Source organism: Anthonomus grandis, chromosome 11, assembly GCF_022605725.1.
Source record: "Anthonomus grandis grandis chromosome 11, icAntGran1.3, whole genome shotgun sequence".
In the NCBI taxonomy this organism is placed as follows: Eukaryota; Metazoa; Arthropoda; class Insecta; order Coleoptera; family Curculionidae; genus Anthonomus; species Anthonomus grandis.
In genome coordinates, this window is record NC_065556.1 from 25,112,785 (window position 1) to 25,237,257 (window position 124,473).

The 124,473-nt window shown below is 29.7% G+C and overlaps 1 protein-coding gene and 1 pseudogene across 1 annotated transcript; both read left to right on the plus strand.

Moving 5' to 3' along the window:
- Window positions 1-18,965: 18,965 nt before the first annotated feature.
- LOC126741977 (T-cell leukemia homeobox protein 3) lies at window positions 18,966-87,701 on the plus strand. The gene is made up of 3 exons (XM_050448481.1): window positions 18,966-19,803; window positions 59,970-60,198; window positions 86,219-87,701. The coding sequence occupies exons 1-3, from the start codon at window positions 19,344-19,346 to the stop codon at window positions 86,433-86,435; spliced, it is 906 nt and encodes a 301-aa protein (XP_050304438.1). The 5' UTR covers window positions 18,966-19,343; the 3' UTR covers window positions 86,436-87,701.
- On the plus strand, window positions 68,135-68,848 carry LOC126742078 (beta-1,4-galactosyltransferase 7-like; annotated as a pseudogene).
- Window positions 87,702-124,473: the final 36,772 nt, after the last annotated feature.

Genomic DNA, 124,473 nt, shown 5'->3' on the forward strand with positions numbered 1-124,473 from the left:
AAATTGAGGGATGCGGAACGTGCCTCTTAATTAATTTTACACAATTAATATAAATCTATTGTACTTCCAAGAATTAAAAATTAATTCATCATTTCTTCTATGTATGACGTAAATTCTGTTTCAATAGTAACAGGAAAAAAACTATACGATATTTTAAATGTTTCGTGTCACCAGTTGTACACTGCCAATTACCTATCGCGTCGAGACATACGAAACGGTCCCCTATAATCAGACCGTAATCTTCAAAACACATTTCGTTTACCACAGTTCACAAAAAAAAAGACTCGGGTCCGTGCACTTTAAAACACCATTAGAATCATTTACTAACCGTACTTAAGCCTTTATAAGCTTGTTATTTCCTCAGAGAAGATGATCTGAAATTGCCCGGCCATTACCATCAGATGGAATCATCATTTTAGGGTTAATGATACCACGGCTCTGTCATTACATTGTCGTGTCCTGTCGGTACAAAACAAAAAAAAAACGCATCGAAAGCTATTTCATTTCTTTTATCGATTTGATGGCGAAATAATAAGGTTCTACTTGGCTCTTCAGGTTCTTTGTCCATCGGTTTTGCGGTTTTCTGTTACTCCGGAATGCTCTTTTTATATTGACGGAGTAACGAGGATCGAGCGTCACTTATTTAAACCCCAAAGTTTCACATTGTTACTTTTGTGAAGAAAAATTGAAGGCCCTGAACTTTGAAGAAACATCGATTACAGAGCACATACAATTTTTTGGGAGCATCCTTCTTATTACCACCGAGGTCATTCTCAACACCCTATGGATAATCTACTTACAAGTAGATTTTTTTTATAAAAGGTAAAAACACGAAATCTACAGCATCAATCTACAGCAGATTTTGTGTTTTTACCTTCTATAAAAGTGTATGACCAGCATCTTTGGGATAATGGATGAATTTTTCGAGTTCCAAGTAGATGGTAACAAGTATCTGAAAAGTGAATCACTTCATGAAACTCCAAATCAAAGCTTCAATGAGATCTTCGTTGAAAGATTAAAGGCAAATGTTGGTTTAGTTGTCGGACAAAGTAGAGGATGCAAACATTAAGTTTGTCCTTAGAGGCACTACCCTATAAAACATTGAAGAAGAAGATTATTTATCAAATTAATAAATAAAGACGTTCTTGGGTGTGCTGATTATATATTATTTTTTAAGATATAGTCATAGAACATTAAAAGGCTAGAATTAGCATTGCCGTGGAACTATGGGCAGCTGATTTACTTGCTACATGCCAAATGCTTATGTAGAAATGGCAAAAAAAGCACTTATCATATTTCATAAAAATGTGTCGCTTATTTTGACAGGCAGAAAAAATAATACTACTGTTACTCTTAAATAAAATATAAAGCATTTTTTTGAGATACTGTATAAATAAGTCAATATTTAAAGTTAAATGAATACAGATATCGTATATTAAAGAAAAAGTCAACAACATCGCAACGCTGCTCGATCGCATTGTTGATTTTATTGACACAAGGAATCTTTACCAATGACGTCGCCAAAAAATTTTTACATGATAAATTTTATTTAATAATAAATATGCTACAATATTAAGGTTTATGAACTCTTTTTGCGTTTATATAACGTATCTAAAAGAAAACATTTTTATGAAAATTAAATTTTTTATAGTTATTATAGATTTTTTAATAAGTTTATATTATGGTTTATTTTTATGATCCCTTATTCTACGTTTATGCTGACGGTTCTATATTGATGTGATATTATGACATTATCGATATTTACTTGTGAAACAATCGACTTAAATCGACTTTTCTTCCCCTTTTTTTCATACAAAAACTAAAGAAAAAACATAAAACTTTACAAAGCCGTTTGACAAGATGATAATGTCAGTTTTTGCTTGCGGTCTTGCCATTCCAAATTTTTTAGAAGCAATTTTAGGAAAAAGAATGTTAATAATTTTTTTTTGCTTTGAAGATATTATTTTTGAGCTTAGAATAAAATATATCTATTTCTAGTTTTTATTATATGTGTTAATATATAGAATTTCTTCATTGGTTCATTCAAGATTAATAAAGAATGATTGTGTGGTGAAATTAGCAAATATAATAATTAATTGCTATAAAAATAATACGTCATGAAAACTTTAGGAAAATGGTTATAAAGGAATGCAATAAGGAACAATTCTTAATTCTATACAGACCAGTTAGGACCAAAATTAATAATAATAATAATAATAATAATAAAATGTTTTTATTCAGCAAATGTTCCAATAATGCCTATTTGCTTACAAAGACGAAGATTAGCTACAAGCTACTCTTAAACTCTTAACCTTCATTGAAAAAAAAATAAAAAATTAATTAATTAAATAAATAGTAATTGCAACTATACTTATATATTATACATTATAGTTCACTATAACAACCAACTTCCATAAACTAGCAGTCCCCCAATAAGCAATAAACAAGATACCTCATCCCATTGATTCTTCCAAAAATAAATTTCTAAAGTTTCTTTTATATGTATACAAACTGTCATTAAACATAGGATTTTGACTATCATAAAAAAGAACAATATTGTACGTAAAAGAATGGGCATAGTGAGGGTTATTATGTCTAATATTTCGGCCAAAATTGCACACCAAACCAACACAAAACACATAACTATAGTCAAACTAAGAAACCAAAGTGAATTAGGTTTATAATTTATGAGTAAATGATGGGAGAAAGTGAAATAATTGCGCCGAAATAAAGTTTTAATAAAAATTTCATTAAATTCCCAATAAATAAGTTTCCAGATTTAATTTTACCAACCTAGATATAAACAGAGCTTTGGTATGGTTGTAAGGTAGAAACCAGATAAAATTTAATGGTCTTTGATAAAATTAAATGTCATTGGTCTTTTTGACTCATTCTTGGCGGTGTTTTTATTGAATATATTACCCTATAGCTTTTTATTGAAGCTATAGGGTAAGGTAAGGTAAGTCGGTGATATTTTTATTTAAACGAGAGCAATTTATATTTCTAAAGATAATATAATTTGCGTGACCTTTCTATCCAAAAGTTCAATATTTTACACAATTGTTCATTTACAAAAAATGCTAAAATAATGTCAATTTTGACAAAAAAACATATACTCAAAAAAATACCAATCCGTTAGGTAATTTGGTTATAGGTAAGTTTATTTGGTGATAGTGGAGAGGTATTTTGGTGATATGGGATTAGGACCAGTAAAAAATAAAATTATTGAAATCGTGTAAGTATAATTCATAAGAAAACATTGAGTTATTAGTATATATAACAAACATTATTCTGAGTTAGTTGGACGATGCTCATCACAGCCGTCGCACATAAAGATGTCTTCATCGTCAGATCTCGATTGACAGTTTATGTGATATGGAACGCAGCAAAAAGAACACTGTACCCATAACGCACCATTTTTGGCTTTCTCATCCTCTCGGTAGTTAATTCCACAGATACCACAATACCAGTCATCATCATCGTCTTTTTTCTTGCTTTTTGGTTTGGAGTTTTCTTTCGATGCACGCTTTCTGGAGCTTAGTACTCCTGAAGGTCCTGGTTGTGGCTGTGTTGGTCTGTGAGGATCAGTTAACCATTTTGCACTGGAGTCTCTGGTTTTAACTCGCGGTTTTACTTTGCTCGCTGCACTTGCAGAAAGTAGTAAAAATAAATTGTCAGTGCTGGATTTTTCCAAAGAAGGATCAGAAAGAAGTATATCATCAAGTCTAGCGACTGATTGATTTTCTCGAAGAGTCTCAGTTAGTTTTGATGGGGCTATAGCTTCGGGTGAGATAGCATCTTTATTCAAAAGACAGATTCCACTTTTTCGAAAGGCGTGTTCAATATTAGTGGGGGTAAAACTTTTAATCATTGCTACAGAAAATATTTCGTTGAAGTTATAACGGCTAGGTTTTTCACCGTTTTCTTTTTTCGTGTAATCGTTTAAGCAGTTAGTCCAAGCGGATTTTAAGGGACGATAAATGCCCACATCAAGTGGCTGGAGCAGATGGCTTGTGTGTGCTGGAAAGGTGAAGAGATGAATATTATTTTGCTTTGCTAATTCTAAAACAGCCAATGGCAAATGTGAAGCATGAGAGTCCATCAAGAGAATTATGGGTCTTTCTTTTGGTATGGAATTAATAAAAAACTGGAACCATTCCAAAAAAATATCAGAGTTTATCCAGCCTTTCGGTGATAGTTTTACTAATGAGTTAGGTATGGCTCCACGCGCTAAATCAGGGTTCCAACGCACACCTTTGAAAATTACTAGGGGTGGTATAAAGGTGCCATTGTCACAAATGCAGCCGAGAACTGTAGCTCCCCTGTCTGCGTAACTCCTTTTGTAAATATAACGCTTGCCTAGAGCCGTCACAACTTCGTTGGCTTTTACTCCAGACGACAACCCCGAGAGTATTTTTAATGTCCATTTGTAATAAGAATTTCTAATTTTGTATAGAAATCAGCAAGCATAGTGGGATTTGCCATGGAAGCTCGATATGCAGCTAGGTTTCGTTTAAGTCTGGCACACGTAATGTTAGCCCAAATCTTTTTTTTAAGTTTGTCCACCACCACTTGCTAGCTAGTTAATTATCCGCTTTTAAAAAATTTTCACGACCAACCGATTTTGCAACTGAAAACGCTAGTTTTTTAATATTGCGGACAGTAAGACCAAATCCTAACTCTTGCATGGCGATAATATGATTAAATATTCGAACTTCCAAGTCTGCCGGTAGAGCAAAAGGCCTTCCCAACTTTGATAAGTCGTGGATAACCGGATGATATTCTGCATTTTCAGTTTTCGTTTAATATCTTTAATATCTAATTTTAATATCTCTTTAAAGATGTCCAAGCAATCTTCATGTCTTTCGATGCTTCGTATATGGACACACCTTCTTCACGGACCATTTGTGATGCTCGAACCATATCTTGCTTCTCAAAATTTCTGTACTTTCCTTTGGGCATTTTATCTGACATCTTATTGTAGGTAATTTGGTGATAGATAGATAGGTATGTTGGTGATACCCTGAAACAAACAACTAATTACATTTCGCAAAAATGTACTAAAGTTACTAACGTATAAAACCCTAAAATCCTTTTAAAGTCCGCTAAGAAGTCGAATAACAATTTTATTTAAACGTCTCTATTGCAACCTCACAGTTTTGCATGCAAAATGTCTAAGAAAATGGCTAACTTACTTAAGCCGTAACAGGAGCAAATGATGATATTTTAAAGTCAATATGATTACAGTACATTGAAGAGTAGCATATTTCTTATAGGATAACACAAAAATTAACACTTACCATTAAAAATTACAGCTAACACAAAAAAAATCAATTTATATTACAAAAATTATCAAATTTAACGAGCTTATCACCAATTTACCTATACCTTACCTTACCCGACTTTATGAAAGTCCTAGAAGACATTTTCTTTCTTATGTACCTTCAAAGCAGTTTATTTAAAAATTACTGTGTTTACTAAATTCGCTATTAAATAGAAACTTAATTGGTGCTCTTATATTAGAAATATTTTTTTAAAGTTTCCCATTTTCTTTATTCCAGGCTTTATGCTTATGGTATAAATTCCAAGTTTTTTTGAATTATTTTAATTATCAAATTTCTTCATTGGTCCAACCAGGAAAAATAGTACTAGAAAGAGAGACAATACTGCATGAAAATTATAAAGAGTTATAAAGAAATTCAATATCAGTACTGAAGTATTAAATGGAGAATGAGTAATACGAGCATATTTGTAAAATTATTTACTCTAATTTACACTCCAAAAGTCTAAACATCATCGAAGCAAGACAATAATAAAATTATGAATTCTATAGATATTCATTATAGATTTTCCGTCGCAATCTATTTTATTACTCTTCAATATCAATAATTACAAATTTGCCCTTTTAAAAATGTCGACAAAAAAGAGGTTATTACATGAATTTAATAAATATACCTGGACTGCCAATTCAATAAAAGAGACCACTTCTAGGTGGCCGCCATTTTCAATCACTGTGACCTGTTGATGTTGGTCACTCTGATAAAATTCAGTGGTGCCAATTGTAGGGAAACCAAATAATTAAAGTATTTGGGAGGTTATATTTACAAAAACCAAATAGAAAGTTACATTTAAATAAGAATTTAAGATAGTTTCGTTAGATCTGAGATTTTTCTTGTACTTGTTTAAGAATTTCGTTAAAAACAAATGTTTTTGAAACCCTGTTATTTGGTTTTTATTATACCCATTTCAATAATTCTACAATTCAATCTTTGACACATATATTTTAATTTAGAATATGGTTTTAAAAATATTGTCAATGAAAAAAATTAATTTAGATCAACGACAATTTAGACACACCTCAAACGTCAGCGTCGTCAACTTCATTACCTTTATTTAATATATTTTCTGTTAGCAACATTGAAAATGTTCAGAGTGACCAACATCAAAAGGACACAAATGGCGGCCACCAGGCAGCGGTCATTTTTAGTTATGGTGGCCATATGCATTAGCGGTCCAGGCATATTTATTAAGTTCGTGGGTTATTACGTCAATCGTAGTTTTTAAACAACAGCTTTTAAAAGTTGAAAACGAGGCATATTTGATATTTTTTTAAAATTATTAGAGTCTATTGATATTTTTCTCGGACAAAACATTTTTCAATACTAACATGAATTATATGAGCCAAAGTCTGTCATATTATATGAGGAGCAACTTATCAAAGCGCATTATGTCCACTCGAGGACAAAATTCAATTTGTTGTGGTTTTGGATTTATTCTCACGTCTTCTATACACACATTAACTTGGAATAAATCAAATAGCATTACATCCTGGTCTAATTTGGGTGCAAAATCTGACGTTCCATCGAAACGCATTATGTCCACGTGATCTGATACATCAAAACGTATTACGATATTTGGCCAATAGGAGATGGCAAATTCACATGACGACATGCAATTTCTTAAATTCTGCCTATTTAATATCATTACTCATTAAAGTTTAGCTGTTAATATATTAACGTGTTTGTTGTTGTTATGGTGGAAACCCTTGATCAGAGTGTTTCAGTAGGAGAAAATAGTAAGGGATCGAGGAAAAAATTGCGACAAAAGACAAAGCATCTTCAGGTTTCTTTAACAATGCCTTAAGTACTGCACCACAAATTCTAGAAGGAGCTCAATACGATATAAGGTATTCGATACGAATAAAGGTATCTGCAAGAAATCTCAGATCACTGCACTATATTCGCAAATTTTTTATAAATAACAACAGTTTTGTTAATTATTTTAAAACATATAGAGCTTTGTATATAGTAATTATTAAGAAAGCTAAAAATCAGATTAAGTAATTCAGGTAATATTCGGAGAGAAGCTTGGAAAGTGGTCAATGAACTGAGAGGAAAGCAAAGGAATGTTTCATCCCTAGGATCAAATATAGAACCTAATCAATTGAATGAATTTTACTGCATTATTGGTAGGAACTAAGCAAGTTAAATTCCAAATTTTTGTAATTTTCATCAATACATTGATTACCAAGGTGAGTCAAATTCATTCTTTTTCTTACCTGTTGATCTTGCAGAACTGGAATCAGAGGTAAATTAAAAAAAAGAAATCGTCTGGTTATAATGGAACAACTGGGCAGCACTTCTTAAATATTTCTGATGCTGCATTAAGGTAAGCGCCACAAATCAGTCTTTTTCTACAGGCATATTTCCAGAATGTCTTGAGATAACAAGAGTAATTCCCTTGCATAAGGGTGGTGATCCTGAAACTGAAATGGTTTGGTTCATATTTAAGAGATAGGAGACAGACTGTAACTGAAAATGGTGTATTATCAAAGGAGCAATTTGTCACAAATGGTGTCCCTCAGGGATCAGTGTTGGGTCCGATTTTGTCTTTATTGTACATAAATGACATTGCAAATCTAAAGATCACAGGTAAATTTACTCAATTTGCAGATGATACAACAGTGCTGTGGCATGATCTTAGTGCTGCAAATCTAAATGAAAGAATAAATAGGGATATTGCTATGATAACAAAAATAGCGTGACTGCAATAAATTAACTCTAAATATTGCCAAAACCAGTATTATAAATTTTAATTGTAGTTTAAGTTATAGTTTAAATTTGAGTGAAACTAAATTTTTGGGTATAGGCATAGACAATAAATTAATATTTGAAAGCCATATTAGGCTACTAAGCATTAAACTAGCATTTAATTGTTACGCTCTTAAGGTGGTGTCCCAGGAGGTTGAGTGTAGTGTTGCCAAAAATACTTATTTTGCATTAATTGAATCAAATCTAAGGTATGAATTATGTGTCTGGGGAGCATGTTGTGACCAACTTTTCAAAAGTGTCGTCTTTGTGTTGCAAAAAATGGCTATCAGATACATCTGCAAAATTGAAGCGAGGGATTCCAGCAAAGAACTTTTCATTTCACTCAAAATCTTAACTCTGCCTTTTTTATTCATTTTGGAATCCGTTTGTCTTATTCATAAAAAATATAGAAACCACAGCAATGTAACAGAAAGACATGAATATAGTAGTAAAAGGGCCAATGATGTAACTTTACCTATACCCAACAGTACATCAATAAAAAAATCTTTTATTTTCGATGGTAAAAAGCTGTGTAATCATTTTCCTGCAGATATCAAAGAGACTCATAATAAAGAGCTCTTTCGAAAAAATGTAAAATGATTGCTTAAAAAGGCTACTTTGAAATAGGAGACTTTTTAGCAGAGATATTTTAAATGTACTGTGTCCTTTTTGAACACGCTTTAATATTAAAGTTTTAATATTTCATCGATGTATATGTAAATTTAAGTTTGAATTTTAATATTATAATTTGTTTATTTGTTTTATATGTTAAATCTAGTTTTATCGTATTTTTATTATATTATGGTTTGTTCATTTTTTTGTTTTTTTTTACAGCTTTATCAACAAGATTTCTTATGACTATAAAGCTTATATTGATTGATTGATTGATTGATAAAGAAGAATAAATTTTTTTCGAATGCTTAGAAGAAGACCAAGTGGGCCATATTTAATTTATAAGTATTTCTAATAAAATTATTTCTCGTATCTTAGTTTTATGTGTTTTATTTTATATTAAGTAAAAAAAATTTTGATCCCTTATTAAGTGTTTACAATATAGAGCATTTTGTCCTATATTGGCCAGAACAAAACGCATTATATCCACAATAGTGGATCAAAAAGCGTTATGTACAACTGTTTATTGACTTTTTTCCACAATCTTTGATAATTTTAATTTCAATTAGACCTATTTACTATGCATGTTTCAAATTCAACAGAAACCAGGAATATTCGTTTTTTGTTGTTGATGGACATAATTCGTTTTGAAAAGTTACTCTTCATATACTCTTGATGTATACAGCCGAACAACAATGAATAATGACAGCCTGTATATTGAGTTAGGCTAAATAATTATTATTCTAAGGGTCACTATAATAAAAACCAATGTTCATTTCATACGAAAATCTGTATTGACCGTTTACTATTTCAAATATTGTACAGAAATATGGCCATGTTTTCTAATTTGGTTGGATCGTAACGTTTGCGTAACTGATACCTTATTAATTATTATTAACTGTAATTGATATCTGTATTATAAGAAAATACATCGAAAAGGTAAGCACGCATCAGATAAGTTCAGATTGTTTTATTCGTGGTTTTTATATAGTTAAGAAAGTAGGTATTAATTTAATTTACCTTAATAACGGTCGTAACTTTGACTACCAAAACAGTTCAAATTTACGATTTGAAGTGGTAATAAATGCAAAATGGCACAAAGAACCAACGGGTTTTATGCAAATATATCAAAAATGGTTTGTTGAAAAAAAGGAGTCATTATCGGTTTCACGGACCTCAAATTAGTCTAAAAAATGCTTTTTTGTCCATATACATTTTTCGTGATATTTACTGTAGAAACATTTACAGAGTTTTATTGCCACTCAAGTCCTTTCAGGTGCGATATATAATTTCCACATTGATTAATATCGTCTAAACCGGATTTAGAGGGTATGTTATGATACGATATTCTTCAACTTGATTTTTTATTAAATAAAACAACTCCAGTGCCATATTTAGCTTTTTATCAGAACTATATAAACTATCAATCGGAGAGCAGCGACTGTAGTGGTGTTTTTACAAAATGCTTCTACAAGAAAATCTATCTATGCTTTGAGGTATTGCCGTCTACAATAAGCAGAATTATTACACTAAATAGATCAATAAAATTAACTTTTATATGCTCAAACTATACTTTATTAAAAAATCCTTTAAACATGCTTTAACTCAAAAACATGCATATAATAATATGTAAATAAGACCCTTCTCAAAATGAACATATAAAAAAAACGTATTTTTTCGTGGGGGTATCAGAAACATTTTTTAAAGGGTGCGCTCGTAGTCGTTTGTTCCCCATTTTAATAATTAGCGGGGCCATCAAACCGGTATTAAAGCCCCAATAATATTCAAGGGCTTTTCGGGAGTCAACAGCGCACCAGTTTAAAATCCTTATAAAATATTTAGGCAACCCTTTTTAACTTCAATTAACTCCAGGAGTTTATATTGTCCAGATATACTAAGTTGGGACGATAAAATTTAACACTGAGGGGTTTCTTAACGGGGTAAAGACCTTTATAGCGTTTAATGATGGTTACTTATTGTATACTATAATATAATGTATGAGAAATTTGGTTATTAAATTATGTCAATTATAAAAGACAAGAAATTAAATCTTTGATGTAAAAATTTAATTGTTAAAGCTAAAAATGAACGAAGGCGTGAAGATAAAGACACCGAAGCAAAAAAAAAAATTAAAACGTACTTTTGCAAATAACATAATAGATTTATCCGGGCGCGCGTTACATTCGACTTAATTGCATTACAAAAGGGTAATTCATTCATTAAACAGTTGAACAAGCATAATTGGACAGCGATTCTACGAAAATCAAAATGGCTCCGACGACTACGGATGAAACAAAAGCAAAAGAGCTTGAAGGCAACCCGAGTGGAGTCGACTTAAAAAATGACAATTAATTCTTGAAACAAAACACTTGACTTGGTTGCTTTTCGATGTAAATGGCTGGGTCGGTATAACTTGCTCGGCGAATATGTGCCCTTGAGATGTATGATGGATTAAACATGGGACATTTAATTAAAGCTTTTTGGTTTCTCGCATTTATTTCATTTTTTTATTTATTTTATGATAGTAACATTTTAATATATACTAATATTGTCTATGTAGAATTTAGCATTATTTATAGTTTTTATGCTTTCTAGAAATTTTAAAGCAAATTTTTTATATTGTTTAGACCAACTTCTTATGTCTTTACAAGTGTTGGTTTTTTTTATTTCTTTTTGATATTTGAAGCAGTTTCTTCTGAGTTATTCTTCATTTCTAAACCATTGTAAGACTGCTTATATACTCTAAACATTTAAATTTATTTGCAATTTTATTTCAGGCACGTCAAGCCATTTTACCATTTATCCTAATATATGAAATACAGTTTTTATGACAAGAATTTCATATATTCATATATCAAGAATTTAAAGCAATTTTGTATGCCCTTTTGATATTTGAAGTCGTTGAAATCGTGACTTTTTCCTTGCAAGTATTTTTTCATAGTATATAATGATTTTTAATTTTAACGATTTCAAATAATTTCAAGTATCTCTGTGGTTTTACGTTCGTTGCTCAAACATGTGGCGCCCTAGCAATTCTTATTCGAGTGAGTGCTCCCGACGCACATGTGGCGGCCTCATGCTTTCTGTAATATACCTATCTGCCAATCGACGAGCACTGCAGCACAGAAAACAGACCAAGGATTTTCCTCTTTGTGTTCTGTGCACTCCATTTTCCTCTATATGTTCTGTGCACTGCAGTAACGCTTATGATTTCGTAAGAGCATGTTCTTATGGGTTTTATTTTAGAGTTGTGCTACGTGGTACGAGTTTTCGTTTAATTTTTTTTTTAAATGGCCGACAGTCCGTCCTCAGGCCCTTAAGCGAAACGGCTTAGAATTAAAAATCTCAAAGTGCTTACCGAAGATGAAATGCGTGCATTAGCATATTATTTATCAAGTTCGAGTGATGAGGAGCCATTTCCAGACTCAGGCAGCAACTGGAGTGATTCATCTGGAATATCTGACGAACGTCTAGATGCAATGTCTACTGTCTCGCAAAACGACATGGAGCTATTGGATGATGTGGGGATTGTGGAAAATGAACAATTATTATGGATAGAAAAGCCCCCAAATCTTAGGCAAATTACATTTACTGGAAAGCAAGAATTAAAGGTTCCATTACCTGGTGAAGGTAAACCTGTTGATTTTTTTTACTCCTGGCTGACGACGAGTTCTTTGAAATATTAGTACGACAAACTAATATTTACGCAGAATACGTGCTACTTAACGAACCCTCGGGACCCAACTCTAGAATTAGTCGATGGAAATCTGTAGATAAGGAATGAAAATGACTTTATTCTTGGGACTTATAATTTTTATGGGAATTATTCAGTTACCTTGATTGCGAGATTACTGGCGTATCAGCCGTTTTCTCAATTTGCCTGTCAGAAAATATGTGAGCAGAGACCGATGTTTAATTATTTTGCGGTGCTTACACTTTGTTGAAAATTCCCCAGATTTAAGAAGTGACAGATTATTCAAAATTCGGCCATTAGTTAACTTTTTTAACAATAAAATGGATTCGGTTTATTCCTCGGGCAAGAACCTTTCAATAGATGAATCGATGCTTTTGTGGTACGGTCGTCTTTCGTTTCGGCAGTACATAAAAAATAAAAAACATAAGTACGGAATTAAATTTTATTTGTTGACCGAGTCAAGTGGCATTGTTTTAAATATGCAAATATATATTGGTGTACTTGATGATTTGGGCGGTAGAGGGCATGCCGCTAATGTCGTCCATCATCTTATGAGGAATTACTGGGATAAGGGGCACAGTCTATACATGGATAATTATTACAATTCTATGGCTCTTTCGAGACAATTGTTGGAAAAAAATACGTACTGCACGGGTACTTTGCGGGTGGGAAGAAAAGAAACTCCAGAAGATGTAAGTAAGGCAAAACTAAAGCCTGGCGAATCCATTCATCGTTATGGAGGAAATGTGTGTGTAGGTAAATGAAAGGACAAACGAGAGGTACTGTATATTAGTACGGAGTATGAAAATACATTGGAAGAAGTTTTGTCTAGATTTGGCACTAATAAAATTAAACCAGCCCTAATCGTGCAATACAACAAATATATGTCGGGTATAGATTTACAAGATCAAATGCAGTCCTACTACCCCAGCCATCGTAAAACCATACGATGGTATAAAAAAATTGGAACTCATATTATGGAGACTAGGTTGTACAACAAATAGTCTATACCAAAGATGTCGTTTCTTGAATACCGTGAATCAATAGTTGAAGCAATGGTACCAGAAATCACAGCCAAAGAGAAGCCAGGTCAATCCAAAGAAACCTTATTTTTGTGGAAAATACAATGACTGGAATAAGTTATAGGGATAATATACTACTGCCTGTAATTATTCCATATTTACGCGAAATGGGCCCAAATTCGTTGTTGCAACAAGATAATGCCCCACCACATCGAGCACGGCTTGTACGAATCGCTATTGAGGAAAATCAAATCAATCTTCTACCCTGGCCCTCTACCTCACCGGACCTTTTTATTTTTATAATTTTTTTTACTAAACGGTAATAAATGGGATTTTGTTTTTTATTTTTATTTGGGCCCTAAATTATGAGTAAATTATAATCTACAAAAAAAAGTTAATAATTATATTGTTATTTTATTCGAACAATGTAAAAAAATTGCAATAATTAACTTTTTTCCAATCTTCTCAAAAATATTAACATATTTGTATGTGTTCCCTAGACCATTTTGATGTGTGTATTTGAGACCATTGACTGAATTCAATTTATTACTATTTTCAAAAGATATGCACTAAGTTTGTTTGTTGAATTATCGGAGTAATTATACTTTAAGATTTTCGATAATTATTTTGCATTAAAGCGTATTTTCCTAAAAACAATATGAGTCTATAATTACATTTTCATTATAATTGAATTATTTAAAAATTAAGTATATAAGACGCGGTTAACGCAAAAAGTTTACACAAATAAATTTAAATATTCAGATATTTTATCACTTAAAATATTCAATGACTGTACTTTAACGAAACTAAATTTGATAGAAAAAGGAAGGAAAAACTAAATAATCAAGTTTGTGATGTACAACTTAAGCATCTCTATGATAAAAAAAACTTCATCAGAAAAAAATATGACCACGAAAATACAATTTGTGATAGGGGAGTAATAATATCACAATATCATAATTCTTTTAAGGCTTTACCAAAGTCCAGATATTCCAATGACTAAATATATAGGCTTTGGCAATACCACTTACAATTGAGTCATTATAATGGCCGAGGGGTAAGTGAATCATTTTACTTTAAATCTATCTATTTTAATTGTTATGTGATCTTACTTGTTGAGCGTTTAATTTAATTTAAATTAAGCCTAATTAAATAATTTTTTTGATAAGTACTACTAAAGGTAATTAAAGTTTTTTAAGTGGTCAGTACCCTTCTGATTGTATTCTTCATTTGGGTTTATTATAAAAACAAAATTTATAAAGCTTTACTAAATTTATTTGATATTTTATTTTATTTCAGAACTTATTAAAGTTATATTATATAAGTTAATAAAAGTCCACTAACAGGGAAATAAAATAAACTAAATATTACTAATTATTATATATCAAAACCAAAACATAGCTCCAAATAAATTTTTATTACTACAACACTGGAAGGCGCAGAAAATTGAAATTATAAACGTAATTTACGGAAGTATTGTACATTAGTTTTCACTATAAAAATTGTGATTTTACTCAAAATTAGTGATTTTACCGCTAAATTCAAAAAATTGTGTGACATTGTATATTATACAGGGTGATTTTTTTAAGAAGGTCCTGCTTTTTGGGGATGATAGGGGACATTTAAATATAACTTTTGATATAAGACACTATGGGTCGGAAATGCCTCAGAAACAAAATACAGGGGGTTAAATTTAAAAAAAAATTAAGAAATTATTTTTTAGTTTTTTGACTGTTTAAGATATCGGTGTCAAATTTTCTCAATAAAGCTACCTAATAAAGATGCTTTAAATTTAAAAAGTAAATTTTTTAGTTTCAACCAGTGGCGTAGATCAGATAGGCATTAGAGTAATTTTTTAATAAAAAAAAAATAGTACGCCACTGATAATCAAAAATTTGAAGAATCCTTGGTTTATTTAACAGAAAAAAAGGTATCCTGCATCTTTTTTCCAAAAGGCACCATTTTATTAGAATTTAAAAATAAATAACTTTAATAAAAACTAAGAACAAAAAATGTATTAGATAACGTTAAAAAATTCTAAATAATTATTAATAATTAATTTAAAAGGTGCTCAAAGTGGCCGCCATTTTGTTGGATACAGAGCCTGCAGCGTATTGTTAAATTGTCGTGAATTTTCTGAATAACTTCACCCCTATCACAGTCTAACATTGTTTAAATCTATATACTTTGTCCCTATCTTTAATTTCGGTATTTGGTCTCGCACGAACTCATCGGATTCGCCGAGTGTGCATATCCGCTAACTCAATGCCACGCAAATTGTAAAGAGGGACATGATAACAAAATAACTAATAGCTTTGACGGTTGCTAGGATATTTTTGACATACGAATTAAAACTTTGTTATAACGTCATCTTCCTGATTAATTTAAATAAGGTAGTTGTTCTGCCGTTACTTTATTTTGAATGTTATGGAGCGATTTACGTGAAATGAATTGGCAGATATGCATTTAACCCTTGGTGAATCCAGAGGAAATGCTGTATTGGCTCGCGCGATTTATGCTGAACGTTTTCCCAATCGAATGGTCCCAGAGAGAACATTTTTTCTTAAGGTCGACAGGAGTCTACGTGAGAGAGGACAATTACAAGTAAGTACCTACTTAAAAAAAATAATTGTGTATAAAAATAGTGATAATGTTGAGGAGGAAATGCTTCACAATATTGAAGAGGATCCAAATACAAGTACCCGAAAAATTGCTGATCACCTGAGGATAAGCCAAACGTTGGTTTGGAAAGTTTTGCATGATAATAACCACCTTTATCCATTTAAAAAACAAAAGGTTCAGCATCTGTTGCCCCAAGACTATGCTAATAGGTTCGCGTTTGCCACTTGGTATCTTCAACAAGGGGCTGAACACCCAGACATTCGCCAAGCTATTTTGTTTAGTGACAAATCAACGTTTTGCCGAGAGGGACATTTCAACCCATGTCTGGGCTGATGAAAACCCTCATGCTAAATTTATCCGTGGCTACCAACAAAAACTCTCTGTGAGTGTTTGGGCAGGCATTGTAGGGGAGAACTTGATTGGTCCGTACATTTTGCCAAGACGTCTCATTGCAGGGAATTATTTGATTTTTCTTCGAGATGTATTGCCTGAACTTTTAAAATCGGTTCGGCAAATAATGTGGCTTCAACATGATGGTTGTCCGGCACACTATGGTCGCGTTGTCAAGGAATTTTTGAAGATATCCTAGACGTTGGATTGGGAGGGGAGGCCCAGTGGCTTGGCCAGCGCGCTCCCCCGATTTAAATCCCTGTGATTTTTATTTGTGGGGTCATTTGGACCAACTTATTTATTCTACACCTGTGCCAGATGAACATGATCTTTTAGCTCGCACTGCAGTAGCTGCAGGCGAAATTAAAGCTAGGGGTGAAGTTATTCAGAAAATTCACGACAATTTAACATTACGCTACAGGCTCTGTATCCAATAAAATGGCGGCCACTTTGAGCACCTTTTAAATTAATTATTAATTATTATTATTTATTATTTAGTATGTTTCAACGCTATCCAATACATTTTTTTTCCTTAGTTTTTATTAAAGTTATTTATTTTTAAATTCTGATAAAATTGTGCTTTTTGGGAAAAAGATGCAGGATACCTTTTTTTCTGTTAAATAAATCAAGGATTCTTAAAATTTTTGATTATCAGTGGCGTACTATTGTTTTTTATTAAAAAATTTCTCTTAATTTTTTAAAAAACTTTAACCCCCTGTATTTTGCTTCTGAGGCATTTCCGACCCATAGTGTCTTATATCAAAAGTTATATTTGAACGTCCCCTATCATCCCCCCAAAGCACCTTCTTATAACACCTTCTTATAAAAATCACCCTGTATATTTAACATGTTCTAAAAGGAAATTGAAATCGTTTACTAACGAGGTATCATGTTCCTATATGTAGTTCGGTTTCTGAAATAAAAGAAATTTTAAAATAAAAATCTGAATATTTTGACATATTGGCTTTAGGTGGCCATGAAAGGTCCTGACGCAACAATGCTATGCTATTGATGATTGATAGTTACATTTAGTTGAATAATAGTAAATACGCTTAGGTGTTTTTTTTTAAATAGTGATCTAAATATTTATTAAAATGCAAAGAAATAGCGATTCAAATGAAGTTTTGATGAACCTATTTATTATTTATGGGCAATGCGACAAAATTCTAGCAAGAACATGCAGAAAGTCCAACGAAATGTACCACAATTTATAAGAAATAAATAAATGAAAATTAGTGCGATTATGTATCTGTAAAAATAAAAGTTAAAAAAAAAAATATCCACTAGACTTAAGTAAAATACTCATACTTTTCAAAGCATTTTTTAGAACGTGACGAAATTCTATTGGCCAAAGTTATTTTGAAGTCCATTGGCTTGCATACAATAATTATTCATAGGGTATCTATTATACAGTGCTTTTCTTTGAAGTCCCCCCCCCCCATTTATTTTTTGAACGGGTCAAAAAAAATTTTTGAAACTTAATGTGACATACGAGGGCGGTTCAGTAAGTCTTTAGAAACCAAAAAGTTAATCTTTAAATCCAAAATTTAAAAATTATAAATTATTTGTATACTATTATTAAAAACGTTAATAAAATCGCAACAGTGTATTTTTTTGGCTGTTACTTTTAGACAGGTCAAAACGGAGTCCACCGAGTCCATGTAATAAATATTAAAAGTACTTAATAAAACCTTTTAAATGAGGTAACACAAGATTTCTATTTAATGCATTTATTCAAGATGGCGCTTATGTGTTATTTTGACATTTAGAACTGTCGTTTTTATGTCAAAATAAAATAGTGATGCATTTATTTTCGTACACTGATTTTTACCTATTCAAAAATCATAAAAATGTAAAACGTTAAAATAAAAAAAAATACTTTTTTATTAGGCCGCCATTTTGAAACGAGTTAAGATATGGGTCTAATATTTCAGGATTATAAAGTACTCATTGAGACGTTTAAAATGAGGTACCACACGACCCCCCTTTCTATTTAAATTTTTTTCTCAAGATGTCGCCCAGCCGCCATCTTGGAATTTACAACTACCTAGTTTACAGTGAAAAATAGTATCTATAGACCAATTTACTTATGCCAAGTTTCAAAAAATTTTTTTGACCCGTTCAAAAAATAAATGGGGGGGGGCTTCAAAGAAAAGCACTGTATATCCATTATATCCATTATATATACTGTTCACTAACTCAATTTCCTTTTTTCATCAACAGAGTAAATAACTGAACTCTGTTATTAATCCAATTAATAAATTGAATTTTAAAATCGATTTTAATACGCATAACTTAATTGTACGTGATTATCATTTATTAAAAAAAATCCCTATTAGGTGTTAATTTAGATTTTGATAAATTATTTGACTGGATTAACTCTTCAGATCTGGGTATCCACAAAAAATTATATGAAGTAAATTTCTGCTACTTGGCTCAAAGACAACATCTCAATAAAGACAATAAAATCCCTAACTAAACACCTAAAAGAAAACTCATATTAACAAATTAAATTTCAAATTCTGCCCCCGCCGTTTAACCTACCCTCCACGAGTTCGAGAGCGAGCAACTTACGCCGACCGAACGGACCAAACCGCTTACCTGATCCCCAAAAAAAAATTAACAGAAAGATATTCAATTTAGTCGGAATCAGTTTAATCCAATGGGAAATGGGATGGGAGGAGCCAACAGCCCCAATCTGGCCAATGATTGGGCCCCTGTTAACTACGCTGACGATACCATGGCAACCGTTTAGTTTTGCTGGCTAGTCCACAGCTGACACTCGCAACACTCGATCCGTACGAACACGAGCTTTTGTTTTGATCGACTATATACCACGAGTCCCCTTGAGCATGTCGTTATAGTGTAAAGTTTTCTTGATAATCAATCACGCGTTTTCTTTGAACAAGAACAATGTCCGATCACGAGATGACCGAGGAAGACCACGAGATAAACATTTTAGATACAGACTCTCGCCTGTCGCATAGTGATAGTGATGTAAGAAGCCACTGTAGCAGTCCGGATAACGAGACCTCCTCGCACACCTCAACCAAAAGCTCTCTGCCTTTTAGTATCTCGAATTTGTTAGGGAAAAATTTCGGAAGTAAATCGGACGATCACGATTCCGGGGGGACGTTGTACCAGCATCCCGCGGGGTTGTTTCAGCCTAGAAGTGCACTGGGGGGGCTGATGCCCTCCGGGTTTTATGGACAAGGTGTTTTACGGGTTCCGGCACACAGACCCCTCGGGGGTCCAGGAAGTCCTCCCGGTACGACCGTGTTTAACCCGTGGACTTTGAGTTTGGATCCGGTTCTGCAGAGATCGGCAGCGGCGGCGGCGTTTGCTTCGCAGGTAGTGAAAGATAGATTAGCCGGTAAGTTTAAAACATTTATTTTAACAGAATTAATCAAGATTATCTAGTTCAGATTACCCAAAAATGCATATTTTAATAGTACATGACTAACTTTTATTTATAACGTATCATTTATCTTAAAGGCTAATAGAAACGATCTAAGATAACCAATCAGTGCATAAACTAAACGTGTATGAGGCACGTTTAATTAGAAATCTCAGTCCTGTAAAGAGATCTTAATTTATTTGGTTTGTACTATGTATGACTGCCCCTTTTAATTTAGTGATGATGTTAATTTGCAATAAAAATTAAATCTTTCACAAATTTTTAAAAAATTTTAAAAAATTCAAGACGCAATACACAACCTCACACGTGCAAAAAAATATATATATTAAGAAAATTTATATATAAAATATTAAAAGCAATTTCTTAGATCAGCAATCTTTGGAGAATTATATAGAAAAACTGAATTAATCAAAGACACCAATGATGAATAAATTAAACTTAAATTGATTTTATTTTTTTAAAATAAGTAGAAAATGCATTAAATGCTCATAAACCATATCATTTATTGCAAAAATCATATTTAAGTCTGTATACGAGTGACTAAGTATAGTGATAGATATTGCGGAGGGTTGTTGGGTGAAGTCAGAAATAAAACAGAAACCTGTTTACCTAAATGTCGACGTTTCGACTTATATTAAGTCATCCTCAGGACACTGAAATGGATTCAAGTAATTACAGAGATCAAACAAAGTAATTTCAAGTACATAAAAAACAGTATTAAAATAAATGTTCTTTAAGTTACAAAAATTAAAACAACAAAAAACAAAAACCACGACACAGTTAAAATTACATTCAGGTACAATCCGTTAAAAAAATTTTTTTTATAAAAAAAAACAGTATAAAATTATTTTTTTTTCTTTTTTTTTTTTATTGTTAACAGCGCTCGGATCATTGGCAGAGAATCAAATTATAAAAAAAGAATTTTACTAGAAATGGTTAATATAAAAAAGTATAAAGAAAGCATAAATAAAAAACAAGACACCGATGATCTAAATGCAAGTTACTATAATTTAATTAATTTACTACCAAAAAGATAAAACTAAAACATAAAATTTATTTTTGCCAAAGAGTGTATGTCCCAAATTTAGATCACACAATGTATTAACAAATTAAGTTTCTGGTTTTGAACGTATAGATACATACATCTTCCTTATCTACTAATCCTTAACTTATCAACATAACATTGAATCATAAAAATTAAATAAATAAACGCTCGGAAGAATAAAAACATTTGTTTCTTGGCTTATTGTTGATTCTAGTTTGCCCACAGTAACACCTACAATTTAACCCATGTTAAAAATAACTCTACGCTCCTATTTTAATTATAACTTAAGAAACCTAGACTTAGGTAAGAGGTGTAATGTATATAAAAAAAAAAAAATTAATTTTATACTGTTTTTTTTTTATAAAAAAAATTTTTTTAACGGATTGTACCTGAATGTAATTTTAACTGTGTCATGGTTTTTGTTTTTTGTTGTTTTAATTTTTGTAACTTAAAGAACATTTATTTTAATACTGTTTTATATGTACTTGAAATTACTTTGTTTTATCTCTGTAATTACTTGAATCTATTTCAGTGTCCTGAGGATGACTTGATATAAGTCGAAACGTCGACATTTAGGTAAACAGGTCTCTGTTTTATTTCTGACCCCACCCAACAACCCTCCGCAATATTGAAGATATTGGGTCACAAACACGAAATTGAAAATAGTGATAGATATTTAAGAATATTAAGTCTTCAGTCAATTAATAAAATTATTAACTATTTTAAAACTGTCTTTTTAACTTTTTATTTGTTTTATGGCTTTATGATAATGATCAAACAAAAACCGGATAGTTCATTAGAGTAAAATAAAAGTTTTATTGCTTCTCAATAATTGCTTAATTAATATAAATTATGTAGGGTAAGCATGCTAGCTATGCATAACTTAATAGTACACGTTTGATGTTTATTTAGGAATATATTTGTCACTAGTTAACATAATTAAAATGAAAATTTAATTGTTTATTCAAAATAATATTATATTAAATATTTAATAGAAACATATAATATATTATATAAGTAAAGGAATACACTAAGCCAACATTCACTAATTTAAGTTATGTATATGGTCACGGTATATTTATTAAACTGTGGAATGTACATATGTCATATACGATACTATTTATAAATATGAGAAAATTAAGGCATTTAAAAAAATTGACATGAAATTTACATGTTATTATCTAAATTTTAAACTCTATTGCTACACCTCAAATATTTGAAAAATCCCTGTTTTTCGTCCATCTTATCCAACATATTAACGCCCTTTTTATATCAAATATTAATATATAAAATTATATCAAATTTAAATATGCAGTGTCATTAATTTAAATATTGAATATATATTTATGCAAAAATATTCTTTTTTAACAACACAACCCTTAACCCCCCACCCACCCAAACAATTTGCCCAGTAAGAAATTCTTTTGAAAAATCTTCGTTTTTCATTTATAATATCCAATCTAATAACACTGTTTTTGTATTAAATATTTATTAATATGCATATGTATAATTATATCAAATGTAAATAAACAAACTGTATTATTAGATATTAACGATAAAACATATATTCATATATATTACGTTGGAAAACAATGATTTTTAAATACAATTTCTTACTGATAAGTTGTGTGGGGTGGGTGGGGGGTAAGGGTACGTTTATTTAAAAACTGTTTATTGCAAAAAATAGTTCCCTGAAAAAAAAATTCACGTTAACGAAACAAAATAAACGTTAATATTGGTTTATTATATTATAAACATATACAGGGTGTTCCGTTGATCATGTTACAAACTTCTATGGGTCGGGAAAAGCTTCCTCAGGAAGCTAGAGCTCTTTGAAAATAACCTTTGAAAACTAGTTTTTTTTAAATAGCTCCGGAACTACTTTAGCTACCGCAACCAATTTTGGGAGCTAAATTATTGTTAGTACGTTTATTCTTTTAAACCTACTAAATAAAAAAAAATAAAAATAAAGAGCTCTCTGAGGAAGCTTTTCCGGACCCATGTTTATATGAACTTTTGTTTTTCTTTTGACGTTTTCTATCTGTCCTAGAAGTTTGTAACATGATTAACGGAACACCCTGTATTTGTTAAAATAGAGTTTTTGAAAAATATTGTTTATAAGGTTTTACAAGCAAAGCAAATCTAATTTAATTAACCTCAAATGCATACCCAAATAATATACAGTATGTTATTCCAGTTTATTTAGGAGTATAATTAGTTTGATAATTTTACTAATAACGGATTCATAGAAAAAAACCATACTATAGCTATAAATAGCCATATATTCAACTAAAGTTATTTAATATTCGATTTGTATTACGTCATCTTTAGGACTCATTTACTTAACATAACTTTTCCTTATTTGACAAATACTAAAATTAAAGCAACATAGGCAATTAAGGCCTTAATAAATATGTATAAAAAAAATACCCAATACACTGGAGCAATACATTTATAAAATTTAAAAAAATATATTAAATAAAACGAAAAAATTTAGTTATTAAAAATTTGACAACACTAGAATAAAGTTCATGAAATTTGTAACCTACGTATCTTTTGTTCATTAAGGCGGTTATATTATAAATAGTGTAAATTAAAGTTTGAAGAAAAAAAATTACAATTTAGAATGAATACAAAAAAAAGTAATTAATCTTTAGTACATACGAAACCTCAATTTGAATAACTTAGAATGCATAACTTAATAGTACACGATTGATATTTATTCAGAAATATATTTGTTGAAATATAATTATAGTTTTTAGAGGTAGGGTAATTCCTATGGCAAAGGCATAGATAAAGCAGGAAGAACCTATTCACAAAATTCTTTATAATAAAGTGTAAATCTAATTCCAATAATATTGTATATAACATTAATTCATTTTACAATAAATTTTTTATGAAATTTTTTCAAGTCAATGCCCGCAAATCTTAAATCAACGATTAATATTCATCGGATTATTAAAAACAGTTTATTACAACTTTAACGATCGATGTTTATAGACTTATAATAGAAATTTATTCTTCTAAAGACCCTGAACGTAGATCAAAAATTGCCGATGGTTATTTAATACACAAAAACTAAATAATTATAAAAACTGATAAAATATATTTAAAAGGGAAATTGTTTTACATATAAAATGCTCTGATATTTTTTTCCTTTACAGGAGTATACAATATATAAATATCGATGCATGTTTTCATATAAATCTGATTTTTGATTCCCAATAAGGAGTCACCAAGATCACAATATTTTTTTTAGTAGTAATAATACTGGTAAAGTTAATAGGAAATTTTGACGCTCTAAATCTTAGTAGTTTTTTTAAAGTAAAAAAATGCTAAAAATAACTTACTTTTACACACTTAATATCTTTGTAATTGTTACGAAACATGACAACCATTACATCAGAAAAACCACAAAAATCATAAAACTCGGCGAAATATTATTTTGTAATGTATAAATGCATAACTTAATTGGACACGATGGTCAAATCTCAGTTATATTATGATTTCTATCGGTTATTTAAAAAATAAATAAATGCCAATATTAGCTGTGGGTTTATTAAGAAACAGAGCTTTGAGATCGATATTCTTTTTGCAACAAATTTATTTATTCGCGTTTTTTTAATGAGTTACATTCGAATTTTTTATACACATTTAGTTCAACTGCAACTTTTAGAAAGAAAGAAAATTATAGAACATTATTTATTCTTAAACCTTAATAAGGTGAATTGAAATTCTTCTTAAAATAATAAACTTATTTATGAAATAATAAAAATTAGAAACAAATATTTGATTGAGGGTTTTAAACTAATAAGGAAATGATCCAATTTAATAAATGAAGAAAATGTACCCTAATCACAGAAGCATATCGAGAAAAATCATACATTGATGCATAACTTAATTGCATATGATGCTAATTTATTATGTCATGTAAACCAATGGGTTTTTGTTAATAAAATTTAAATTGAGGTAAGATATTTTATATTTTAAATAGGTCCTTTAAAAAACAAAATCGTCATAAGTTAAAATAAAACTAAGATTTATTATGCTTTTTGCAAGGTTAACTAAAAAAATATGTACGTTCACTTTGTTTACCCGACACCATACATTTGGACAATATAGAATTTATCTATTTATTATATAATAATTATGACTCTTTTCTTAAAGTTACTGCTTATTAAATTTAGATGACATTCTAACCAAAACACAAAAAACTCAAACATTATAATAATTACATCGGAAAAACCGCAAAAACCATAAAACTCTGCGAAATATTATTTTCTAATATATAAACGCATAACTTAATTAGACACGATGACCTGACTGCAATTACATTGCGTCTCTTACTGGTTATTTCAAAAATAAATAAATGACTTTAACCTTAAGTAGTTTATAGAACTTGTAATTTAAATTTTAATATAAAAAATTTAATCAAAACATTATGAAATATAAAACATTTACAAGTTGTTTTTAAAAAAATAAATTTAAAATGGCATGCCTACAGGTCTTAAGTTTAAAATGAAATTGGCCATATTACTTAAATACTTATTAAAGAAATAGATACAGGGAATTTATTTTCCCTATAACTTACTATAACTTGTACTATAACTTAATTGGAGGCGATTATGAACTTGTCATTATAATCTAAATTTTCTGTTTATTTTGTTCGTAAATGATACCGAAAATAATAATAGTAATAAAAGTCTTTATTTATAATAAGTGAGTTAATGGCAGATTACTGTGCTAATCATACATTTGTTTAATAAATAATTATGCCTTAGAAGAAGTAATTAAAAGGCCTTATTATTATACGTCTTAAGCTAAATTCTTTATTTGTAATAGAAACTTGCCTAAGTATAATTATGCTCCTAATATTATGTAGGGTAGAGTGCTCTAAGAGTGCGCGGTCAATAAAAGTACGCACTCGTCGATTTTTGGAGCACGTCGCGTCGTCGACAACAACAAGGTGTTAATTCGTACTGATTAAGAGGAGTGTCTGCATGTTTCTTGTGCATTTTAAGCAAATAAACAGCGATTATAACGTTATTAGGTAAGTTTAAGGAATTTTATCTGTTTTGTTATTATATTTCGACATTTTGGATATTGTACACAACTGTAGTTTTCAAGAATTTCGCGGTCATATTTTGTCATGCTTACAATAAACCTTGAAGAATCGTATAAATCATACCGTTGTTTACAACTTCAAACCAAAATGGAGGCAGCACTGGTGCTTTTTAAAACATGCTCGTTTTTCAGGTTTTTTGTTCTAACAGATTAAACGTATTTTTTCTTGTGTTTCAGCATGTCTGACAGAAAACGAAGTTCTCAACGTGCTTTATGCTCACCAGACAGAGGGTTGAAAATGGAAAAAGTAAAAGAAGCGTGGCAATATCCTTAGGAATGGCGGAAAGCACGTTAAGAAAAAGGCTAAAAAGGACAACTGTAACTACAAAACTGGGAAGATTCGACATTACCTTAACAGCAGAAATGGAAGAAGAGTTGTGTAATTATATTAAAACAATAGACAATATGTTTTACGGGTTAACTTCTAGAGCTCTTAGAAGTCTAGCGTTTGAGTTCGCTGAAAAAAACAAATTAAAACGTCGTTTTAATATAACTTCAAAAATGGCAGGCAAGTGCTGGCTGCGCGGATTTTTAAAACGGCACAAAGATGTTACATTAAGGCAACCTATACCGCTACAAGCGTCGCCAGGGCTCACAGTGCTTCGAGTATATAGGACCTTGGGATAAAAATCAGTTACTTCTATTGGGCTAAGCGTAACGCTTCGAAACTTATGCAACTTTGTACCAATAAAAGACCCTTTCATTGAAAGAATTTAGAGAATTTAATATCTAATGTTACAGGGAAATATGCGACCAATACATTAAGAGCTGGACAAATAAAAATGTTGCTTTTTAGTTTTCTTATAAAAAAAATAACAGTTACTTGCCGATTTACCCCTATGAAAATTAAATTATTTACTTAACTTTTAATAACAACAATACAATTACATAACAAATTTAAAGTACACGATATCTATAACTTCCATAAGTGTAAAAGTTGATTTCTTTTTCGTAATCTTTAGTATGCTGGTATTTCTTACGAGAGAAATTTAGTCCAAAAAAAAACTATCACTATACATATAATGGATTTAAAATATTAATAAAAATTTATATACGCACAACTACAAATTTTTCTTTAAAGGAAATACGGCAAAAAATATTATAGATACAAACAATAAATGTAAAAAGTGGGAAAAAATAACTCCTAAATTTAGCAAAAAATAAACAGTACTAATACTAAGTATAAAAATGCTTTTAAGTTTTATGTGAAAATTAATCTAATCAAAACTAAAATTTTGTTTGTATTTTAACTAAAACTGAAAACTATAACAAAAAAATCTTAACTTAAAAAAGATATGAAAAATATATACACATATTATGTATAGGTTTAAGAAAAATTATTCTGAATCAGAATTATCGCTAAAATCACTGCTGACAGAATCTTCTAAATTTATGTCTAAATCATCAATTAATGACCTTTCCTCTCGTATGATATATTTTTCGACTTCCCGGTTTCGATTCTCATTTTTCTTTGAAGTGACTGTCCTTTGCGATGAGATATGATATAGATGCGATAATGGGCTCTGATGTTAAAAGTAGTCTTTTTAATAAATCCATATTACATTTTGTTCTAGAATACTTGCGGGTGTGAAATAATCGATATTTTCTTGCCTCTTTATGTCTCGCTTCTGAAGCATCCTCGGAAAGTTGTCCTATAGGTAAAGAAAATGAATCAAGTATTTCAGATCCGTGTACCAGAACCTTATGCAAGCTACTTGGCATGTAATACCAATTATATAAATCTAAATATAATTGTTTAGTCTTATCTAAAAGTTTCTTAAACTCTAGTACCTGAATGTGACAGCCACTAGAAAGAGTTCCAAGAATAGTCGAAAAATTTATTATAAGACGCTTGTCTATTCCTGTTACTTCAGAGCTTAAGTCTGGATTGTAAAAAAAGCGTCTAGCTGTATTGCCATCGTTGCTTGACCCGTATCCTTGCTTTGGTTTGTCCACAATCAGGCCCATTTTTGATTTAAAATCTGACTGTATTTTCTTTTTGTTGTTTTCCACTATTTTCTTATTTTCTGCTCCTTTAACTTGCCAAGATCTTATTTACAATCGATAACTAATGCGAAGTAAGCACTCAAAAAATCTTATCCAGCAGTGTAATGTGGACAAACCAAAGCTGTAGTTTTCTACTTTTGAAGAACGGTTGGTATTTGGCAAATTCATTTCTTTCGGACTTGATCCACAGATAATGCATCTGGATGTTGCGTTTGTGTCAGAGAGAATATTTGCTACCCTACCATCCATCATAGTGAACAACATTTTAAATGATACTATACAAGTAGTTCCGTTTTGAAATTTTAAAATAAAATTATTAAGGTCATTATTTTTTTTTTTAATTTCTTGTTCTTCATTATGCACTAGCTCTTTATTCTCTTTTTGAAATACGAATTTAAAAGGTCGACAGAAAAGTGTAGATGATGAACGAGAATTAACCCATATATCTTTTTTACTTTGTACATCACGTAGTCGTAAGGGAACGAAAGCCTCTAAAAACATATATTCATCTGTCAAAGATATATCGGAAAATTTTTGCTTGTATTGGCTATGACCAGAACTACCATCAAAACCATATTTGCATATCAGCTCCACTTTTCTATTCTCCTGTATATTTGCTATTTTAATAATGCTTTGAGCTGTTGAATTTAATATATCTTGTAAATTAACTTCTGCTGAAATTTCGGTGGCGCAAATTTTAAAGGGTAACAAAGCATTTTGACATTGTCTTAAGGTATATAAACTTGGAAAAATATGTACTCCCGTTTTATTGACTACCGAGCGCAATAAATTGTATTTTCTTTCTGATAAGTCAAGATCTAAATAGAGAGCTAGTGCCTGATAGGAAGTAACAGATGTATGTGGCGGCGATGAACTACTTACAAGTTTTGCAGCATATAAAATTTCATCAGATTTTTTTAGCGCGCCGAAGTTTTGTCCGCTTTGAAGACTCTGTAAATGGTTTTAGCGGCCTAAATTGACTTTTCTTCCGCCTATTAAATATTCTGGTAATGGTAACTCAGTTTGTAACCAAATTTTATTTTTTTCCATAAATCTGACACGATTTCGCGATGCTATACTCCATTTTTTATTAAAATGAAGGCAAATAATTCTGCTTTGCTTGGTGAAGTGAGTTTCAACTGGAGGCGAGGGATTGCTCAAATTTAAAAGGGAATGGATTTTTTCATAAATAAATAGTTTTGGATTTTGATTCCGATGTTCTAGCCATGTCTCAAAAAGATCCGCTTTCTTTATTGATTTGACATCCTCTAAAAAAAAAAAAATTTAAAGCTTCGTTGCAGACTGACGCAGATAAACTTTATACGAAATGATAATATATAAATGTATGTAATACATTAAAATGTAAAAACTACAAATGGTTTTAAGAGGCTTGTTTATATGCCTTTTTAAAGTTTCAAATTTAAAGAGAAATATAAAATAATTGCAAACTACTTTTACATTTATTATGGTTAAATGATAAACGACTTTTAAATTTTTTAATACATGATATTAAAGTATATATCTTGTTGTACACTGTCCATATTTAAAAAAGATTTTAACTTTTAACCGCTTGTCTTGACACACCAACAAAATATACTCAAGTTTTAATAACAAAAAGGTACTGGTCAACACACGAGATTTTATTATTTTTGGCGCAAATATTTATAAACAAAAAATGCTATTTGCGATAACATTTTTGTGGAATAGTGGCTATTTGCTTGTGGTCTTTAAGATAAGATATTTAAATACTTCTAAAAAACAAGTCACTTTTTCGATTTTTGTCCATTGGTCGAAGCACTGTGGGGCTGTTGGGTTTAATAAACCACAGTGTCAGCGGTTTTATAAAAACCTCTCGGAGTTAATGAACAAATATAAATTTCCGCCACATGCAATTTACAATATGGACGAATCGGGATTTTCAACTGTCCCAAACAAGCCCCCTAATGTTTTCTCTTGAAAAGAAAAAAGGTGTGTCAATAAAATATCAAGCGCAGAACGGGGAACCAATGTTACTATTATATGTGCAATGAGTGCTAGTGAACAATTTATTCCTCCCACATTTATATATTCACGTAAAAGAATGAAGGCAGAACTTTTGGACGGAGCTCCGCCATCTTCAATTGGAATGGTATCTGATAGTAGTTTCATCAATCAGGATTTGTTTGTTGATTATGCCACACATTTTCGAGATCATGCTAAGCCAACAAAGGAACAACCAGTACTAATGATAATGGATAACCACACTTCCCATTGTTCTATTGCAGCAGTTGATTTTTTCGACAATATAACATTATCGCATTAACACTTAAAGCCCGTTAAAAAAGTTTTATTCCAACGAGTGTGGAAAATGGTTGACGAACCATCCAGGGCGGGTAATTACGGTCTACCAAATTGCTTCAATATTTGCACCTGCATATTTTAACGAATGCGATTGAAGGTTTTAAAGTGACAGGGATATGGCCCTTTAATGATGGTATATTTACCGAAGGTGACTTCATGGCCACTTTAGTGACAGAACGAAAAAATTTTGCTACAGCTACAGTAGCCACGGAAGTAGAAGCGCCAAACATTCAGTTAGAAGTTGCTGATAACTCAACATCTAAAGTCAATATTCAACCGCATCAAATCTCTGAATTAGCCTCTGAAAAGGCTTCCAAAGTTTTTGACAGTCCAACTGTTGTTCTTAAGAGTTCCCTATTAAGAAAAATTCACCTCAGCCTAATTCACATCTGCAATCATTTCAACTTTGGAGCAAACAGTGGCTGTAGCGCCAGAAACCAAAACATTTGATTTATCGAACACTCCTGGAACATCATCAACTTATATTAAATTAACAACAATTTCTCTTCATTACCCAAATCAATTACGTCTAGGTCAACAAGTCGCAGAAGCAAAAAGTCGGAAATTATCACCAGCTCCTCATATAAGGACCAACTAATTGAAGAAAAAGAGAAAAAAAAAATCGAAACCCATAGTCAAACTAGATATGGGCGATAACCTACGACCACCACAAGAGCTTTCACCGAAGTCACCGAAAAATGGAAAAGCTGTTTTGAAGAAGCCAAAATCACCGCCTCATAAGAAAATGTGGAGCTTTCCAGGGTGCAACGAAACATTTAAAGAACCTGTTACAGAAGACTGGATTGAGTGCATATTGTGTGCTGAATGGTGGCATGAAAAATGTACGAGGGTTCTGGATCTTATACATGTGACCCATGTTCATAAAATTGCGTGCGTACTCTTACAATACTATAATAAATGCGTACTCTTAAAAAGCGGGTTTATAAGAGTGCGCAAAATCACTTTTTTTTAAGTTTAATTTTTTCTGTTGAAGTACTGATGTTTAGTTTGCATTTGCAAGTATCAACAGTCATAAATAAAAAAATATAAATTTTCAACGCAATTCGTTTGGATTTTTTACCTGATTAAACCTTAAGTGCGCACTCTTGAAGCACTCTACCCTCCGTTTGGGCATAACTTAAATGGATACTATGGTCAGGTTCTACTTATATTAGAAATATTTTGACAGTAAATGAAGGGCTAATTATTTTGTAATTTAATGTGCTATTAATTATTTTATACTATTAGAAGATAAGTAAAAAGTATTTATTTAAACATTAATTGTGGCTCATCTTTTGCTTTTTGCATAAATCTAAAATAATCCCAAAAGTTTATTTACAATATTGGTATTTTTTAGTTAACTGCTATTTTCTTAATTAGGATTAGTAGAAATGTACATTATATAATTTTTATTTACAATGTGCTTTTATATAAAGCTTTAAAAATGACTTGCATGAGTTATGCATATCGTATGCATAACTTAACTGAATATGATAATAGTTATGCCGATTATGTGTTTAAAGTCTTACATTAATATTAAAAAAACATAAGAGCCTTATCATAATACCTTTAAAAAAAAATAAGTGTCTAAATTTAAAAAAAAAATTACTTTCTAAAAGATTTTAAACAGACAAATGTTTATAAAAGAAATATTTGTATGCATAACTTAATTAAGCACAACAGTTAGTTTAAAACAAAATGGCTCTAGCTAAATAAAAGTTCATTTAAAAACAAAATGATTATTTTCCATTAATGCCTCCCAAAGTACACATATATATTCCCATACTTGTACATATTCAAACACCAAATTACAGGTTTAACAATACATACCGGACATTAGTGTAAACATATAAATAAAATATAGCCGGAATGGGGCTCATTATTAAAATGGCTTTCAAATAACCATTATAATCGGCTAAAAGATAACACATCGGCTTTCAATTTAATAGGACAAAATGTAATTTCGAACCAGTGTTACTGGAAATAAATTTATTGCTCTCGTACCAAATATGACACGCCGGCAAGGGAATAAATTTTAGTTGTTTCGCGTTATTGATCGACGCTGTTACATTCGAACATAATTAAACCTCGAACAAAGTTTCTACAATGTTAATTAATTAAAATTACTCGTTAACTTTAAGCTCAGACACTTTATTATAATAATCTTAAAGTTTTAGCCGTCTCGTAACGTTTATCTTGCGTCTTAAGAGGGCTGACTTTATACGGACCCATTAACTATACTTTGTCGCACATAACACGTAATTTTATGCGGTAATTTTGCCAAGAGAGTGCTGATGATATCGCGAGGCTCCTCTAACTTATTGAGTCGTTACCAAGACGGTGATATCGTAAAGTGTTTTAGCACATTACCCGTTTTATTCCCCCCCTTTTGCGTGGTAAATTGCCCCAATGGTGAACGTTGTGGGATGATCCCGGTGAAACAGATGTTCCTCTAGTTAAATTGGTTCGGGTATTATTAAATTCAAACTATTTTAAATTATATTAGTTTTGTTAGTACTGATTTTAACAGCAGATTGTAAATGTACAATATCAATTGTTAGTAGCTGTAGAACAATCTTTTTTCTTTTTTAATTTGAAAATGGTTAAGTTGCTCTTGAATTGCTTTTAGATCTAACCAAAGCGTTGGAGAAATATGGCATAAAGGGAAATGTAATAGAGAGTGGTTTTGGTCCTACATTAATAACAGAAAACAAATAGTAAAAATATCAAAGGATGGGAAAACAGGTTATTCTAAATATGTATTTAATGATATAGGAATTGCACAAGGCAGCATACTTGGCCCGGTATTGTTCATAATATTTATTAATGATCTTGATCTCCTAATAAATTCATGTAGCCAGAAGATTGTTGAATATGCTGATGGCACTAATATTATTATTACTAGTAAATCATTAAAAGATTTCTATTGACATGATCACATACTGTTTAATACAAATAGGTTAATTTTAAACAAAGAAAAAAGAAATATTATAATGTTTCGAATAAAACAATGTAATATACAAAAGCCTTTGCAAATGGTATTTAGCAATAATGACTTAAATGTAAACAAAAATGCCAAGATGTTAGGTTTAGATATCAATGAACACCTTAACTGGTCATACCATATAAACCAGCTAATAAAAAAGTTAAATTATATGTGTTATGGTAGTAGAATAGTTGGAAAATACATGAATGAAAAATCCTTAAGAATTCTGTACTTCGCTAACTTTGAATCTATTGTTAAATACAGTATATAATTTTTAAAACCACATTTGCTACATAGAATTTCTCTATACTTCTCTAGTTCTCTATATTTTCCAAGTTAAATGAAAAAATGTCCAGGGATAATTCAAGGTTTTGAATTTGCCCAAAAACCCTAAATATTGGCAACACTGAATCTTGGTGGGTAAAACTAGTTTCAGTTTAAGTATTATAAATACTCCACTTGCCTTAGTATTTATTGTATTGACCACAACTTGATAGGTCAATGGTAATTTTAGGGAAACTTCACATCACATTGCAATAAATTGATCACTGACATGTTTTTTTATTTTTTTTCATTATTAAAGTTTTTTTGAATAATTCTGAGAATGACAATAAAAATTATCAAAAGGTAAAAAACTATTCCACAATGAGTCAAATAATATTATCACAACGCAACATGGATCAGGAGTCAGCTCTATTAAAACAAGTACTTTGATCAGTTGGGACCAATAGAAAAGCTTTTGGTCAGAGGAAACTAATTAAAAAAGGAAAATTCATTAGAGATTCTTTAACAGGTGCTGCCCCGGCAACGGTGTGAGTTTAACGACCATTTGTTTTTATGGTTTTTGGGGTATCATACTTCTAAGAATCATGATGTGATAAAAGCTCCGCTCTACTCTTTTCATTCGGCCGTCTCTCTTCAAAGAATAGCGATCCAAGTGACAAGCAACTCGTTAAACAGCTGCTCTGGAGATTTTGAATGAGCCATCTTTGTAGATCCTCGAGCAATGAGTTTTGTATTCTCACTATTCACCTTTCTTCTGAATAATTATTCCCTTGAAAACCAAGTGATGTAGTTCATATTAATCTCCTCTTATTCTATGTCCATTACACCTTAATTTGCACTATTGTTATTATTAGCTTTATCATTAGTTTTTCTGCATTCTATTGAGAGCTATGATGTTTCTTATTTTTTCTATTCAGGATATGCGTAGTGTTCCCTTATACATTTCGAAGGCTTTAATGCATTTTTCAAGCGAAGAATTGAGAGTTAAATGCAGTCATACAGGAGGATGAAAGTTGGTGAAAACTCAATATTGCAAAAATTTGCTAAAAATTGATAATTGTATCCTATATAAACGCCAAATACCAAATTTCAATACAATCGGACTCATAGGAAAAAAGTTTGGTAGTCACGTGACCCTAAAACTCAATATTTCAAAAATTTGTAAATAATTAATAATTATACCCTAAACCAAACTCAAATACCAAGTTTCATTCAAATCGAGCAAATACCAAAAAAGTTTCAAAAAAAAAAAATTATCACATAAAATAATAATACCCATTAAATCCCTATTAGATTTTTTTTTATCATTAGGACCCACTGTGTTGTAATTTTTGTCTAGCAAAATGCCTTGTATAGACACTGTGTCGCATGAATATTATAATAATACAGGGAAAATGCTAAAACGTCAAAACGTTGCAGAATTATCACGGCTAAAAGAACCCGATTTGGTAAAAGATATGCACATATTCGGATTCTCCAGTCTCTTGAATAATTCCGTACTAATTTCAGGTTCTGAGCTGTTTTAAGCATTTTATCAATAAAATTAGGAAGCAAGTCCGAGCCAATTCATCCACGTTGACGTCATGTTGTCAAAACCGCCGTAAAAGTCGGCGTAGACGTCAAAATCGACCATTTTCAGACGATGATTTTGGGTATAAAAAAAGGTTTTTACCTTATGATTTGTACATGGAAAAATAGTATAAAGCCTTAGGAACAGACTAACATCAATTCTGGACCGATTCCAATCGGTTTTAGTGGATAAATTTCAATTATAAAAAGGGTCTTTTTTCGCCGTTTTCGTTGCCATGGAGACGCGGCCATGGGTGCCTTTGAGAATTCATCAGTGTGCCGGGTGATTTTTAGCGATTTTTCGTGCTTGGACTTTTTTGAAAAAAAAAGACTTTTAGAGTACTTGTAAAAATAGCGAAAAAATGAAATTTTAGTATGTTATAGTAAAATGAATGGCGCATCTGCTCGATTGGTTTTGGTTTATCTATAATTTACAGGGTGCTCACAATTAATTTCCAAAATCAAAAAATGTTAAAAAATTCATAACTCAAGAACGGTTTTACTTAAAAGTACGGTTAATATTGCAAAACATTCTTCTTATCACAGGCTACAAACAGCCCATAAGCTATTTGGCTCTAGGGGGCGCCACTTAAAAGTTATTAGAGCTGGAAAAAAAAAGTGTAAAAAAAGGGTATTTTTGACTGAGCACTGCTCACCCTGTATAAATGACAGCGTTAAACTTAATACAAAGTTTTATTTGGAAAGAATGAAGGTATAATTAATCTAAATAAAATTTTTCTAAATTTTGCACCATAAAAATTTTATCCCAAAAAAACTAAAAAAAATCAATTTTTTGAGGTTTTTTTGATTTTTCTCCCAAAAGAAACTATTTTTTGAAAAAAATGTCTTAATAAAATTTGTAGCTCCTAATAAGGTAAACATATCTTCTGTGAGTCATTATTTCCGAAAAAATACCGTTAAACCGTCAGAGGAGCTAGAAGATCACACATGTCTAAAACTTTGGACGTTAAAAAAAAAATACTTCCCGTATGCTAAGAATAACTAAAAACTATACCACACTGTCTCACGTAAACTCTAATCGATCTGTAGAGTTTCATAATATTCAAAGTACCGTTGCGATCTGTATCGAATCAAGACTGGAAAAATTGGACAAATTTTTTTTTTTTTACTTTAAAAGCATCCTAGTCCTAAACAAAAAAACAAATGAAAATTTGTAAACAATCATATTGTAGCCTTATACTTCTTGATTATAAAAAGTTAAACATATTTTTTCTAGCCTAAATACAACCAAAGTTATAAGCACTTTTGTCTGGAGGGTCCGAATTTTGTGCGAAAACTCCCCTGCGGGAGAGCCCCTCCATTCGCTCTAATAACAACTAAATCATTGGTCGGAAAAAAATAACGTTAGGTACTCTTAGGACCGAATTATGAAATATCTCACATAAGGCTCATAATGAATCGGTGGAATTTACTGGAAGTCCTCAGAGGTCAAAGGGAGTTAAGGAAAAGTCATTGAAGCACCCTGATCTCATGTTCTTAAGCAAGCTGTAAAGGGTAAATAGATTTTGTATAGGTACTAACATGAACCAGAAGTTTACGATGTATATAAAACTAGACCTAAAAAAATATTTATATATAAAATTATTAACAACAGCTTTTCAGTAAAAAAACCGACAAATAAAAGTGCAAAAATTTTGAAAAACGTGATTGAAAACAATTTTTTCCTCTTTATCAACTCTTAATTTTTTAAAGCAAAAACATGCATAACAAAACATCATATAAAACAAGAGAATCATTAGAACAGAATAATTAGATATAGCCGCTAAGCCGCTTTGTAATGAGCCATCATATGCGGTATAATTACGTCTATTATATATTCATATTAGGTACTTAGTTAACTGTCATCTCTTATCATTATAAGCCTCCACGGTGCATATTATGATTACATGGTGCATTTTACTCATCATTACTCCTGTATGTATGCTAAATACCCTGTTGTCGCCGTTTAGGCTATCAATCACACAGGTATATGATTTGATAAACTTGAACATAATATCGAATAAATTATTTACCGGTATGTGGCGCACGGGATGGGTGGCAATTGATCAATGTAATATCAGAACACGAGTTTTTCCTTATTCTTTATTACTATTAATCAAATTCCAGAAAGAAATTATATGTTCAAGGAACACTCAGTCCCATTATTAGCCACCATGTTGAATTCGTAATAAAAATGGACGTTTTACCTGCGGTACATTAACCACACGTAAAAACGTCATTAAGAAAGCAACCAATAGGAACCGACGATATAATAGGGTTTTTTTAAAAGATTAACATCTGACGATCAGAAGTAAGTATCGCTTGGTAATATACTATAATAACTGCCGTGTACGTTCATTTCCATTATTGCGGATGTTAGTAATAGGTTATTTGTGAAATATTAATAGGAGTGTAATTAGATTCTTAATTTGATATTTAATGGAGTTTACGTGGTCAAGGTGTATTCCTACTTTTCGATCTTAACAATTGAGACTCAATTTAACTAAAGAACAAATCTCTATCATGATAGTTAAACACGGGTTATTAATAAAAAAAGCCAACGATCTGACCCTATTAAAAACAATAAGTTATTTAACAAAAATCCAAGTTTTAGCTTTGGTTTACTTTTATATCTTACCTCTATATTTTCAGTTCTGTTTTACCCTGTATATTTTTTTATTTAATATTATATCTTATGTACATTTTAAATATTTTAAAACTAGTTTACTGTTTATTTAGCATTGAGCTTTATTAGTTTATAATTAATCATTTATTGCTTTTAACACTTTTATCAAATGTAAATGTTTTAATAATTTGATTTATTTTAATCGTTGCTTTTTTTCTTTTAAATTCAATTTAAATACTTTATTTCTATAAAAAATTTCGACTTTTATAAGATCATCCTTAGGATACTAATTGTTGAGTACTATCAATTCTATTTTTTATTTTAGGGATTCTTAAATATAATTAATTAATTAACGATAATTATTAATTATCATTAAAACGTCGGCATCTCAAAAAGAATTTTTATTCTAATTTCATATCAATAAATGATATTTTATACGTAATACTTTTAAGTGACCAAAATAATTGCCAAGTTATTTATTTTATTTTTAATTATTATAGTTTTCTCTAATATATAAAGGCTAAATATTTTAATTTTATAAAAGTCCCTTAGCAAAAAATTAAATGTTTTAATAATTTTAGTCATTTTTATTATTTTTATTTCAAGCTTAATCAAATAAAAAATTTGACATTTTTAATGATTTTTTTAATCTTAAAGCTATTTTTAAATTTAATTTTTTTTGTGATTTTGCAAAAGTACCCTTAAATGGATTTTTTAATTAAAAGAGCAAAACTTCGGGTATTTTTATTTTTTTTTTCATTCAGTTTTCCTTATCATTTATTTCTTACTATTTAAATTTTAAGTGTTAAATTTAATTAAGTCTTATTTTGCTTTATTCTTTCATTTATTTTATTTAAAAAAATATATTACTTTCATTTTCAAACTAGAATTTTCTTTAAATTTTTTTCATCATTAAAATAAGCCAAAAGTGGCCCATATGTATAAATATTTTTAATTAACTTTCACATTTTAAATTCTCCTTAACTTTTCACTATTTTTCTTTTATTCTTCTATTTACTTAAATAAATTTTAATTTGATGTATAATTTATAAAACTTAAAGATTTTTTATTATGTTAAACTTTGAATTAAAGTGATTATTTAAAACCGATATATTCTTTATGTTAATCTATTTAAATTTCATTTTGCTTTGTCTGTGTTTTTTTCGTCCTATTTTTTCTACAATTTTTCAAGAACACTGCGTATTTATTTTTTTAATTTTTTTCATTGTGAATGTCTTCATTATTCAACAAAAATCCAAGTTTTAGCTTTGGTTTATTTTTATATCTTACCTCTATATTTTTAGTTCTATTTTTACTGTTTTACTGTGTTAATTTTTTTATTTAATATTATGTTTTATGGACAGTCTACATATTTTAGAAGTAGTTTACTGGTTTGGTTCATGCTTTTATTTGTCTTTTAAATTCAATTTTAATATTTAATTTTTGTACGGAATTAAAATTTTAATTCTAATTCCATATCAATAAATGTCATTTTATACATAATACCTTTAATTGAACAAAATAATTGCCAAGTTATTTATTTAATTTTCAATTATTTCAGTTTTCTCTAACATGTAAAGGTTAAATATTATAATTTTACAAAATTCCTGAAAAATTTTTTAATAATGTTAAATTTTTATAATTTTTGTTTGAAACTTCCTTTTTTAAATATTCGATTTTACTATTTTATCTTTGCACAAAATTTTATAATAACCAAAAAATATATTCTATTTGTGTTCTATATTGAAATCTTGATTTTTTGTTAAAATTTTGACCCTTAAAGAAATTTTTAATTTTAGTTAGGTTTTAAAGAATGTTACTTTTTAAATATTTTAATTTTAATATAATTCAGCCAAACAAAAAATTTGACATTTTTAATGATTTTTTTAATCTTAAAGCTATTTTTCAATTTAATTTTTTTTTTGATAATTTTGCAAAAATACCCTCAAATGGATTTTTTATTTAAAAGAGCAAATTTTCGGGTATATTTAAATAATTTTTTTCATTCAGTTTTTCTTCTCATTTATTTTTTACCATTTAAATTTTAAGTGTTTTTTTTTACGAAAAATAATATTTTGCTCCAAAAGGTTTAGATTTAAATTATCTTAAAAACGTTCTTTCATTTATTTTAGTTAAAAAAATTAAATTTTTTCCTTTTTAAACTAAAATATTCTTTAAATTTTTGACATCATTAAAATTAGCCAAAAGTGGCCCATATGTATAAATATTTTTAATAAACTTTCACAGTTTAAATTTTCCTTAACTTTTCACGATTTTTGTTTTACTCTTCTATTTATTTAAACAAATTTTAATTTGATGTATAATTTATAAAACTTTAAGATTTTTTATTGTGTTGAATTTAATAAATAAATTTAAACTTATTATTTAAAACTTAAACCTCTTTTTTCTTCATCTAAATTTAAGTTTTATATATTAAATCTCTTTAAGTTTTATTTTGTTTTCTCTGTGTTTTTTTTGTCCTACTTCTTTGTTGCTCTTTTACTTTTTTTTCAAGTCTCCATTATTTAATTTTAAAATGTATTTGGTTAATGCAGAAAACAAACATTTCTCTTATTTTAAAATTCTTGGTTTTATAATTATAATAATTTTTGTTATTTCGTGTATTAAATTTAGTTTAATTTCTAATTTGCTTTGTAATAATAATAATATCGATTATTTAGCATAATAGCTATATGCAAAAAACTGGTATTAAAACAATTATATAAAATATATAAACTACAAAATATATAAGGCTGCACGGAGAAAAAATACAAAAACCTTCAGAAGCACCAAAAATGAAACATTAAAAAGTGATAAAAACTAACCTAGGTTAAAAATGGTAAAGATAAAAAAGTTTAAAATTGTAAATACAATTCCAAGATTAAAATTAAAATTAATTGCTAATATAAAATGGTAAAGTTAAAAAGCTTTGTGTTATTGTTTTCGATTCCTTTTCTTCCTTTTTTACCATTTTTTATGGAGGCTAAATTTTAATTTTAAAAATTACGGCTGAGTGTTTAAAATAAAAAAAAAAATTAAAATAATATTTATAAAACCAATAAAGAAATTCAACTCAAATTTTAAAAAAAAAAACTTGATTTAGACGACCTTATTTTTAATAAATCTATTTGAAATGTTCATCTATATATAGTTTGTAGGAGTATCACCATATCACCAATATTATATATAATAATTTTCTATTTTCTTAAATAAGTTAATCTAATTTTCGGTTTTAAGTTACTGTTTCTAATTATCCATTTAATACTGTTTTTAATTACTGTTTCTAATTAGCCATAATAAGGCTGGTTTTTATTTTTTTAAAGTTTGTTTTCCTATAATGTTTCCTTTTAATACGAGGGTGGTCCCAGAAATACCCGACCCAAGAATGAAAACACGAAATTTTTGGAAAAAAATTTATTTATTTTTCAACATAATCTCATCATAAGCGATGTTTTATAAGTTCGATACCCTTTTTATAATAAGAACCGTCTTGCGCCTTGAAATATCCATTAACTGCAGACATCACTTTTTCATCGTTGGAAAATCTTTGACCACTGAGCCAGTTTTTTAAGTTTGGAAACAGAAAATAATCTGAGGGGGCTAAATCTGGCGAATAGGGTGCATGAGGTAGCAATTCAAACTTTAATTCGTTAATTTTGGCCATTGCAATAACGGATTTGTGAGCTGGTGCATTGTCTTGATCAAACAACACTTTCTTCTTAACCAAATGCGGCCGTTTCTGCTTGATTTCTTCGCTCAAACGTTGCAATAAGTTCGCATAAACCTCGCCGTTGATAGTTTTACCTTTTTCAAGATAGTCAATGAAAATTATCCCTCGCGCATCCCAAAAAACCGACGCCATGACCTTGCCTGCAGATCAAACGGTTTTCGCCTTCTTTGGAGCCGGTTCTCCCTTTTGAGTCCATTGTTTTGATTGTTCTTTTGTCTCAGGTGTAAAGTGATGGACCCATGTTTCATCCATGGTTATGAAACGACGCAAAAATTTTGCTCTGTTGCTATTAAATTTTGCTAAACACTCAATTGAAACATCTTCACGACACTATTTTTGCTCAAGTGTGAGCAAACGCGGCACCCATCTTGCACACAGCTTTCTCATGTCAAAATTTCCAGTTAATATGCGATGTACCGCACTTTTTGAAATGCCTACTATGTCCGCTAGCTCGCGCACTTTCAGTCGACGATCATTCAGTACCGCTTTGTGAATTTCCTTTAAAATTTCTGGAGTCGTCAGCTCATTTGGTCGACCACTGCGATGCTCGTCTTGGCAGCTCGTACGACCTCGTTTAAACTCTGCTACCCAATATTTTACTGTTGTTAATGAAGGATCAGACTCACCCAGAGTAGAATCCAGTTCAGCTTTTATAACGGTTGGGCTGAGGCCTTTCAAATAAAAGTATTATATCAGATAACGATGACCAATTTTCTCTATTTTCACAAATTCACTGAAAACGTTCACTATTGATGGCTGCCAAACACATACTAAACAACGTGGCGTCTTCAAACTTGAAACATATGCTTTATAGATTGTATACTTTCTAAAACACTGATATTTTTCAAATTTTCTGAAATCTTAACTTAGTAATGTTTTTCTGATAGAAAAGTTAAATAATCTTTAAATTCGCGCTCTCTCTCTCAAACGTAACTATATCGGGAACATTTAACCTCCTAAGAATATATCACCAATATACTACTGAACCTTCAAACGTTCATGTGACATAAATAAGATATCCCTAGCATCTAATATTAAGATCACATCTCTAGGTAATAAATCACAAATTCACCATTAAAAAAGAAAGTGAAGGTGGGCGTAACCATAACCACGGCCCCTCGGTTCAAAAGATACCAATGGCTTAATTACAGGTATTATAATGGATCTACAAAGTTTGGTCGCGTGCTCTCTAGACTTAATAGATAAATCACGTTTTAAAATAGGACCACTTGAGATATGCATATATTAAGATTCTGGTTTAGTTTCATTTCGATTTTTTATGGCCTTAATTTAATGGATATGGAAATCTGTAGTGAAAAGCTTTTATATTTTTAAATATGTTGAGCGAAGATGCTGGCTCATATAGCAAAGGTACAATAATAAATTTCGTTGTCAAATTTAGCAATTTCATAATTTGTAAATTATAGAAATGAACAGTAGGAAAGCAAACTTATAAAAGAGGAATACCTAAACTAAAGAACTAGAAGAACAGATAAAAAGACTGCTGAGCTATTGGTATTTAAACCACTTAGGTACATTATAAACTTACTTTATAAAAATGAATAACTGCAAATATATTCAAATTTAATCAATTATATTATTTGTCGTTATTAATCAAAACAAAACTGGTATTCTAAATTTAACTAAATTAATATAAATTATAGCTACCTCCATTTATACATTTTAAATGTTAATTGCTTTATCGAAACATTTAACTTTTATTAAATCAAATGGCTTTTAACTAATTTAATTATTTCTTCTGTATGGCTAAATTCGAAATATCCTAACGACTGACGGGGCGCCGCCATCATTTAAAATACCCCCTTTAAATATGCATACTTTTATAAAACGCCCCAATTTAAATATAATAGAAATAAATTTGTTTTCATAAAATAAAATATTTAGTTTTAATTTTTGGCTATTATTGGAAAGTTTAAATTGACGCTTTTTGGCTTATTATATATTTTGCATATTTAAATTCTATTTCGAAACGTTGACTTTAAATTTCCTTAAGGGAGTTAAGGCATTTTTCGATTTCTTACATTATTGTCATTCCTTTAGTAAAAGAATTAGAAAAGCCTGGAAAAATAAGAAATTATAATTTTTTTGATGTCAGAGTATCCTCCTGACTCCCTAAGTAATACCTGAAGGAGACATAATTTATTTTTTATTCGAAATATTTTTTTATTTCTTACAGTCATTTATCATATCATACTTCAATTGCCTTAAAGCAACTAGAGATTACTTAAACGATTAAAGAAAAAATAGGCATGACATAAAAACTCTGAAAAAATGAAGCTATTTCAACTGCCTGGAAGCATCTATCCTTTTTTTTGAAGAAAATAGGATAATGATGGCTATAGCATGTGTTAATAGCCTTTTATGCGTTAAAGGAATTAAAATATGCCAAAACTTGCCTTAGCCTATAATAAAAGCACAGGAAAAAGCAGGTATCATTTAATATCTATTCAACGAATAGATATTAAGAATTTTTATGACTTACATTATTCCTTAAAATAAAAAACTGGACCAGACAATTTTCTCTTGAGATTTATGTAAGAGGAAAACAGGCTGATCCTTCCAGAATGTCGATCACGATACAATAGTAATCTAGGAGAGTCAAAGTCAATTTAAATGTGAAAAACAATTTATTCAAATAGAAGTGGATTAAATTAGCAAAGGAGTGGCTGGCTAGTCTTTAAAAGACCCTTCGACTTCCTGAAAGTAGAAAAAACGTTTTTTCAGCTGTCTAGAAAAGAGATAAAATTAATCTTTAACAGAGTGGAAGAAAGATAAAGAAACTCCTTAGCTGCTTGGAAAAAAGACAGACAGACTCTTGAACAATCTAAAAAATTGATCAAATTACTTTTTGACAGAGTGAAAAAAAAACAGGGAAACTCTTCAACTGTGCAGAAAAAATATAAAACTACTACTTAGCTACTTGGAAGAAGGATAGACAGACTTCCTGGAAAATAAGACAGAATGACTCTAGAAGAGGGATAAAATTACTTATTAATAGAGTGGAAGAAGCACGAAAATACTCTTCAACTATACGGAAAAAAAATTACTCCTTAACTGCTTGAAAGAAAGACAGATAGCCTCTTCGATTTTCTCGAAGTAGGACAGTATGATTGTTTAACTTTCCAGGAAAGGGACAGAATTACTGTTAGACAGAGTTAAAAAAAGATAAAAAAACTCTTCAACTATGCAGAAAAAAAGACAAAATTACTCCTTAGCTGTTTGGAAGAAAGATAGACAGATTCTTCGACTGCCTGGAAGTAAGACAGAATGACTCTTAAACTGTCCAGAAAATGGACTAAATTACTCTGTGACAGAGTGAAAGAAAGACAGAAAAACTCTTCAACTGTACAGAAAAAAGACAAAATTACTCTTTAGCTGTCTGAAAGAAAGACAGACAGACTCTTCGACTCCCTGGAAGTAAGACAGAATGACTCTTTAAAAGTTCAGAAAAGGGATAAAATTACTCTGTTACAGAGTGGAAGAATGATAGAGAGACAGACTCTTCGACTTCCTAGAAATAAGACAGAATGACTCTAGAAGAGGCATAAAATTACTTACTAATAAAGATAGATAGCCTTTTCATTTTTCTAGAAATAAGACAGAAAGATTCTTTAACTGCCTAGAAAAGGGACAGAATTAATCTTTGACGGAGTTGAAAAAAGACAAAGAAAATCTTCAACTATGCAGAAAACAGACAAAATTAGTCCTTAGCTGCTTGGAAGAAAGACAGACAGATACTTGGACTGCCTGGAAGTAAGACAGAATGATTCTTAAACTGTCCAGAAAATTGATAAAATTACTCTTTAATAGAGTTAAACAAGGACAGAAACGCTCTTCAACTGTGCAGAAAAAAGATGCAATTACTTCTTTACTGCTTGTAAGAATGTCACGCAGACTCTTCGACTGCCTGGAAGTAAGACAGAATGAGTCTTGAACTGTTCCAAAAATGAATCAAATTACTCTTTGACAGAGTGAAATAAAGACAGAGAAAGTCTTCAACTGTGCAGTAAACGGACAAAATTATTCCTTAGCTGCTTGCAAGAAAGACAGATAGACTCTTCGACTCCCTGGAAGTAAGACAGAATAATTCTAGAAGAAGGATAAAATTACTTATTAACACGTTGAGTACTAACAATGCTTTAACCAGTTCTATATTGCGGTACCGCAGTTGATAACTTGGCAAAGGATTGACATAATAGCATGAAACTTAGACAGAAATGACTAATAGGAATTGATTGAATTGAGCCACTATAGTGGCCACTGGTCTATTTTGAAAAAATTTAACTCTGAGGTACGAATGGCCACTATATTGACCATAAATAAACTAAGACTTTTTATATATTTAATAACACAAAAATATTTTTTTAAGCAGTTTTTTTTAATATAGGAATACAAAAACTAAGCAAATACAAATTTTGTTAGATATTTTAACATTATTTTGTGTGCCATATCATGAAACAAGGATGAATGCATAAGCCTTGACTTGTATCACCCTTGGGGCAGTGTATCACCCTTTTTCTCATGTTATTTTTAGAACATTTTTTAGTTGAATTTTGGTTTTCTTTCGGTATAGGTTCTATATAGGTAATGAAACGAATTTGTATCAGAATCCACTTCAGCTGTGGCCCGTTTTTCTGCTTTTTCATTCACTTTAACACCAATTAGGCTTTTAATAATTAGTTCCCTGAAGGGCAAAAATTTATATTTGGGATGAATCAACTTCTTGTATAGATAATAGGCATTCCATACAGAAACATCTAATACATGAAAAAAAATCTTGCGGTACCATCTAATGGTTTTTCTTGGAGTTGAATAATAGCTCATCATTTGATCTGAGCGATCAATTCCGCTCATATGCTTATTATAACTTAGTACACATGCTGGTTTTTTCTTTGCTACTCCGCACTTTGTTAGAATTTCCTCCATTGCATGTTTGTGCACACTGCTTATCATACGCACATCACGTCTATCTTTCTATTTTGTCACAACTACTTTCCCTTTTCTTCTCCATAGAGCTTCGCCCTTTTTTAGCTTACTCTTAAGAAGATTCCTAGAATTTCCTGTACGCTGTTCCCTTAAAGTTCCGATAACATATGTTTTACGACGTAACAGTTTTTCAGCTAACGGAACGCTATTATAAAAATTGTCTAAATAAACAATGTAACCTTTATCAAGATAGTCCTTCAACAGTTCGAATACTACAGCTTCAGTGTGGGTTGCTTCTTCTGCTATGATGGTTCCTTTTCCTGTGTACGCTATTATATTTAGAACAAATCCATCATGAGTTGTAAGTTCATACAGTTTAATACTATATTTGTTGGAAATATATTGACGGAATGTCAAACGCCCTCGCCATAATATCATTGATTCATCTATGGATAAATGCTGATCAGGGCATACAGCATTTTTAATATTTTCTAAAACATTTTCCAAAATGTTTTTGATTTTGTGAAGTTTATCATTGGTGTCAACAGTGTCGTGATTCACAAATCTAAGCATTCTTAAAATTTGTTGAAAGCGAGATCTACCCATCGTTTTTCCAAAGATTGGGTGATAATATATCGAATCTTGACTCCATTGCTTGAACAGGGCGGGAAATTTTACTGTGCCACCTAACAGACACAAACCAAGGAATTTTTTTAATTCGACGATCGTCAAGTTCTTCCAGGTCTCTCGACGCTCTTTCCTTGTTCGAGGCTTAGCATCAAAAAAAATTGTTTGGCGATTAGTCTCTGTGACAACCGTTTCCATGATATCATCATTAAAAAAAATTTCAAAATATTTTATAGGCGCTGAATCTTTCGGTAAATTTATATTGAAAGCAGGTTGTTCGTCAAAATCAACTTCATGGTCAAAGTCGGTATCTTTCCACCCTGGATCCGCCTCAACGACTTGATTAGAATTTCTTTTATTCTCAGCAACTCCGAATCCGTGCAGTTCGACTTTTATAAGATTTTTACAAATAGTTTGTCTCGAAATCTCCATTTTGTTAAGATTTATGTGGGTAGCGATTCCATTCTACAAAAAGAGCGAGTGACAATGGATCATCCCAAGACAATTTTTCCAGCCAGAGACGCTGCATAAAAATTTTTACTTGCTGAGTCGAAGGGCTCAAAAGACCTAACGGATCGAATATTTTTGCCGTTAATGAAACGACGCTTCTTTTTGTGCATTTTCGCTCCATTAATATTTCAACATTGTAAATTAACTTGTCGTTTTGATATGACCAAGTTAAACCTAAAGTTTTAGTCTTCTCGTTCGGAGTAAAATCTAAAATACCATTATATACTTCAGTTAATTTAAAAGTGTTGTGTGTGCAGAAAACAGACATAATTATTCCTTAGCTGATTGGAAGAAAGAGAGACAGACAGACAGTTCGACTGCCTGGAAGTAAGACAGAATGACTCTTGAACTGTCCAGAAAATTGATAAAATTACTCTTTGACAGAGTTGAAGAAAGACAGAAACAGTATGCATAAAAACACGATAAAAGAAATCCAATATTTTATTTCGGCAACACCTAAGAAGAGAAAAATGACTTGGGAAGTATTGGGAGAATGGATGAAGAGAGTGAAGTCAACGAGTTTTGTAGAGGAAGAATCAATGGAAATATATCATAATGCGGTATTTTTTCATGCCAAAACTTGCCTTTGAAATAGAGTTCCGAAAATGCCCAAATTACTACTCTAAATTATTATAGCAATTCTATAGATGAATTCATATTCATGGCTCTTAGAAAACCTTTTTTGCCGTTTGGGAAATTCTAGTCAATGTGGACATGGGAAGTTTTAAAATGGAACTTATTACTTACACTATTAATATATTTTTTTTTTAAATATTCAGCGTGTCTCAAGATGAATTGCTGCAATCCATTTAAGTGTACCTATCCTTTTTTTACATATATTAAGAGTAGAAGTAAGAGTTTTTCCAATGGACAGAAATAAACCAGGTATAATATTCAATTTAGTCCTTCTAGACTGAATCAGATATATTTGAATGCAGACTGTTCATCTGAATCGTGACCTTGGGGAGGCATAGACTTATACAACCCCTCAAGTCCTTTAAAGCAATAAGAAATTACTTGAACTTATTCTGATGCCAGAATATTCCCTTGACTCATCAAGCAATTTAAGAAGAAGACATGATTTATTCCTTCAAGGCAGTATAAGTATTTTCGGATTTTTCGGTAATTTCTCAAACAAGACGTTAACATCCTTTCCTGTCAATAGAAGGTCCATCCTATTTAGATCTACGTCTATCTATAGAAGCTTGAATGAGAGGAGGTTTTACAATTTGTAGACAAAGCCTAAGTAAAAATAAAAATATATACAGAACATAAAAAAATACAATAAAAAATCTATATAGAATATATAAGAAAATAAACATACAAAAGTTTAAGCAATTTAATAAAATTGTATGAGGTCAAAATATAAACAAAAAATAAATAAATAAATTAGTGAATAAATAAAAAAAACAAAAATCAATATACACTAAAATGTATACAAAGTCAAAAGGTAAATAAAACGTATAAATAGCAACATAAGGGCGTACAATACAATATTTAAAAAAAGAGAAAAAAAAAGAGGTTTTTTATTTCCATATTTTGTTTTAATTAAATGTACGTCATTGGGCGTTTCTTTGATCATGATTGTGATTGTCTAAATACTGTTTTATTAAGAATACTGAATACTGTGGCTGAAATCTAGATATTGATTATCTACCCTGGATTCAATTCTTGGTCCTAAGCAGTCTTGAGGAACTCAATTTTAATAAGCAAATACAGCCAAAATAGAAGTTTGAGTGCTAGTACCGATTAAACCATTTTATATTAAATAACATTAGCCTTAGACTAAAAAAATTATTCTCGTATTTTGCTAGTCAGGAGATAATCTGCATTGAATAAGTGAAAATCCATATAATTCACAAAATGTCATTCTTTTAAGATACATTCTTAATAGCAAAACTGAATTTGGATTTCAAGAGGAAAATATGCACAGATATTGTATTTTTATTCGATCTCTCGTGATCTTTCGAAAGATTTTGATAGAGTCAATTTATTTACTTTAATTGCAGGGAAAAATCAGTTCTAGTCCAGAATATCCTCCTGACTCACCAAGCATATTGAGAAGCCATAATTCGTTTCTTTCAGTTTTCAGTTTCAATTTTTTACAGTTTTTCTCCTTCCAGATCTTAAATGCCTCAAAAGTTTCTATTGCCAATATTTTTAATTATTTAATTAATAAAGTTAAATGCAGGATTAGACACCACTAACTGAACAATTTTATTCTTTTTCGATGAATAAACACAATAATTAATTTCGAAAAAAAAACCCTGCAATGGCATTGATCTCAGATGTACGGTGAATTAATGAGCGTTGTCGTACCGATTTAATTTAAATTCAACAAGAAATCCGATAAATCCACCCCACGTATCACCGCGAGAGCAAAAGAGACAATCCCGACCGCATGCAGTTTCTGTTTTAGCAAGAAAGCCCGTTGTTATCGTACCTGAAAGCTTTATAATGTCTTGCATTAAACAACTGATTAAGTGCACCACGTTATTTTTTACTTTACGGCCGGGTCCAATGATTAATTTTATTCCGATAGGACCGGGAATTTAATAGCTCTTTTACTGTTAAATATCTTGTTTTAATACCCCGCGCTTATTGTGTCATAAATACTTCGTTTCTCGACTTCCTCCCCAACCATCTTTGCGAAATTTACTGGCTATTATTATGTGGTAACATAGAGGTATTAATCTGTCTGAAGTTATTATATGGTTATTTAAGTTAGTGCGGAGAATTTGATGACTAATTAAGGAACGAGGGGCTTTATAGTTGTTTAAGAGCAAATCTTTATACAGAGTGTCCATGAAAGTTCTAAGAAATAGTTTGGATAGTTGTAAATTATGCGTTTTATATTATTCTTAAGATTCCTTAAAATAAGGCTGAAATTCTTCTCCCCGACCAAGTTCTTTAAATATTTACCTGCTCGAAGGTCCATTAAGGCATTAAAAGCGCCCATACATCTCCAAATGATTGGACTTAATTTAATTTATTATCATAATCCGAATATATCTTTCAAAAAAAAAATCGTGCCATTCCGGGCCATTAACAAGAAAAGCTTTTAAAAGCGCTGATAAAAAAAGGTTAAAAAGAGGTAAGAGAAGCTTCTGTATAACCTGCACTACACACAAAGTTGATTTAAAGTGTTTTATATATTACAATAGTTAGGTTTTCTTACATCTTATGAATCTCTATATATATTCTAATACAAAATTTAATGAAAAACCTCTGATTTGAGAAAAAAAATTTCTAGCATTTGTCTTCTTTAGAGTTTGCCTTCCGAGCACTATTAGGTTTAAGTATTAGTTATTGTAATTGTATGCTATTCTATTTAATAATAGACATTAATTATTTATAGTTTTGTCTACTTATTTAAATAACCATTTTCTGAGTATCTGAAATAAGATGTGCTAAGAGTCGTTACTACTCTTACCTCTACGAAAGAGAAACTGATCTACTGGAAATATATGTTAGTTAGTCTAATAGCATACTTTCACCACTCTAGATATATATTTTTTTTAATTTGTTCAATGATATTATTAATTTTTAAGGATAGAGTTATTCATCTGTATTCACCAGGTTCATCTGTTAAACGATTGATTGACTTTTCAAGGCTTTAATTGAAAATTGTTTGGTAACATTAGGTAAGACTAAATAACATGTGTATATGATATTGTCGGGACCAGTCTTATATCCTCATGTTTTCTAAGATTAAAGGTAAATTCTGAAAATGGAATTGGTTTGCTTAAAACTTAAATTTGCTTGGAAATAGGTGTTATTTTCTTTAAAACTTCTTAAGTAATTTCAATAGCGACGGACATTATATTACTATTAATCGAAGACATAGAGGATATATAGGATGTAATAAGAAATAACATAGTGAAAATTCAGGAATAGGACAATGGGTTTAAGGAAAACAAAAAAAGAAAAGAATATATGAAAGAGGAAATTTTGGAACGAACGGTTTATAAAAAGTGTGAAGAATAAATAAGTAACACTCAATTCGGAGTTCAATGTTGACTCAAACAGCTTTATTTTCCCTAAACGTGCTAACATAGAGATGTCAGGATATGTATATAATATATGCGCTTGTTTCATTAACTATAGTTGCGTTATCTGCGTTGCATGCATCAGAAGATGCTAGAGATATTATCAATAAATGGGATTAAGAACAGACACATTCCAATCGTAGCACAGCTCTACTGGAACCAAACTGCGAATGTGATTTCTTTTACAACTAGTTAAATTTTAATTTAAAAACGAATAATTTCAAAGATAAATTATTGAAAAAAATTTAAATTCACACTAATTCTAGTGAACAGTAAAATTATAATCCACAAATTTTACGTAATTTTTACAATAATTTTTTACTTCGAATTTACATTATTAAAAAGTGCCAATTATAGGAGTAATTAAAAATAAATTATTGTAAAAAATTAAACCAAAAAAATTCTTTTAATAATTAGTTATGTAATTTTTATTGGAAATAAACAGAAAATAAAATAATTAGCCGTGAACTTCAGATTATTTTTGGCAGAATTTATGAAGGAAAATTTACATAATCAGTAGTGAACAATTTATTTTAAATTAAAAATATAATAATTAATTATCAAATAAATCTTTTATAAATAGTATGGAACCTTATTTTAAAATTGAAAATTTATCATAATCGGTGGTTTTTATATAACTTTTTATATAAATTCAAATAAACTTGAAGGGGCTGTAAAGGGCCTAAAATAAGCAAGTTTGCTTAACAAACCCCTCTCCGAAACTCATTAGATTTTGAAATACAGGGTGATTAAATTTTAGAAGAAAGAGGATCAGTAGTATTGTTTTGTGCCTTTTGTGTCAAAATAAGTGACAAATTTTTGATGATATAAAGTGTGTTTATTTGCCATTTGGTCATGAGCATTTGGCCTCATTGCATCAGAGATGTTGGAAGCAAATAAACTACCACGACAATGCTAATTCCAGCGTTTTAATATCTTAATCTCTAAATTTAGACTGATTCTAGCGGAAATATTAAAGCGTTAATTCTTGTGAAGAATTTAATCAAAAACTGTTAATTTATTTTTTATTAATCCATCCAAGTAACTCCAGTTGTAGCAAAAAAATATATTTTTTACAGAGTTTTACATTTGTTGATTATCCTGAAAAACTTGTACTACAAACAAATAAACAACAATTTAAAATATTATATAATATATTACAACATTTTTTACTCTAAATTTATATTTTATCAAACAAAATTTAATAAAAAAACATGGTATTTAATATACATTTTTACCTAATCCATTGTAGAATTTTTACATAAATAATAGTTAAAATGGTTTTAGGCCACAAATCTCCGAATTTTATGTATTTATTTATTTACATCACTCAACAGAGAAACTCCAATAAAAGATTGGAAACGATGTATATAAACATGAAATCATCTTATCAAAATAAAATTAATATTATAGATATAATAAATTAATAATAAATAAATAAAAAAAAATATCTAAACTAAGCGAATTCTTTTAATTTCGGCTCGGCTACAGTTAAATATATCGCATTGATTCTGTATAGAGTTGTATGTATTTCAAGCTCTACGTATAGGTGGAAATTTTTAACATTTTTGAATATGGATGGACTATCTTAAGCAAAGAAAAATAGAGGATGAATAATATTTTCTTTAATAAAATAATAAAAAACAAAAAAAATCATGACAATGTATACCTTTGTACAATATAAACTCGGTTTCCAAAGTTCGCTACAGGGACTTCATGGTTTAAGGATAATGAGAGTTAAATATAAGCAGGACAACCTGGGATCGGATTTCAACTACATCAGTTTTACTTTTTTGCAATTTAGAATTTGTAGTTTTCGATAAATTATTAAAATTCAATGATTTTACGCATAAAAAAATACTAAAAACAGGAAATTGTTTTTACCTTTTCTTGCAACTAAGTCCGTTCTTTTCGTGGCAAAAACATACCGAAGACACCCATAACGTATTATTTATTATTTTGGTAATTTTTAAATAGAATTAGTCCGAACTAAAAATAATATGAAATTTAGGATATTTTATTTAAAATTAAATCTAAGAAAAAATTTAGTTTATACATAAATAACAAAACAAAATTCTCTTCCATTTTTCTGTCATTATTCCTTTTTTGTTTACGTATTCGACGTTTGACATAACGTTGCGAGGTGACATAGATATTCCTTGATTAAAGAATTTTTTTATTCCTTCCAAATGAATCTTTTTAGTGTATTGGGCTTGGGTGAATTAGATTGGGACATTTTGGGTTGGTGTTTTTTTTATACTAATAGTGTCTCAAATAAATGTTAGAAAATGTGGAGGCTACGAACTTCTACATAAGGTATGAATTTCTCAGCGATGGGTACAAATAGTGAAATTCGTTCACTATTATAATGTAAAAATACTGCATCATTTTGACAAATCAGCCCATGTATCAAAACTTTAATAATTTAATTATTAGTAGCAAATAAACTAGAATAGACCCCTATTTTAGCATATGTTAAAGGAATTAAATATAATTTCTTAGCGTCCTATGTGAATAATCCGCAATTTTTTTTCTCTTGCTCTATTCTTTTCAAAGTACTCTTTTTGCTCAAATTTTTAAACTACAAAATTGGAGATACTTTGAAGTTGACAAGACCTGTTAAAATTCTAGTGAATAATAGTAATAATACTTGTAAATTTTCACTATTAAACAACAACTGCAGCCTGTACTAAAAATGTTATTGCAAAAAGAGTAATTAAATTTTTACATTTAAAAAACGGAGATTTGTAAAAATTCCCATTTTTTAATTATACAAACATTTCTCAAAAGACCATAAAACTAAGTCGGTTAAACCCACAGGAATAACACAAAACACGCTAAAATAAACTGCTATTTCTTACTGATTTCGATCAATATAAAGCCATCAAAAATATGATACACCCAGTCTCGGCACGAAAATCCGGCGGAAAAGCCGTCGGCTTTTCCGCGAACTTTTTAAACTAAGCGTCCTCCCGAGACAAAATGGCCGCCGTTAAACTTCTTTTCGGCTGGCAAAGTAATTCACTTCACCGAATATTCCGCAGGCTATATTAAAATGCCTCGGGAGTTATGGCTTCGGTGCCAGAAGCCGATGTAAACGAGCCGTTTTATATACAAAGTTATGTGTGGCACGTTTCTTGAAATATATCCGATCTATGGCTCTCTTTTAGCTTTACAGGTTTTTTCTTGTAAAGATAAATTAAAGATTTCTTTTTAATATATTAGTCGGTTGTTCCACAAAATCAGAGAAAAGGAAAAACTAAATTTATTGCAACAATAAAAAATTGAATATCATAAAGATTATAAATAACAAAATATAATTCCAAATACTTTGTACTAATGTCCTATTTTTGTTTCTTAATTACCAACACTAAAAAATGTAAAAGCGTCGTCGTCTAACTATGGCAAGATCGAAAGATAAAGCAATCACCGAAACAACGAAACATCGTCTATAATCCGGACTTTAGACAAAGCAGATTGAGCAACATCGTCTAATTAACCATGAAAAAATCTAAAATTTTTGTCTCTTGCATGTTTTCGATATAATTAAGCGTTTTCAAGAAAATCGTTGATAAACAAAAGGGCAGCATTATTACACCCGATTGAACTATAAAATTAAAAAAAACGAAGTGGACTGCTTTATTTTTTGTCAAATCAAATTAAGTTTCCCTGAATCCCTTCCTAAAATTGGGCTTACACCATTTTTGGGATGGAAAATGTCACAAAAGGACTCAAAACAATGCAAACTTTCAAATTTTCAAAAGATTTGACGCATAACTGTAGTCAGTGTTCCAAATAATCGATTTTCTTCGGGCTGTAGCTCTGAGGGGAAGCATTTTAGGACACATGTTCGGAAAAAAAGTCTTATTTTAACTCCAACAATACGCTCTTAAAATATTTGCACCGAATTTTGTAACACCCTTTATAATACTATTGAATAAAACATATTTAGGTATATAATGTATGTTATTATTAAAAGTAAATATATTTTTTCTTTTGTGAGCCTGCACCACTCAGAACACATTTCTCAGACTGGGAACACAAATTCAACTATAATTAGAAATTACCTTCATTAAATTGCACTTAGTAGTTTAACAGATTTACCGGTAATTTATTGTATTCTACTGCTGCGTTTTAAATTTTTCATTCGATATATATGAAAATCGCTCGAAAAATTCACATATACATAACCTAACTTTTCTGCTAATTTAATGATTTATATATTTACATAAAGAATTTATTTAAAGTGCTTTTTCATAATAAAAATACTTTGTTAAATATTGAAAAAATATATTTTTTTTTATTTAACAAATTTCTTATATATATTTATTATTGAAAAATTCAGTATATTAGTAGAAAGAAGAAATTACATATTTTATAAACCACGTTTAAATTAATGAAATATAATAACATTAAATGTTACCAAAAACAATAATTCAGTAGATTTCATGGAGTCCATAATGATATCACATCTGTAATTCGTCTTTGTATAAGTTATGGTAGCACATCTAAAGCGCGAAAACTGAAGAGTATAAATCTTCTTATTCGTACTCATCTTTGGCCTATGTATAGTAATAAATACCCATTCTAAGGTTGTTAACAGGCCTTAAACAAATCCTACCATTTTTTAAGCTTTTGTTAACCTTTTATCAAACGTAAATAAAACTTCGGCAACTAAGAATTATTGAAACTTAACGAGTAAATCAGACTATACTTTGATGCATTAACCTCCATCTTATTTACAATAGACCACCTATAGAAATTTAATAATGAATTATTCTTTTGGCACTAATCGCCAACAAAAGCCTGAATATATCAAAACACCATATCATAGCAAATATGAAGAATTTAACGTTTCAACTGCAAGGACTAAGAAAATTTAAAAAATATTGGACCTAACTGCAAGACCTCAGATACTCCCGATGAGACTTGGACAATAGAAGATATTTGAAGATTACGAAATTGATCCATACAATTTTCCGATTAAATTCTCTTTTTTTGTTAGATCACAATAGCCAATGTTAAAGTGAGCCCTCACCACCTAGTTTCTCTTGCTTATTATGCAAGAAACTGTCAAGCAAAATCAAATAGAGACTTTTTAAATATGGATTTATGTAGAAGACTCTTACGAGTATCTTGGTAAGAGCACCGAACCAACGTATCCGTATTACAAGAAATTGATCCAGTTAGGAGGCTGCTAACCAAAATAAACGGCATGTTTCTGCAGTACCTGAAACTAACTTTAATAAGGCACAAATATTAAAAAATAGAGTTATTAACGTATTATTTAACTATGATTGGCTCACCAGTACTAACACGATTTATTTAAAACTGAATTTACATAAATTAGAAGACATTTTAGAAATTGAATAATGTAAAATGATTTATAAAATTCTTCATGATCAGCAAAAATGTAGCATAAATATTTTATTTTATTCTGATGTGCGTAATTATCAAACAAGATCCCAGTGAGCCCTAATATAGGTTTAAGTAATCCAATTATCGATGCAATTAAAATTTTTAACAACTTACCCCAGTTTGTAAAAGATATAAATGCATATAATACATTTGTTAAAATTTTAAAGACCTTGTTAGATGACTGTTTGTTGGAGCATTTATGGGGTCTATTATTTATTAAATTGCTTAGAAACAAATTCTTAGTTAAATTTGTTTAAATTTATCTTTTTATTTTTGTTATTCTCGAGGCCAGTGCTTAAATGCACTGTTTAGAGGTTTAAATTATATTTTACACAAAATTGTAACTTTGCTAGAAGATCAGGAACAGCGGAACGACTAATCGTAGAAGAGACAGTAGAAAGCAAACGATTTTCAAATGGGTAGACCAAACAATTCCCTTAATAAATATAAGACTGCATGACGCTGAAAGGATTGCACAAGATAATCAAGCATGAAATAAACTGCTGAATCAAATATAAATAATGTCACTGCATCCTTTGGAGGGTAATATAAGGACTACTTTATTTAGGTTCAATACTCTAAGTATCTAATATCTTCAGCAAGGAAATTAACTTAATTGATAATTTGCACTTCCTATGTCTCAAATGAACTGGCCACACTGCAGACCTTTGGTATCAGATAACAGTCCCATCATCAAATCTATATTTCAGAGTAGTTTCTATTTTCTATGCATTAAATAGAATAAAATTAAATAGAAAAGGTGGTCATGTAATGCATCGTTTGAAAGCTCCCACTGAATATTTTATGGTCCTAGAATATTAAGTCTTTACTTCTACTGATGGCAAAATGGCAGCCTTTCAAAATCGAATTTTTCGCATTTTATTTTCTTTTCTACACCTGTTCAAGTGTAATTTGATTGTAGATGTATTGTTGTTAGTAGAGCTTGAATTGAAATTTAATAGGGGACCTTTTACTTTAACATGTTGGAAAATGCAGTAGAACCACTGATTCCTGAGATTATTGAAGACAATCCTTCAAAAAACAGTTTTTCAACAAGATGAGGTACCGCCTCACTCCATCAGAAATATTAAAGAATATTTGAATAACACTTACCCTAATTGGTAAATTGGTCGTCGAGGGCCTACCGAGTGGCCAGCCAGATCGCCCGATCTTACACCTCTTGACTTTTTTTATGGGGCTACTTGAAACAAAAAGTATATTCGGTCTTCAAAGAATAATTGATGCCACTTTCCAACAAAGTTCTCCAATAGATTATTTTACTGTATTGAAGTTAATGGTGCACATTTTCAACATCTTTTGTAGTGAAATGGTTACATTTCTATAAACAGATAATTTAAAACACCCAGTTTATACCGCCAAAATGTTAAGTCAGCAGTATGGCCGAGCTAAGGTCAAATGCTGCCATAAGAAAAAGCTGCTGCGACTGTAAAAATGAGTATGAGAGATTCTTCGGTCGCGTTCATATAAAAATTACGTCATCTGTAAAGTAGTCGGCTTAACAAATTGGATTTTTGAGAATAGTGACTTTTATTTGGGGTGTAAATACCAAATAACCCTTCTAGTGTTTACATTTCTGTGTTACCTAAAGTTTAATTTAAAAAAAAGTATGCGAAAAATAAGATATTGAATGTGTGGAGCTTTGAAACGATGTATCGCATGCCCTGAGTTTCTATTTAATTTTATTTTTCAAAATGGCGTGTCGCCGCCATTTTGTTGCAAAATGAACTAGGGACCAAAAAGTCGTATTTAGGTTGCTTAGGATGTATGCCAAACTTCAAATTTTTATATAAACGCGTTCAAAAGATAAGAGGGAGATGGAGGAATTAAGAGCCGCACTCTCCAACATTATTATAAACCGAATAATACCATATGCAAAAATAGCTGGAGAATAGTGAAGGGGATTAAGAAGTAAACGATCAACAACAGACCAGTTATTTAAATTAAGACATTTGCTAGAAAAATGCTGGGAATTCGATACTTTAAATAGGTGTATATAATAGTGTCTACAGAGCAAGCTTATGGTGAGCACTAGAAGAAATTGGAATACCCATCAAACTCATAGAAATTAAAAAAGTATGCTTTGAAGCATCATATTATGATACAATTAAAATAGAAGGTCCTATTTAACCTACCCTTAAAACAAGTGGTAAAACGAACCCAACTAAGAACATTTTAGCAATAGCGGACTCAGACTAAATCTGGAATGGTACGCAGATGATCTAGATATTATAGAAAGAAATACAATTAGCGAAAAATCAAAGTATATGCATATAACACGAAACACAAGGCGAGATCAAATAGAACAAAATATTACTATGAATGAGTACAACTTCCAGTACGTACCATCTTTTCAATACCTAGGGGGCGTTAATAACATCAGATAATAACGTTAAAGTGGAATTAGTACAGCGGATACTATAAGGAAATAAATACTATTAAGCAACCCAGTAATAATTATAATCAAGAATCCTGATTAGTATCCCAAGTGTAGTATGAGCAACAGATTAAGATTATTGAAACATATCCAGAGAAGTAATCATTTAAAGCTAATAAAGATGGCCTGGAAAGAAACCATTCAGGATCAGAGAAAACGGAGAAGAATTACTTAGCGACTATATCTTAGAATTCTTAGTATTTTGATGTTTTTCAAATTTATAGTTTATTGAGTTGAATTCATTTATCACAATTATTGAAATTTTTATCACTGAAACTCTCGAATTTCCTTAATGGCATTTTTACTTGGCGACCATAGACTAATATCAAATTTCTACATAAGCTAATACACTAATGCGAAAAAAAGAACAAAAATTTATCTAAATAATTTAACTTCTTTTCAGCTTCCTTTCCGATGACAAGAAGGATAGGTCATCCCTACCAAAACAGGACACCACCGAAACGAAAGAAGCCCAGAACCTCTTTCACGAGGTTACAAATAGCCGAGTTGGAAAAAAGGTTTCACAAACAAAAGTACCTGGCATCAGCAGAAAGAGCGGCCCTAGCGAAAACCTTGAAGATGACCGACGCGCAGGTCAAAACGTGGTTCCAGAACAGACGAACGAAATGGAGGTAAGAAAACAAAAAAAAAACAAATTACCGAAAGTGATTTTTGGTTATACACCCCGGAAGTAGAACTCCTTGAATCTTTTAAGATATTTCATAACGTTATATCTTACTTTTGACTCTCCCTCCTATCGTGCCGAATAACAATGTACGCGAAACTTTCCTAACCGAATTTAAATCTATTCCGGATTGCATGTTAATAGAGATTGTCAGACAGAAAACAGATCCGAACAACCGCAAGAAACGAAATAAAGCAGGGAAATAAACGTAACAAATTCGATTAGGGTCCTATTTAGATGGAAAGAACGAATGAGGGAAAGAACGACATGATGTCGCTCCAGACGGCGAACTTTCCCCGTGAGTTTCGTTCAATTAACAAAATGATTTTGGCGTCGATGATTGTTTCAATAATAGAACTTTGGCTGATATTATGTGGAAAAACGTGTGTTTTATTGTGATGGTAATTGACTCCAGTTAACCTTTTTCCTTTAAATCGGTTCTTGTGCATCTTCATTTAAAATCATTTAATTGACAATTCTTAGTAACTCGGTTTTTGTCAATGGAATAAAGAATAATAATAGTTAAAGTAATGAGATAGTACATAATAAAGAATAAAGATTTCTCGTATAATTTTTATAAAACTCTGACGATATTGTTTAATTTTCTTCTTAAAACTGGAGAGTTTCCTCTGTTCTTGAAGAAATCAAAAATTATTCTTAACTATAAAAAAAGTAAAAAACATCATCGATAATTATAGGCCAATCACTTTTATTAAAAACGTCTCTAAAGTGTTTGAGCGGATCCTTCAATCATCATGGCTGATCCATTAATTCTAACCTTATTATGATCACAGAATTTATAAATGGTCACTCTCAAATTAATGCAATCTAGTGATTCTATGCTTGGAACCTTTGGTGTGACACTTACATCATAGACACGAACTTTCGATTGCCTTGGCCATTGTATTCTTACAGCAAATCTTTCTCATCAATTTGAGGTTTCAGGTATTTTAACTGCTCTTATTTTTTCCTATCTTACAATTCGCTCTTAATAAATTGAATGCTTTGATACGTGAAATAATAGCTCCTTCAAGTGGAGCACATGGCTCTAATTAGGACCTCTACTGATAGTAAATGACTGTATTACTTATCGGTATAAAATTGAAGTTGAGATCCAACCTAGATCAACTAAGTTTAAGGACCTGGGACTTACATTTGATAGCTCACTTATATTTCAATTGTATATCGAAAATACCATAAAAAGAATTTATAAAATGATAGGCTTCATTCTTAGGAACTCCCATTTACAATATCTCTAGCATTATACTCTTGATACTTTCGCTATATTCGTTCAATTTTATTAATACTGGTCGGCATACTATAAAAACCAGATTTAACTACTTAAAACTATACAGCGTAAATTTCCTCAATTTCTTTGGTGTAAATGCGAAAAAGTGTACCCCGAAGTTGGCTTTTCACTTGATTCTTAGCTTTAAAGGTTCCAGTTAAGACCTTTACAAAAGAAACGGGATAAACAGATCTTCAATTCTTACGAAGACGAGGACCTTGCAACTTCTAAATTTACACACTCCTCGTCTATCAGCTCACAGTCCTCGAAACTTTTATCTTGTACGACCTAGAACCAACATCATTAAATATTTGCCTTTACGAAGAGCTCGTAACATATATAGGTTCAGTGTGATATATTCAACTATGGATTGCTCATTATTAAAAAAAATTGCTAAATGTGTAGATATTTTCACTTTCTTAAGTATTTAATAATTTGTTAGTCAATATAAATTGTAATTTAATCTAAGGTATTACCATTTTTATATGTACTTTTTTCCACTCTATTATTAGAGTTTATGTATTGAATGATGTCAATAAATAAATAAACATATCACAGTAAGTTATTGAAACACCACCACTATAATGCAGTATCGGAATATGAATACAAAATAAAATCTACAGCTTCCATTTTCCTTAATGCCAAAACTTAAACAATTAGTGAGGACCTTAATAAAAGGGGCTCCAATATCGTAGTAGAAACACTACGTAATCTGCATATTATTTGCAGTTTCGTGATGGATTAACTAAACCAAGGAATCTGAGAAGTAAAATATTAAAGCGATAAATTTTAAATGAACTAAACCTCATTCTGGTCCTCTTCAATAGAGCCACTGAAAAACGTCAAGTATTGGACAGATGAGGATGATTAAAGACCAAGGTTCTGTAACTGATGGTAATAGTGTATCTTCTAGTAAAGGTACATTGACTAGCAGTGAAAAGAAAACCAAAGAAAAGTACTTACAAACGTTTTAAAGTTATCCTAAAGACAAATTCATTGCTGAAATTCCAATGCTTAAAAACTCACGATTTGGTTCAATTTGGAGCAATTATTTATGAAGTAAGAACTATAGGTAGCTAAGATGCTTTAACGTCAATGAGCATGAGAAGTTTAGAATACATTCCAGAAATTGACATATTGGAAAACTCAGTAGAAAATTATCCAATTATATTTTACTGTGAACTAGAACTTTCAGATTTCAGAAGGATTACAGCACAATAGTATCATATGAGCAGTTAGTCGTGCTGAAAACTATTTTGACATAATGATGTGATCCAGTATATAAGAAATTACTTAGTACATAACTGAGAAACTACATGGTTAATCTACCATAAAAGAATAGCATAAGTCTTACGTGGCTGCAATAAAAAAAGCCGTAGCTAGGATCAGTTTAGATCAATTGCAGGGTACCAAGGAGCATGTGTTAATGAAGTGTCTTCTAAATACCTAAGAATTATTCTAAATCAGTAAAAATGTTAAGTAACTTAGCCATCTAGTGATGCCTCTTGAACTACTTGGTAAACCAGCGAGTTCATCTCTGAAATTTTATTATATGACTCTAAATTATTGCGATGTATTCTTATACGCTTAATCTACATATATCTAATCTAAAAGTCCTAATCTTGAAAAGAAATTTATTTTAACGTTACTGAACATCTCCAGCGTGTACGATCTAATCGCATTCGTTATTTGTCTTTTTAAGTCAAGGCTCTTAGTTTGTTAAATTATCTTGTTGACGTATCCCCATAAGAAGAAGTCTAATGATGTCAGATCAGGTGATCATGCTGTCCATTACATCGGTCCTCGTCTGTGGATTTGGTAATGGGCTGATGCTCTGATGGATTTGCTGGATCAGGATATAAGTTTCTCATCGTTGGGACGACAATATTTTAAATTAACCTTAAACAATTATCACCATTTAAGTTGGCATCGATGAACAAAGAACCTATGATATGATCTCCAATAATTACTGCGTAAACATTGACCTTGATTAATAGCACCAATTTTGTCAAATGTGCAGATATGCACTCATCAGAAAACAAAATATGCTTTGATTGGATCTTTAATATAATTACTAAATTGTACTATAATTTGTTTACCAAAAGCCCTCACATGGAAGATCAAAATCGTCTTCCGTGAATTCCTGAGTTATTATTATTATCATTTTATAGAGATGCATTTTATTTTCTTTCAATGTTTGAATAATTGAGAAATGAAAGATCGAACATTAGCGCTGATTTTCCACCAGAAGTATATGGATTTTCCTCAAACTCAAGCATAATACTCAATTTGGTATCATCACTTATTGCATTCGCTACTGCTTTTTTAATATGCCTTACATGTCTTGAGGTAGTAGAAGGAAAATTGGGAAATTTTTCATGAAATAAGCGACCAACTTCTACTTGTGTCCATGTATTATCTCTATAAACAATTATAGGCTATTTTAAATATATATACTACATACCATTTATAGAATTATTATTTTCTAAGTGTCTGTTAAATGAACCATTTTTTTAATAAGCAATTAATGACTATTTCCAAGGCCAATCATGTTATACCAAAGTGAAGAACACAATTTGATTTATTTATTTATTTTTTAATTTCATATGGCTTTAAGTTTTCTTGCTCAGTAATTATTATGGAGATGTTTTGATGCTTCTATTTATTTATTATGGAATTTATGCCATTTCGCTGATACACACTATATATAATTTTACATTGGATGGAAATTTCGTTAAAAAAAGTTGCTTATAATTTGTAAATTTACAAATTTTTTTATATATTTACTAATAATATTTTCCGGGTAACGGGTTTAACCTTTTTTTAAATAATTATAGTATTAATTAAGATTTTCTTATTGTTTGTCGAAAGGTGTTTTATTTAATACAAATTGCTATAAAATATTTTTTTCACAGGAATATTACGCATATCTGAAGCGTAATATAAGCTTTGTGTAATTTTCTTGCATTAGTATGTAACACTATGAATTGATGTAATTTGATAGGAGATTTACCAATTTTGTGTTACTATAAATACAAATAAATTATGCCAAAACTTGAAAACATTTTAAAAATTGTTTCCTCACTTGAACTATGATTGAAGTTTTGCTTTAAAGTTAACAACTACGATATTAGTGACGTTATAACTAAAAGCAAATTGATGTTAGTTTTTTCTCATAACTTCTATGCGTTTTATAAGCAAAGTACCATTATACAAACAGATTTCCAATTAGCAAGTATTTTATTATAGTTTCTACTTTTTGTGTCATAGTTATTTAAATTACTTATAGTTCTCATTTTAGCACCTGATGAAGCAATAAAATATCGCGAAACGTCGTCCAATTAAAAAAAAACGGTGGTTTCATTTAGTACCGAACCCTAGCGATTAAATTTAAAACCATCACGCTACCTTATAATTACAATTAATATCATTAAAGCTATTAAGAGATTCCTTCAAATTAAAACCCGAAGATACAGAATTGCGGTAGATAAGTAACAAGCTGAAAAAGGACAGAACCACCAGAACGGGTTGTTCTTGTAAATATATTCTCGTTGTGGGGCGGCTGTCAATTGTCAGCGATCGGCGCCAGTCGGTCCTGTTTAACACGGTACGTCCATTACCGGACAGGTAATTAAAAGTGGAGGCTGTTTGTTTTCGAATGGAACTACTCGACATAACTACGGTTTTAATCGACAACGAAAAAAGATGTTACTTTTTAGAGCCACTTTATCCGTACACTTATTTTGACTAATCTTTTATATCCGAATCTTTAGGGCCATTAACAACCAGTTGAAATATTGTCGCGTTATCGTTGGTATGATGGCTTTTTTTTTGGTAGTCTGGTATGGTCTTCGCTAAAAGATATACAGTATAGCTAATGGTTAAGATTCCTTATTTGCTGCTTACAGAAACCTCAAGACATTATTGATGTTGAAGGTGTTTAATAAAAAAGCAAGAATTTTTAAGAAATGCCGTGCTAAGATCAAACTTTTTAAGATCGGATATTTGAACTTCAAATCTTTTAAGTCTAATAACAAAATTATTTACAAGATACTAGTAGTTCGACTCTGTGAACCAAAAACTCTTTTAAGTGAAGTAGAGTGTGATCCACACTCTCTTTTTTGGAGATTCATACTTAAGGAAAATAAAATTTATTATTGCTCAGTTTTCACAAAACCAACTTGAATATATAAATACCTTAAGGATCTGTAAACTTTAGATCATGAACTCGTCCTTCTTGTTACCTTAAATACCTTTCAGCTTTATTATAATATCTTCCTTAATAGGTGGTATATTACAAGTTCTTCTGCTACAAAATAGACTCCACAAACCACTTTTCTTCTCTTGTTTTTCTGCTTCTAGTTCAGAAATAGATACTGTTGAACATACTCTTGTAAGAGTTCTTTAGATTTGCATTTTAATATAATAGTTATATTATCTTCTTTTCCTGTTTCTCAGTAACTAACAGTCAAAAAAGCCATTAATAGAGTAGCATAGAATTACAAATGAGACAGTGCACTAGTATTGTACAAACGTTTCTTTCAGAAATTTTCTCATGACATAATTGATGTGGACATAAAAACTTAGGATAACATCTAAAATTCTTGAAATATTGAATATCCTTTTCATACAAAAACAATTTTTCCTTGTTACAAAAATATGCTTATTGTTTATGTCCAACTCTTTAATTTTTTATTTTTTACCGATATTTTACAATTTCTATTTATTAGTGTTAATAATTCGTTGATGTAGAATCAGTTATATATATTATTTAATTTATTATCCATGTCCGTCAACATCTACTATAGGTTCTTATTAATTATGGAAGTTATTATGTTTCTACATTTTGCCTAAGTTTTTAAATTTGACACACATTTTTTTTACCTAATTTAATCTTCATGTAAAATTATTCTCATTTAATAGTATAGTTTCATATAACAAATAGGCCATGAAAATCATCAGGTATGTGAATACTCATATAAAAACCCAATAATTATCTGTTTACATTTTTATGTTACAATTACTAGCAATAAGGTAAAACTATTACACAAAAGAAACTTGTACTAGTTATAAATTAATTACAAAGATGATGTGTTTTTACAAACTTTTAACTTAAATTTTTACAAAAAAAGGGAATTTAATTAATTTGACTTCAAATTGTCAAATCTTTTTTACTTACGATTATCATTTAATTAAATGAATAAAATACCTGTGGTCATTTAATTGTATTAATTTTTTAAAAAAGAATATATCTGAAATTAAAATTTTTATTTATGTTATGTCAAAGTGTCAAAATTCTTAAGAAAATCTAGAATTATTAATAATTGATGAAAAAATTCATGAAAAAATACATTGTTGTTACACTTTTTTTAATAAAATAAAACTCATCGCAATTCGCAAAAAACAAGTAAATTTTGTAGTAAGTATAATAGATGTAATTTTGTAAAAAGTTTGTAAATTTACATTTAATGTTAATTTTTTAACTTCTAATTAAATTAGATAAATTAAAAAATGTTAATATTTTAATTTTTTTTAATTCATTAAAAGTATCTTGAAAATCGGATCTAGTCTTTATCATAATAATTTTGAAATTGTTGTAATTTTATTATGTTGAGGTGAATTTACTTAAAAATTACTAATTGCTTCTATATGATCCTTTAAGTTTACTCGATTGTTCCCACAAAAATTAATTTTTGAATTAATATTTCGCTTAATAACAATAACATATTAAACTTTAGTTTATTATTTCTAAAATATTTTTAAACGCAAAGTAAACTTATTATTTTAGGTTTTTCAATAAATAAATCTATTAGGTTTTCTTACTGTAACTGATATCCTTTTATTTTTAAATCTGATAATCTGAAAATATTAATTACACGTATAAATATAATAAATTTTACAATCACAAGGATGCGATTTTACAAAATGATAGTTATAACTTTTGCAGTGTTACAATTCTATAATGTTGATGTGTATTTAAATAATTTAAGTACACATCAACTATATATGCACGTTATAAAAACTTCTGATGTTAATTTTTAATATGTACAGTTTTATTAGTAATTTAATAATTATATAACTTAAAATCTAAATGCTTTGCTCTAACCAATAGCGATTTTATTTTTAAATTTTACAATGCGATATTAATAATCGTCAATATAAATAAAGTAAGGTTTACAAATATAAAAATTCAATTTTACAAATTGGTAGTATACAACAGTATTACAATATTGATGTTAAATTAAGTGTAATGTAATTTAAAATAATAATAAATTTATGATTTAAAATTAAAAGTATGAATTGCCTCCGAATAATCATTTAAGTTTTTATTTATTCTTAATACACTCGCCGGCACAAAGGCCAAGTTTGATGTTTTATAAATTTTTTATTTTTTATCAGATTCTCACGATTTTGCCATCAGTTTTCAGTGATTTTTTAAAATCATTTTGTAAAGTGGCATTTTTCGATTAGGCTATATTATACAGGAGTAAAACAAATCGAAAGTTCGTTGTGAAATTTCAAAAAACATTAAAAAAATGTATTTTTTAAAAGATGTCGTAATTGTGGGAAATCGGATCCTCTAGGGCCACAAATGATGCGGGTGTTACGTCGGAAATTGTCCCGATTTCCATTTAATTCCGTCCTTATTTGTCTGGTAGAGGTCTTGTTCTTTTCAACAGTGATTCTCAGCTATAAACTCCTTGTAAACGAACAATGCCATCATGAAAAAATTGAAATATTAAAATAACCAGCATCCTCTGAGCACAAGTTAGCAGTATTAGTGCCCTTTAGAAACAGATTTGAAGAATTGCTTCAATTCGCCCCATTTATCCACAAATTCCTCACTGACCAAGGACATTTTTGTACTGAATCATGTCGATTCATTCAGATTCAATAGGGCTTCCCTTATTAATGTTGGATACCTATATACTAAGAATGAATATGACTATATTGTGATGCATGATGTTGATTTGTTGCCTCTTAATAAGCAGCTGAATTATTCATATCCAGATCAACCTTTTCATGTGGCAGCACCTAACTTACATCCAAGATATCATTATGAGAAATTCATTGGGGCAATTTTGTTGATAGGGAACATTTTGCTTTAGTTAATGGCCTGTCTAATAGGTATTGGGGATGGGGATTAGAAGATGATGAGTTTTATGTAAGACTGAAGGATGCTCAACTAAATATAAATAGGCCTGAAAATGTTACTACTAATACTAGTAATACTTTTAGGCACATTCATGACAAGACAAGAAAACGAGACATTGCAAAATGTTACAACCAAATAAAAGTGACTATGTAAATTCTTGGATGATTATATCAATCTGGTGGACCTATGGATTGTTATTTGAATTTTTCCCAAATTATTTTCAGCTTTTAGGATCTAGGTACAAGCATAAATATAGGTCATAATTTTCTTGATTAAGGGGGGCTTATATTACCATCATAATATATCAGGGTTTGGTGTAAAATACTTAAATCAAGTGGCGCTCTTATTAAAATTTCTCCCACTACCTTCTCCGCTGTCTAAAAGCTGGCGGCCACCAAATCTCTGAATCTTTTAAAACAAAATTTGCTTGTCTGGACTTAGTAATTTTTGTTTTGGTTGGATAGTAGGTATGACTCACACGGGTTGGAAATAAATTGGTTTGAACCGAGTTACGCGCTACATTTTTTAATTTTTTAAAATCATTTTGTAAAGTAGCATTTTTCGATTAGGCTATATTATACAGGAGTAAAACAAACTGTTGTTTTTTCTCGTAATTTCAAAAGTCCCTGTAGGAAAATTAAGGTGGATAATCCTGTTTACATACTGTTCCTTGTAATCTTTGATGTATTCTAAACATTTCGATTTTTGATTCATTCCATTATCTCATTTCTGCTGCGAGCTGCAAATTTTTTATTATATTTTATTATTTTTATTTATATTATATACAAGGAACAGTATGTAAACAGAATTATCCACCTTAATTTTCCTACAGGGTCTTTTGAAATTACGAGAAAAAACAACAGTTTGTTTTACTCCTGTATAATATAGCCTAATCGAAAAATGCTACTTTACAAAATGATTATAAAAAATCACAACAAATGTATCTAAAAACTGATGGCAAAATCGTGAGAATCTGATAAAAAATAAAAAATTTATAAAACATCAAACTTGGCCAATATTTCAGGGTGGCGGAATTTTGTGCTGGCGAGTATAGTTAGTTTTCTTACGAAGATATCAAAAATCCGTGATACTCATCCGTGAATCACATGTAAATATAATACACTCAACAATGACGAAGTAAATTTACGAAATTTTATTGTAAATTAATTAATTAACATTCAAATTACTAAATCCTGTATGATCATTTAGGTTTACTTGATTTTTCTTATGAAAAAGCCAAAAATCTGTGAAATGAATAAAATTGTTAATTAATATTTAAATTAATAACAATAAAGTATTAACATTTAATATAGTAATTCTAAAACGTTTTTCAGTAGATGGACCCTTAAAGGTTTTTTACTGTAATAATTATAAATTTTATTTTAAGTTTAACAAATGTAAATAAAGTAAAGTTTACAATTATGAAACTAATATCTTAGAAAAGACTCTTATTGATTTTTACATTACCGTAATTTCACAATTTACATAATTTTAACGTAACGTTACAAACTTCATTTAAAATAACTAGATATTTTTATAACAGCTTAATTTTGCACTATTTTTTTTAGAAAGCTTCTAGGAAAAATACATTTTTGTATTATGTAAAACTCATATGTTACATAATATTTGTAATTTTACAAGGACGATGTAAAATCACAAATATTATTTACAAATTACAAATATTTTATTATAAAATATGTTGGTATTTTCCGATTTTAAATTTTTTTTGTCAGTACCAAGCAGGTCTTCTCGTGAGTGTTATTACTAGTTTATAAGTTAATTTTAAACTTTGATTTTGTTTTAGTGTAATTACGTGTGTTTTTCTGTTTATTGTAGATCTGGTGAAACATGTAACTTTCGGGACATATAACAAAATATATATATTTTGAGACCGAGACTTAGGCTTGAGTTGGGTTAGGTTTATTTTTTCTCTAATGACGATGTAACTATATAATTTTATATAGTAAATTGCCAAATACTTTTGCAATGATCTTCATTAAATTACATCAAATCAAAATTATTTAATGTTGAAAAATTCATAAGATTTTTTTTTAAAATAGACTGTAATTCTACTATCATTATTTTTATAATAACAAATAGGTACACGAGAGTCTAGCAATCGTGTGGCCCTGGGTTCGAGTCCCAGACTTGGCATGGGTATTTGTAAGTGTGCGACTTTAGTTTTAAGTTTTAAATTATGTACATTAGAATTACAAAATAGATTTACCATTAAGCAAGACTTTTAATTAGTGTTAAAACTATTTTATGATAGGTTCCAACCATAGGACTATTAAGATAGAAGCGTATTTCGCGGCTAGGTTCGAACCCCGCTTTAGAAAATATTTTTTATTTTAGTTTATTTGCGACGTAATTTTTAGGTCTGAGGATGCTCTTAGGAGTGAAACACGTATGACCAACTTTTTGTAGTTTAGATTTTAGAATCTAGGTCTCTTTGAATAAATGGATGTCTGCTGTCAATTGAAATTTCTTGACTCTAACAAACACCCATATTAATATAGATCTGACAATCCGGTAATATTAATGACTACCAAATGAAAATCCAACCGAAAATTCGTCCAATTAACACCAACCACCCCGCCTAAATTTGACAAGAAGCCCCGCCGCTCGGCTCCCCCGCCCTTTCGGTAATTTATTTTCCAAAGTCGTTTCTTGTTTCGAATTTGTCAGGACGCCGGTTAATTTTATATAGCGAGTTTCCCAAACTTTCCCCCGACATAAATCTACCGCCATTTTCGCGAAAACAAATTAGGCAATACGCTAAGCTCTCGGCTCCGCCGGCCTGCGTAATGGCGGGAAGCATTATCTAAATAGCGTTAGGTGTTGATACAATGAAGCTTTCATAATTAATTAAAGCTGTAATTAAACTACGCGGGCGCTACGGTAATTAGTACCCTTATTTGGGGAGCGAGCAACGGATAAACAGAATCCCAACGATTTTAATTAGTACGGTGCAATTAATAATTATAGCTTTGAAGTCGAAGAGAAACGGGTAAAACCTTCTGCTTCTTCTTATATTTTAAAGCTGTTTAATTTTATTGCTTAAACGAGGAAAATCCGCAATATTTTCGTTCTGGTCAAAATAGAATATCCGTTGAACTTTATATGACACGGGATTCCTCCCGGCCCGCACACATTTCCACACTTTAAAACGCCTCCGGGTCTCAGCTGTCAACCTTACCTTAAAACCCACTGAATAATGCGTAAACTTTCACAGAACCTATCGTTTAACGCCTTATTTATTATTGATACCATAAAGGGAAATTGAGTTGGGGAAATTTTCAACCCCGTTCGTATAATATGGTTTTTTTTGGGCTATGTGGGAGGGAACAGTATGATTCTTTTCAGTTTTTTTTCTCTTGAGCTTATAAAATATGCTTTAAGTTTTTATAAAGCAGTAATCCAAGAGGTTTGAGGAAAAAGTGGCTACGAAAAAATACTGGAAATAAAGTCCCCCTTATAGCTTTTTTAAAAAATATCTCTATAAAAATCTAAATGCTCTGTACATTTAGGCGTTGGGTTAAAGTTTGTAAATTTTTGAAATCCAAAAACAGTATCAATTCAATTATTTTTCATAAAATCATCACACCTAAAGGTACTTGTTGCTTTTTTTATATTTTTTTAAATTTGATAAACCAAGGTTCTTTGAGTCGTTTGACCACAAAAAGGGGTTTTTATAAAGAATATTTGTTTTCGTAAACCCATAAATGCAAAAGTTTTCACTCTTTGGAAGTCGAATCTGTAGGTTTCCTTGTATGATTTTTTCTTATTTTATAATTTTTTTAAGCTTCATTTTCAAAAATACTCAATAAATTTCCAAGTCAAACAAAATTACGGCTTCGTTTTTTTTTAATTTTTGTACTTAAAAAATAGGTAAAAAAATATAATATAGAGCGAATAACAGAATGATAGAATCTTAACTTAAAATAAAAATGAAAAAAATAGAATATAAATTTCAAATATCAAAAAATTAAGTTATTAGTAATTAAATTTTCAAAAAGCTTTATTTCGAAAAAATTTATTAATAATGAACTTAGTTAAAGTAAAGTTAAATAATAACAAAAATAACTCTCAATATTGAAATATTATGAATTAATACTGCATTTCAATACATTTTAGAAAATAGGTAAAATTAAAATTTTAAATTAATACTAATAAGTCAAACAGTTGAAAAGCCCGAAAAATCAGTAGTGCCAAAAAAACCCTAAATTAAACAATTAAAAAAATAATACTAAAGCAAAAAACAAGTTGTTTTTATATTAAAATTCATATTCAATAAATAATAATAATCTTACAAAAATAGTAAAAAATAGTACAAAAAAAATAATTTAATCGTGCTTCTATTGCATTTCCAAAGAACAACAATCTGTAGTATAAATCTCTTTTCTCGTTTTTTTTTGTATTTAAAAATAATATAATTGCTGTTAAATATTTCAATTTGAAAATAAATATTAGGAGAATAGAATATATTTTATTTTTAATATATTTTATTTGCAAACATAAGATAACTTACTAGTATTTTTTCAAAAATCCCTAATTTCTTCCATTATACATTTAATTATATTCAGTATATGGATCATGATCCATTAAACTCCGTTTCTTTATTTAACTATTTTCATAGATCTATATCATGCCTTAAGCATGAAATAGATCTAGTTATATCCGCAGAAACTGTCAGTTGATTTCTCGATATATTTTTAAATTCTATGTGTAATAACCTACTAGTAATTTTATTAGAAACCCCTAGTTTGTTTACTCATACACTTCTATATTCAACAAAAAATCCTTATATTTTCATCCTAAGGCTCAATTGCTGATTATTTCGTTTAAAAAATAAATAATAGAAAAAATTTTAATATTAATAGATCTTATTTGAATTTGTTTTTTATATTAAGTAAAAACATAAGATAACCCACTAGTAATTTTTGTACAAACCTTTATCTAGTTTGTTTGTTCATACACTTAAGTACTAAATCCCTCTATTCTGATTCTAAAGCGATAAAGTTAATAATTATGAATTTTAACAGCAAAAAATCAAATTCAGCATTTTAAAAATTCACGAATTAAAAATAAATAATTTTAATAAATAGTAAATAAAAGAAAATAAAAGAATTTAAATAAAAATGATAAAATAAAGAAAAGTAGAATGTGAAATTTAACATACCAAAAAATCAAAAATATTAACCAAATATATTAAGAGCTCAAGGAATTCGTAAAATTACAGATAATAAAATTTATTTATTAGTAGAAGTTAAATAATTATAAAAACAAAAACCTAATTTTTAAAATTACTAAAAAAAAAGACTATAAATGACTGAATGATTTGACTACATTTTAAAATAAATAGATATAGATTACTAAGGATTTAATTCGTAAAATATTTAAAATATCCGAAAAATTAAATGTGACAAAGAAAAACAGTAAACTGAACAATTATTAAAGCAAAATGAGAGAGAAAATAAGTATGAACCAAAGAAACAGGTGAGTTTTTATATTAAAATTCATATGCCTTGGTTTATATTTATAAAATATGTATATATATAAGATAAAATCATAATTTTTTTCGTAAGTCAATGACGTAGTATTTTTTTTATAAAATTGTATTAAAAGTTCATCATAGCCACTGGTTGCTAAAAAAAAGTAGGTGAACATCTTAAAAATGTGTTTTTATGCCATAACATCCTGTGCCAAAATTCAGTTCAATATTTTAAACCGTATTTGAAAAATTTTTTAAAAACGAAAAAAAAAATAAAACTTTAACACCCCGTATCTTAAAAACTAATCACTTTAGGACCCCTGTTTACATGAACTTTTTGACTTAAAATCGGTCCAGGAATGTCCTTTTCAAATTATGACATACCTTTAGTAACACCCTGTATATAAAAAAGTAATATTACTATTAAGTAGTTCAATTTAAACATATTTAAATACACTTTAAGACAGATTCAGTAAATAAAAATATAATGAAATTAACAATTATAAGAGCAAAAAATATACAATACAGCCGTAGCAATTATTAAACTGCTGTTTCTCAATCGTCTTTTCACGCATTTAAGTTACTATACAGGGTATAGTATACTATGATGGTAGTCACAAAGTTTATGCCTATAAGTTGATTGGGTTTTAGAGACTGATATGAGCCTTTATTTATATCTGAAATAATTCTCACTCTCATTCTCTCTAAACTGAATTATATTGCATTTAATTCGGAAATTTAAAGTTTGTTTCCTATTTCTTCTGGGTTGTGATTATCCTTCTTGTAACTTTAGAGGCTTAAAGTTATTTTTATTAATATTAAGATACTTCGAGTTACTTCTTTAAGTTATAATTCGTTACTTCGAAGCTATTTAATTAGCTTCAGTCTTCTTCAGGGTATTTTTCAATTTTATTTCAAGCCCTTGAAATCATTATCATCAGCTTTTAAGGCATTTCTTGGATCTTGAGGTAATTTCTGATCTATTGCAAGGATTTATGGATGTTTTCCATTTTATTTCAATTGAATTTTATAATGGAAAATTTGAAATAGAAAGTTATAACTTAAATTTTAAGATTTAATATTTTCAAAAAAATGCATAAAAAAAATTGAAGAGCTGCGTTTATATGCATTTCAAAATGGATTCTAGATTCAGAAAATAAAAACATTAAAAGAAATATAATTTTTAATAAAGATTTAATAGAAAAATTACACAGTTAATGATTGGAATAAATTTGATATAAAAAAAAATTTAATTTAAATTTCAAATAAAGGATCTTAGTAACAAAATATTCGAAATGCCTGAAAATGTAAATATAAAGAAAAATAATACATATAAAAAAAGACAAGAAGCAGAAAATAAATAAATAAATAATTCTTAGTAGTTTTACCAGTTTTTAAAAATTTTAACGTATTTTAGTTTTTTTTTTTATAATGTACTGAATAAACACAAATAATTGATATCAAAAATATTGTATAAAACAAACATAACTTATCGTTAAAATTTTAACTTTGGTTGCGATATAAGTTTGCTTTATATATTTTGAAGTACCAAAAAAAATTTATTTAAACATATTATAGAGGTGCCATTAAGAAGTTTATTAATTAACAGAATAAAAAATTCTTTTTCAATTATCTGAAATTGCCGTAATTTTACGCAAAATTAAAACATTTATTAGCAAAAAAGCGATTTTAGTCAATCAAACTCAAACGTCAAAAACTGACAAAACCTCACTTTTACATATCAATTTCGTCATTGCGTAAATAATGGCGACACGGTTTTGCGTTTCCAATTAATTTAAATTATACAACACGGGTATTGTTCTTAAGTAATCTTGCCAAAGCGCTAAAAAACAAAACAAAAATGACACCGTTTTGCCACAAAATGCTTTTAAAACGTACAAGAATCCCGACGAATAAATCGTCGAAGTAAGTTGTGCTCTGTTAACCAAGGGTGGAGAAAACAACCGAATGAACTGACAAATCCACTTAAGCGACATTATATCGTTATGTCGTATTTAACATGAAACCGTACAAAATTCATGGACGTATTATGAAATCTAAGAGAAAAAATGCTGAAGAAAATGTGGCTGCGACCACAAGCCACTTGGCATCCCAATAAGACGCGAGACAAAGAAAATTACGCTTTTTCATCGCCATATCAATTTGTCCGACGCGAATAAGCTATTAAGTACCTTGTATAAATGGCTTGTTTTGATTTCCGTTTCCTCATTTCTCTTTTGTCCGATTTGGCATTACATGAAGACCACTTAACTTAACAGTTGATGCGCAACATATACTTTGCTCTATTACTAAAAACCTCTACTTTAAATTAATTAGAGTGCTACATAAGATAGCATAACTGAACAAGAATTTGCTTTTAGACTTTTATTGTTTTAGTTTGCAGGTATTTTGGAAATCAGAATAATTGTGGGAGGATGAGAAATTAACAACGCACCTATTACATTAAGTTTTCTCTTTAACATTTTTTAGTTTTTGTAAAGCATAAAAAAATTGTTAATTACTTTCCGGTATTCTGAATTTCAATCTCCTTAAATTCTAAGTAAAATAAAATATATAACTCAATCAATAAGTGCAGTCAGGTTCATTTAAGTTATGTATTATTTGTATAAATTGATCTCAAGTGTTCTAAGTAAAATAGGTTTTTTGAGTTTATCTTTAATAAAACTTCCAAAAGGTTTTTTGCACCCGAACTAAATTTTAAAAAATAAAAAAAAATCTCTAGGAATCGTATCCAATCAGGTTATCCATAATTTGTGCTTAATACATTACTGATCAAAAATCTCAAGCTCACCACTTTCAAAATAAACATTTTATTGATAAACTGATTACTCAAAAGGAATTCCTTGGTTTACCCTAACCTAATTCTAACTATTTGTTATTATAATAAATAAATGGGAATTGTATCCATTTAAGTTATGCATAATTTTTGTTAATTTTATCTTCAGAAAAAATACTATCGCTGCTACGTATCATCAGCATGAGCAAACAATCTGGCAATATTTTAAGAAGAGTTTACTTAGACATATAGAAAATAAAAAGTAAATATTCCAAAATCGAATTCTGCGAAACCCGAGATAAAATATTTAGCCTTTCAGAACAATTACCTTTTTATGACATACTTTAGTAATATATTTTTTGTCTTTGTAAGGCATAAAGATATGTTTTTTTATAATACCTACTTTCCGGTATTCAGAATTTCAATTACCTTAAGTTTTTAGTAAAACATAATCTAAATATCTATTTTAACTGTTTATAATTTTAATCAACAAGTGCAATCAGATTCATTTTGGTTATGAATTATTTGGATACATTGATTTCAGATATTACACGTTAAATTTAAAACAGAACTCCCAAAAGGTTCTTTTCACTAGGTTTAAATTTTCAAAATTGGAATTATAATAAATCACTAGGAACTATATTTAATGAGGTCATTCAAAATTTGTGCTAAATAATTTATTCTCTTTGCAAATGAACTTTTACTCATTACTGATCAAAAATCTCAAGCCCAGCACTTGCAAATACATAATTTAAAATAAAGGTTATTTTTATAGGCTTACTCATTACTCAAAAGGAATTACTTGGGTTACCCTAAGCAAATTCTAAATATTTTTTACTATAATAAATAAATGGGATTTGTATCCATTTAAGTTATGCATAATTTTGGTTAATTTTATCTTCAGAAACAATTCTATTGCTGCGACGTATCATCAGCATGAGCAACAATCTCGCAATATTTTAACAAGAGGTTACTTAGACATATAGATAATAAAAAGTAAATGTTCCAAAATCGAATTCTGCGAAACCCGAGATAAAGTATTTAGCCTTTCGAAACAATTACCTTTTTATGATATACTCTGTTTTCTTTGAGATAGATAAGTTATTCTAGAGCGGGTAAATTGAACTCAATAAAATTTAAGATTAGAAACCAGTAACTGATAATAAATCACATCGAATGCTCTTAAGTAGTTGAGCAAAATAAGCAGCGTATGCTTCAAAAATGTCATTTATTACCTTCATTAAGGCAGTTGCTATACTTCGAAACCCACACTAATATTCTGGAATTATTTTGTCTATATAACAATTTTTAATTAATATCGAGCTAAATACTTAATATAAAATTTAATTTTATACAGCATTGGTTTGTTATGACTTATCTAATTCTAGGAACCTAAGTTTCGGTCTATTTTTAAATTGTAACAAATTTATCGTAAAGAAATCTAGGCTAAAATCATTACAGTGCAAATTAACAGTTCTTATCAGTCTTACCAAAGGAGAGTTCTAGTAATAATTTATTCTACAGTATGGAATACAAAAGAGATCACAATTTCTAAGCCTACGTGCAGGTACATTAGGCATAACTTTAGAAGGAATATTTGAAGAGTTTAAGTTGATAATAATCTTAGATAATCTTAAATATCAGACGTTTATGACCTTAAAAATTAATTCTACATTTCCTGTTAATGCTGTTTCTGTATCTAGTGTTTCATATTATTGATGTGAATTATAGCTTATTACACACAGAAATAATAAAGTGTGATAATTGTTTTATTATTTTGAAAGCTTGCTCATTGTCTGGTAATAAAACCTAAGGTTCTTTTACAATTAATAATTAGCTTGTCAATGTATAGAGAACGAGTCATTTCCTAATTTGTGGTTGTAATGAATAACTGAAGTTCCTCGAGATAAACATAATATATAACATTTATTAAAGTTTAGATATAACTGATTCTCATTTGCAAAATTCTGTTGGGTTATTGATGCATTTGTGGGGGGGTTTAACAATCTAGAATAGATGTCATCGGTAGAAAAATTTTAAGATCGTCAGCGCGATAAAGGAATAAATAGAATGTAAAACATAACTCAATATTATAGATGTAAATAATAGTAGAATGCTTATTTTTTATATTTAGGTTCTGAAATACGTATGACATTTTTTTAAGTCAGAATTTCAAGCAAACAAAGTTTGACGAACTTCTCTCTGTCCACAAGATATTCCTTAGATAACTTTTAAGTTAACATTTAAGTTATGCATGATTTGGTTAATTTAATCGTCAGTAATAAGAGAAAAAGGTTTGTTAAATTTAGTATGCAATAATATTTATGCAAATAGCAATACAAACAAATGATTTTTTGTATCATAATTTTACGTAACAAATTATACATATATAGAAAATTATATTAGGATAGATAATTATTATTTTTCATAAAAGCAGCAATAAATATAGATTATAAGGTTTAGTAGTTGAAATATTAAATATTGTTTCTATAGCAATCACTGTTAAGTACACATAAGTAAGAAGAGTCGTAACTAAGCAACGTATTTAATGGTTGTTTATAACTAGCTTACACATTAACAAAGTTTAATGTCCTTATTGTTAAATGGAGAGAAACTATTAATTTAGAACTTAAAATAAAATGGATTTTATTCAAGAAAAAATGTGGACAGCATGCACCTACAGGTACAGAATTGCAAAGATATAGTTTCCAAATAAATAAATTAACAACAAAACACAAAGAAAAATAAAAAAAACACGAACATAAATTAAACAAAAAGTATTTATTGAACTATATACCAATGATAGCAATAATAATCGAAATGTTCTTAGCGAGGTTTTTTAGGATTGTAAATCGGCACACAAGTTTCGGGAAACTGTTTTACAATTTTCTCATTGTATTAATATAAATTTATAATATTTCATTGATATTTCGCTTAATTGTAAGATATTAACTTGAGAAAAATGAAATATGTACTTGTAACTTATCCTGTTTACTCAGAAAAAGTCTAAAGAAGTTTGTTTTTGCAGCACCCTAACCTAATTTTAATTATTTGTTATAGAAAAAATATTATAATAAAAAATGTATGTTTTAATGTAAATATGAGTCATATTCATTAATGTTATGCATAATTTAGCACACAGTGGCCACGAGCACACCTACAAGAGAACTTTTCTTAACTAGCATTGTTAAAATGCTAGTTATGAGGCTGTTTAAATTTTAAAATGTACAAAGTATCTTCTACAATTTTATTATTTAGCATATATCAACAAAAAATCCCCATTATTCAATTTTTAATTTTTAAAATTTTGCTATTTGTCTTAAAAGATAAAAATTCCCATTTTTAAGTACTAAAAATAACCGGGATCAAAGTTATGAGAAAAAAAGTTCTCTTTTCAACTTCTACTACAGTGCTGAAAGTGAGCGGTAAATATTTAAAGTGCTAAACACTAGACCTGTGTCAGCGTGCATTATTCAGGGAATCGCTTCTGTCGGCTCCTCAATAATTCAGGGGCTTTTAGGGTGTCAAATTGGCAATCCGGCCGCCCATCGGATACGGCCAGTTTGCCAGAAAACAGACGGACTCGGACAACCCCGGCAATAATAGGCGACGACCACTATTACGTTTTATTTTAGATTTTGTTTTAAATCCGCCGCACTATTTGACGATGTGTAGGTTGACGTTGTTTGCTGTTTTACCGCTTTTACCGAGGTTTTACAGACGAGTCGGTTCAATTATTAATGAGATGAAAATATGGTGATGCGGTCTGGAAAGAGCATTTTTGGAGGGGATTTTTCAGTTATAAACTGTAACTTAAGTATATTTCATATTATAGTGAAGCCTTACACGTTGTTTTTCGTGAAGAAAGGTATGGAAGCCTGCCTTCGCTTTTCACTTTTCAGTTCACTATAGTGTAGCTCTAAAAAAAGCTGCAACTGACTAAAAGAAAGTAATTATTATTTTTCATGGTGAGGAGGACTCAAATCGGTCGTTCCTTACTACTTCCAGGCAACTGTCATTTTTTTATAAAGAAAATTTTAAACTTGTTTATGACTAAAGAAATGGACCATTAAATCAGAACAACTTAAGGTTCCATTAACCAAAATAGGTTTTCTATAAAAGAGTTGTAGGGTCTCAAGGTTACAAAGAGTCACGGGTATGAACACGTAAAAGGACAATATTAGACAAGTAACTTAAATTCAGGCAAAAGCATGAAAATGACCATCAAAAAAGTGATTAAAACAAACAAGAAACGATATGGAAAAAAAAGGATTAGAAGAGGAAGATTGACACGATAAAAAGGCGTGAAGAAGATAATGAGAAAGCCAAATAAAGCTGTACATACATAGTAAAAAAAACCTAGTAAGAAGAGCCCAACTAAATTTTAAATATTTCTTAACACAATAAATAAATAACATTCGTATCCATTAAGGTTATGCACAATTTTAGTAATTTAGTATGTAGCACGTCTAGGAAAAAAATGTTTCACGTTTTTTTTTTAAATGTGAGCTTTTAACATTTCGCTTATTGCTCACGAAAAATCTAGGAAAAAATACGTTTAGAGTATTTTAGCCAAATTTGAATTATTTTTGGCAATTTTTGTTAAAAAGTGTAAATTAAGTATATCTCATTTTATAATGACACTTTGCATGATCTTTAATGGTTTCTATTTAAAGGTCGTATAAAGGAATTGGGTTTCTATAAAAAGAGACGGTATAACTAGGCGTACGCATTGATTTTTCGTATTTTTTACTCCGTTTTAGTGCCTGGAATAATTCAAAAATTATTTTGCAACTATTTATTTATAGAAAATTTAATGTTTTTCAATTATAGGGCTAAGCAGATAATTTCTTATTTTTTCTAGATAATTGAAACTTTTTTTTATTCTTCCAGGCAGTCGTAGACTATTTTTCAATTTTGCATTAAATCTACTATGGTAATTTTTTATTTCTTTTAGGCATCTAGAATCTTTTTTTTCTTCTTTTTTAGGCAATCCAGATACTTTCTTATCTTATTTAACTACCAGAAAAAGTACAAAAACAACCCTGAAACTGCTTGTATAAAAGTTTTTTTATAGTCAGGTCACATCTGGATAGACCATTTCCTCTTTTTTCAAGCAACTGGAATTATTTCATGGTTATTTCAGACATGAAAATTTGTTTATTAGTAACGAATTTTTTAAGAAAAACCTAAGTGGAATAACTCAACAAAATTTTTTGACTAACCTAAGTAAATTACAATTTTATCCATTCAGGTTATGCGCAATTTCAGTCTTAAGTGCTTGAAGGACAATAAGAATATTTGTGACAGAACAGTTTTGCAGGAAATTTTTCGTTCAAAGTTTTTTCAGTAAAACTTTACACGATGCTTGCTCTATTGAATGATTGATAATATAAAGTCATTCAGCTATGTTTTCCCTTAAGAGTAATTCTTCCCTGTTGGTGGTCATTGTTCCATCTTTTTGTCATTGTTTTATATTTTAGAACTTTTAGACTTTTTTGTATTCTAGGGTAAACTCTTCCTTTTCACGTATGTATTTTAGGGTAAACTTTTCTAATATATTTAAATATCCTCTTGTTTATCTCTCAAAGTTCTAAGAGTTCTTTGTTATTATTGACTGTTAAATTTTTTTGCTCACTTCTATTAGTACTTATATTTGAACACTATTTTTATTTGATTTCTTTTAATATAATCTTATTTAGGATGTTGCCATATTGGTCTGTATTTTTCTTGCTTTTGAGGATAATGTTATTGGATTTTTGGAATGTGTCTGTATTTTCAAAGTCTGTTCAAATAGGTGTACCTTTCCTACCTCTCCTTTCCAATCATCGTAATATTCTTCTACTTTATAATCCTCATGATCACTTATCGTAGCATGTACTTGGAGAATTTTTTGTGTAAATATTTTTTTGAAAAACCTACTTGAAATAACTAAATATTAATTATTTCTGACTAACATAAATAAATGATAATCGTATCCATTAAAATTATGCTTAATTTTAGTATTTTGTTATGTAGTGTCTTAAGGAAATAAATATGTAAAATTTATGGAAAAATCTCCTTTTAAAGTAAAACTTTCCATGCATCTTAGATAGTTTTTATTCGAGGATCATATATAGGAATCGAGTCCTTTTTTCCTTATAGAAAGCGACGTTGTGACTTTTTTCGTTTTTTTCCTTATATCTGACCTCGTTTTAGTGTCTGGAATAGTTCAAGAATTAATTTGGAAATGCTTCATAATAGAAACTTAAATATTTTTTTTAATTATAAGGCTATATTTGTCATTTATTATTTCTGCCAGACAACTGGAATTTTTGTATTGTTTTTTCAAATAGTCAATGTTTCAATACTAAGGAAAAATATCAATTAGTCATTTCTTATTTCTTCTGGGTATCTTTTCAATTTTTTTTAAACAATCGAGGTATTTTCTTGTTCTAGAGAACTGCCTGTAGATCTGGATAATTTGATCAGATCAGATCTACCTGGGAAAATAATTTTGATAAATGTGTATAAAGGAAAAAGCAATTCTTTGAAAGTTAAATTTTTTAATTTTTCTAATATTGTTTCAACTTTTCTAATGGTGTTTCTTATACTTAGCATGGTAGTCGCTCTGAAATGTTAAAAAAAAATTAATCTAACAAATTCTTGCAGACATTTTGTAAGTCAGAGCATTTTTGGGGTTCTTTCAGGCAGTCCTAGTCATTTCTTATTTTACTTAACCACCTAGAAGAGCTGAAACAATAATCTGCGACTACCTGTAGAAAAATTTTATATTTTCCAATTTTATAGCAGATGTAGAGTAGTTATTTCTAGACAATTAGAGAATTTTTATGGTTCTTTCTTTATATTATTTATTTTTTAACTACCTGAAAATTTTATGATAGTTTATCTATTAATAATGAAATATCTAAAAAAACCTGGACTAACCCAACTAAATTTTAAGTATTTCTGACTAACAAAAACAATTTATAATCTTATCCATTAAGGTTATGCGCACTTTCACTAATTCAGATTAATTAAATGAGTAACATTAACATCTTACTCATTACTTATGCAAAATTTAAAATGAACCTATTTATGAAAAAACTTTTCTGAGGTGCATTTTTCGTTATAACTTGACCATATCTCATTTTATAATGAGCATTTCTATTGAAGGATCATTTTTTATTATTGAATTATATATTCTGTTATGTGAGGGAAAAATAAATAAAAGACTTACAAATAAATATCTTTACTTAAGAAAATCATATAAATAAAACAGTTCATATTAATTCGGAAGACGTTTTCGCAGCAACAAAGGTCCAGCGCCACAATCGACAAGCATGAAACCTACACTGTCCATAAAGTGCTCGTAATTCTTTAATTCTGGAGTAAATCCTAAGCCCCATCGTGCCAATAATTCCAACGCAGAATCGCTCATGAAATAGAAGAAAAAGTAAATTTTTTCTTGGTCGTCTTTGATCATCCTTTTGTCGAAAAGCATATCTAATTTTTGTCGAAACACCACCCATTTCATCGTACTGGAATCGGTTTCTTCCACATATTCTACCACACGAATTTCGCTCATGATTTTATACACCTTATAAATCACTCAGAAAAATACTTATTATAGTTATAAACGCTCTAAGTATATCGAGCAAGAAGAATGTGCATACTGATTTTTGGTAATTTCGGGACAGCCCTTTTATAGGTCAAAAGGGTTTTAGGGTTTTACCATTGTGCATAGTAAATTATATTCAGGTAATATAAAATCTTCTTATTCCGAGAAATGGTTACCTAAGATTAGTTCAATTTATTTATGATAATTCATGTTAAGTACAATTTATATGTGGTGGTCTATCAACAATGAAATTTCTATTTTTATTAGAATGATTGTTAGTATTATCAATATTACTATTGCCATATAATCTTTCAAAATTTTCGAATTCGATGACATATGCCATTGCATCTTCTAAAGAGTCTGATTTCTTTAGATGCATATTATTTCTAAGAGTTTCGGTACAACCAGCAATAAAAGTATTTAATGCTGTTTTATCACGAAGTTTTATTGGATAGGTCCTTTCTTGAACTGATATTGTAAAATCGTTACTAATGCGTAGAGCAACACTGCTTCTTAGAAGTTGTAAACGGTTATCGAAATTAATTAAGTTTTCATTTTTGAAAGCTTTTGCTCTAGTTAATTCTTGGATTAAACAGTCAAGATCGCGTCTATCTGAGAAGCATTGTCTTAAAGAGGTTTTTAAATCTTCCCAGGCTAATATTTCTGTTCCTAAAACTTCAGCTCTACCAATTAATTTTTCTTGGAAAGATTCAAAGATGTGTTCTATTAATTCATCGTCATTTAAAGGACGATAACTATTATAAACACTATCACGTCTGGAAATAAATTTGTTTAGGGTATTAACATCATCATCATATGGTTTAATGTTATTTAGTTTTAATTTAAATAAATTCCAGGTTTTTCTAAGGCTACTTGGGTTGTCATTTTACAATTTTTAAATGACTTAATTAAATCTGATATATCGTTCTCTGAGTCAGCATCTGACATAAATTTATTCAAATCTTGGAAGCGTAATTGTGATCAATTCACTTGATTTAACTTAAAATTAATGCGACCAATTCGCAGCAAAAATAGTTATTTGTGCTATACAAATACTAATCAATTTACATTTAATATGTAAGAATAAATTATCTTAATTATATAAATTAAACTTAATAAATTATTCTTATTAAAACCGTGAACAGAGAGTGAAATAAGAGCAAAAAGGAAGTGGCATTTACTTTTCTCGATTCTTCTATTACTGTGCCCATACACCACGTCTAGACCACACGGTTCTTCTATTTAGACTGTGTCTGAAAGGGTTGAGACTCCACGTTGAAGGGTTTCTTGTCCACGATAAAAAACACTTTTTAATGGACACAATCCTACTGACTGCGCCAATTATATATTTTGTGGTGGAATTCTTATTTTTAAAATTGTTTATTATAATTAAAAATACAGAGTGACATGATGTATGTACTTAGACTACAGGTATAAAGAATGAGCTTAAAACAACGGTTACATATATTTAAAATATATAAAAGCTGATCTAGCAAAAATAAATAGATGTATATACTAGGCGTTTTTATCTATATAACTTGCATTTTAGTTGCTACTTTTAAGGGTACATTTAAAAACTGTTTTTTTTTTAAAATGAAATCCCGACTTCTAAAATTCTTTTCGTTGTTTTAGACGTCAAACAGCAGAAGAGCGTGAAGCCGAGCGACAAGCAGCCAACAGACTGATGCTCACCCTACAGGCGGAAGCTCTGAGTAAAGGTTACATGAGCGAAGCGCCCCCTACAGCCGCCGGGCCTACAGACACAGCGCTCAGCGCGCTACAGAACCTACAGCCGTGGGCGGGGCCCTATAACACCCCTCAACCCGCCCTGGCTGAATCTATGTGTTAAACGGGCTGTGGATATTGTGTACAGTGAGAGGTTATAAGAGTTATGCAGGTTTTGTATATGTTACGTGTAAATAGATGTTTTGTAAAAATTTTTCTCGTCTTAGATATATATGCGCCTGATGTAAATATTGTAGCTAAGTTTTTCTTATAGCTGTGCTGTTAAAGATTTTTTTTTTTGTAACATGTTAGGTTTATTTGTTAGTAAGGCACAGATTGGGACCTTTTTTAACTAAAGCTCAACGTTAAAAGCTGTTTTATGAATATATGGTGCACACGACTTATGGGATGCTGGGAACTTTATGCTGAAGGCGGATTAGAAATGAAATAGTACGGAAGTGAAGTCTTAAGGGTTTTTAATTTTAATAATATTTTCGAAAGAAATTTCCAAATTTTAAAAACCTTTCTTTATTTTATCTTTTTTTTTCTTTATTTTTCTTTTCTTTATTTTATCCAAATAGTAGTTGTTATAGCATTTAGCTTCACAGTAGTGGTTTATGACAGTAATGGTATTTTTTAGTATAGACAGTTATTCTGCAAGCGTTGGGAGGGTCAAACAGATCAAATTAATATTTTTGATAGAAAAGTCTCTCATTTTCCATAGGAAAAAATTAATAGTTCTTAAACAAACTTTGGAAAAATTTCAAACGTTTACAAAAATTGACAGACAAAATAGGGCAAGAAAAATTAACAAATTATATTTTCATAAGAATTTTAATAAAGGTATTTTTTTCCAAAGAAAACACTGAAGAAATTAGTAATTCTTGTAACGTATTTATAAATTTACCCAAATTAACATTTAACAAATATTTCCGATATAAAAGTTAATAGAAACTAAGCACAAGAGCCTGGACAAAAATATTTATTTCCATAATCTGAGTAAATCGTAGTTGTTAAACATTTGAAAATTTGGAAAACGTATTAAAATTTACCAGAATCGACTTTTTATAGACTTTCTACAAATATTTTTAATGGGACAGTCAATAAAAAATACACAAAACTATAGTTTTCTGATGAGTCTTGACAAAAGTCATAATCAAAGTCATTCCTTCAAGTCAATCAAGGAAATCAATGGAAAACTAATTGGAAAATTTATATAAAGAAAATTTATAAGCCTTCCTTGAGACTTGCAGTTTCGATCTTTAGGTTGCCATTTTCTGTTTTTTTTTTGTTTCTTCTCTCTTTTTATTTTAATATTATAGAAAACATTAGTTTTTGTAGGCAAGCCTGAGAAAAAAATAAGTAATTTATATAAAAAGTTACTTACTTACAATTTTTAAGAATACCAGAGTAGATTTTTAACAAACTTTCTATATATATTAATGAAAATTTAAAAAAAAATCAAATTTCACAAAAGCCTTAATAAAGTCTTTATTTCTTAAATTGAGTATACTTAAAGGCATTTTTGGAAAATATTTAGAAATTTGACAACAAAATCGATTTTTACAAATATTTCCAAAAAAAAGTATAATAGAGACAAATAAAAAAAATTATTTCTAGTAGAAAAGCTTAGAAATAAATAAGTGCTTCTACAATTTCGAAAAAATGTTATAAGTTGATTAAAATCGACTTTTTAGCAATTTTTTACAAACATTTTCAATGGGAAAGTCAATATGAAAAAAAGTTGTAATATGTATAAAAATCTTACAAAAAATCCTTGATAGAGAAGATTGAAAAACTAAAAAAAAAAAAACGATTGCCATAAAAGCTCTTACTGTATTTACCATAAGAAACCCTGAAGGAAATAAATTATTTTTGGTTATAAATTAAATTTTTGGAAATTTACTCAGGTTTATAGATTTTTGTTGGGAAATTTATATTTATTTCTAATAGTCACATTTAAATAAAGTTTTAAATTATATTATCTTTATAGTGACATATCTATTATACTGTTTTTAACATAAATAATCAATTTTCTTAGGCGTATAATTAACAAATATTTTACATTATTTAGCAACAAACAAAATAACAAGTATTTACTACAATTCTTAATGCAACACTAAAAATGTATCGAACCAAACTAAAGATCTTCTAATAGAAATTGAAAAAACAGTGAAAAAAATTCAAGGTGTAATTTTAATTTTTTTTTTAAGAACAGCATTTGAAATTTAAATAAAATAAATAAATGAGCATAAAGATTTGGTCTTCAACGTACTAAGAGCTTACAAAATTGTACCCTCAAACGAAATCCCATAAGAAGTTGCGTGTTATTTTCCAAAACAGCATTTAATTTCTAAAACCCAATTTTTGCTCAATTTTCCAATTAAACCGTCAATAAATACAGTTAATAAAATTGCTTTGCAAAAAAAAAATCAAGAATCCCGCAATAATTAACATAGGTTAAAACACCATGTAAAATGTACATATCCGTGTTAATAACACCAGCTAGAAATAAAGTATTGATGTATAAACGTACGAAAACAATCGTGATGACAAGCCGTACTTAATAAAACAATTTTAATTCATCATTCGACACGAAAGCGACAAGAAAAAAAAACTAATTTTCTGTAATTACGAAAGTAGTGTGATTTCCATTTTGTAGATAGTAAGTACATAATGTATAAGTTATTATTTTAAGCACAAGACAATGTTGTATTGAATAAAAATATGATGCTATGATTACTTTGTTTTATTTATTTGTTTTTATGGTTATTAGGGATGGAATTCAGAATATTGATTTTCACTTTAATTTGGTATAACATAGATACATAAGCTAATAGACTCAAAAAAGTGTCAAAAATGTATGTTTCTTCCATGCTAATATATTTAATTAAAAGCTGTTTAATCAAAAAAATGTATTGTTTGTAATTCAGCGCTAGTAGAAAAAGTAAAATTGAAAATAGATAAGAAAAAAATTGTTTTATTGATAAATTAATTGTGCGCGTTTTATTTATAAATATATATGAAAATAGGTTGTCATAAATTAAATAGTTGTCCTAAAAAATTTTGTGACTGTATAATTTCGGTTAAATGGGAAAAGAGTTCAATGCTATTCCAAGCCCAATCATATATGATATTAAGATCCACGATATCTACAGGGGTTTTCAAAATATCGGGCTAAATCTAAAAATCAGATTTTTAGAAAATCTGCAATTTTGTCGCCATCTTGAACTCGATTTTAATAAAATTTGGTAGTTTTGGGTTAACTATTATGACCAATCAATTGACGTTACCGATATTTTTTTAGGCATTTTAGATTTTTTGCAACTTTAGTCAACTCTGTTTTTTTATGGACGCCATATTGAATTAATACGTTATTAAATAGCATGTAAAAAGATCTTTTTAACCATGTATAACAACCCTATCTTGATATGGCGAAAAACATAAATTTATTAAAAAAAAACATTTTTTCACTTAGATGGCAGTGAAAACAAAGGCGTCTAATCAATTATTTTGTTGTTTTTTTTTAATCAAATAAGAAAGTCATTTCATTAATATGAAAATTAAAATTAACAATTATTTCTAACTTACAACGATAAATGTAATTAAACAAATAACAGTCAACAGTTAATCAAAATTAAATTAGTTAATAAAATATTTAAAAATACCTCTATTTTTATTAATACACAGTATAACCCTCTCAATCATAGCCAAACAAGCATTTTTGACAATTTGTTATCGGGTTTTTTCAATTGCTTCAAGTTTTTTCACTGTAGCATGATTAGTGTAATACACCTTTTTTTAGGTATCCCCACACACAGAAATCAAGGGGCGTCGAATCAGGTGAGCGGACAGGCCACACAATAGGACTTCGTTTTCCTATCCAATTATTTCCATATTTCGTGCATCCTAATATCGTATCCCTGGAACACCACAACTTTTTCCTTTTTTTTTTATTTTCAATGCATCTAATTAATAGTTTGTTATTGGGTTTAAATACTGGGAAGTGAAAATAGATTTTTAAAAGGATTTATAGTTATACGACGTAGAGGTATTATAATTTTTTAAAAACATTGAAGCCAATATTTTATATGGTAGCCTGCTGTTTTAATAATAAATAAAAATATATTTTTTATAATAAGAATTACGAAATTTTTGTAATGTTAAAATTGTGTTTTTGTTTAATTTTTAATTATTTCAGACATTATTAATAATCCTAGAAATTAAAAACGAGAATGACCAATTTATTAGTTATGTTAGAAAATATTTCTGGATAACTGTCTGATGCACAATATATTCAATGGTGAATGTGTATTTGGAAAAAAAAGGATTTTGTTCTATATTTAAAGAATTTTAATACCAAGCATTCTACAAGAATTTTTTAAGAAAATACACTTTTGTGATTGAAGCCTATTTTCAAGTTAACAATTAATTTTGGTTTAATTTAAACACCAATTTTAATTAGGCGTTTCATTTCTACATAGGTATCACTTTAGAGAGCAAAAGAGATACGATGATCCATCATCTCTTTTTAACCAGATTTGACCTAATTTTAACTATAAATATCAATAAATCATTGATCATATAAAAATTTTAAATAAAATGGACTGTAGGAAGCATATAGAAACTGGTTACTACACTAAAAAATTCTCTAAGTGGATTTTAATTCTTTTGTTTTATTTATAAGCTCACAACTGTATATAACAGAAAAATCAACCAGTAAATACCAATAAATCTAAGTCTATACAAGCTGAATTAAGATAAACATGGAAGCAATTATTTTAAATGCATAGTTTACAAAACAAATTGCTAATCAGGTACATTTAGTATTAAAATTTTTATTAAGCATATCTTGAAAAACATTCCAAGAACATTTCTTCGTAAATATGGGCCGATTGGTACAACATTGTTAATATAGTTGAAATATTTCTAAATGTTTAATTCTTAATAAATAATGCCGAAGTCTGGATGATTTTTAATTAATAATAAATAAAACTAAGTGATTTAGTGCACATTTATGGACAAAGATAAACAACGTTACCTAAAATTACATTGAGCCTTCTCTTTCTATTCTAGTATTTATATTTAAAATTTGAATTTCGCGCCTTTATCTATAACGTCATAATTGTTGACAGTTATTACGTTTTGTTAAGTTGGTATGATGATGACATGACTGGATTATGGCGAGACGTATTAATTTATGTATTTATAACTTATGAGTAATAATTTGTGTATTTGCTTAGCCAAATAAAAAGGCCATTGTACACTAGTATTATTAAAATTTGCTGCTTTTGCAATTTTTACTTTATAACCATAAATTAATTACGCAAATTAAATTAAAACCCTTTACATTATTAATACCTAAATTATTATTAAGAAGTTCAAAAAACGCTTTTTTCCATCCAGAAAGAAATTAAGAAAACAACTTAAAGGGAGTCTCCGAAGACGGCAACTCCTCTGACTTATTAGATACTAAACGATGGTGGACAAGCGATTACAGTGACGTTCAGCGCTTGTTCGCCAGATTAGATCTTTCACCCTCGACTTTCTGAAATAACTCGCGTTTATTTTAGCTTTCGAGAAAAATAACATTTAACATACTATTGGCTTAATTTAGTCAGAACTTAGTTCTTTAGCATAGGAAGGAATATTAAGGGAGATGCATAATAATTATTGAGAAAAAATGGGAGTGACAATGTGACAAACCTAAAAAAAAAGTTAAAAGTGATGATATACGGATACCAAAAGTGTCCAAATATAAAAAGAACGGAGTTGATTGGAGAAATCTATTTTCACCGCATTATATTCCAACGTTTTTTTCACTTAATATTCCTCTCTCGGTAAATGTTATAGTTGGACTAGGAAAGACAGTGGTAAGCTTAAATTATCTTGAAGAAAAATAGATCGTTAAGTTTCCGAGTAAAAGTTTGGAAAAAAGTCTTTTCACTCACTAGTGCGTAAAAACTAATTTAACGTTTATTTGATATTTAATTTAGTATTTGGGATTTTTTTTTATTGCTATCTTCGGCAGTAAAAAAAAAATTTGTATGTTACATGTGTTTAAAATTTCCTGTTTTTATTCATGGGAGTTGTCACATTCGCCTACGGTTTATGCTTCATGCTCATGCTCAATTTTACGATTCATAACAAAAAGAATCATTTTAAATCATCTTATGACGTAAATACCTGTTTATGCCTTTAAATACGTTTAAGAGAATTTTCGCATTATTTAAAATTTTTTACAGTTGATTGTAACCTAACTCACCAAATGAGTTAAAAATTCTTTCTGTCCGTTTATTAATAAAGGTATTATATGTTGATAGATATAAGGTAGAAAAGGAACTACGTAAAAGTTTCATTTAATATTCTTAAGGTTGATGTGAAATCCCGCAATGTAAAGTAAACAGTAAGACTTATAAATGCTTAACTGAATATGTTTGTTAATAATTTGATTTTGCCAGTACGAAAATATTTCCTTGCTATTGTACAAACGAGAATAAAGCAACATTTTAATTAATTCATCAAATAATAAGTTGTCTATGAAAGTAAAGGCAAAAATAGTTTTTGTAAAAATATTTATTACTATTTTAGCTGTCAGAAAAATAATGATTTGTCAAAAAATAATCAACTGTCTGATTAACTTTAAATTCGCATATTGACATTATGAACATTTAATTTCAGAAAAATAACAACTTTTAAAAATTATATTTTTTTTCATCAATGTTATATTTATTGTCTATTTAATCAATTCCAAACTAATTTGAATATAAGCCTCAAGCATTTGATTAATCAATTCCAAGGTAATAGGGGTATATAAAATATGTATGTCATAATCAGAAATATGTCACTAAGAGTTATTTAAATTATAACAATGATTTTAAAGCCTCGGTCTATGTGCTTTTAAAATTAATATTTAATCATTTATTTGGATAATAATTATTTAATTAATTATGTTTTAAATACTGCTAAATTAGAGGTATTTCAAATTCAAAAGACTTAAAGCAGAGAGTTGTGAATACATTTAAGAAAGAAAAGAACAAACCGACATATCAAGACAATTTGAGTTGCCCAGTTACCAAGTAATTCATAAACAATCAAATCAACTTGGTCCTGTTACAATAAAAATTAATTTGCAATTTCTTATTAGTTATTAAAAGTATTTCACAATTTGACATACACCTAGATGCGTAAAAACCTGGGTGTGCACAAAATAAATTATGCAAAAAAAAAATTAATATGTAAATTAACCAGAACCTATAACTAACTTGCAGCCAAAATCAACATAACTTGACCTACACTATCAACAGCAGTCATAGAAAGGAACCTCTACTAAATTTTTTAATATTGTCTCTCAAACTACTTGGTATAATAACATTAAATTTGAAACATGTGAAATGAACCTGTTTAATAATTTGTATTAAAATATTTCAGCAAAATATTCTGTGAGGCTATAGCAGCATTTTTGTAACAAAAAGGCTTTGGTAGAGCGCCTAAATGCCAAGCTGTTGTTACTTTCACGTATGGATAAGGGTAGATGATTGAACATTTTCTTTCTATTGTACGCTACTGATTTTTGTACTTTTTCAGACCTAGGGATTGGCAATCGGATTTAAGAGGCATGCCGGGTATTGTAATTTATATTCTTCACATTTATTCATCTGAGATTTCACCAAGCAGCCCTCTTTTGCAACATAAATACCTTATTAAAAACATTCTAAGAACATGTTTTCCAAAAACAAATACCATAACGAAAATGAGATTCACAGATTTGTAGAGGAAAAAAATTAAAGAGGTCAATTTTTATTTTTCTGAAATTTCGTAAAATGACCATAAACCAAAAACCAGTGGCAACAAAATTCTGAAAAATTTTCACATATTTCTGGAACATATTGGACTAGATACCTGTTTTAGCGTTTTTTAAAAAATTTACACACTTTTAGGATAACAAAATTTTGGAGAGGTTAATTTTTTTCTCAAAATATATACAAAATGCCCATAATTCAAAAACTAGTGGAAATTGAATAAATTAGTTCAATTGAAATCTTGAACTAATTGAAAGTATTTTTGAGTATAATAAAGCTTTTTTTTATCCATTGGTTGTAAATCTAGATACAATGTGTTAAATTCTCTATGTATTCCTTTTATTTTAATTAAGTTTATTATAAAACATAACGGTAATACTATAACTAAAAAGTCGCTATTATTTATTAAACCCTCATGACACTTTCATAACTAGGTAATTTACAAAATAATTATCATGAAAATAAGTATTTATTTCTAAAACGCGGCTACGATCATCAATCACCCTTGTATATGGTGCCATTGCTATGTATATTTAAAAACATCTTGATTTAGTTGTATGAAGAGACTCTACTGAGAGGATTCACAGCTTCCTCTACATGTACATGCTAAGAAAGATAATCATTCTTTCTATTTAAAAATTAAAAATACATAACTAGAACATAATGAGGTCTTTTTTGGGACCTTTTCATAGAACATTCTTGAAATAACAATATTCTGGCATTTGCTTTTAATGAGACTTATAAAATAAATAAGTGGTACAACCCAACACTTGTGTGCTCTAATAATTTTGTATTCTTTTGTAAAACTTTGTATTTTTTTTAAACTAAAGCAAAATATGAAGCTCTAGCCACTGAGCTGTTTAAATTATTTACAGTAACAAGAAGAGCATAACAGCCAGAAGAAATTTTATTGCATAAGGTGCTTAAATGATGTTCAAATTTTAATCCATAATCAATATACAACCCAAGAAATTTGCTTACATTAGCAGGCAATACTATATTATTACTTAGAAAGACATCATTAAATGCTTATTTGAATTTTAAAATATTATTTGTTTTAGAAATATTAGAGAACAGCTTATTAGCATCACACTATTTTTTTGCCTTACATAAATCAGTTCGAATATTTGCCTCAAGGTGCTCAGAGTTCTTATTTTGCCACAGAATAGTGGTATCGTCTGATAAAAGATGATAAAATGGTTACTTATTAAAATATGACGCAAATCATTAACATAGATTAGGCATAAGAGAGGTCTGATGCAGTCAAAGGCTTTAGACAAGTCACAGAAAACTGCGGCAGCACAATCACCAAGATAATACTTTTCCAAAAAATTGAAAATAGCATTAGTTGTGCCTAGGGATTAGGCTAAATTCATATCATTCTGTTTGATTTTTTTAGGCTTTAGGTCATAGCGTCAAAACTACCCCCCTGGCAAAGAAGGATGCAATTAAATTAACTATATTTTGTCGATTATTAATGCCCCAGGTATGCTCTTTTTAACGATACTAAATTTGTTAAAATTGAACTATTAAGAAGTTAAACCAGGTTATTGCAAACAATTCAACGCCCAGTATCGTTATTTTTGTAGTAACTGATTTTTTTTAATAAAAATAATAGATAAACTAGAGCTTTAGTTAAAAATGTTGTTATTGTACAGAATTTAAAGAAAATGCGATTTTGAAATTTAAGATGGCAGTTACGCCACCAGGGTGCTCATTTTTAAAACTTGATGATTTTTTTTACCCCTAAGTCTTATTCCTGTTATCACCCGGTATAAATCGATCATCTGGGGTGGTTTTTTTTTAACTATATTTAACAAAAAAATTAGGCAAGCTTAATAACTAATGTATAATTCAAAGGACCAAAACCAAATTAAAAGATCAAAAGGAAGGGACCCAAAGAGCGAACAGACAGGACGAAATTGTATACAAGTCGTCGACCATCGTTGACGTCGGTTCGTCGGCGTCAGCATTTAACAGACGTCGTGCAGTAGAGCAGGAGGCGTCGGTAAGCGTCGGTCCATCAGCAGCAGGGGAAACAAAAGTACGCCGCCGCACAAAGCCAACTAGATCGAGCGATAACCACATATCGTTGGGGTAACAATTGAATTAGCCATTTAACGTCAAGTTTGAGTAATGGCCGGTAACCCTGCAGTAGCGGCGCCGTTTGCCCTCACCCCCCTTTAGCAGTACAGTTGTTGCTGATTAAAATGTAATCTAATATAGGGTCCGGGAAATATACCGAACGCAAACTGAATATTTCGGCTTTGTTATTTCGATTCGTTCGCGATCGTTTTATTTGTGCCGGGGCTAGACCGGATTAAAATCTCATCTGGTCCGGTTCGTTAGTATCAATTAAATTTCGATTGAATTGCTTCCGTGTATACGCTTTTCCGAGGTAAATTCAGCTTAGGGCTCGCGCCCGCTCTCTTTTGTAATTGAATTTTTAGTTTTTTTTATTGTTTATTCGCGCTGTGTCAGAAAGATTATTTTCTACTTCCGCTCTGGGACCGTTGTCAGTAAAAACCATTATTCGAAAGTTATTGGCAATTTTGGCTTCATATCCACGTCCACGTTTTTATTTTTAAAAAAACGTGATTCGCACTAAATAAAAGACACATCTTTTCAGCAGATCCGAAACTAATAGACCATAGATAATATTTATTAGATAGGAAACTCCCATAAGAGCCAATAGACTGTTCCGCCCTCTGAATGTCGAGGACTAGTACTAACCTGAAGTGAAAATTTTATTATGGCACCAAATTTGAATTTTGCTTTATCATACCTTGCGTAATGTGAAATGCGAGGGTCTTTTAGAAATTATAATACAAAAATACAAAAAGTGGCAAATCCTTTTTGTACTTATATTAAACAAATTTTTCGATTTGTCAGTTTTCCTATAATTAAGGTATAAAGGTACTATAATTTCTGAACACCATTAGCGACTAGATACATAGGTCAGGGTTTTAGAAATTAAACAAGAATTATTCACACAAAGTTTATTGTATGATAAGAAGATTATAACAAATAAATCACTAGTTATACAATAAAAATTATCAGTTGTGAACATCCGTTAAAACAATAAATAAAATATAAGAATTGAATTAAATATGTTAAAAGTAAAATTTACAGTTTTACGTACCATTTTTCTATTTGCCTTTGAAAATTTCAGACTCTAAGATTTGTATAGGAGTTAAAATTGAAACTGCTGAACTTGCTCTTCTCTCAAGTTTAGCGTGATATTTTGAGTAAGTATCACATTCTTGATGTCGATAATTTGGTCCAATCCTTGATACAAGTCAAATGCATAGATTAATAATTCTTAGATAGGAAGCTCCCATAAGAGCCAATAGAACACTGAACATCGATTGACTGTTGCGCCCTCTGAATGTCGAGAACTAGTATTAACCTGAAGTGAAAATGGGTTTGTGACCTTATAATATTGGGTAATTTAAAATTTAATTATGGCGCCAAATTTGAATTTCGCTCTGCTATAGCGTGTGCTTAAAATTAGTGGGAAACGAGAGTGTCTTTTAGAAATTATAGAAAAAATGGCAAATGAAGTACTTTATTTAATATGGAGACAAAAAAGTCCCAATTTAACAGTTTGTCAGGTAAATTGAGTAGTCTTAAATTAAGATTGTTTTGTCCCCATATTAAATAAATTTCTCGATTTGTCACTTTTTCTCTTTGCGTACTATAATTTCTGAAGACCATTACCGACTAGATACATAGGTCTGGCTTTCAGAAATTAAACAAGAAATATTCATCAAAACTATTACTATATTATAAAAAAAAATTATAGCAGAAAATTCACAAGTTATACAATAAAAATTAATAGTTGTGAATACCGGTTAAAAAATTAAATAAAATATAAAAATTAAATTAAATATGTTAAAAGTAATATTTATAGTTACCATTATTCTATTTGTCTTTGAAAATTTTAGATGCATTGAAACTGCTGAACTTGCTCTTCTCTCAGGTTTAGCGTTACATTTTGAGTAAGTGTCACACTTTTGATGTAATATATCCAATCTTTGGTACAAGTTAAATGCATGGATCAATACTTCTTAGATAGGAAACTTCCACAAGAGCCAATAGAACATTGAACATCGTTTGACTGTTGCGCCCTCTTAATGTCGAGGAGTATATTAAGAATTTGATTATGGCGCCAAATTTGAATTTCGCTCCTGTATAGTGTGCGCTTATAATTAGTGGGAAATGCGAGGTTCTTTCAGAAATTATAGTACGAAAATAGAAAAAGTGGCAAATGGAGCAATTTAATATGGCGACAAAAAAGTCCCAATTAAATATTTATAAAAAGAAGGGAATAAAGGTGTTTACAAAATAATCAATTTATTCAGTTCACAGGATTTATTTTCATAAGTACTCAAAAAAATTTTTTTCACTTGTGTCCCTGCTGGATTTTCAATTAATTATTCATGAAGAAAAAACTACGCTACTGTGTTTTCTAGAAATTATTTTTAAAATCCCTCTTCAGTTCGGAGCCAAGTTGATTTTCTGCCTTTCGTTTATACGATGCAAGGTTTTTGAGTAGAAAACTAAGGACCATGTGTTTCGCAAAGAAATAATTTATTTTCTTCAAAGAAGGAAGAGATACTCCAAAGTTTTCTACACCTGATCCAAGACGTGAAACCGAGATGACTCATTAGCATTTCCAAATTTGTTGGCCTCTGATAACTCTTGGTGAGGCTTCAGATATGCATCAGAATCCTTACGTAAACTTCTGGTTCATGTCAATACCTCCCATGAACATAATGCATTCATTATTCATTATTTTTTTAAGAACAAACTACATAACAACCACGAGTTTGAGCTCTACTTAGAATCTTCTTCGAGAAGTTTGAATATTCTGCAAGAAAGTTCTTTATTTTATTAAGTAAAGGATGAGATAAGACACCTTTATGCCTAATTTTAGAAATGAAATCAAGGAGACTCATTAACATTTCCATGTTCTTTAGCTTCTGATTGCACAATGTGAGGCTCCGGAAATCCATCATAAGTGAACTTATGGCTCTGCCAGTAGTTCCAATTGACGGAATATAATTAATCACTCATTTTTTTAGAGCGAACATTGAGTTTCCTAAATTGCCCTTTAGGATCTCATCCATTTCTACCAATATGAGCCTTAGTTAGAATTTCGTGCGAGAACTTCGGAATTCTAGAAAAAAGATCTTGAAAATAGAGAGTTTTAATTCAGAGAAGAATAAGCGTAAACTTTTAAGACATAGTCTAAGACTCAAAAAATTCATCCTGATCCTTACGTGAACATCTGGTCCATTTCAGTACCTCAGAATCTATTTATGCTCTACAGCTTGTTCAAGAACATGCTAACAATTTTCCAATATCCAAGATATCCAGGAATCAGCTTCAATAAAGTTATCATTCGAATATTCAACAATTTGTGCATTGGTGCACTCTTATTGGAATTCATCAATGAATCAATCGTTTTTGACTATCAACTATGATGTCTGAGGATCATGAATACGATGTATATTATTTCCAGTAATATTTTTTTTTAGGTACTGCATATCTTCTCCAAGAAAATTCCTTCATCATAGAACCTGCAGAAGATGATTTTTTTATTCAAAGACATGATATGAAAAAGGCAAGGAATCAAATTTGCTTCAAAGTTTGGGCTAAGGATTAAGGAGAAATATTTTTTGAAAAAGCAGTGACGTACCATTTTTATTCAAGTTAACTAACGCCATTGATGCGATTTATTTTTAAATCCTTTAGATCCAAAAGTGTGTTTTGTTACTTCAAAGGCGTATACCAAATCTCATAAAACCGTCTCAAGGAATAACAAAGTTATGACTAAAAAATGTTTTTTCTTCAAACTTTAACACTCTATATTTCGAAAACGAAGAATTTTTCAATATATGTTTATAAAGAAAATTAAGGTTTATTTTGAACATAGAATATCCTGCATATCTCTAGTGAGACTTTTAAATATATTTTTGTAAAATTTGGAAATTTTGCTTTGGTTAAATGTAATATTTTTTATTATATATAGTAAACATCTATTTATTATAATCGCGTGTGACATTTGTTTTTATAATCTGTTCGTTTCACTTTATAAATATTTACTTTTTTTGTGGTAAATTTATTCATTAAGATAATGAAAGTTTTTATAGTTTTTTTCTGATACAACTACTGATAAAATTAGCAACCTTTTTCTTGGGTGAATTTATTAATTAAAATATTTTTAGTAAAATGATGTGGTACTAAGAATAAACGACAATTTTAAAGAGTTAAACGTTACGAACAAGGAACAAATATGCCCATCCTGTACTTTAAAGGCGACAATTTGAAACAGGTAAACAACCAATTTGCCCATAAGGATGTTGTAAATCTGTAAAAACGATGACGCAAAAAGGCAAACAACACGAAAAAAAGTCCTAATAAATCCTCCCGAAGGTCAAACAATTAGATCTCCATTAGGGGGACACATTAAATGGGACTTTCCTGTCAGAAATCTATACAACCTTTATCTCATTCTTTTATGGCACTTCTACCAAACAATTTAAAAATAGTAATGATTTTACTGCTCTTTCGGCCCTGGTGGTCGACTTTCGGTATATATTTTCGTCTAGACAATATGTTGTTTATTTCCGTTGCTACCTGTAATTTTAGGTCGATTGCTTCTTCCGCCGGTGCGACACTTTTGCTTAGTTTGTTATTTCGACGTTTGGCCGAAAAACTTCCCACAATCATTATGTATATCGGCCCGAAATATATTAAAACTGTATTGAATTAAAGCTCCTCTTATGCATAATTTCTAGAACTGCACGTACAATCCCTTCTAATGCATAAAATGCATAACGTACAAGCAACTCGAGAAACCGGCCTGATAAATTAATTATCCTATTAAATATTTGTCTAGCTACTTGCAAGATAACATTGTAGGGTATTACCAGACGATCCGGTAAATCTGGGTAGATTTAGATGTGTTCTATAGTCAAAGCTCAAGTATCTGAGGACTAAATAGCTGACCATCTAATTGACAGAGAACAGAGACGCTGTTAGTCTGGTTAGCATGTTTGGAATTAGTTTGACCGGTTAATCATTGATGGCTTTCATGAATATCTGGATAGACCATCCAGAGAAATAGGTTCCTTTGTTTTAGACATTACGAAATATATTTACGTTTCAAGGAAAAATCGCATATGTATTTGAATGTATTGTAAAATGACCATATTTTAAGTTAAAAGAAAATGGCATTTTTCAAGAAGTAGGAGTAGTAAAACCTTATTTAAAATAAAGAATTTACTCTAGAATTTTAAAAATATGATATTAAGAAGTAGTATCAAAAAGAACGTCTCATTTGAAAGTGCCTTCAAAGTCCGAAATCTTATAGGTTAATAGGGATCGTTTGTTAAATAAAAAATGCAGAATATATTCAAGAATATTATCTACTTTGTATAGTAATGAGAGCCATCGGATTACGCACAGGGCATTTTTAATATTTTGTCTTTAATAATATAAAAAGTTCTATTAATACCATATAATGTAATGTGTGTGTATAATTATGTAATGTGCAATAACGCTAATAGAGTCTCACAATATTGTGATTTATTTGCTATTATATTGCATGCTCTGGTGCTGAAGTTGTAAGAGCGTTTTTGGGATTATCCAATAAACTTTGCTGCTTGTATTGTTTATATTTCAAAACAGGAATAAACATCCAGTTTTTTAAGAAAAATTTTACTCATGAAAAATCTCAAAAATAAAAATTTGTGGTCACTATGGCGTGGCTGTATCTACTTTAAAGGAAGTGGCTTAATAAGTATCTGGTCCTCTTTCTCATGTTCCAAATTTATTTCCGGCATTTTTCCATCTAAACTTAAGGTGGCTGTATGAGAAAAATTATTGACCGATTTCCCTCTTGTCAAATATTACCAAGATATTCAAAAAATGTTTGCATGAGAGACTTAAGTATTCAAAGCAAATCTACGATTAAAGCTAAATTTAATCAATGTATGCGGTCCTGATGTGCATGGACCTTTTAAATGCCTTTGATCCTGTGAATTACGTCAATTCATGTGAAAAATTGGAGGCATATGGTGGGGAATTAAGTCTGATATGCTCATGGTGGAGAGTAATAAAGTGGGTACTTGTATAGATTTTTGGAACTAGTAATCTTTAAAGGGGTCCCTCAGGGATCAATTCAAGTTTCCGGATTTCCTTGAAGAATACATTGTTCTGTAGGCTCATGATGTGTCTGTTGCATTTAGTGAGAAGACTAAAACTACTTGCTTATAAATAATTTGAAACGTCACTAAAACACAATATGTTACTTGTGGTATTATGCTTAGATGTGCACAGAATTGAGGCAACATGAAAGCTGTAGGTCTATTTTTCTAAATCATCAAAGACTCATTGTGATAGGAATGTATAATATAATAAGATATTGTGTTTATTTTTTGTGATAATAGAGATCTTTTTTCTGTTTAGTACCTGCAAAAGTCAAAATTTACCTACCTACAAAAAAATTTTAAAAACTCATTGCTAAAGAGAATTAAATCGAGAAGGCAATTTAACCTCGTTTTATAAATTTAATAGAAATTTTATAAATACCTCAAACGTTGAAATCCTGGATAATTTTCCTTTTTGACTTAAAAAACAGTGGTTATAATCGCAGTTATAGTAAACCAAAAAAAAGCAAACCACATTAACGAAACGAGATTTTTTTCTGTCCATTAAGGACCGTGTAATCTGCGGCAAACCTCTTACGGACTCCGTTTTCTTGATGTGACAATAAACATCGGCAATTTGTACACCCGTATAAAAACAAACCGGCTATTTCGAGGGTCCTTTTCTGCTTTCGGTAAAACAAATAATGACGGCCCTGTGTCAATTTTTTTTATGTTGCTTCTGAATTTTGCGGAATCGTTATGAATGAAAAAAAAGCAGGTAGTCCTACTACAGGACCTACTATTACGATTTTACTACTGTAGGACCACTGTTTTATCAATAGGCTCGTATTATTTCTCAGGGATATTTGGAGGATTCTTGTAATAGACCGAAATAAATATGTGCGACTTAGTTTTGTTTAAAAACTGCAAAAAACTGTTAAAAAAACTCAAGAATAAAAATATTTTGTATCAAAATTAATTCCAAATGTACCATCAAACAGCCAACATATTTGTAGTTTTTTTACGAAAGCCACTAGAGATTTTAGGAACTTTTCCAAAAGATAAGAAATGTATGAAACTAGAAGATGCAAATAAAAGAAAACGCCGTTGAAAAGGTTAAAAAACAAACAGAAGAAGCAAGAATTAAAAATGAACTAGGAAGGACTGTATTGAGGTAGAATAGGGAAGTAAAAACAGAAATTAGGAGGAGTAAAACAGAAAACCAAATGAGCTAGAGTAAAGAAAAGACACACTAATAAAAACAATTAAAAATAAAATGTATAAGAATAAGAAGGTGCAGGAACTGATAAAAAATAAACATTATTATTGCAATATAATATGCAATATTAAAAGATAAATCTTTTAAAAGTGCTTTTGGAAAAGAAAGGAATTAAAGAACAAATCATAAAATTAAAAATATATTAACAGGTGAATATATAAAAGTTAAAAATATAGCGTCCTAGTAAAAATCAGAAAAGGTAAGGCATAGGAGAAGACATGCCCGAGTGCAAATGAGATGAACTATTAAAATTAATAAATCAAACAAAGACAGCTTAAAAAAAGAGTTGAAGGGACTGAACAAATTTAAGAAGTAATAATTTTTTAAAAGAGCAATATAAAATAATTAGAAAAATATTTTTGTTATAAGTAATAATATCATATATAACAAACAATATATAAAAATAAAGGAAATTTAAAAAAATATTTTTTTTTAATTGATTTTTTTAATATATTGAAATAAACTAAAAAATTAGGCAAAATTAACCCCACATTTTTTTTTGGAAAAATTGCACTATTTTTTGTTTTTTTTTGCTTCTATGTATTTACACATTTTTAATATTAGCGTGAGTTTTATTTTATTCATTAACCTTAGTTAAGTATTTTGTATTTACACATTTATTACACAAATTTTTATTTGTTCTCACATATCGTGGGCTTAGAACTACAACAAGATATCTCAAAAAGTGACATTATTGGAAATGTGCATTTTTAATAATGCAATATTTTTTGAAAATTTTTTATTCGTTTTTTTTTTGTATTATTGGTTAACATATTATTTGGTTGTGGAAAATGGAATGCTTTATGGAAACCAGACGTGTTTCTCTCAAAATTTCTTTTTGGTTCATGAATAAACAAGTTGTGTTTTTGATATTCCAATTACCGATTAAATTAGTTATCTAGTTGTGAATAAAACAATTTTTTTAAAATATTTAAAGTCATTTATTAATAAATTAACAAAATACATCACAAATATTAAAATTAACAACAAAAACAAACAACTTAAGCTAATCACTTTCAGATCCAGACTCCTGGCAATTATTTTTTTTATTTTTCAGGTCTCCTTTGTGTGGCAAATTTTCATAAAATGGTTTATAGACTATTCTAATTGCTGGAGGAGCCTGTTTTTTCACAGTTTCACAACACTAAAATTCAAGTCGTCATACTTTTCTTTTGATATTGGTAAGACCGACGCATATAAAGGCTTGCGTTCTACTAATAACAAAGCACCCTTGGTTCTTGTTCGTTTTGTACAATCAAGACTTCTAAACTCTTCTTCTTCGAAAGACTCTTTAAACTTTATTATGAATGGATTTTCTTTAGAAAAGTGGAGCCAACAGATTTTTTGCCAGCTAACTGGTTCCCCCTTTAAGTCTTCTTTGCGGATTGTCATGTTACTATCCACGTAAGATTTCCAATCTATGAATTCATTATGCGACATTTCGTGGACAACGTAGGGTCTGTCGTCTTTTCTTCCAATCCGCTGGCCAATTCACTTTCCCCACTCGTTGCTGCTCTGTTGTTATTGCTGAATACATGGAGTCACACTCCATTTCACTATGACCAACAACCATAAACTTTAAATCTATTGTATGCAAATTAGGTAATTCTTGTACTGCAGTCAAACACATTCCTGCTGTAAATTTATTTAGATTTTGACCGTCACAACGGTCGCTAAAGCATGAAATATGTTTAATTTCGGCAGGAAGAGACTGAAAATACCTGTATAAACATGTTGCAATTTCACAACTTCCTCTCTTGCCATCAATTTCAAACCAAACAAAACAATCACCTTTATGTGAAGCCACATTGTAAATCGTAAAATTGAAAGACTTGAAACGCTGTTTATAAAATAGCGCATTATTTGTTGGATCAGTTGGTGCTAACAAAACATCAAAATTACCGCTTACAAATTGTTGACCTGCCACTGCATCATGCGCTCGCTCCTTATCATTCCTTTTCTCCTGTCGTGCTTGATTTTTGGCTAAAAGTTGACTTTGGTACTTTTCTTCTAATTGATCCTTATTTACACGGGTTTTGTAAGTCATACAAGTACGACATTGATTTTTTTTTGGATGGTGAACCTAAATTATATTCTTCATTAAAAATTTCCCGATATGTAGGTGGCTCAGTCAGTTCCAAATTCTGTTCCAATCTTTCCTTGGTATACATTTCGTACATTAAATTTATATTTAGAGAGGGATCCAGATATTTCCTTTTTGAATCTGAACGACAATAGTGTGATTCTACAACCGGAAAACTTTCAATGTGACGTCTGACTCCATTTAAAATATTTTCTGCAGTTTGTTTTTTATGTGCCTCTTCTGTCAGGCTCACTAGTATTTTTTGGAGTCCTTTTTGTCATTGCTATATCAACAACACCTTTTCGTATTCCAAGTGTATTAAGAAATATAGTCTTACAAACTTTGATTTTAGCGTTACTTTCGTTTAGCAAGTAAAAGTGAACCGTATAATTTCGTCTTGACCCTTCTCTTCATACAGCTTTTTTTCCAATTTATCTGTCTTGCTATGAATGAAATCTCGCTTTCTTTCATAAGTCTCCAAATTATAATACCTTCTAAAGATATTAAGTCTTTCTTCATTAGAAAAATTTAAATAACATTTTTTTCGGCAAGTTATCGGACAAGGATCACGCATACAAACTCCCGGAACAAAAGTTTTTTGAGACGATGTATAGGCTTCTCCATGTTGTCGTTTTTTTTTGGATATATTTCTCGTCCATTTTTCGGGCTGACTAAGTCGTTTTCTTGGTTTTAGAGCTCTTGCATTCCATCGAACTCTTCTTGATTTATTCTTCCATCAGGCTGTGGTGTTTGTTCCGCTAATGACACTGAATTGCTAATTGTTTTTTTCTTTGCTATCCTTTCCCTTTTTGTTATTAACGGAGTGTCATCATTTGACTCGTCGTCTGAGTCATCACTTTCTGAAAAGGGGGAATACTCTGAAACCTCGGGCGAAAAAGGCCCAGCATCTGATGCAATTTCAGCGTACTGACTTACTCCCGATGTGGAAGGCATTGCATTCATTCATATCTGAAATAAAATAAAATCACCACAGTATAATATACTATATACATCTTATCTAAAAGCCATAGTAAGTTTCGCAAACAGAAAAGCAAAAAAAAATATATTGGCAAAAATTTAATAATCTGCAGATAACGAGCGATATTAAACATTTTCGAATTAACAAGACAAATAAGTGTATTAGTTAATAAAAGAAGGTGCATTTACAGGTACGCGTAATAAGAAAAAAATTATATTTTTTACCTAAATAATAAATGTAAGTACGCATATTATGTAAAATCTGTATTAAATTTTGAGACACCCTGTATAATAGATCGTATTCCTATACTGAAACCTTATTAATCATAAATAATTACAGCTTTAAAAACACTAAAAATTAAAATAATTGTTGATAGTCTCCCTACTTTTATTGTATTGCAATAAAATATACCATAGACATAACCTCAAAAACTAAACGACAATTATATTGGTTAATTAAAGAAAAGTACGGATTAAAAAAACATACCTGTGTGTTCACTTAAACTCTTAAGAGCTGCTGCAACTATTCTTTTGCTTCTGGAACTCATATTTTTGGCAAAACAAAAACAAATTTCACGAGCGCTATACACGCGTTGCTTCACTGTTTAGTGTTTACCAAAGACTGAAACAACAACTGGATAAGTCAAAATGCCATGTTTATTTTGCTGCTATAACTGGGTAACTAAAGATACCTAGTTTTAGTATAAAATACCACGAGTATTTAAGAAATACCTATTTTCAACAATTGCATCTGCGCAGAAACGGATAATTTTAGAAATTATCTGGTTATTAAATAAAGCAGACATAGTAGATCAGTTGCCAGCGGATAACTCATTTCTTTTAAAAATGGAGTTACCTAGTTGTAGTACTAAGCCCACGATATAATCTTAAAGTTATAATATAAAAACCATAATTTATTTGATGAATATTGATACTGCATCTATCTATTCATTCCCTGATGTTTAATAAAACTTATGTCAAAGAATAAAAGGAATATTTACAAAATAAAAATATCGTATTTTCCATTCAAAATATGGAAAAAGCAGGAAAAGTACTTTGTGAAAAAATAACAGTTTCAAGACTTTTTGTATTTGCAACTTAATAATAGTATCGTTTACTTAGCGGTAATAGCTACATACAAAAAACTGATATCAAAACAGTATATAAAATATACAAACTACAAAATACATAAGGCTGCAAGTAGAAAAAAATACAAAAACTTTGAGAAGTACGAAAAACTAAACATTAAAGTGATAAAAACTAACCTAGATTAAAAATGCTAAAGATATAAAAGTTTAAAATTGTAAATACAATTCCAAGATTAACATTAAAATTAATTGCTAATATAAAATTATAAAAGTTAAATTAGTAAAGTTAAAATGGTAAAGATAAAATTGTGGGCATAAAATGAAAGTTAAAATTTTACATATACAATGGCTATATTTAGACATAGCCAAAAATAATTTCACCAATTTTTCCAGATAAACTTATTTAATCCGCATTTCTAGTATTATTTGGAAAAAGTCAAGAAATGCTCATCTTATATTATTAAGTTCAATTCTCCCAAAAAACCTATAATAAACCAAATTAAATTATATTCCATACACCTGCTCATCATTTACTTCCTATATTATTGATTCGTGACCAAATATGATTAAATAAATCCCGAATCCGACATAATACATACAAAAGTTCCACGTTTATAACAAATACTTAAATATATAATGAAAATAAGCACTGTCATTTTAAAATTAAGTGCACGCAACCGTACCTTTAAGTCCTTAAAAATTGGTCTTTCCTGTAATAGCAGTGATGCATTTATCGGTTGATTTTATACAAAATATTAACCCAATTGTTTAGTGCATAATTAAACAAATTCGAGAACAATAAAGCCTTAATAGATTTATTTTTATTAGTTTAATGTCGATGAACCCCATCGAACTCGTTTTTGTCTTCACCAACTGACTATCAACGAGAGGGTCTTATTAATTATTTATATAGTAAAGTCCTTCTTTCGGTAATTATTTTGAGAGCTTTTGTTCATCTCTGATGCTTCTTTTACTTAATTTAACAAGAGATATTTCGCATTGCGTGTACGGGTGTCTATAAGCGATCTTTTGAGCATGTAGGCCTGGAAGAAGAAATAAAGGACATATAAAACTTTGAGTAAATACATTTATATAATACATTAAATTGATGAAAACACTGTAAAAAAATTGTAAGAAATAGAAGATGGAAAGACTATTTGCTGAAAATTTCCTATGAAAAAAGATCGCTTAAGTAATTCTTAAAGCATTCTCATTTATTTAAGTTTGTTTTATCATGGTAAATTTATTGTAGAACTCAAAGGCATTTATAAGTATTTAGAAATCCTAAAGAAATATTCAAAAAAAATCATCTAAACCATAATATAATAGTAACAGGCCTACACAAATCCACGCATAACAATAACAACCTTATTACGGTCTACTATATCTTATTCTGACGGGGTTGTGGTTTTATCGCTGTTTTATTATGGTTATGTCTTTTTTCTTTATGCTCGATGTCTCTCGTAAACTTCTTATGTTTCTGGGAAGGGTCGCTCGGAGAATTTGTAACTGTCAATTAAAATGACTTATTTATAGATATATTTCAGAAAAAATTACAATTAGGGATAATTTAATTGTACACGAACACCCTTTTAATTCGAGGAAAGTGTAAACGTTTCTTAAAAAATAATAGAATGTGTTCAGAGTAGTAGTAGTAGTAGTCTGTGTGCGACTATGTACAGTGCCTTAGATCGCAATATAATAAATGAATAAAAATATAATTTTACAATAAATTATAATTTCCTGTACAAATATCAACTTCATTATCAGGTTGCAACTCTATTACATCAAACATTGGCAAACTATTAAGTTTCTCTAATTTAGAATATAATCTTGTTGACGTTTTTCTATAAACTCTATGTGTTGTGTACTGTGTGATGTAACATAAGCAACTAAGCTAACAAGGTGCACACACTTGTTCCCAAAAAAAAAAGAATTTTTTTCATGGAAACATAAAACTTTTATTAGCTTTGATGCTCTCACTATTAAATAACATTTTATTGGCATATTTTACATTGCATGCATAATTTAAATGGAAACGACGTACCTTTCTTTAAAGTATCAGTATCATTAGCGTTGGAATAATTTATTTAACGAAACTACCATATAAATATTGTTTACTTAATAGTTCTCCCCCATCCGCCAGACTGATCCAAAGTCAAGTGCATATAACAAGCCTCAACAATTATCTCACTCCCCCTTACTGGTAACTGTCACACTCGGGATGAGATTAATACATTAAACGGAAAGAAATTAAAGAGGGGTGTAAGTAGTAACATCATCCAGTGGGAAAGACAAGGGAGCAAGCAGTAGACTCTGAATGCACTCGTGGAGTTTATCTCTCTGTTATTTAATGAACTTATAGTGTACAAAGTATCCCGGGGGAGTGATGGGGCCCGTGAAATTGGGCTCGCCCCATAGACGTTCCCAGGCACTAAATTCGTAAACAAGTCATCGGAGACTGATGAAAATATGCTGAGTAATCAATTCGGTTATTATTTGAGGATTGAAAGGAATAATATACACTGTGTCCCGGTTTGTTTGTAATGCCAGGGACTCTCTTATTATTAAAAACATAATTTTAGGGCCTTGAATTAGAATGCAAAAAAATTATTGAAAATGTGTATATACGTTTAATGACTATAATATTAAGCGCACACGCGGATTGTGTATTCTCTGAATGTGACATCTAATTTCATAATCAATAGGAAACTCAGATAGAACGCTACAATAATTAAAGTTAGAGAAGTCTCTCGTAGATTTAGAAGACTCTCATAGATATAGAAAGAGACGCAGAGGTTCGAGAATTCAAGAGAACCCGGAATGTACACGACTGGGATAACTATGTTGCGAAATCTTACGTTGTCTATGGTACGAAGGGCAAAAAAACTATATTTATAATATATGCGCTGAAAAAAATATTTAAAAAACAATATTTTCGGGTAAAATCGATACGGGGTAGTATCGATTTTTTTCAGAAAAATATTTTTTTTTCGAATTCGAACTAACTATACCAGCGAATTGTTCTCATCAAGCAGATCACGAAAATACCGGGTTATAAGGGAATCCGAGCAGAACTAAGAAATCGAGTATTTTTTCGACCTCGTTTTTGAGGCCAAAAATGGGCATCAAAAATGCCATATCTCGGCTATTATATAAGCTACGACCTTGCGGATGGTCTCGTTAAAGTCAATATGACGAAACTAAGACAAAACCGTTGGAATTTTCCCGATCGCTCCTATAAAAGCCGAGATATCAGCCTCCAAAGTTTGGGTTTTTTCGTTTTTCGGGTATACCCCCGTATCGATTTTTTCCAGAAAAATATTTTTTTTCGAATTCGAACTAACTATACGAGTGGATTGTTCTCATCAAGTAGATCACAGAAATACCGGGTTATAAGGGAATCCGAGCAGAACTAAGAAATCGAGTATTTTTTCGACCTCGTTTTTGAGGCCAAAAATGGGCATCAAAAATGCCATATCTCGGCTATTATAAAAGCTACGACCTCGCGGATGGTTTCTTTGAATTCAAAATGACGAAACTAAGACAAAACTGTTAGAATTTTCCCGATCGGTCCTATAGAAGCTGAGATATCAGCCTTCAAAATTTGGGTTTTTTCGTTTTTCAGGTAAACTCCCGGTATCGATTTTTTACAGAATTTTTTTTTTTTTTGAATTTGAACTAATAATTTTAATTTAGCTAGTGTTGCTCAAATTAATAAAATACTAAATGGTATAAAAACAAATGCTTCGGGGGTAGATGGAATTAGTGCCAAATTACTTAAATATTGCAGTTTCTTCTTGAATGTTTACATTGCACACATAGAACAAAGTTATTTTCCTGATCAGTGGAAATTATCGATCTCTCCAAATATCGAGCCACTTCCCAAAGTAAAAAATCCAACTAACTATGGTGATCTAACAATAATTATTACCAGCTTTGTCAAAGATTTTTGAAAGGGTTCTGTATAATCAGTTGATTGAGTACTGCGGTGTGGCTTTAGAAAGGATTTGAGTACTGATGTTGCCCTAATTGGAGTTACTGATGACATAATAACGTCAAATGAATAAAAAGTTGTGCTACTGCTTTGATTCTGTTAGACTTTTCGAAAGCGTTTGACACGATCAACCACGAACTTTTATGGATGGTTCGGTGATGTTGATTAAATTATATCTTCATACCAAATTTAAAAAAATATTTTCAAATAATTCTTTTTCCGAAGAAGCTAAAATTTTATCAGGCGTACTTCAAGGGTCAACCCTGGGACCATTATTATTCATAATCTACACCTCAGATATACTTAAATCATTAAAGTACTGTAAACTGAGAACTTTTGCCGATGATACCCAGGTTTATCTTCACTTCAATCATCAGGATTATTTGCATGCATCTTCTTTAATGAACCGTGACCTGAATTTACTTAACCAGCTTTCTTCTTGCCATAATCTAAAACTTAACCCTCTTAAATCAAATGTTATGATTTTTGGATCTAATAAAGATTTTCTTAAAAATAATTTAAATATCTTATTAAATGATGTTTCTCTTCCCAAGATTTAGACATTGTCTTGGATACTGATTTGAGGTTTCGCGAATATGTTAAATTGTTAATTCAAAAGTCATTTTTATTGTTGAAAATTTTATATAATAGTCTTCAGGTTCTTAGGTTTCATTTGAGGAAAATGCTTTGTGAGTCTCTGGTCCGGTCCAACTTCATCTACTGTCATTTTATTTATGGTCCTTGTTGCTTAGACATTGCAGATAAAAATCGTATTCAGAAAGTTCAAAATACTTGCTCACGGCTAATATTTGGATTACGAAAATACGATCACATTTCACACACATTTAAAGAGCTTAAGTTTTATTAAATGGACTGTACGGAATAAATTTCCGATCCGATTCCTGAGAGATGATGAGACTTCCTCGTCATTCAACTACCGACTGAATTGTCAACTTAAGATCAGGCCAATAGTAATTTAGGCCTTTAATTATTATTTTATTTTTTTAATTTTATATTTAGCTTTTTAATATTTATTTAAATTATATATATATATATATATTGTTCTTTATTTGGGTATTTAATGCATTTAATAGAGTTAATCTTTATATTGTAGCTTAAGTTTATGAGCTAGACTGTGCCCTGCTTCTCGGGTACTTAATTATGGAATGTTATTATTGTTAACCACATCTATAAATTTTGAATAAAAGACATTTATTATTATTATTATTATTATTATTATTTTGTCAAAGTTTCTGATTTAAAATATGTCGATTTTCATAAAGAATTTTTAGGAATAAAATGGGAGTTTTTAAATGCTCACGAAACTTTAGGTGGCTATTCAATAGATCTAAAAGATTCCTGGCACTCTAAACCACTTTAAGTTTTGTGTTGTCCAAAATTATCTGAATATTGTCCTTTCTAGTATTGATTTTATGATTATAGTTCCAAATAACATTAAATATGTCTTTGATGGATTCACCTTTAACGCGTTACTTATAGAGGTACAAATAAGAAATAACAAAGGCCGCAAAATAGACCCTGTGGTACTCCAGACTTAACCTTGATTAAATCAGAGAATTCATGTTCTTTTGATGCCTGTTGTCAACATTCTAACGCACGACCATAATATTTAAGCGTAGAAACAAGAAGCTCATGGTGCATTGTGTCGAATGCTTTTGAAAAGTCTAATAAAATAAGGGTACTATCATTTTTTCGTCAGTTCCAGAAACAATATCATCTATGACATTGAGTAACTCAAATTCTGTCCTAGATGAAGCTAACAAAACATTGATCATCTTTAAATCATTCAAGCTAGAAAAGTTAGTTGTTTTTGTTAATGGCTTCCCTATTGATAACTTCCTAAAGTATCATTTTTCAATACAGCAATTAATAATATGAAGAATATATTTATCAATATACGGACTATAATATTTTGACATAAAGGGGGAAATTTCATCAACACCAGTTGTTCCATTAAGGATATTAGCTTATTGAAAGGACAAATTTAATTTTGTGTTATTTTAAAAATTTCGTTTTTCAAAATCTACCCTTTTGCTATAATCTGAGATATTTTGTAAAAATTTTCCAGAAAAAAAAATTAATTTCAATGGGGTTGCTTAAGTTTGGTGGAAGAGAATTATTTTCTGTAATACTACTTGTAGTTCTAATATTAAGATTCTTAAAAGTAGTTCAAGTTTTGTATGATTTTTTTGTATTAAAAATACGGTTTAAATACAACCTTTTTTTTCTCATTACTTTTGAGAGTCTCTTTGTTTCATATTATATTCATTCTGCTGAAAAAACAATTTTAATAAAATCGAAATAAAAACAGTCACAACGTATACTCGACATGACTCGATATTAAAAACCTGATAAGAATCGCATAAATACTTTTTCCCTTGTTCAATTTCATACTCCATTGTTTCCTCGTGTAATATTAACCGACAAACCGTGACAAAATACGGTCGCTTATAACGAGTCCACATCCGTCGCCATTACATTTAATAACACTATCACAACAGAAAAAACAAAATGGCTCTTTTTATTTACACCATCAACTCGATCCGCCATGATTGGTTTATGCTCTAGAGGATTACACGCGATAGTTATAAGATATGAACATAAGAACGATTTTTTAGGTAAATGTTCATTAAATTTCGATGTAGCGTGAACAAATAATGAAAATTTAAATGCAGTGTTTAACATACTAAGTATAAGTTCACTTCAATCTAGCGTCTATTGTTTTCCTTTTCTGTTCTATATCAAGTCATGATGTGAAGGTGAGAAGCTAGAGATGAAAAGTTTAATATACTTTTTTTACTCATATGATGAATGTATAACATTTATTTATATTATACATAAAGGATCTTGAAAATTTGAGAACACTTAGAAATAGTGGTCCAATCCAAGTGATTTCGGTATGTTTCTTTCAATTTTTAAATAAATATAAATGCAGCAACTATAAAAAGAAAAAATGTAAGCAAATACTTTGGAGTTGATAGGCACCTAAGATGGGATCACTATACTAAATATGTTTTGAAAAAAACTAAGATTTAGAGATTTTCCATATACTTTTTAATATTAAACAATTAAACACTAGACTATGTCCTTATGCAGTTGCTAATTAATTATGGAATACTGAGTTGAGGAGGAGTTACAAAAACTTCTAACAGCAAATTGTCAATGTTTCGCAAGAAATAAAATATCTTGTTAAATTGCTGTGAAGGAAATCTATTTTCTGTTCATTTTTTTATATTATTTCTAAAAAAATAAATAGATTAACATACATAGATGCACAAATTGTATCATTTATAAGTAATTTATTTTTTGCATTTTGTTTGTGACCTACAACACAATAATTGCATAGAAGTGTGCATTTTCAGAGTGCATTGTCAGCCTTTTTACAGCTGACGTTTTTTTCATATACAATTGGAGCATTATTTGAGTATATATTATATACCTGTGTTGCCATTGTGTTATTTGGGTTGATTTAATTTAAAATACGTTGTTGCAAAATTAAACTAAAGACCATTTTAAATAAAAATAAATCTTCAATAATTATACAAATAAGTTATTCAGATCAAACAACTTAAACGAAAAGAATTACTTTAAAAAATCAAATTTAGAAACATCTGCCTTTTATTCTAATACAAACCAATAAATATAAAGTGTTTTTATGCAATTTAATAAAAAAGAAGAAAATTTTCAGAAATTTTAATAAACATACATTTTTGCCCAAAAAGCCTGATGTTTAGTGCCTGTTTAACAAAGTAATACTTAAAAAATTAAATGAATAAAATCATAGCGGATACATTCAGAAAAAAATATATTTAAATAGTTTTGGTAAAACTTTCACAAATAAATTACAAACAAAAATAAATAAAATACAATTTTACGAATATGTGGAAATCATTATATTTTAGTAGTCATATACCCTAAAGGAATAAATTTAGTAAAAATAATAGACAGTTTCAATAAAGAATTATGCAAATAAAGTATGTCTACAAATAAGTAGTCTAACAAATAAATTTATGCGACAAAAAATACAAATTTACAAAAATTACTTTTAATGACTAGATCTACCTTAAAAGTGGCAATAAAAATGAATAAATATTAGGTTTTGGCAAAATAAAACTAAATATAAAATGTCAGCAACTGAAATAACATGTATGTTCAACTAAATTTCTTATAAATTAACGAATAAATTTACCAGAAAATAATAAATAAAAAACTTAAAAATTAATTTAGAGTGAAAATAGTAAAATAATTTATTACAATTTCCCTATTAGTTTTTCAAATCGTAGTTCCAGATTCCACTCAGACTTAAACCGTTGATTGAATAATAGGAACTATATAATACCTATTATTCAATCAACGCTTAAACGATATTCTAAGGGGACAATCGGAGGGTTTTTTTAAAATTATACAAACGTTTTGAGATTTTCAATAATATGTCTGGCTTTCTCTAAATAACTGAAGTATATATTCCTGGTATCTTTTTTGTGTTATTTGGATTTGATTTAAAATAGAATTTTAAATTTAAAAAAAAAAATCTTAGCTACTAACGTATTAACATTTTTACATGAAAAAAAGTCGAACCGAACCACTGCGTTAAATACCTAAAGGGCAATAAAAACACAAAATTGAAAGATAGAGAAACGACCGTTAAAATTACTAGGTAGTCTCCTCCGAGGCTTTTATTTCCATGTTAACCGCTATTAAGTCACAATGATACCACACAGATTCACTTATATTAATCAGGCTTATCGCAGGAATGTTAAAAGGCTTTAAATGGCCTGCTGTCTCTATATCTATTTGAATTCCCTTGCCACGATCGGAGACGTGCTTTATTGGCCTGACCAGTGGTAGAGAAAAGACCGGCGTATTTTTTAACATATTTTGTATTATTTATTGACTCGTCTCGAGAACTTCTCTTGGGGATTTATAATGTTCCACTCTTAAGCTTAGACTTGGATGCTTTTCAGTTTAATTTTTTCTAGTATAGAATTTGTTAAAAAAAACTTAGTTACCTATCAAAGTTTTTGTTGGCTCTATCTGAATCAGATGCAAATTGTTTATTTAAACGAATCTCATAGTTTTTGTCCATTATCCAATTAGCAAGCGAATAGGAAAGGCAATTTGTGGAAATCTCAAAAGACCGCATACAGGAGCACGGATGGATGATTTTCTGATGCCTGATCGATCAGCATAAGCACTCGAGAGAGGCTTTGTAACTAAATACTCGTGGGTGAAGGCTTGAAAAGGGCGACGCGACGTTTCGCACCCTCCCCGATCATCAGGGATCAATTAAACGTTCGCATCTCCATGGATTATCCAACGTCTGTTTTGACGAGGGTCAAAATGCAAGTTTAGTGTTTCGCGGACGGTTTCAGGGACGGACCGGGTAACGGAGAATTTTTAATCACAATTGAGAGTTCTGTGAGTTCTTAAATGGCGGTAAACTAAGGAAAAATATTTTTTTAAGGTTAAATAAAAATCCTGTCGTCTTCCTCCACTTATTTATTAAACATTCATTTATTTTAAATACCCGGTATGTTTCAAACACAGTGGTGTCCATCATCAGGGGATACTAAAATGAAATAGTTCTGAACAATTAATTAATTTAAATCTACGACTCCACTGCATGTATGGACTATTTCTTCACTAATAAGTTTTAAGTTGATCACTATGTAGCCATATTGTAGATCTAAAAATTGCATATAGAATTATCAAAAAGTTGACTGCATACATGGAAATCATTATATTGGTTGGACAAAAGTCATTGGAGGAATTTTTAATAATTAAAAAAAAAATTCTATGATATTGTAACGATCTTAACTATCGTAAATATGTCCGCTGTTTACTATTAAGAAACATCTTGTTAAGTGGGCACAACTTGCGACATCTCGGGGCACATGTGGTAAGTTAGCGAAAGTTCCAAAACTCGTCGCTAGGAGGCGAGTTGACGTCTGAATATTGGCGCGACTTTTAAATGGAAATATATAGTAAAAAATAAAAATAATGAAAATGCATACTTTTCATAGTCTTAAGTCATTGTGTTTATTGTATACGTGTGTAATAAATCAGTTGTTTATTTTTGTGCATCGAATATTTTAATTCACACCTATCGGAATTTCATATTATGTTTAATACATGTTAGTAATATACAATTATTATTGCATGAAAGTTAAACGTTTAAGTATGGTAATCCCTTATCTGTTTTTTTAAATTCTGAAATTTTCTCCTTTGTGTAAACAGAATCGGCAATTATTTTCTGCAAAAAACCGTATTTCATTAAATCTACCCTTACCCCCCCCACCCACCCCACACAGCTTACTAGTAAGAAATTGTTTTCAAAATTCATTGTTTTCCAAAATAATACGCTTGAATAACAGCTTGTTTCGTCGTTTATATCTAATCTAATAACACATTTTGTTTATTTATATTTTATATATTTATATATATGTATATTAATAACTAGTTAATATAAAAACAGTGTTATTAGATTGGGTATTATGGAGGAAAAACGGTGATTTTTCAAAAGAATTTCTTACTGGGCAAAAGTTTGGGGTGGGTGGGAGGGGTAAGGATTGTGTTTATAAAAAACAATGTTTTTGCAGAAAATATATATTCAATATTTAATTTAATAACGCTGTTTATTTCAATTTAATAATATAATTTTATATATAAATATTAAGTATAAAAACAGTGCTATTAGATTAGATAATATGAGCGAAAGACAGTGTTTTTTCAGAAGAATTTCATCAAATATCTGAGATGTGGTAATCGAGTTTAAAAACTAGATATATAAATCCCTTGTCAATTTTTTAAATGCCAAAATTATCCCCCTTGTGTAAATAGAATCGTATATGATATACATATATTCTACAGTTTAATATATATACCTTTACCATATATACGGTTAATAAATATACTAAAACCAAAAGTTTACCAAAAAATCGTTGAATATATAACGATAAGAATTTATGATGCATTCCTTGAGAACCAATAATCCATTGGATATCCTTTTTCTGTACTTGAATTGGACTCACTTTTGATGTCCATTGGACTCCCTGTGCTATCTAGGATTACTGGTTCTATATAGGGTAGGCGCGCCTAAGAGTACGCAGACCTCGGATGAGCCATATGATAACACCGCGGGTCAAATTCAATATGGCCATTTGTGGTGGTTTGTCGGAAATATTATCATATACACCTTGTAAAGACTCCACCTCCAAAACAAGACGAGCAGCATTAAAAGGAAACTTACTGACAGCACTAAGCAGAAGAAGAAGAAAATGCCTTCGAAAGCTTTGAGCATCAGCATCAACACCAATCAAGAAGATGCTGTCTGTCCTGGATGTGAACAGAACTACAGCAATTCTTACGGTAGAGGCGATTGGGTCAGGTGCGCAACATGCAAGTCCTGGTGGCATAAAATTTTCCACAAGCTACATGGGACAAAAGCAATTCCATTGCGACCTATGCAATTAAACATTTCTTAAACATTGTGATGTTGCGTACTCTTAGCCCGAATTTTGCATACTCTTTGGCATATGTGAAGAGTAGGCATTTGTATTTTTTTAAAAAAATGGTTGTGTTATTTTTAATGTAGAAATAATTTTCTTTAAACTGTGTTTTTTTGTTGGCTAATAGAATATATGTTTGGTTGCTCACTATTTTTTTATTTATTTTTCTTTATTGTAGTTTTATGTAGAAAAGAATATTAAGGCGCGCCTACCTTAATTGGTTTCATCAAGGAGAGATACTCTTAGGGGTTTCTATTCTTCTTTTGAGACTTATCATTCACTCTCTTAAGGACGTACTCATTCAGTTTCGTTTCTTACTTGTTTCTTAATGCTTTGCAGTTTACTACTGACTAAATTGGCCATCGTTCATTCATTCTTTTGATTAATACTGAAATATTGACAGATTATGCGTGAAAATTACAAGAAACTTTTGAGAAATTAATTATCCTTTGCCGTTAAAAATGCCACGAGTAATATCCAGAAACCAGGAAGTATGGAGCATTTTTTTAAATAAAATATGCATTAATGTAAAAACAAATACACAATAATAAGGATCTTAAATCCAGACTTATACAGTTAATCACTTGCAAGTATACATACGTCGAAAGTGCGGTAGGGACTTTTTCCAAGTAGTTTATTGTAGATCATTTAATTTTAGGTATAAAGTTATACTGAGGTATACTGAAGAAGAACAACTAGTCCCTCTCAAAACAAATGTTATTTTCACAACGTCCTTTAACGGTCCTTTTCAACCACACCTCGCACCACTTTTATATAAGTATTACTTATACTCCAGTAACTGTAATTAGGGACCGTGACACTTTTGTAACACCACGTTTAAAACAATAAGTTTCTTAGAAAAGATTTCGGCAACCCGAAATTCGGCCTTTGTTAAATGGAAGGTCTCGGTCGGTTTTGTACGCCGGATGTTACGAATTTTGCAAAAAGGCTAAATATTATTTATTATTTTATAGAGACAGACGGACTGGATGGGTTGTCTTTGTCTTTAACTGCTAAAAAAGCAAGCCTTAATTTTTTTATTTATTCTTAAACAACAAATTGAAATCAAATTAAAATAATTTTATTAAATGATACAAAAAGTATATGCTTTATTATTATGAATACATTTTTCTGATAATGTACTTCGATTTTTTAAAATCAATAATAAAATAATACTGAAGTAAGTTAAATAAATTTAAAGTTTCTTGTATGAATACATTTTTTTGTTACTTTAGATTTATAAGGTATGATATTAGCATATTATTTCAAGGTAAATAGAAAAAAAAAATAATTTTCTTCTGAAGCCTAAGCTTGTTTCAAGGATTTTATTTATTTTAATATAAAAGCTATAGTAGGTCCTAAATAGGATTAAGTGCTATTTATTTATATCATATTAAGGTAAAAGCATCAATGTGTTATATATTTAATTTAGCAAACTTTTGTCCTTTTCTAAATCCCCTATTTATGACCTTCTAAGGGCTTGACACTCTTAATAGTAGACTACCATAATCTGCTAGAAAGGTATATATTACGTTTAGAATTAAATTTTCCTTGCTACTTCAATTTGAATTTCATTGGATCCTAAGAAAAGACCCCACAATTTATTGGCATTCAATTTTAGATTGTGATTTTTAGCATATTTAGAAATGTTATCCAGATCACATTTAATTGTATTTGGGAAGGATTGAGGACAAAATTCTGTATACAGCTGTGAATCATCAGCATACTGCTGAAATTTCTTATGAATAAATGTTGTTTCCATATAAGCCACATACAAGGAAAATAATAAAGGTTCTTAAATAGAGCCGTGTGATACTCCATAATATTTAAAGGTACTACATAGTTTGATTTTGAAATTCAATGTTGTTTTTTAATAAAAAAGCAATGGAATCTGTCAGATAGATAAGACCCAATAAATTTAGTGAATTATCTGAAAAATTAAAATAATGCAATCTTGCAAGTAACATCTTATGATAATGCTTTACTAAAGTCCCGAAAATACAGTCGTTAATTTTTTATTTTCATGATGTCTTATATCATTAATGAGCTTTACAAGATAAGTAGTTCTATTAAACTATTTAGGAAAACCGGATTTACAGGCTGGAATAATATTATGAGAATTATAAAATTGTATAATTTTATTATCAATATATCTTTCCATAATTTTGGAACAATCCGCGGTTTTTTGCAAAAAAGTAAATATCTTATAGAAAGATTATCTTCTCCAATGGAATTGGTACCGGTTAAGCTCATTAGTTTTACTCATCCATAATTTACAACTAAGATTATTATTTATAACGTTAGAGCAGAATATTATTCTGATAAAAATTAATGAGGTAAATTATTATAACAAGCAAAGTAGTCATTAATTATATTTGCATTATTTAAATTAGGAAGAATTTCGGAATTAATGCTATGTACAATATTTAATTTTTTTTTACAGTATCCATAAATCGTTAACTTTCTGTTTCTGATAAACTTAGCATTCTAAGGTTCTCATAATGTAAGCATTCTTTTCAAGCAGTTTTTGCGTGTTTAGTGAAATAACGGTAGTAATTCACAAAATTTCTCGTAATTTGTAATAGTAAGTTCTAATAGAAATCTAATAAGTAATTTAATGGTAAACCGATTATCCGTGGAGTATATGACCTATCCCGTAAATTTTTTGAACTGCAATGATGTTATAAATTCACTAGTTTTTCCAAGTAATTGAGGCCGTTTTAGGTAGTTTAGGTTTTTTATTATTTCATTCTTAGTTATCATGCGGAAAAGTGGGTAAAAAGTTGACTTTTTTGGGATCTTGTGTTTATTCTGATACATAATTCATATTTTTATCCTTGACTACTATTACCAGATTACCTGCATCACTAATATAGTGAGATTTTAACTTTTCATATTTACTAGAACATTATCTACTTAGCCTCAATCCAGATGCAAAGAATGGTTGAATTTATTTTTAGATTTTTCTGACAAAACAATTGAAAAACTTGTTTTAATGACTACAATTTAAGAAAAATAAATCAATAATTTATTAGATGAGTGAAATTTAAAATCCTATATTTTCAGGTAATTAATTTATTTATATTTAATGCTTTATTTGCCGAAATTAAGCTTCATAATTTTTTATGTTTATTCAAGTTTTTTTTCATTAAATCTGATTGTAGTTTAAAAAAAATACATTAATTAGATAAACAAATTTAGATAAGCAAAGGAAAATAAATAGAAAGGTCAATAGCACTAACCTTGCTTGTAACTCACCCTTTCTTACGTTAAATTAAATATTAAAAATAACGTTCCCTAAGATTGATTTGTCACACCACAGTTTTACCAGAATTTACAAGCAAATTTTAGAAGAACGACAACTAAAAATAATTTATTACAAAATAAGTAAGTAATTATAAATGAAGCGATTAATACCGAATTAAATAATAAATAAACAAAATAATCGCCAATAAGCTTAACCCATAAAACACCCACAAATGAAAGCAATACTATTGAACTGAATCAAAAACCAATTACTTAAAGTGAAGTACAGCAATCGAAATTTTATTATCCGATTGTAAAAGAGTGTGACCAAAGCCATTCAGGGGGAAAAAAATGCAATAAAATCTTCATCTCGACCCTCCCATCAGGTCGTTATTATTCAATCGAGGGGGTAGTTCAGAGGGCAAATCAAAACAAACAATACTATTGCACCAGATGCAACCCTGCAAAGCTAATAAAAATAAGAGGACTAGCCAGGACCGAATTATACGATTTTAGGTTTTACTCAAATATTTTATTTAAAGTGGCCGCCATTTTGTCTTAGAATCCCGAATATAGTAACATCAGGGTCTAATCAAGATGACGCTTATTCAACTTTTTCAAACTTGTAACGACCAAAGCTTTTAGTTGAGAATAATAGATTAAATAATGACGCTTCTCTTTGTTTAATAATATGACATGAGTTTAATTAGTAGCAACGGATGCAATGCCTTTAAATTAAATAAATCCAGCCATATACGCTGAAATTGCCTCTAATACACCAAATTAAAAAATCCGTCATTTTGTTTGAGGATCCATTCAGTTCGCGCCATTTTGAAATTCAAAACTGTCACTCATTCCAATAAGGTCTAACCGTATGAGAAGGGAAAAACAATAAAAAATATACACAGAAAAAAACCCCAATTAATAGTAGCAGATGTAAAAACTAACAGTTCAGTCATATACCCCATAAAATGTCGTCTAATACACCGATAAGCGTATAAGTCGCGCGGTGCATTTTCAAAACCAAACTGATGGCATTTACAAGTTATTCCCGGTGGAATTTATATTTTACTTTATGTTATCTTTCCAGATTGTGGGCCTTATTTATATTGACCAAATGCAGTAGGTACTAAAAGGGTTATATTTCCTCTTTTTCTTATTTAGTCGTTCGTCTGGCGACATAAGGCGGTTGTCACGCGATAAAGACCCAGACAATGGAATTAACGAAATTACTCACGGTAGCACTTACCGGGTCCACCTGAACGCCCTATCAACATTTCACAGCTATTACTTGAAAATTAGATAATGGATTGGGGTTAGAGGGCGATTTCACTTTAATATTAAAGTGGGTTGTCTTAGTCAAAAAGTCACTTTCACTCCAATTAAAAAACAAAATACTTTGGCGAAAAATTATTTATTTTAGGTTAAATATTTTGAAAACCCCGCCACTGAGAAAGGAGTGTAGCCAGAGTCATCTGGCAGTTTTCTATAAATATAGAAATTAGAGAATTCAGGAACCGCTAATGAGACAATGCACACAGTGTTGCCATGCTTTAACAGAATCCGACAATGAAACCTTGTTATGTGGTTAAAGATAAATTTTTTGATTTGTGAATTATTTATTCAAAGTTTATGTTGCCTAATAAGTCTTTGTCTTTCCTGTATGTTTTCATTCGAGTTTTTATATTTGGTTACTGTTGTGTTGCTTGTCATACAAAAACTCAAAGGTAATCAACCTGCTTATAATAATGGAGATTATTGGGACTACCAATATCGTATAAAGATTTGAATGTTGTTTCACAACCTTCTTTATCTCTAGCCACGAACATCATCACATCGGCAACATAGCGAGTCGATCGACGCCGCCATCTTGGAAACCTTATAACCCCATATATTAGTAGGTAATCGCAGCGGTTTCCGTGGGTGTTTACCTCGTTTCTCTCTTAAAATTCCGAATTTTTGTACTTAAATTTAAATTACTAACGTTAAGACTCAATTTTA

What these genes read in the sequence shown, in the direction of transcription:
- LOC126741977 (XM_050448481.1), top strand. Translation starts at nt 19,344, where the DNA reads ATGTCCGATCACGAGATGACCGAGGAAGACCACGAGATAAACATTTTA. An exon ending in AGTGAAAGATAGATTAGCCG is followed by an intron (nt 19,804 to 59,969) that starts GTAAGTTTAAAA and finishes ACTTCTTTTCAG; the next exon opens with CTTCCTTTCCGATGACAAGA. An exon ending in AACAGACGAACGAAATGGAG is followed by an intron (nt 60,199 to 86,218) that starts GTAAGAAAACAA and finishes TCGTTGTTTTAG; the next exon opens with ACGTCAAACAGCAGAAGAGC.